The sequence below is a fragment of the Gobius niger genome (genome assembly GCF_951799975.1).
Source record: "Gobius niger genome assembly, chromosome: 16".
Lineage (NCBI taxonomy): Eukaryota > Metazoa > Chordata > Actinopteri > Gobiiformes > Gobiidae > Gobius > Gobius niger.
In genome coordinates this window covers 3,088,050-3,232,228 of record NC_136867.1, presented here as the reverse complement: position 1 = coordinate 3,232,228, position 144,179 = coordinate 3,088,050, and the positions used below count along the sequence as shown (strand labels likewise).

The following is a 144,179-nucleotide window of genomic DNA, read 5'->3' as shown; positions in this document are numbered from 1 at the left end:
GTTGAAGTCAAGATCTTGTATAACTTCTCCAAGCATGTGGTATTGTTGGTTTAAATAAACGCTCTGATCCCAAGCGCGAGATGCATCATTCACAGTATCTTCCTCCTTCAGACCTGATTCTTGACGTATGCTACTCGGTATGCCAACTTGGGTGGTAGGTTCCCGGACGCCCCTCTCCGTCTTAGTCAGTGTAGATGCGATGCCACTTGTTTCATCTCCATAATGCTGGGGAAGCCTCCAGAAGCCACTGCCCACACAGTGACCATATCCTGAGTGAACAAGCGGCAAGACTTGGTTTAGCATCTCCCTTCTCTCCTGAGTTCCTCTGAATCGATTTGTGTGACTCATCAGCAGGTTTTTGGCCGGCCTGCGCAGCAAACCTGACAGACTGTCTCGTTGACTTCTACGCAGCATCATATGTCTAGTCCAATTATACAAAGCATTTGTTTGAACACATGAGGGGACCTTTCTGTGATTCCCCAACACATTTGATTCATGTTTGTTTACCACGAATGGATGGCCACTGTTTGGTATTTTTTGATGATGATTTTTTGATGATGATGGTGATAAGCCATAATAATGTAATTACGCTCTCAATGGTAATCCTCCTGCCTGCAAACAAATGGATTTCATGAAGTTGGGAAAGATTACGTTCATTTAGCACCTGATGTCTGCACAGACTTATTAAACCACCTGTAGGGACCGCCGCAGGTTAGTGACTGTACATAGTGGATAAGTTATATGTGTTATGTTGCTGGTCATAGTGTACTGTACATTCAGTTGTTGTCGCGTGGGAAATTTCATCAGGAATGTTTTGTGAAAAGTTTCTCAAACCTCCGGCAATAACTGGACTGAAGGTCAAAATGTCACAAACACTAGAATTACGGAGGAGCAGAAGTTTGAGAACTTTTATCCCACTATAGATAAATGACTTCGGGATTGTCGTTTCCAAGGCCATTACGATTCTGAAATGTCTGAATCATGTTGGCCCCGCGCTGAATGACCACGGCGGTGGAGCTCTTGCGCTTGGCCACGATGTTCTTGGCCACACAGGTGTAGTTGGCCGTGTGGGACAGACGCGCCTGCTTGATGATCAGGTTGTGTCCACGGTGATGTAGAAGTTCCTGTCCTCGGACGGGTCGATGATCTTGTTGTTCTTCAGCCACTCCACCCGCATGACCTTGGAGGATGGAGAAACTGTAGCTGCCCTCTGTCTCCTCTGATCATCTGAAACGGTGCACCGCCTCATGGGCTTGTCCCCGTCTCAGAGCGTGGTGTCCTGCACTGGTCAGCTCCACCTCGTCCTTCCTCTTCCTCCTGCACAGCTCCCTCCACAGTCTATCACCATCTCCTCGTTGGTCTCTTTAGTTGTTTCCTGTAGCTCCTCTTGTGACGCCTCCTCCGTGCTGCAGGTGTGGGGGCTCTTGGTGCCTTTTCACTGTTCAGTGTCTCAGAAGAAGATGTTTGTAGATCTCAAATGGGTTTAGTGGACAAGCTAGCAGTTTGTTTACCTTCAAAAAGCTGCTTTCTTCAGGACCATTTTGGACTCTCAAAGTAAACAAATCCACCAAACCTCCACAAAAACACGGTAAAGACGTACAAAAGTATCCAGAAAAACAACGTGGTTTGCTGAAATAGGCAAACAATTCACTGAAAAAGGCAAACAATTCTACTGCACCAAGAGAGAGGGAGATCACTTCCTGTTTTCACGTCACCCTGACGTTGTGAAAAAGAACAATAGTTGTGTTTAAAAGCCTGAAGTTAATCAAATAAAGCAGCTCTACCGGTCTGTTGAAGTCAAGATCTTGTATAACTTCTCCAAGCATGTGGTATTGTTGGTTTAAATAAACGCTCTGATCCCAAGCGCGAGATGCATCATTCACAGTATCTTCCTCCTTCAGACCTGATTCTTGACGTATGCTACTCGGTATGCCAACTTGGGCGGTAGGTTCCCGGACGCCCCTCTCCGTCTTAGTCAGTGTAGATGCGATGCCACTTGTTTCATCTCCATAATGCTGGGGAAGCCTCCAGAAGCCACTGCCCACACAGTGACCATATCCTTAGTGAACAAGCGGCAAGACTTGGTTTAGCATCTCCCTTCTCTCCTGAGTTCCTCTGAATCGATTTGTGTGACTCATCAGCAGGTTTTCGGCCGGCCTGCGCAGCAAACCTGACAGACTGTCTCGTTGACTTCTACGCAGCATCATATGTCTAGACCAATTATACAAAGCATTTGTTTGAACACATGAGGGGACCTTTCTGTGATTCCCCAACACATTTGATTCATGTTTGTTTACCACGAACGGATGGCCACTGTTTGGTATTTTTTGATGATGATTGATGATGATTTTTTGATGATGATGGTGATAAGCCATAATAATGTAATTACGCTCTCAATGGTAATCCTCCTGCCTGCAAACAAATGGATTTCATAAAGTTGAGAAAGATTACGTTCATTTAGCACCTGATGTCTGCACAGACTTATTAAACCACCTGTAGTGACTGTACATAGTGGATAAGTTATATGTGTTATGTTGCTGGTCATAGTGTACTGTACATTCAGTTGTTGGGTAATTTCATCAGGAATGTTTTGTGAAAAGTTTCTCAAACCTCCGGCAATAACTGGACTGAAGGTCAAAATTTCACAAACACTAGAATTACGGAGGAGCAGAAGTTTGAGAACTTTTATCCCACTATAGATAAATGACTTCGGGATTGTCGGGATTGTTTTGCTGGGGCTCATTTTCGCTCAATATGGACTTGTATGTCTTTAATTTGGATTTTCTGAGGACTTTTTATTCGCTGGGTTAGTTTGTCAGATGAATAAACCCCTGGGCATAAAACAGCGTAAGAATCGCCTGAAGTGTTAGCCGCGAGTTAGCGCCTAGATTAGCAACATTAGCCTTTATGTTGTAAACACTACAGACTCCACGCTGCAGCACTAACAACATTAAGCTCTGGTTAAATCCAGCACAGACTCTGCTTTAGGAAGTGTCGTCTGTAATAAAGTCAGCTCTATGTGGAATATTGGATTTACACTAAACAATTCTCCAGTTTGTTGCTATTTTCTCTCCTCAGCTGAGAGCAGCGTCCTGTAGGAGCGCCGGTCACACGTCAAGTAGTATCAGTCTCTGGTATTGGGACCTGATGAATGAGTACGAGTATGAGTACAAGCATGTGGTATCGCCCCGATACCCGATGCTAGTATTGGTGCATCCCTAAAAAGTTTGTTATCACAAAATCAACAAAAAAAAAACAAATGAATAATGAGAACCTGAAGAATGCATTTTTACAACAGCATAAATCACTGACGGTGGAACGAATGAGGACATAGAATTTGCTTTCCGTAAAAAGCAACAGGATTTTGATGTTTTTTTGTAAATCACCAAAGGATTTGAAGCTTGTATATGTAGCTCGTGGGAAAAACTGTAATAGTGCTTCAGATTTAGTGATGTAACGCACTACTGGCTGAAGCCCCCCCCCCCCCCCCGCTGACTTCCCGTCTTTGATATCTTCCACAAAGGCATTCGATTACAAAGTTTTGCGAAGGAGAGTTAGAGCTTCACAACGCGGCAGTCGCGGCAATTCATGCTTTTGTGAATGAAAGCGGCTTCTTTGAAACCTGCCATTTTCTCTGTTTTGAATCCATTCTTGATGAGTGAGTCTGAATCGGCTCTGTCACTCCCCCAGGCAGAATGCTCCGGAGAAGATGTGAACATTTGCGGCCCAGTCACTGACTGACGAGCCGTTATGCAGACACGTCCACATTTACGCGGGTAAAGCTCGACTTAGGAGGCTTGAGCGACAGTTTCCCTTCGAGTGTGAAATGTGTACGCGCTGCAAAAAAAAAAAGTGCATATTCTGAAATGGGGACAAGTGAGCCATGAAAACTTGGAACTTGGTCAATGCACAGTAATCTACAGAGGGAATGTGGGCCTCAGTGTGTTTTGACAGCAGATACAGAGGAGAAAGCGCAGCATCGGGCTCCTCGCTGGAGAACGGAGGCTTCGAGAGATCCTTTGTTCCTTCTCATATGTCACAAGTAGCTTCAGCTTTAAAGGCTTATCTAATGGTTATGAAATGTCATCAAGCATTTTGACTTTCCAAGTGGTGGTCAATTTTGAGATCTTTGGATGTTTTTCTCCCTTAACATCTTGGTTTTCATGTCAAGTCAAACAGAATAAACTCATCCTTTACAATGTCCCTTACAAAAAAGAAGTGCATGGTGCAGCTCTGTGAGGCAACTCGTGTCGTGATGTTGGATTATACAAAACAACTTAGCTCATCCATTGATTACTCTGTCTTACAACAAACTTAGTGTTTAAAGTTTTGTGAGCTTATTTAAGGCCATTCTGATCAATTTCGTAGCCCTCGGTCAAATGTTGCCAAAGGGTACTGGCCCTCATTTATCAACATTGTGTACAAAAACGGTGTACGTGTAGGTGTATTTGCGATATACGCCAGAGTGCGCGTTGCATTTATGAACCTGTGCTTTACGCTCAGATCTTTTCCGTACGCAAAAGCAGCTGATGGTAAATGCCACGGAGAAATCCCAGCGTCATTTGAATGAAACGCCCCAAAATATTCATAATCAGGAGGCCTCACCCATGGGTTTTGTGGCAAGCTCGCACAAAACACGGCAAAAAAGGAACATTTCTCCAACCAGGAAATGATAAAGAATTGTTTTTAACACAACAAATATGATATTTTTGCGCATGAGAAAAATTAAAGAATCTATTAGAAACCCACAATAACCTTATAGCCAATCCAAGATCACATTTAATGAAAAGAAATAGGTTTATAATTAAAAAAAAAAAAAGTTTATTAAATACGTTGTAGGCCTAAATAGCATATATAAAAAAGGTATAAAATTAAACCACAAAAAAAAAAAGTGTAGTAAAAAGAAGAAAGCGTGGATGTAACGCTGCAGTCCGAGCAGACTCTGGACCATGATCTGAACCAGCAAAAAGCAGCTGTCAGCTCCGCGGACTCAGCGCTGGAGCCGGGGCAGAACTACGCGTCTTTTGGCCTGAGCAGAGCTTTCCTCCGGGAGGGAACAGGTGTGCGGAGAGCTGACAGCCAACCGGAACCTAACGAACCCGTCCAGACCGAAGACAGCCCGACGACGGGACAAGCTTCGATCCTCCCCCTGAGAGGAGAGCGCGCGGTCAGCAGACCCTGCGCGTGCCACTCCTGGACCTTACGAACCCGTCCGGACCAAAGAAAGCTGTGGTGCTGTTGAAGGATTTATTTGACACCCCAGTTGCTCGCGCCACGGAATACGGTCCACAGACTCGACGCTCAAACCAGCCAGAACACGGAGCAGGGCCTCGCGAAGACCCAGGTGAGTCCCGGTGTCCCGACGGCAGCGGCATGTGAGGCGGAGGCACAGCAGCAGCGGTCTTTTTTGTTAAAAAAGAAAATATCCCCGCAGTCCATGTTCTAGTGTCTCTGGTTGGGCTGAGCCTCTGGACTCGGCCCATGGCGTGGAGGAGCATGTCGATGCAGCGCAACATTGAATCAAGTCTGCCCATAAACACTAACGCTGTGCCTTGTTTCATGTTTAAATCATCAGTGTGGATTATATGCGGTGTGGCAATGCAATTCATGCTGCTAAAAACTGTTTCCCAGCACGGTTTAGTGTTAAGTTAAAACTGGTGTATCATGTACACCACCTCCTGACTTGGTGTAGGATTTGAGCGCACCGTACGCCAGGTGTACGGTGCGCTCAGATTGATAAATGCCAAAACAGGCGGTAATTTTTCGTACACCTCACATACGCTCTGATTTCACCGTACGCAAGTTTGATAAATGAGGGCCACTGTGTCTATAATGTCGTTATGCTTATTCAGCATAATAAAACCGGCATTTTGTGCACCTATAATATGATTTTTTCCTTAAAATTCTGAATATATATTGTATTATGGACACTCCATCACGATACACTTGAATCACAACAAATATTGTATTGTGAATGTTGTATTGTGCTGTTCCTTAAAATCCGTACATGAGAAGACAGGGTCAGGAAACAGCACCAGATTCTCGATACATTCTTAAAGGAATAGGCCACCGTTTTTACATACTGAGATATGTTCTTACTTTTGCTGTGACGAGTTCTATAGGACCTGTCTGATCTTCCCAAATTAAACAATTTTGATTTTCTAAGCGGATAGTTCGAAATCCGCGCACTTTACTGCGCAGTAATCTTCACTTTACTGTGCGGATGCTAAACTACTCCTGGTATTATTACGCCTTACAATATAGTTCCCCCTTTTATCCGCTTAGAAAATCCACATTGTTTAATTTTGTGTAACTATACTTTGTAGCGGAACACTTCACGTAACCATATTTAAATAGGGAAAACGTGGAAGAGCTTGGTAGCTTCTATCTTGACCTGTTTTGGAGCTATAGAGGAGAGAGGGAGAGGCTAAATGCTAACGCCGTCTGCGCTGTGTTTACGTGACTGAAGGCACGGGGGAAGATCAGACAGGTCCTAAAGAACTCGTCACAGCTAAGGTAAGAACATATCTCAGTATGTAAAAACGGTGGCCTATTCCTTTAAGTGAGGAAAATCCTTTGCACCTGTGTTGTGAGGTTGGCGAAGTGTGTGCCTGTTTGGACTAATTAGCATGTGTCTCCGCCTCTTTCACCATATAAGGAAGTACTATGCACGAAAGACAGCCAGAGGAGTAAATCACAAAACACCAATCCAAAACTAATAACAAAGAAAACCCCAAAGAAAGAAAAGCCACAGGCGCCCCACGCTCAACGACCCTCCTCTTTGGACACCAGGCGACTTTGCTCTCGTCACAAAATGATTAAATTGCTAAAACCTAAGCTTTATCCTTCTCTTCTCATGGGTCAGTCCGTAATGCATGACGTTCAGCCTGCACAGCTCAACGAGGAGAGCTTCTGATTATTAAACACAAGGCTGTAGGATCGAGGCCGACGCTCGTCTCTCTCATATAACGTTAATGCAGTGGATTTACTTGCCATTAATAAACCTACCTAAGTCATTTTTACCAACCTATTCCTGTAAAATCAAGGCATCTGTTATTTATTATAATTATATATTTACATGTTTTCTGAAATGAATTAAGAAATTAACAAATATACATGACTCAGATTGTTGGGTTCCATCAGGATTATGATCGTGAACAGAACTGGAGAGTGTTTCTGACTGTGCTTAGGGTTTGTTCTTACAGGAAAACGTTTTCAGCGAATAAAAAGGTTTGTGAATGCCAAAAATCTTCCTAAGACGGCGTTAAGAACATTTTTCGTTGCCCATTGTTGATTCGACAAATACCTTTTATCTGGGTTATGGCTTGCTGTGAGTGAAGAACCACTGATCTGTTTGAAACTGGGGGTGAAGAAGACGGGGCAGAGAAACTGTCGCGGAATCGGCATTATGAAGCAGGGGAGAGAGTGTGTATTTAAAGGTCTTGTGAGTGCTGGTGACAGACAGCGGACGTGGGGCCAGGACCAGATGGAAACACCGTCTCCTCACTGTTACCATTTCCCTTTCTCTCCCGTGTGTCTAGAATAATCCGGCCTTCACAGCGGAACGTGCCTCTGGGTGGTTTGCTCAGACTTGCTTCCCGCCTCTCTAAATCCCTCAGTGATGGCTCATGAATTGGCGCGTGATTGATTACAAATAGATTTCTGACAGAGCTAATACTATTCATGGGATCTGACAGGGCAGTGACACACGGCAGTGTCACGCGGCACATTCAGACGCAGTCTCCTCGGATCCGCACGGATAACAAAGGACAAATCCTGCGCTCTGGAGAGGGAATAATCAACACCGTACAATTTCTGCAAATGATCGGTGTACAAACTGGAAGGATGAGTTTTGATGTTGAGCCTGTAGTTAATGAAAGGGCTTTGTTATCGAATACATTTACTCAACTTCATCAGCTGCCTCTTCCAGAGCCAGGAAATGTTATTGGTTTTATTATTTTTATTTAACCTTTATTTAACCAGGTAAAAAACATCCATGAAACAATGTACAGCAAATATAACACAAAATATATAAGTAATATAAGTAAACTAAGTCATGTTTTGTAAATGAACATGTGCCAATGAATAAAACGGTGAGGGGAGGGAGATGGTCAACCTTCATGAGAGTAAAGGAGTAAAGTCAGTGGTGAGTGAGGGATTTGAGATTGGAAATGAATAAGTGCCCGTGATAAACTGTATCCAGTGACCGCAGCGACTTAGCAGATGTGTGTCTGTAAATACTGTCTCCATACTCCAAGACTGGGAGGAAAGTTGCAGCAACAAGCTGTTTTTGGCCCTAAAAAATAAACCAAATCTAACTTTTAACCTCTTGACCAGACTTTGAATATGAGTAAGTAAAGTAAAGTAAGAGAACTGTCGATAATAATTTATACTGTGTTACATGTTAAATGTCTTTGGATTTTGCATTTGAAAAAATGCAATTTTAAAATAATTTTGTTGGAGATTTGTAAAAGACTGTCGACTGCAGTAAAGAAAATGATTTATGAAGCGTGGGTGCAGAGCAGTATGCATTTTTAATGCTATGGTCCAGAATGTTAATGTATATTATATAAAGCAAAGGGCCCAGGACTGAGCCCTGTGGCACCCCCTGCTGAACAGTAAGTGGAACAGAGGACAAACCATCCGTCTGCACACACTGAGTCCAGTTGAAAACCAGCTGACTGCTTGCACAGACAGGCCAACTGACAGAAGCTTTAACACTGAATGATCAACAGTGTCGAAAGCCTTCAGAGCTACAGACAATGCAGCACAGTGCTGTGTTTTGTCCAAGGCCCCGACAATCTCGTTCAGCACTTTAGTAGCAATGGTTGTGGTGATGTGACATTTCCTGAAGCCAGATTTAAAGACATTAAAGGTTATTTGAAATTAGGGCTGCAACTATCGATTATTTCAGTAATCGATTAATCTATCAATTATTTGCATCGATTAATCGATTAATCGGATAAATGTTTAACTTATATTAAAAAACAAAAATTCACGACTTGAGAGCAGATTTTAAATATTTACACAATTTTATGCTTGCAAGAACATTTATTTTGAATTGCATATTGAAATTGCACTTTTTTTTTGTCCACAGGAGAGCAGTCATTTAAATAATAAATAAATTAAAAATACCCGAGCGTGAAAAAATGTAATAAAAAAGGGTCAAAGAATACAAAAATACTTTGTATGACAACTGCACAACCATTGACATAATTCTGACATTGTATACTGCCTTATGTCAAAACTCAAACAACTCAGGCTCAGTCTAACACTTAAGTTTAGTATTAATACTCAAAGGCACAATAGCAAAAGCTGCCATTGAAAATAAAGTGCATTTTGTGGAGTGCATGAACATTGAACAATTTAAAGAATGCACAAGAAAACTTTTACGAGAACAAAGGCCATGGTCTGGACAGTGGCTTGAACTTTAAATGTATCCTCTGGAGTTAAAAAACTTCAGTCTCCTAAATCGCGGATCGAGAGCTGCTGCAATCAGGGCGGTGTTAGGGCTGTTTGGCTCAAATACAAAGATGTCATCCCACCTTGACTGGATTTCTTGTGCCATCACTGTTTGACAGGCTGTGACTGAAGGCGTATCAAAAGCAGAACCGTCTGTATTTTTTTTTAGGTTGTGCACAAGTTGTGGGAGGGCAGACAGGGTGACATACTGTTGTCCACTCAGAAAGACAGTTGCACTTTCAAATGGAGCAATGGCCTGGTTTAGCTCCTCTGCTAAAGCCCACTGATCAGGCTTCAGGTCCAGATAATGCTTCCCCTTGGATGTCACTGTTGGGTCAGAAAGTGCAGCAGTCACTGGCCATCTTTGTTCTAGCAGCCGTGACAGCATGTAAAAGGTGCTGTTCCACCTTGTGCTGACGTCCTGTATGAGCATGTGTTGAGGTGTACCCATCTGCACCTGTTTAGCTTTGAGTTTGGAACTGGCTAGTTCACTTTTCTTGAAATGTTCAACAACACTTCTGGCTGCACATACACACTTTGATACAGTAGCATTGTTTTTCAGGGAGTTTTGGACAACTAAGTTTAATGTGTGAGCTGCGCATCTCACAGACGCCCACCCATGCTTCTCCCTCAAGCATGTTTTTAATGAGGGAATGACATAATAACATGATGGAAAGCTTGAAAAAGTCAATTTTGCATAATACCTCCCCCAAACAACATTATTTGTCCTAGTCTGCACTATTGAAAGTCCCCAGACTCTAAAAAACAGTGGCGTTTGTGATGCTAGTCTGATGCTCCAAACGCAGGAGGACACCGAGAAAGTCAACGCTACAAGCCGTGGAGAATTTAGCTTTTATTCCATCAGAACCATCTTTGATTTGATGGCAATATGGCGACACAGAGCCACACGTTGACTATAAAACTGTAGTTTTCTCACCTCGTGCAGAGACATATTCCACAGCCTGAGCCGTCACGTCCGTAAAGAACACATGTTGCCTCTTCCATTGTTCCACTGGAGGAGGTATGAGGTTATCGTGAGTCACCATCCAGCCCAACATGACAAGATGTTTCAATCTATTTTTACACAGAGCACAATGAAGGGTATTGGGGACAGGACATGCCCCAGGGGAACAGCGAGACGCTCAACGCTTTATTCGAATAAATTACATTCCACAATGTGTCTTTCCATCACTGGATAACAACAGTCACAGCAGTGGGAATTAAATGGTATTGAAGGAATGTGTTGTTTTCCCCTCGTCACCTTAAAATGATAAACAAGTATAAACCTCGTGTACTATCTCATGTTGTCTTTACCTTCTGTCGTAGCAACACACTCCTCTGCATGTTCAAAACTGGAAGAGAAGTCAGGAAGTCAACAATACTGCACTATCAGCTAATAACACATACCAGATATAGATGACCATGATTCAGGAGGTTCAATCAAGAAGATTTATTTCCCTAACAAGTCATCTAATACAGAGCTCTGCTTCCCAGTCCCTGACAATCGAATCTCTTAGCCCCCATCCGCACCGGAGGAGACTGAGGTCATAGTGAAGTCAGAGTATTCATATATTCATGAGCCTAGGCTACGTGTAGTTGTTTCCATTGGTTGGTAATTTTGTAGCTCCTCCCTCATCACCATTTTATTATATGATATGGTGTGGCATTTTTGTACGTCGCTGGGTGTGCTTATCTGATATTTCCCACACTGTGGCCTTGGTTTTAGGACACTTCGTACACACTTTGGTACTTTCCACTGGACCTTGGCTGTAACAGAGAACTCAAAAACACTTTGCATACATTGTAATATAATACGCTAAAGAGCCATAGAAACGAAAAGCTCGCAAATAAATTTTATAATACTTCAGTATCAAATGTAGTTAAAATGAATAGTCATTCCAAAATTGATTAAATTGTTTTTTTTCCCCTTCATCAATCTACACACAATACCCCATAATGACAAAGTGAAAAAGTTTTTAGAATGCTCAAAACTGAGCTCAGGAACATCCTTTTTCCACTCATCGTCCTTGAGATGTTTCCATAAACTGACCAGAGTCCACCTGTGGTCAATTAAATTACACTGGACTTGATTTGGAAAGACACTCACCTCTCTATAATCTCTATAATCTCTACAAAGGGACTGTGCGTAGACTCAGAGACAGGTTTGTATCGAGGCACAGATCTGGGCAAGGTCCCGAAGAGCACAGTGACCTCCATCATTTGTAATTGAAAGACCTTCAGAATAGGGATGGTCCGATATGAAACATTTCTGCCGATACCGATATCCGATATTTGCCTCGCTGCTGTGGCCGATATCCGATATTTGCCGATATTTATTTCGATGTTAAAAATCAATAGAAAGACTTACTCAAATGTGGTACAGTTTGTAAATTGTTCCATTATTGGAATGTCTTTGCTTATGCCTGGGACACATCTCACACCAGGATGAAACAACAATCCTTTTGATTAGAAAAACATTAAAAAGACCAAATGCAATGTTGGAGTCAAATGTCTTTTTTTTTTGGCTAAATATTTACTCAGAACTACTTATTATTATATTTTCACCCATGTCCTCTATTAATGGGAAACACTGACACTGGGAATATGCTAGGCTACTATTTATTGTATTTTTTATTTAAACATGTAGCCTACCATGTTGTTTAAGCTACATGTTTTAACTTTAAACAAATCTGATAAACTTGTCTGAGGTCAAACAGCTCTGTATGAAGCTTTGGAATTGCAAAATATAGCATCATGTCACTTTAACAGCACCTTATACTGAACTTATGAGGCCAGACTGAAGACTTTAGAGTTGGTTTAGAGCAGGCAAAAAGCAAACAGTAGATTTACAAGATTAGCATGAGCTTTGAACTGCTTTGTTTTCAATGATAAATGCGCAAATGATGACAAATGCGTCTAATTAAATATGCGCGGAAATGCGACATAACGCCTCGTTTTCACGGGTCATTAACATGACAAAAGTGGGCAAAGCAAACATGAATACAGACATTAACATCACTAGTTACACCCACATGGTCATCACTGTAGTTAGATCTACATGATGACAGAAAGGTCATGTTTACGTGTTGTAGCCTTTAGCCTGTTAGCAGCTATGCTAGCGCTAGCAAACAAAGTTATAAATCTGGCGTCTGGACGGAGAAACTTTTGCAACACTCACCGCTCAGATGTAGCGACAAATAATCCATCAGAAAATGATTCCTGTTAATCCTGACTCAGAATTATGTCCAAGAGGCAGTTTTAGTCCAGTTTGTTCCAGCAGTAACTTGTGGATCTGCATCTCTGTGGTGTCCAAGTGTCCGCTCCACTTTGTTTAAACTTAGTAAAAACAAATTCTCTTCTGGAGACGTGTGACCTGTTTATTTTAGATAATTTGAATAAATTGTTGCCCCAGTCAGGTCAGTGCAGCCCGTCTACACAGCTGCTGCATTCAGGTGCGCTACGACATTATGATGCAGTAAATAATTCCAAGGAAAAAAAAATATCGGCCAATATTTACCCATATCGGGCCGATACCAATATGTGAAAAAAATTGCAAATATCGCCCAATAATATCGGCAGCGCCAATATATTGGCCATCCCTACTTCAGAACCATCCGGACTCTTCTGAGAGCTGGCTGTCCGTGGCTGTCCGTCCAAACTGAGCAATCAAGGGAGAAGGATTCTGAGGAAGGCCACAGTTGTAACCGAAACTGTCAGGTACGAAATCTACTTAAAGGTCTGGCTGTAAGAACCAGAATAGCATTATTACTAGAAGACCTAATTAACCTAATGGGAGAACCTACAACCTACTTTATTGTAGAGCCATCTCTACAATAAAGTCTGATTTGTGGAATTCCGTTTTATTTTTAGTACATTTGCTAAACATTCTAAAAAAACTTTTTCACATTGTTATTATGGGGTTTTGTGTGTATTTCCTCAGAATAACTGGAGCGCTGTCAGAGTGACCATCGGGTTCTTGGTTACCTCCATGACCAAGGCCCTTCTCCCTGATTGATCAGTTTGGACAGGCCGAGCTCTAGGAAGAGTCCTGGTGGTTCTGACTTAGCAGAAACCAACAGTAGCTCCTCCTGAAGCGACTGAATGCAACCATTGTGACGTTTTTTCGGCATTGTGACTTCAATAAAGTGTGTGGGAAAGAAACCACCATGAGCCATGAGAAATGGAGTCAAAACCAATTCATACTGAACTCATTGGGGCCATGCGTCGAGGAACCTGCGACCATGGCGTTATTAGCACCATGCTCTCACCGACTGAGCAAACCGACCAGGCAGAAAACCAAATATAATCACACTTGAAATTGGGCAGTTTACCATTAATCCCAGGTCATTTTATTCATTCATTTTTACTAATCAATGATGCAAAGAGATTCACGAGTCAATAACTGTAAGACACTCACAGCCTACCCCGTTATCTGTGCCTCGCCTGACAGGACAGTCCTAGAAATGCACCGTCTCTCCCCTCCTCTCTGCCGTTTCCCGTTGAGTTGGCGTGACTCATTTGTCTATGTCCAAGTGTTGAAATGTTGCAACATGCAGCAACTCTTCCTGAAGGCTCGGGTTGGCAACAGAAAGGTAGGTGCAATGAGGCGAGCGGCGGTGGTGAACTCGGTGCAGAGTCAGCAGAGGAGGATGGCGAAGTTTAGGGAAGTAATGTCGGGAGGAGTTGTTTGATTTATTGCATTGCAGGAACTCGACTAAAGATGTACCAGAAAAAAAGTATATTCCATGGATTTGAGCGCTGTTTAGAAATCTGCTGCGATCTCATGGTACTCGACCAAAAAAAGAAAAGACCAGGCCAAGAACCCTTTGGTCAATAGGATCTGTGCACACGAGTGATTCTTGTCTTTCTATTTTCCCAATAAAGATTAGCGATGTCTTGCACAAATCATTGAATAGTTCCAGAAAACATCACAGATAGTGAGATACTGACGGGAGGTCGGTGTCACTGGGGCGGCAGTGGCCCAGTTGGTAGAGCGGGTCGTCTCATGCTCATGGCTCCTATGAATGAGAGTGTGAATGGGTGACCGGTTCCTTCCTGTGAAGAACTTTAGGCCTAATGAAGGTAGAAAAGCACTATATAAGTTGAGACCATTGACCATAAAAACATAACGTAAACACCTGACTGCAGGAAACGTCTGTTTATTGAGCAAGGACTTTTTATCTCATACAGCTAGTATCAAAAAACAACACCGCAAGAATTAAACAACTCAAAAGTGTTTCTAAGTGTTTTTAAAGTGTTTGTCCTGTGCCTTATTGTAATGTCTTCTGTCTGTTGTTTTATCCGTTTTCACTGTACAGCACTGCATTGTAAGTTACCCCTTTGTACAGCACTTAAAAAAGTAAAAAAGTAAAGTTAGTTTAGTTTTAGCTTTAATTTCTTTCTTTCTCTGTCACAAAAAGACACAAAGAAGTTTGTACATTTATTTAGTTGATGAAACTGCATCAAGCAGCAGCTTCTTGTTTTTTTGCTAGCTGCATTTGTGGTTTCTGTGCTCCACACTGTTTTGCTGGATACCTTCGTGCACCGTTATCGTGTTTTTGTGAGGTTTGGCAGATTTTTTTTACATTGACATATGAGACCTACACATTTCTTCTTCTGAAACGATGAAGACGCACCAAGAGCCCCCCACACCTGCAGCACAGGGGAGGCGTCACAAGAGGCGCTACAGGAAACAAGAAAGGGACAAAGGAGAAGATGGTGAAAGACTGTTGTGGAGCGGAGGGAGCTGTGCAGGAGGAGGTGGAGGAGCTGACCGGTGCAGGACACCATGCTCTGAAACAGGGACAAACCTACGAGGCGCTGCACCGTTTCAGAGGATCAGAGGAGACTGAAGGCAGCCAGCCAGGTTTCCTCCAGGTGCTACAGTTCCCCTCACTTCCAAAAACATGGAGGTCAGGTTGACCCAGAGTTGCAGTGGCTCAGGACTAACACCTGAACACATTTTAGTTTAATGAAGCACTTACTTACACACGCACAATAGAAAAATAATGAAGACGAAGAAATGGTTGGTGCGAATGGGCAATTCGACCCTTGAAGTTTCTGTCAGGTTTGACGGCTGATATCTGGCAACAATGGCACCACTCTCTGTCAGGAAAACTCCCTGACATTTGGCCAATTGTTAGTTCCTGTACTGAATGTGTATGTACTGTATTTCCACACTTCTCACGATCTCTGAAGGCCTTGAAGCAAGAAACACGCCACAACAGAAGATACAACTTAAGAATTCATGCAAGGTAGAGGATTGGCCTATTATCAATGTTTCGGGTTGATAGAAGCAAAATTAGTACCTAGAGAAAACCCACCCAGGCCCAGAGGAGAACAGGCAAACTCTGCTTCACCACATCTCAGTGATTTTTCAGCCTTTACATGAATCATATGCAATGTGCGGCAACAAATGAGTTGTCCAGATGTTCTGGTGTGGCTGGTTGTGCTTCCTCAAGCTCTCGGTGTGTTGAATGATACGCTCCGAGCCTCTGTCTGTCTGTCTGTCTGTCTGTCTGTCTGTCCAAGTGTGAAGACATGTTCAGCTTTTGCCTCTTTGACGGGAGTGCCAAACTTTTTCCCACTATAACTTTTCTCCGGCTAAAGGGGAAAAAAACAACCCTGAAATACAGCTTCTCAGAATGCAAGCGGTTATGGATGGCGATACCAGTGACTTCAGTTTCAGTACCAGGGCGAGGCTTGCGATATCGACACCGAAACAATCGAAAGAAATCAAGTAGTGTCTCTAGAACTTAAAGGTACATTATGGAACTTTCTGTGCGTATTTGACCTTTTTGTACTGTATGTGTGGTTAGCATGGCCTCTACAACGCTCCAAGATCAATTGTTTTGCAGGTTTTTTGGTGAGAATGTCCGTCAGCAGTGAAAACCTACCAGAAACTCCAAAACAACTGACAACATATATGGCCGTTGGGTCACTTAAAGGCCAAATACGCACACAAAAAATTCGTATTGATCCCTTTAATGATATTTTACTGAGTCCATATGATGAAGCGTGAATAGATTTCGTTTGTGGCATTTTCATCCTCGTTTTCTTCGAAATTTTCCCACTATTTTGACCTTTTTCTTGTTTGATTTGGGTTTATCCAAAATGGGGGAAATGTGCTCGGTTCAGGTGGGGATTTAGAGGTTAACTTGTTTTTTTTAATACAAATTATTCAGTATTGCAGTATCGATAATTAAACCAATAGTTCAGTTGTAACAATCTGGAATTCCCCGTAATAACAGATGGCCACCTCCCGCGTGATCACACATCAGTATGCTGCGAACACGGACACCTCTCATTCTGTAAACATTGTTATTCTCCGCGGGTCTTTCTGTAATACCAGCTCATTTGCCCCGCCGCAGACATCACCGGGTCATAACCGCGTATTACCAACGGAATACTGCGGCTAAAGTCAATAGATCACTCCCATACGAGCCATGTGCCTTTCAAACAGGCCATTCCCACGCACATGACATATTGGAAACCTATAAATAGACTCAGGAATCAGAACACATACGCCGGGGCATTGATTGGAAGGAAAATAACAAACACGGAAACACCTTCACTGGCCGTGGTATTGTAGACAGCGCTGGTACTACAGAGGCCTTTCTGTGTAAAAGTATCATCTACGGCAGGGGTGGCCAACAAGTCAGAAACCAAGAGCCGAAATGTTCAACCTGGATCCTGTGAAGAGCCACAAAGGCACCGACCATTCGTGAGATCCAGGGGTGGTAGTTTAATGTGATTAAATATTATGTGACCGTTACATTTAATCACAATAAACTGTAACTTTATGCCTGGCCCTTTTCTTTTAATAGTTTTACTTCTCACCAAGATTGAAATAAATGTAAATTAAATAAACTGACATTTTGTTCTGCTCTGACTGAGACAGAAGTAGATTATTTTATTTTTGTGTTTGTATGTGGGGCCCTGCCCACTGAGCCCCCTCCTGAGTCGCCCCTGGCCTGTGGCTCAGTGCCTGCAGCTCGGTCCTGTCTGGACTGTGCAGAGAACGCACTCTCGGCTGCACAAAGTTCATAAAGTTTAATCCGGAGCCTCTGGATGTCTGAGATTCTGTTTTATGTTGCTTTTGTCACAGTCACATGTGGAAGAAAAATGACTTTGTGTATTTTCGTGCTACGATGCCGCGCTTTGCATCATAAGCTTCATTAGAGCTCCGCTTTTTTCTGTTTCCTAATATTCTGTGAATATAAGGCCAACTGTCATCAAATAAAGAGTCAGAAACCTGAAAAGCACAGAAGCTGATCCCAGAGCCACGATCGGCCTGTTGTTTAACCTACATCCCGCTGTGAGTGAGGCTGCACGGGCACCTCGAAAAGGAGGGAGATACAGACTCTCATTCACTCACATGTGTGTAGAGATGGAAACAGGGTCTGTAGGAGTATGGTTATTTTTGGTCAAGATTCTTAAAGGCTGTTACAGTTTATGGGAAATATGCGCCAATTCTTTTGCAAAGAGCTGCATTGTATTAAACATATCCAATCATGCAAAGAGCCGCACTCTGATTGGCCAAGAGCCGCATGCAGCTCGAGAGCCGCATGTTCGCCACCTCTGATCTACGGGCACTACTTTAACCCCACACTTTGAACCTTGTGGCCTTTACAACACTGCGGATAATTTATCGATTTTTATGGTTCTACTGAATATTGTGTTGTGACTTGTGTTATCCATAAAAATGCCCCTGGGTCCAAAAACTCCAATGTGAGAAAGACAATAACAGCTCCAGATCCAAACATAACGTTGTGAAGACGACGCAGCTCGGACAGGTGTAAATCCGGTGTTTACTGCACACCGGAGCGGGGCCAGCAGTTTGCCCTCCCACACTAGCTGCTCTAGTCTGCTCCGAAGGAGGCTGGGACCTCGCCGATCTCCAATCGGGGATATTCAACATGTCATCAATCAGAAAACGAGGTGACGAGGCGGCGAGGGAGCAAAGGGAAGTCAAAATCAAGACAGATGTTGGAGACGGGCTTTTTCAGATGCAATCGACTGCGTCTTCTTTGTCCGCTATGTTTGTTTACTCTGAAGTCATGTTTGATCTCGAGTGATCAAACATGACTATTGCACATCCCACGGTGCAACAGGTGGATGGCATAACAGCGGTGTTCGGTGCTTCGGTATTCAAAATGGCGGCCACAACAATGCGTGACGTCACAGGAAACGCATGTATACCAGGGACACCCACATTCAACATGCACAGAACTCACACCACAATGCATCACCCTTCATTCACCCTCCAACACCACAACCACCACAACAATCACACGAAACTTTACAACAATACACACCCGAGCACTGTTTGAAGATGATTGAGCTCATCTGTGTTTCTTTTTTCTGAATTTTGCACTACTTTCTTTAGTTCTCAGTTACATTTTTTGAAATGAAGCAGTTATTTTGTTACAAAACAAGCCCAGTTATATCAGTGATATTCTCAGACTTTATACCGTGACTGTATTTTTGTACACTTTTTGTTACACTTTAAAGGGACTATACGGAGTTTAAAAATGTTAAAACTAAGTATTTTCCTCCCCCTACATGTTCCAGCCATGTCCTAATGTGTAGAACGAGCTCAGACCTGTTCACCACAACTGCCTCTAAAATCCTGCGCTGTCACTCAAAAAGGTGTTGTTTCGGGTCCGAAGTGCCGTCATGCACGAGCTTAATATAGAAGGTGCAGTTACGCATACGACCAGAGGTGGCAGTAGTGAGTATACAATGACTAACTTGCATCTAGCCCTTTAATAAAAAGACAGTTTTGTTTTGGAATATGTTGTTTTTATGTAGCAACTTTGAACACAACAATCTTTCTATTTTTGTCAATACATAAGGCAAATAAAATACTTTTTCCAGATCGCCCATAAATTTAAAGTAAAATTGATTCAAGGTGGAAATTATTTGTAGCTGTGAACATGAACATGAGAACATTGTCAAAATAACGACTTCAAAACTTAAAACAAGTTGTTGTCGCACAAGACAGGTCAGACTCTGCATCATTGAAATTAAACTAAGGAGAAGTAACCATAACCTTCATAGTGGTTACCCAAATATGTTTTTACAAGTTTATGTCACAAAGTGAAATACAGCATTAGCAGTACTGGCAGTCCTTATAGGAATAGGCCACCGTTTTTACATACCGAGATATGTTCTTACCTCACTTTAGCCGAGTTAATATATCCCCGTCTGGTCTTTGTCCGTGCGCTATGCCAGGCAAACGGAGCACATACGCAGCCTCTCCCACATGTCATATAGCTCCAAAAAAGCTCACGATAGAAGCTACCAAGCTCTTCCACGTGTTCCCTATTTAAATAAATTTACGTGAAGTGTTTTCATGCAAAGTATATTTACACAGAAATGTAGCATGTCGATTTTATAAGCAGATAAAAAGGGGGACTATATTGTGAGGCGTAATGATACGAGGAGCAAAACGTCCGTGCAGTAACTCCTAAAGACTTCCCCGCTCACTTATGTCAATAACCTTTAGGAGTTACTGCGCAGACGTTTTGCTCCTCGTATCAATACGCCTCACAATATAGTCCCCCTTTTTATCTGCTTATAAAATCGACATGTTACATTTCTGTGTAAATATACTTCGCATGAAAACACTTCACGTAACTTTATTTAAATAGGGAACACGCGGAAGAGCTTGGTAGCTTCTATCGTGAGCTTTTTTGGAGCTATGTGACATGTGGGAGAGGCTGCGTATGTGCTCCGTTTGCGTGACAGAGCGCACGGACAAAGACCAGACGGGGATATATTAACTTGGCTAAAGTGAGGTAAGAGCATATCTCAGTATGTAAAAACGGTGGCCTATTCCTTTAAGGGTCAAGGTACTTCATTACCACTCTTCTCACTCTCTTTCCTCCCCCCTCATTACAGTCAGTGCAGAAGTTTTTGCACTGTGTGGGAGGCTGTGAGTCCACCTCTCCTCGCATCGTTCCCATCACAGACACGTCATCTACATCCTCCTTAAAAAACAAGAGTATATGACATAGGGCAGGTCATTCAAATGTCCATCGGCCTTCTTAGTGCTGCAAATCTGGCTTTCAGACGACCAAATGCATACTCAATGACCATCCATGCCCTACATAAACTCAGGCCAAAGTACTGTTCTTGTGGCGTCGACCCACCGTTGGAGAACTCCTTCATCAGATGAGGCAGCAGTGGGTACGCTGGATCACCGAGAAGGAAAATGGATATAGGCTCCTCGTCGTCCACAATCTGCCTTTTAAGAGGAGAGATCTTGCCATTTTTCATTAACAGATTCAGCTCTGAATTGGCAAAGACTTGTGCGTCGTGCACACTTCCAGGCCAATCGATGACAACATTCATAAATCAGTACTTGTAATCGCACACTGCCTGTACATTCAGGGCGTACTTGCCTTTTCTGTTTACATAGTACGTGGAGTTGACAGACGGTTTTCTGATTTCAATATGGGTGCCGTCAACTGCTCCTAAACATTGGGGCATGCCATGAGCCTGTTGAAACCCCACAACCAGCTCCGTGGTGTCTTGCTCCGGACGTGCCTGGGACGGAGGTGGATGGAGATCGCCCTGCAGGTCTGCCTTACGATGACAGACCTGGCGCGACACACCGAAGGCGTTTGTGGTCTTCCATAGCCTTCCTTTGTCGCTCAAATAATAAAGCGTCAGAGCGACCCGTTGTAGAGGATCAATGGGTCCCTCGATGTGCGGACGTAGCTCCTCAGTGAGCGCCACGACCGATGCCCGGGACATATGAAAGTTCTCCCTCCAATGTCCTATCAGCTACTTGTTCTGCCAGGTCGCGTTCAAAACCTCCGTCTGGATGCCCTTCGGGTCCTCATCCGCGGAGAATCCAAAATAAAGTTGCGTACTACGTTGTCACGAATAGATCGCTATAACCGATGATGATGGAGAAGAAGGAGATTTTGCTGTAATAGCGTTAGCAGGCTCACTTGCTTCAACAGGACACAAGCAACACTGTACGGTGCCATTGTTGTTGTCGTTTTCTGAGTGCGGCGGGGCGGGGCGATGACGCAGGCGTCTCAGATACATTGCGGATTCCATGGAGCGGTGTATACGGAGTCCACTCTCTGACCTACTTTCTAAAATGTTCGTTTACAGACCCCCAAAACGCCGGCCTCATATGGACCATACACTGGATTGATGAAGTGTTTTTGCGTTTAGGCCTGAGCTTGACTACGTGTGGACAGGGCCTAAAACTAAATGAAAATATGTGGTCCAAATGAACAGCGCTCGGTGCCGCTGACACAGGGCGCGGACAGAGCGGAGGCCAGGCGACCATGAAATGAATGTGACTGTAACACGCGCTGGCTAATTGACTCTTTGAAGAGCCTCTCTGCTGAATAATAGCTGCATCCTTTCCACTCGCGGCTTATACTTAATTCAACAAGACGTCATTAGTTTTAGGTCAGGGGATTTCAATAAGTCGATGCAGCGACAGAGTCAGAGCTGAGCTACCAATGTAAATGTAAAAAACTTCTTTGCATTTGAATCTTGCAGCGTAAATTGAGAAAAATATATGTGTAAGTCAGCGGTGGCTCTTCACTGACTAAGGGAATCTGAAATTTCACTGAATCAATTGCCCATTGAAATAAACTTTATTTATCATGACAGTTAATAACTAAATCTGCTCAATCCACTTCCCTGAATCTTTGGTAATTGTTTAAATGTTACTTACTCTGAAATAACTTGGCATTTTCCAACAAAAAGCGAATTTTCAGCATAAAATCCATTCTCATGATATTGCACATAAACATTTAAAAACAACATAGTTTGCATGGCCAGGAGTCGTACCCCACCCACGCGATAAGTCATGGACCATCATGATGCATCCACCCAGACCACCCAGTGTGTGATGGTGCAGATATTTGCAGTATAAGACTCGTCCACAGCATTTCATCCATAAAAACTCACTCCTTTATGTTTAAAACAGACTGGTTTTCACTTGTTGTCCACATTTTTTGTAGAAATGTGTAGTACAGACACAGCGCCCCCCTCAGATCATCAGGGGCAGTGCAGTTCAGTCTAGCCTCATCTTTCAAAATGTGGTTTAAGGTCAATTAAACAAGTTAAACGTGTCGTTCTTGTGTCAGATTATTTATACAGATGATAAATCACCAAAAAAAACATTTACAAATGGGAGAGAAAGCGCTGAGTGAACAGGTCAGTGTGTGTGGCTCCGCCTTCTTTACACCGTTACAAACATTGGGGCATTATAACCACAAAATGTATAAAAATCATAGGAAATCCCTATCATCATCAGCAAAAGGACTTGTTCATAAAGTTTATTGTATTTTCTTATTTAGATTTTTTATTTTCATGATGACTGGTGAGAAACTGCTTCACTTGCCTCCCCTGACCGCACGTCCCTGCCCTAATATGGACCTGTTTTGTCCTAGTTTGGACTTGGTTTAGTTCTGGTTTAATCCCAGGTTTTCTCTTTTTATTCGCCAAATTAGCGACCGGGCGTTGTGTAAATCCACCTTAACACGCCTGAGTGAAACATCATCACAAGGTTTAAGGCTCAGAATGTGAGCTCAGCAGAATATGTGCCCTTTGACCTGCTCCTACAACTGTAAATGCATTATTGTGTATGCAGAGGATTGAATTGTTTGCATGTTGCAGCCTGGGGGGGGGGGGGGAATAATGCACGCATCTCAGATTGTGCTGACTCCTCGGAACTGCCAGGGGCCCCGTCGAAACGGTCAGTCCGCTCTCCGTTTGACTTTGACAATAAAGCCTTTTGCTCCCATGTGGCGTGTTCAGAAGTGCTCAAAGAATCCCGGCTTCGATTGACGTCGCAGAGTTCAGAGTCATCATTTTTCATTTCTGCCCGGGCTGTTCAACACCGAGGACATGTTTTTATGGAGGTTTGTGGTTTGAAGATGCTTTCACCAGCGCGTGAAGAGGATGAAAGTCTTTTCATTTATGCTCTCCGCTCAAAACACATGTGTCTTTCTGTCCGAGCTCCGTCAGACGCTTCGTGTATCCAGTCATAGCGATGGAGCAGTGCATGAGCTGACCACTGGGAGGCGCTGCTGCAAACCGTATCTGCTTTACCTCGTTTTCTTGTCTCTTCTTCAGTTAGTGTGTTGTAAAAAACTATTGTGGGTGGTCCCATACACAGATATATGAAAAAGGGTTGGAACGGTGCTAGACCTGGAGACTTTCCAGATTCTGTTAGCCTGCTCGATGTATTTTCCTATAGCCACTAGCATTACCCACCAAACATCGCAAATGATGAACCATACAGATGTTTACAGCTGTCAACCCATCGACCACAGTTATGGGGGCTCAATGCCTAGTTAGACCTCTGTGGAGTTCTCCCCGTGTCTGCGTAGGTTTCCTCCGGGTTCTCCTGTTTCCCCGACCACTATAAACATGTACAATAGGTCAGGATGAATGAGTGTGTGTTTGAGAGTACGAGTATGGGACAACGGATGGAAATGACATGCTCTGTCCCGACCAAATAAATAAAATAAAAAAATTCTATGGGCGCCATATTGTTTAATTCTTCTTCTCCCGTTTTGTATGTTCTTACACACTTCCAGCGCCCTCTGGTGGTAACTTTCGATAGCACATGCTGGCCATTAGGAATGTGTAGAAGCATAAATGCAGCGGCAGTAACTATATGTTTGGAAGGCACAGATCTATTTACATATGAAACAGGAGCATAGATTTGTATTAGATGTACAAAAGAAAAGTGTGATTTCAAACCACTTAACCCCCACCTGAACTGAGCAAATGTTCTCTAGTTTGGCTTTACCCAAATTGAAAAACTTGAAAATTCAACAAAAAGTCACTAAAGAGCGACAAAAAGGTGACAAACATGTGACATAAACATGACAAAAAATCAACAAAGAACAACTATGATAACGCTACAAAAAACTTATAATCTGTTTTGTTGGCCTTAGCTTTCAAATGAGGCATTACACTGTTGCTCTCCTGTGGAGGAGCTTTTAGATTAGGGTAAAGTCAAAGTGGATGAAATGTGCTTGGGTAAGTAAGAGGTTTTAAGGAGAAAAAGAAATAGCAACTTTTGCAAATCAGGCATTTTAGTCCAACAATGGTGAGAATCACCTGTGAAGTCCAGGAGGGACTGGATTCTCTTTTTCTATGTAGGACTAGATTCCGTCTTGTCCAGCACAAGGACATCTTTTAGCTCATGATACAATTGTAGCGTATTTAGAAAAAGTACCCCCAAAAAAGTCAGCGATGTCAAAACACATTAGTCCAGAGCTCCTCACGGGAACTGATTGGAGAGTGTATTAAAAATGTAGGTCATCGTGACAGTCCAAATGTACTGGGCAGGTTTTTAATGGGTTTTACTGTCTATGCCAGAGCGCCGTGTTTCCACTTGGCACAAAGCGAGTCAGGAAGGATTGGACTCAAACTTGGACATCAGTCTGACCGTGCACTGACTGCAGGGGGTCAGATGGGGGTTAGAACTCCTGGACATCCTGCTTCTACTGCAGCAAGGTTATATCCTAATAAACTCAAATCTACAATATGAAGATGATCACTCAATACACTTAATACAAAAAGGTCAGAAATAAAAAAAAATCCATATTTAGCAACCTATAAATCCAAAGGTTTACAATCTAGCACATCTTTGATGATTGTTCCTGGAACTATGTTTAATAGACATGACATAGACCACATTGTAGCCCTATACATGTTTCTATTGCTGAGCTACAGCTCTTTGAAAGTGCACACAAACGAAAAAATCACCTGTGCAGAGAAGGTGGTTACAACACCGCTTTGTGTGTATTTATTTTTTTAACTATTCTGAGTTAGAGCAAATCACTTTGCATGTGTTTGTTACACATGTGTCGTAACTCAAAAAAAAAAAAATTAATTCAAATTTGAGAGGGTCATCTGGGAGGCTGTGGGTGAAACCGCTTGGAATGACCCTTATATATGTAAAAATAATAATAAACTGTAGACCTCTCTTATATATCACAGTAGTTTTGGCAGATTGCATCTATTACAGGCTTTTCTATACACATGCTTTAGTGGATTTAGCCTTCAATTTTAAATGAATGAATGAATAATAAATGACAACGCAACGAAAGAGCCACAAAAAAGTGACAACACGAGGAAAAAGATCCATATAGATCAGTTTTGCGGGTCTTGGCTTTCAAATGAGGTACTGGCTTTTCGATTTGGGTAAAGTCAAACTGGATAAAATGTGCTCAGTTAAGGTGGGGGTTAAGAGGCTAAGTGAGTTTTATAAACAACAGCACAACTTTGCAGCAGCAAAGCAGCAGATATTATACTACACTAAACCCTATTACATCATGTAAAGGGCCTGTATAAGACAGCAGCACATGGAGCACATGGCTAATTAGTGTGCATAGGAAGAGCGCTCTTATCAGCCTCTTGGAATCGACTCTGCCTGAGTCTCTGGCTCCTCTGTAAAAGCTACTTGAGCACGGCAAAGGAAACAAGGCACTTCTCTCTGCCGTTGTTATGGTTTTAGCGGCTGCGGGGTTTTCTTAGTGAGTCTTCAAGCTGCGGCTGTTAGCGGTATGAGCTTAGCGATAGCGTTTGAGGTTCCAGCCTGCAGTTTTACCGCCTCAGAGAAATGTACCAGCGCTGTGTTCCAAATTGTCCACAAAACGTCACCTTTTCACCATATATGTTTGTGTGTCTGTTATGATGACAATAGCGTACACGTTTATTACTAAAGCCTAAAGTGCCACATTACAGTCATTAGTCATCATTATTATAGATGATTATGTTGGTCCATGTTTCCTTCCTCCTCCCTGTTTCTCTGCACTTGCATTACTTGTAAGTGTGAGTGTATTCATGCTGTGTATATATGTGTTATAAAGGTGTTGATATAATGCTGCTTATTCAGGTTCATCTGTCGTGGGCAGAGTGACAGACTCATCACGGCTGAGGTTTCCAAGGAGCTTTGTCATTTAGCTGGATTGATGCAACCTGAGAGAAATTAGCAGAGAGCAATACCCCGAATGGTGAATATTTCTTACAGTTGCATTTGCCTGAAGGGGCTTGTACAGTATCTGACGATTGCACGACTTCACGCAGAGATTGCGTAATGTGGCAGGTTGATCTTTCCTCCCAGTGCCGGGTGAACACAATGTGCACGAAGAACTCCAGAGGTCCAGGCCTGTGGTGCTATTTCACTGGAAATCTTTCGACAGATTTTTTTTTTAAGGGGTCAATTTCATGCTCTGAATTTCAGAAACCTTTCGAAGAAGAGACCTCCAATTACCAACTTGTTGCAGAATCATTCTACAGAAATATGAGGCTAATAGTGTTGAATGTGACCCCCCAGCATTGATATTTCACATCTTCAAACATGAAACAATGTGTCCACATGTAGCAGGGTATTAATAAAACCACCCTCTGTCCACACAGCCTTGCCTTCCACTCTAAAGCTTATATATGCCTTTTTATTGTCGCATTATTAGTCACACTAACTTTCACAGCCATGGTTTTAGAAGTCCTCACATAACACCCAGTGTGGAGACCTTTTGGATCCATCAATTAAAGACTATGACCCCTATGTCCCAGTCTCAAAGAGGAGAAGACTTCCACTCAGGTGAATATTCCTCTGTACTCACTTATTGAATGGACTCTTCGTGCCTTTACTCTGTCATTATGATGTAAGATGTCACTGAGAACTCTCCGTACTGTATTTCTAAACTGTATCCAGACATCCAGCTTGGACCGTTTTCTTTGAATTTCTGCTCCTGGCTTCAAGCAGTTCTAAGTAACTCTTGCCCCTAGAGGCCATAAGCGCAACTGCAGGTGTCGTAGCAAGTTGCAATTTTTTAACGTATTAATTTCTGTGAGAGTAAATACTACACTGACAGAAAAGACAAAGGGAGAGAGGGATATTGTACATCCAATTACACAATGGAAATATTGTTTAAAGTGAGGCTAGCCCTCAGTTAGCTTTGCCCATTAGCCTGTTAGCTTCTTCTTCGTGATTCCATTAGTGTGTATTGGTGGCTCTGGTCTGGTGGCAGTCAAGTTGCAAACATGGTTTTCTGGCCAGAGACACCAGGGGGAGATGAAAGACTCTCCAATCATCCCATAAACACTTGTATTACCCCCACAGGGATAACAGAAAGGATTTATTAAGGTGAACACATTACTTAATACTGCTTTAAAATCTCTTTGTACATTTTGTAATATTATTGTAAATATTGTATACAGGTGCTTGTCATATAAGAATATCAAGGAAAAAGTGCACTCTCTTCTGTCATTCAACTTAAACTGTGAAACTAATATATGACAGACTCATTACATGCAAAGTGAGGCCTTTATTTGTTCTCATTTTGATTATTATGGCTCATCTTGTAAAAACCCCAAATTAAAAATCTCAGAACATTTTTGTGTTTTAAGAATGGACTGTGAGCCATTATCATCAAAATTATAATAAATAAAGGTTTGACTCTTTGTGTCATATCATATATTAGTTTGTCAGTTTAAGTTGAATGACAGAAGTAAATGCACTTTTTCATATATATATATATATATATATATATATATATATATATATATATATAAATATATATATAAATATATATAGATTCCGGTCACATGAGCATCCACCGCTTAAAAGTGTCATCAATGAATCCTTTGCAATTTCAGAGCGCCTCAGCTTTTCAATAGCACTATTTTTTGTTGTTCATTTGAAGTTATATCTTATTTAAAGTATCGTTTCATTAGATATTCAAGTTTTTCCGGGGCCTTTTTATCTGAATGTTCCACAATCAGCATAAATGATATGGGTTCATTTATCACTTCATTTCAGTAAAAATACTGTTGCTCTCCGAGTTCCTTCATGCGTCCCCTGTTCTTTGTATTCAAATGAGGCTATTAACAATGGTTTAACAAACATGCAGAATAGCTGCTGGAGGACAATAGAGAGAGGCTGGCGCCGCAGAGCAATTAAAACTTTTAATCCAGCTCCCACTTATAATGAATGACTCCATTCATCTGCACGGCTAAAGAAATCCCCACACGCTGGTTAGTGTTACTATCAAACAAAACAAGCAGTAGAGGTCAAAGTACTTGATTTCATTCAGTGAGTAAAAGTACACATACTACAGGGTAAATAATACTCCAAAACAGTGATGTCAGGGGGAGCACGTCACCATGAGGAAAAAAAACATTGTACTAAAAACATTAATACAATTAATACAATAAATAACTAAATTAATGTCAATTTATAGATTTCAGAGCTCTCTGTGGTTTTGTCTCTCTGAAAAACTAATCTACATCAAATCAGAGAAAACTTTTTTTCCAGTTGGCGAAAATGACCAAAAACACATGGACAGTAGTGAGTTTGTGATTATAATCCTGTGCAAATATTAACACAGAACTGCTAGCAACAGCGCAGGTTTGTGCCCCATGTATGTCATACTGTGTCTTACATTTGATGTTGAAAATGATTGTTGTTATTTCAATGTAAGGAAAGTTCACACAGTGACTGTAAAGACTTCTTTAGTTGACATGGGTCATTTGTTATTAAAAAAAAAAAAAGACACTCTTTCGAGCCAGGCTTTTTAAGCAGTGTTTCTGAGGGGCAAAGACTCCATTAGAGTCAGTTTTAAAACGTGTCTTTTGGAGGCGCCCCTGGCCACTAGGGGGTGGTATTACAGGAATCTCAGCTCTCAGCCATGACGCCCGAAGAGAAGAGAGTTCCTCACCCATTCCAGGTACTACACCTCAGGAACTGAGGACATCGCAAAGAACCACTCACAAACAACTTATCTTTAGCCCTAAAGGCGCCGCTGTTTACTCGTCTGTTTACTCGTCTGTTTACTCGTGTGTTTACTCGTCTGTTTACCCGTCTGTTTACCCGTCTGTTTACTCGTCTGTTTACTCGTCTGTTTACTCGTCTGTTTACCCGTCTGTTTACTCGTCTGTTTACTCGTCTGTTTACTCGTCTGTTTCCTTGTGTGTTTACTCGTCTGTTTACCCGTCTGTTTACTCGTCTGTTTACTCGTCTGTTTACTCGTCTGTTTCCTCGTGTGTTTACTCGTCTGTTTACCCGTCTGTTTACTCGTCTGTTTCTCGTCTGTTTACTCGTCTGTTTACCCGTCTGTTTACCCGTCTGTTTACCCGTCTGTTTCCTCGTTTGTTTCCTCGTCTGTTTACGCATCTGTTTACTCGTTTGTTTCCTCGTCTGTTTACTCGTCTGTTTACGCATCTGTTTACTCGTTTGTTTCCTCGTCTGTTTACTCGTCTGTTTCCTCGTCTGTTTACTCGTCTGTTTACCCGTCTGTTTCCTCGTTTGTTTCCTCGTCTGTTTACGCATCTGTTTACTCGTTTGTTTCCTCGTCTGTTTACGCATCTGTTTACTCGTTTGTTTCCTCGTCTGTTTACTCGTCTGTTTACGCATCTGTTTACTCGTTTGTTTCCTCGTCTGTTTCCTCGTCTGTTTACTCGTCTGTTTACCCGTCTGTTTCCTCGTTTGTTTCCTCGTCTGTTTACGCATCTGTTTACTCGTTTGTTTCCTCGTCTGTTTACCCGTCTGTTTACGCATCTGTTTCCTCGTCTGTTTACGCGTCTGTTTACTCGTTTGTTTCCTCGTCTGTTTACCCATCTGTTTACTTGTCTGTTTTAAAGTTTAAAAATGTTCAAATAATGCATTTTCTAGGGCCGTCAATGGGCCGTCTTTTGCCTCTTTTTGCGTTGTCTCGGCTTTGTCCTGACACTTCCGGTCGAGCACGAAGCCAGTTCATTTAAACGGAGAACGAGGGAGAAAGTCCACTGCTCTAATCTGATGTTTAGCCGATTGATTTGTGTGAAATGTCCAATGTTCATTTGCACCAACAGGTCAACACTGCACCGTTTTGTACACTGGTTTGTTTTTGTGTAGTAACTGATTTTATCTGGGCTTCTCCAGTTCTATGTTAACTAGGGCTGAAACAACTAATCGATTAATCGACAACTAATCGATTACTAAAATAGTTGTCAACTATTTCAGTAATCGATTAATCGTTTTCTAGTAAACACAGACTAAAGTAGAGCAAAAAAGACATGAAAATTATGTATTTTGGATGAAAACCTACTTTGTTTTTAAAGTTAGAGTCTGCAGTGTTTTGTACATTGTAAATTTCATAAATATCTGTCTTTGTCTCGTCCAATCAGAAAGCAGAATTAGCACAAAGAGCCTCCTACAAATGTTTACTTTAAGTTTACTCCATCCACATGTCCTCAAGCGGCGTCACTTTAGCTCTATGTGATAAAAAACTGGAAAAAATACAATTTCCATGCACCTTTCACAGCCAAGCGATTAATCGATTAATCGTAAAAATAATCGGTCGATTAATCGATTACCAAAATAATCGTTAGTTGCAGCCCTAATGTTAACTAACAGGGGAAAAGGGGCTAAATGCTAACGGCGTCTGTGCTGTGTTTACGTGACTGGGGGCTTTTGTCATTGCCCTCTTGGAAGATCCATCTGCGCCCAAGCTTTAACTTCCTGCTGATGTCTTGAGATGTCTTACTCAAATATTTCCACATAGAGTTCTTTCTTCATGATGTCATCTATTTAGTGAAGTGCACCAGTCCCTCCTACAGCTAAACAACCCCACAGCATGATGCTTCCCCCCCGTATTTCACAGTTTGGATGGTGTTCTCTTGGTCATTATGGCCAACGTCACATATCTTGTGGTCCCTGTCAGACCACAAGGTAAAATAAAAAAATACTTAACTTTCTCCTTTTGTTATTTGCAAACTTCTAAAACGGTCTTTTTCATGTTTCTCTTGGAGTAAGAGCTTCTTCCTGACAGTTTCCTCTCAGCCCCTGTCGTACAGGACTTGTTTCACTCTGGATAATGACAAACTCTTACCAGGTTCAGCATCTTCACCAGGTCTTTTGCATTTGTTCTTGGGTTGATCTTCACATTCCATACACAGCACGTTCATCTCTGGGACACAGAACCTGGAACCTGAATCCCGATCACTAATGATCCATAATTTGTTCTGTTGTATGAATCTCTGCACAAAAGCCCAGTTTTATACTTATCAGTTAAGTTTAAAAAACAAAGACGTTGATTGAAGAAATAATCAAATACTACAGATAAATCTGCAGGAATTGTCTTTGTTAATAAGTGTATTTGTAGGGAAGTGTGTATTAACAGTACTGTCTCCACCTTAGAGAGTGTCTGACAACCCACTCTGTGTCACATAATTGCCTCCCACCGCTTTAACACTTGTCGTTTCACATATTGTAAATCTTTTTCCTCTCTCACACTCAGACATATTTTGGCCCAAAAGCTGATACTACTATGACGGTGATCCCCATCCCCATCTGGTTTGCTGCTAAAAATAGCCGTCTCCAGCGCGAAGTAAACGGCGAGAGAGAGAAAAGGAGAAAATGAGTGAAGGCGAGTGTATATTTGAGAGGGAGACTCGGCCAGGAGCAAGACTGAGGAGGAAGGGGTAAGTCTGCAGATTCAAGGCTCTGTTTGTTTCTTTTCTAATAAAGTCAAAGAAAGCGTCATGTGAATCATCAGGAGGTTCCTCATCAGCCCATGAGGAGCTGAGAACAATCCCACAATCCACTGCTGCCTCCTGAAGGTTTCTGAACTCGGGCGATCTCCGCATAGCTGGTTGAACATGGCTGCACCTCCTCGTCCTCGCTGTTAGTGAAACTCTCCCCCTCTCTGACCCTATCGCTGGCCTCGGGTGTGGTGGTGGTGTGGTGGAGGTGGGGTGTGGTGTGGTGTGGTGGAGGTGTGGTGGTGGTGTGGTGGAGGTGGGGTGGAGGTGGGGTGTGGTGGTGTGTGGTGTGGTGGAGGTGGGGTGTGGTGTGGTGGAGGTGGGGTGTGGTGTGGTGGAGGTGGGGTTGAGGTGTGGTGGAGGTGGGGTGTGGTGGAGGAGTGGTGTGGTGGAGGTGTGGTGGTGGTGTGGTGGAGGTGGGGTTGAGGTGTGGTGGAGGTGTGGTGTGGTGGAGGTGGGGTGTGGTGGAGGTGGGGTGTGGTGGTGGTGTGGTGGAGGTGGGGTTGAGGTGTGGTGTGGTGGAGGTGGGGTGTGGTGGAGGTGTGGTGGAGGTGGGGTGTGGTGGAGGTGTGGTGGAGGTGTGGTGGAGGTGGGGTGTGGTGGAGGAGTGGTGGAGGTGTGGTGGAGGTGTGGTGGAGGTGGGGTGTGGTGGAGGAGTGGTGGAGGTGTGGTGGAGGTGTGGTGTGGTGGTGGTGTGGTGGAGGTGTGGTGGAGGTGGTGTGTGGTTGAGGTGTGGTGGAGGTGGCGTGGTGTGGTGTGGTGGAGGTGGGGTGTGGTGGAGGTGGGGTGTGGTGGTGGTGTGATGGTGGAGGTGTTGGTGTGCCCTTTTCCCTTGTCAAAGTCTCATACGGCTGTGCGGTTGGTTAACTGATGCTGCAATGAAGTGATAATAATATAATAATATTTAACTATAATGACGTCTGACAGGCACAGGCCTCTCTGCAGAGATGCGCCTATGGGTTGGTTAACGCATGCTGCAAATGTAAAGTCATTGACTGAAAAATAAACAAATTGGATTTTGTTTTTGTTTTATATTGAATTCTGATAGGCCCTGTGGATAAGGCGGGCCTGTTCACGCCATGCTCTGTAAACTACTGTTGTAGCCACAGCCGTCCATTGTGGACATCGGACCCTCCGACCACCTGCCACTCCCTCACACTCGCATTCTGGCCTGTTGTTCATGTTCTTAGTGGTAGGGGAGACTCAGAGACACACGAGAGCGAACCAAACAAACACTTACGCTTTGCCTACGTCCTCCACCATGATTGTTTGTCGTCCACACGTGCAGTCGAGTAAATGTTCTGGTGAAAGTCCTCAGAGCAGCTTCTGCTGTGGCTTTAACGGCAAGTCCAGCTCATTTAAAACAGAAGAAAGGGCACTGGTAAAAGATCGTTGCCTTGCGGCCGCCATCTTCACAACTGGTGTTTGATGGGAAATCCTCGCGCAGAAGATGACACACCATGAAGTCCCGCCTCCTGTGCTATGATTGGCTCTGCCTGGTTTTGTTGGAGTCAGCGAGATTCAAATTGCACACTTCCAGACTGTATCCCCATGTATCTCTGAACATGGAGGATCAGTCTGGCTTGTGCCAGGCTAGGACACAATGTCACAGGTTTGACTTTCTGGAGATCTTTGGTGTAACCAATCATAAAACCAGTTTAAGAACATAAAATACAATCACGGCCCAGGCTGCTAGGCCCCAGCACTCCTGGGCCCTCTCTTTTTGTCTGTCTTGTCTCTCCTTTTTTTGTGCCAACCCGCTTTCGCTTTTATATCCCCTGCAAGGTCAAGGTGCAGGTGTGTCTCGTAGGCAAACAGGGGCGGGGCTACCAGGGCAACGAGCTTGCTTTAGTATAAAGTCAACTTTTAAAACATGCACCATAAAACACACTAAAAACTTAAAACCAGTCTGGTCGTGCTCGTGACACTACAGGCCTCAAAACTTCTCTTTCCGTGCCTGCTTTTGACACTTTTTTTTCTCGATTACAGTAATAGGCCTACCTAAGTTGAATAAATGTATATAGTGTCTTTTACCTGCTTTAGGCACTCAAAGCACTTTGCATCAAGAAACCTTTCACCCCTTCACTCTCTCATTCATACACCAGTGTACGCGGACACTAGAGGCAAGGAGGGTGAAGTGTCTTCCCCAAGGACTCAACCACAGTGTGCACCTGCGGGATTCAAACTGCTGACCACAGTAGTATTTAGACTTCTCAACAATGACATCCTTCACTAACACGTTTGTGGGATTTTGGTCAGTATGTGGACAGCTTTTTATTGTCTGTTTGTATAAACTGCAGACTGATTCTTCCTTGGGATAATACATAAACACTCTAGCCTAAAAAAAACAAAAAAAACACCGGTCGTGAATCTGCAGCGGCTCCGGTCTGCAGCTCCGCCTCGTCCCTGTATTTGAGAGGGAGACGCGGGGCAGAGCGCAGTGAGTGGGCAGCGCATCTCAGAGCCAGGAGCTGTTGCCGCGCTTCTCTTTCCCCCCGCTCCTCCTGACGCTTCGCTCCTATACTGCCATCACCATCGCCATCTCTCCTCCACGCACCATTGTTTTTCAACCGAGAATCCTTTTTGTCCTCGCCATGGAGCTCACGTGAAGCGCGCACTGCACTCCAGAAGGAAGAAAGAAAAGACATTTTTACAAAAAAGCCAGAGGATCTACAACAAGCGGAGGACTAAAACAGACTTTTGCGTAGCGGTGCCTCGTCGGCGCAACAGGAGCAGAGAAGATGGATCTGTCCTTCATGGCCGCGCAGGTGAGTGTCGGGGTACGGGGCACGAGGGGTCATCGAGCGCGTGTGAGTGCAAGTGCGCACGGGTGTTTGGTGACGCACGAGTTTGGAGAGTCCAGCGCACACAGGTTAAAGCTTTGCGTAAAAGGAGCTGGCTCTCGGCGCTGTAGCCCTGGAGTAGCGGATTTTAGGAGAGGTTTTGTTTGGAAAATTCGAGACACTGCAGGCAAAACTTTTTTTTTTTCTTCTATTTGACTCTTCTTGAAAAAAGTGTCAAAACGTGACGATAAACAAGGATGAAAATGCAACAAAAAAGCGACAATAACACAACGAAGGAGCGACTAAAACGGGATGAAAATGTGACAAAAAAGGGATAACAAAAGCAACAAGAGCAAAAAAGCGATGAAAAAGTGACCAAAAACGTGACAAAAAAGTGAAAGAGAAGTTACAAAAAATCAACACAAGAGCAACAGAAAAGTGACAAAAAGCATCAAAAAAAAGTGCCGGACAAGTGATGAAAAAGATCCATTTAGATGAGTTTTGTCGGTCTTAGCTTTCAAATGAGGCGTTACTCCAGCTCAGGGGTGGCCAACAAGAGCCGAAATGTTCAACCTGGATCCTGTGAAGAGCCACAAAGGCACCGACCATTCGTGAGATCCAGGGGTGGTCGTTTAATGTGATTAAATATTATGTGACCGTTACATTTAATCACAATAAACTATAACTTTCTGGCCCTTTTCTTTTAATAGTTTTACTTCTCACCAAGATTGAAATAAATGTTAATCAAATAAACTGACATTTTGTTCTGCTCTGACTGAGACAGAAGTAGATTATTTTATTTTTGTGTTTGTATGTGGGGCCCTGCCCACTGAGCCCCCTCCTGAGTCGCCCCTGGCCTGTGGCTCAGTGCCTGCAGCTCGGTCCTGACTGGACTGTGCAGAGAACGCACTCTCAGCTGCACAAAGTTCATAAAGTTTAATCCGGAGCCTCTGGACGTCTGAGATTCTGTTTTATGTTGCTTTTGTCACAGTCACATGTGGACTTTGTGTATTTTCGTGCTACGATGTTGCGCTTTGCATCATATGCTTCATTAGAGCTCCGCTTTTTTCTGTTTCCTAATATTCTGTGAATATGAGGCCAACTTTCATCAAATAAAGAGTCAGAAACCTGAAAAGCACAGAAGCTGATCCCAGAGCCACGATCGGCCTGACTGTTGTTTAACCTACATCCCGCTGTGAGTGAGGGTGCACGGGCACCTTTTACACGCCGCCTCGAAAAGGAGGGAGATACAGACTCTTATTCATGTGTGTAGAGATGGAAACAGGGTCTGTAGGAGTATGCTTATTTTTGGTCAAGATTCTTAAAGGCTGTTACAGTTTATTAGCCTGCCTAACACCAGACTAAAATCACAAGTGATATTTAGACTCACAAGTGATAGTCTGGGGACACCAATTCATTTTCTCGTAGGAGAGGTGTGGTTTACGATCGTCCATACTCGTTTATTGGGTGATACGAAAAAAAAAAAAAGTCTATCATGCGTCTGCACGTAGCCATGGCCAATCGTATCATCGTATGAGATGACGTATGACGTACCCGCTGTAAACTTTTGAGCTAAATTATTTAGAACATGGTCTAAAGCTTGATCGAAAAATACCATCGTGTCTGCTGCTGTCATGTTGGATCCGTAAATAAACTTTTTTTAAATTTTTATCCGTAAATAAACTACAAGCTTCCGTATATCGAATAGTGCGTCATCGTCTTGCCGTCCCACCTCGCTCTGTGATTGGTTCCCAGGCTGTTGTGCAGTTCGAAATAATTCGAGCGCACACAGCAGCATGGCGTTAGCCAGGTTAACAGTTTATGGGAAATATGCGCCAATTCTTTTGCAAAGAGCCGCATTGTATTAAACATATCCAATCATGCAAAGAGCCGCACTCTGATTGGCCAAGAGCCGCATGCAGCTCGAGAGCCGCGTGTTCGCCACCTCTGATCTAGCTTATCGGCTGTGACCTTTTAGAGTCGGGAAAAACTGAACTGGAGAAAATGTACTTGTTGTAAACTCACGGGTTAAGAGGTCAAAATCTCCACTTGAAGTAGGACTGTCAGATTACCAAACTTCCCAATCAACAACGTCATCATTCTTGATCTTGATCTTATGTTTTTGGACAGAATCATTTGTCAAAGTGATATGCTGCGCTCCAGGCAACAGCTATCTGGTAAATTGCCTGCCTCCAACTTGGAAAAAAAATGCCTCGGAGTCGCTCGATTGGAAAATTGCAACATGTAAACTGCGATACCATCAGTGTGGTCCAGTGCTTTAAGTGGCCCAAGAGAGGTGCCCAGAAAAGTCAAGCAAACAATGAAGTCCCGCCTCCCTCTCCTCCTGACTGGCCCAGCAGAAAGCCACGCCCAAGTTTGCAAAATGAGGAAAAAGGAGGAAAAACATTTCGAAAGTAAACCTCCCTCCCCCTCCCTCCTGATTGGCCCCGACGGGAAAGCTCGTCTCATTGGACAACGTTATATTAGAGTCTGAGATCAGGAAAGGGAAGGACTTGAGAAAAAAAATCGAATTATTTGTATTTATTATTACTAATGCAACATCGAATGGCAGGCGCTCAATCATACTATTCAGTTTGTATAATATTTAAACTTACAGATCATCACTTTAACCAATGACAATGTATATTTCCGTCAGTAGAAAGTTGTTCACTACTTGAAACAATATCCAAATCCCCTCTGATACTCTTTTTTCTATCTACAGTAATGCCACCAAAATAGCCCTTTTTTAATTTAAATAATCTAAAATCACAACTGGACTGATGCTTTGACCTGTGTGGCCTGCTCTGTTGTTGGGCTGATTCTTGTGTTTGTTCGGGGGAGTTCTGGGTAAAATTGACTGAAAAATTGACCCGGCTCTTTTCACAAATGAGATCCAGTTTGAGCGTTCACCCTAAAGAGCCGTTTAAAAGAGCCGCTTGGCGTGGAGCAGCTGCGGCTTATGGACCAATGCGGCCTATATATATATATATACGATTCATTGTTTCTTTTTGAATTTCATTTATCAGGCACGGCAAAGTCATCCGTTTATGACCAACATGGAGTGGGAATGGTTTGTTGTTTGTTATTATGAAGTATGATGTCCTTAAAGGAGGTGTGGGGTCAGTGGTTCCGATGGTAAGGTTTTGATATGAAGAATTTGTCTTTACAGAAAAAAGTTTTAATGCAGCCAAATAGATTTTAGTTCTCATCTTTCACATACAGTCAGGTCCATAAATATTGGAACATCGACTCAATTCTTTTTGTCTTTGGCTCTATAAACCACCACAATGGATTTGGAATGAAGCAACCAAGTACTTACCATGTAGTTAAACTGCAGACTTTCAGTTTTAATTTGAGGCTATTTACATCCCAATCAGATGTAGGAATTACAAAGGTTTTTATGTGGGCCTCTGTAAACCGCTGTGGTGGTTTATATAGAGCCAAAAACATAAGAACTGAGTCGATGTGCGAGGCTCTATAAACCACCAGCTCCTCAGCCCTCTGATATTTATTGTTTGGGAAACATTTCCGTTTTTGTGAACTTGTTGTACAGTTCCACTCTTTATTGATATTGGCAGATCAAGGGTTAAGTGTTCATATAGATACAGACGGCATCTCGTCATAGAAGGGGGCGTGGCTTCGCCGAGGGGGAAAATAGAATCTTTAGAGAAACACAATTTTTCACTCTTTTTAGCCATTTTCTGGTGGAATATCAACTTATTTATCACATACAAATAAAGTCAAGTGTAAATCGGGCCCATATGGATATTTTCTCACAGCAGATTGTTCAGTAGAAGTGAAAAAAACAGCAGTTGTAGCTAGCGCAAGCTAACCGTTAGCATTAGACCGATGCTAACATGTAGCATCAAGTTATCATTCTCTGTTATTCATGTATTTATGGGCTGTTGAACCACTTTGCTCCTCCCCATGTCTTTGTATCATTATTTAGTAGAAACTATATTCATATTTCAGCGTTTGTTACAGTGGTTTTTGAATAATTAGAGAAAATATACATTTTTTCAAAATTGTTTTCCCCCTTAACTGTTTTCAAAAACGACCATGTATGGGCGATTCCAGAGATGCCGTCTGTATCTATATAATATATAACCACAGACCAAAGCGCTTTGCATTGTTGCACTCTTTCACTCCCTCCATGTATGTATGTCCTTGCCCGACGCTGCTGTAACTGCATGACTCAAACAATTAAATTAAATATCAAAAGCAGGTACAGAAAAAAATCTGATATCTGAGAGTTGCGGTTTTGATGCCTGTTTGGTCCAGGGACAGCATTAAAGTGCATATGACAGGTTTGAAAGCATGACTTATTTAGATGCATAACATCAGTTTTATTATTTCATTTCAGTGATGCAGCAATTTTAATGATTTGCATTTTTAAGCTACTGACAGGAAGTGACATAAAGGGGAAGTTCAAAGCAGTTTGACTCATTTTCCATTGACAGAACATGGTTACTCAGCAACAGGTTAAAATTGTTTGCCTCTATCTATGTCACTTCCTGTCATGGTCCAATAAGGAAGTCAAACTGCAAACATCACAAAAATGTCAAACTAAAGAAAATAAAAATAAAAGGAAGTTTCTTGGTTTTTTCGTTCCAAACAAATGAGAGAAATGTCAAAGAAATGATCGAAATAAATGAAATAAATTCACTTAATTGTTCTGTTTTATGGTTCTGCGTGACAAATATTTCAACATAGGTATTGAAAATCGTTCATCGGTATCGTAAACCAAGTATTGTTAAAGTACCAGTTTCCAAAAAAAAAACAGTACCCAGCCCTACCAGAGGCGGGTAGTACTCAGTTACATTTACTCAAGTACAAGACCTTTCTGTAGAAATTGTACTTCTTTGAGTAGTTTCATCATACAGTACTTTTTATGTAGTAAAATTATAATGAAGTATCTTTACTCTTACTTGAGTAAAAATAACTGTTACTATTTCCACCGTGTGTAAATATTTAAGCGGGAAATGCTTCATTTTGATCTATAGATGTTCATCTAGTGCTCCTTGTTCTTCAGAATTATATAGTTTATTTTCAGACATTTTCCTGGAATTATTTTTGTAAATATCACAATTTCCACAAGATTTTATGTGTTGTTTCACACTCAGTTACTCAGTACTCACAGTACTCAAGTAACATTTGAATTGTTTGAGTCACTACTTTTTACTTCTACTAGAGTGAAATTCTTTGAAAGCAACTCTTGCCCACCTCTGAGCCCTATTTAACATGTATGTAAGTGTAAGAGTATAACGAGAGCTGGATCTCCTGGTAATTAGACATGGTCATGTGATCAGAATCAGAAGTGGTTTTATTGCCATGGTTATGAACAGGTTCACAACTTGGAATCTTTTCGGTCGATCGTGCAACATGAAGCATAAAACAATAACATGTAATTTAATGATATAATAAACTATAAGACTTTCAAGCAGTACTAAGTAACATGTTTACCTTAATAAATCCTCTCCGTAGTCCCTGTGGGGGTGATACAAGTGTTTATAGGATGATTGGAGGGTCTTTCATCTCCCCCTGGTGTCTCTGACCAGAAAACCATGTTTGCAACTTGACTGTCACCGGTCCGGAGAAAGCAATACACACTAATGTAATCACGAAGAAGGAGCTAACATGCTAACGGGCAAAGCTAACTGCGGGCTAACGCCACTTTGAACAGTATTTACAGCCAAGTTTGAGTGAAAAAAAATATTTTCAATGTACAGTAACCCTGTCTCCCTTCGCCTTTCCAAGACAATTAATAAGTTAAAAAAATCGTAACTTGCTACTACACCTGCAGTTACGCTCATGGCCTCTAGGGGGAAGAGTTACTTAGCACTGCTTTTAGACTAAAAGGGCATGTGTAAGTAGGTTACATTTAAACTATGATAACGTGTATTTACACATGTGCAGCTGCATTGAGTGTTAGCAGCAGATTCGAGTGTGGACTAGTGCAGCGGTTTTTTTTTATGTGTGTGGGATCGGGTCAGGCTGGCAAACTGAGACACATTTTTTTCGGGTCAAGTTGGGGCGGGTCAGAATAAACCACACACATCTCCAATGTGGACATATCACATGTCAGTGCAATAGAGCCGATTACATTCACCAGTCTGTAACTGAGTGATTGGGTCTCGTTATTGTTCACGGGTCTGACGGTGGAGGGGAAAAAACTGTTCAAGTGGCAGCAGGTATAGGTGTGGATGGACCGTAGCCTCCTGCCTGAGGGGAGAGGGGTGAATAGTCTGTGTCCAGGGTGAGAAGGGTCCTGGAGGTGATCAGGTTTTGGAGAGATGGGAGCTCACAGCCAAACACCTTCTCAGCAGCAGCACAATGCGCTGCAGTCGGTGCTTGTCCTGGTCTGTAGCGCCGGGGAACCACACAGTGATGGAGGAGGTGAAGGTGGACTCGATGATGGCCGTGTAGAACTGCATCAGCATCTTGTTCGGCAGCTGAAGTTTCCTCAGCTGCTGCAGGAAGAACATCCTCTGCTGGGCCTTACATGACGTGTGGGTTTCAGCGCAAATAACCCAACATGACTGCCTGCTTCTGTTTAGTGCGGACCATTCTAACTTCTCCTTTTAGACCAGAGGGAGATCTCTTATTTTGTCTTGACAGGAGCCATTACCAAACATGTTATTACATCAATTTGAACATAAAATACTTTTCTACACAGGACTTCAGCCCAGTGTTCCATGTACATGTCCTTACTCAGAGTCATCACCACGCAATGACTACATTTCTTAATCATTATTATCGTTTTTTTGATGGTGGGGTAAACTGATTCTCCAGGGGGAACGACCAGATTCTGTCACAGGTGGAGGTTACGTTATGGAAGGCTGAATTTTGACCAAGGCCGAGAAATGTATGGGTTTAAATGATTGCAACATGGTGAGTGTGAGAGCAGAGAATAGATGCAGCCAATAAAACATAAAAAGTCTTTTGTAACAGTTAAAAACGATCCATTAGACTTAAAAACAGGGCTTATCCAAACGCCGCTAAATTAAATCTAAAAAAAGGTTAAAGGCGGGCATGATCCACGATGACTCCTCTGCTCTTGTGACGGGGCTGGACAAGGGCGGCCAGGGCTCGAACGTCCACTTCCCCGTTGGGAAGCGTTGGGATTGGAAGGGTTGAAACATGTGATCCTGCAGTCATGGCAACAAGAGAAAGGGTGGGACGAAAGTTCATTCATAAAGCAAAATGCATGCAACAGAAAAAAACAAAACAAAACCACAGATTTAATCTTGTGCCAGATCACCTTCTCACAATTCCACATCTGTCCGACACTCCGCTGCTCTCTGACAAAGACACAGATCCGGTCTATTCCTGCTCCGACAAGAGTCTGGATCAGGATCAGATCTACCACGCCAACAAGATCTGGATTGTCATGGAAAATGCCTCTGCACAGACTTTATTTATCAGAATATTGAATGATTTTGCACAGAGTAGTTTTGATGTGTCCACTCTGTAGGTATTTGCTCCAAAACATTCATCGCACTCATTCACGCAACCACTCTTTGCCCAATTCCACTCGCACAGAGAAGGGGGCAGAAAAAAACTCCAGAACCGGGAATTGAACCTGCGACCATCTGGCAGCCAGGTCCAAACCCTCCAAACTCCCGCCCTCCAAAGCGCGGGCCGCTGTTCTGATTGTCTCGTATAAAGAGCTGTGTACTTGAATAATGCAGTTAGCTAATGGGCCCTCAGCCTGTGCCTGCTCATTTGGCATTCCCCCGGCCCCGTCTCTCTGTCTGGTGCCCTCTCGTTTGCCCATCCCCGGTGCCAGATGCCATTACGGCGCCCATGACATTAACTGGTGGAGGGAGAGAGGGCTGGGGGAGTGCGGTGGGGTGGGTGGGTGGGTGAGGCGAGGCAGGACAGGCAGAGGCGACGGGACACCCAATCTTTTTAAATCAGGGAGGACTTAATAGAAATGCACTGGAGCATGGGACAATATCAGCGTTTTGCGGGTGAATAAAAGTGGAGAGGGGGCAGTTAAGACGACGGGCAGGGCGAGGCGCGTGGGAGTCAGCCAGCTGCTGCTTACTGTCAGGTGCTGTAAGAGCCTAAAGGAGGCACAGTATTGGCTTCTACAGGACAACAGACTTAGGCCAATCACCTATTGTTTTTTCCTCATCTTGAGTATTGATTACAAATACCCAATTCTGAACCAATACCTGTTTTGGATCTCGCCGTTTTAAAAACACAACATTCACTGACTAAATCTAAGTGAACATGGGCACGTTTTAACCTCTGCAGATGTACTTTTAAGTGCTGCGCGAAATGCCGCGGCTAGCAGGAGCATGCTGATGCTAGTAGCAGCTAATCAAGGCTAGCAAAGTGGGGCCTCAGAGGCCCTACAGGAGGGCCCCCAAAGCTAGTCAACAAAAAAAGTTAATTGAAAAAAATGATTTTGAAATGAAATATAGATTGCTAGATGTTGTTTTTCTCAAATGTAATTTTAACCGTAAAATAAAACTATTTGAATATTAATGATATTAGAGGGGCCTGGGAGAGTTTTGAATCGACAAGGGAGCCACAACATCTTGGACTTTGGGAATAGCCGACCTAAAGTAATTAAAAAAAACTTGAAGTGCTCTCGGGTTGTATTTTAGTTTATGAAATGTTGTTAAATACTAACTGATCAAACACAGGCTGATTGTAATGCACAAGTTGATCAAATCACCATAACACAATAACACAATTCAGGAGCATAACCCACGTATTTATAGAACATACACACAATCTGATTGGCTCAGTGTAAGGGAGACATAGGCTACCCCACCACACAATCTTGTACATATATTATTAGAATGCAACATACAGTGGAAGAGCCAGTCTGCACCACAGAGGTCTCTCATAAGATAAACCATCCTCTCTGGATTTTTATGCACAGTTTGTTTCGGTTGTCGGCAGCATTCATCATCATTGGTATGTTTCAGTCTAGCCGTTCTGCTTGGGGCCCAGGAGCATCGGTTTAAGATTTTATAATTGATAAATTGAGATTAAGGCCCTGTCCATACGAAGTCAAGGTGAGGACAAAACGCAAAGATATTTTATCAGTCCAGTGTATCGTCCAACGAGCCCGGTGTTTTGGGGGTCTGTAAACCAACATTTTCCAAACTAGGTCCCAGAGTGGAAAGACCTCAAAACGGCGTTTACGTGGCGCCGTTGTTACAACGTCTCCACAACTTTGACTAAAACGGTGACATCACAGTTCCATTGTGGTGTCTGTGATCCATAATCTACTGACCTTAGAATAAGTTTTACTCATGGATCTATGATGGTTTGACTCCGCTCCTCTTTGCTCCACTGCCGTCCACAAGCCACAGGTGACGAGTAGAAAAACACGAGTCAGTCTGTGTTTTTGGACTGACAGTAAAAGTCACTGACAGGTTTTTCTGCTTTAGTCCCGTTACGTCTGAAGAATAAACTCTCCTCCTCGTCTCTTCTGTAGATCCTAAATCCTTGAATCAGTTTCATTTTCGCGGTTTACATTCCACTAAAGTTTACTGTGCATGCATCTTGTTCTATCATCTGTGTTAGCGTCACAGCGCCTCACACAGGGCTGGAAGATGAATTGCTCCGTTTTCACAGACCTGAGTCGACCCATGTGGACGCTCACATTTACTGAGCTGGCTCGTGCTTACAAAGAAAGTTTCCAAAAATGTAAGCGTTTTGTCTTCGTGTGGATATAGCCTAAATCTCACATGATGCTGAAACTGTTTGAGATGATTGTTTGTTCTATACATTCTTCTATTATACCCTCTCCCAGGCAATTTGAAGTCCGTGGGGTAGAATGTTTAATATTGCCACATAACAGGCCAATCTGCTGCCTATTTAGTTTTTTTGGCATTGCCGGGAGATTGGAACCGGAGAAGGAGCTGCCTGGCGAGAGGCCTCGATGCCGGCTAAAGAGGAGATTTATGGCTGAGGTAAGAGCGGGCCTGAAGTTAGTTGAAGAAAGAGCTGAGACGAAGAAGTAAAAGTTTCAGAATCTCCCCAAACGCAGCCGGCCAAACCCCGAGGACAACTTCACAACGAGATAAGTTGTTTGGCTGTATTAACCGACGCGACATGTTTTTCCGGATGCAAACAAACCCCCACGGCTCCATTTTGTTCATCAAAAAGATAAGCATGTAATATATTGTCTCCCGCTATCTGCTCCAACTTTCAGCCAAACAACGGAACCTGGAGAGAGCCAGACAAACAAATGCGTTAGTGGAAAGGAAGCGTCGGCTCCGTGAGGCTACTTTCGGCGCATGAATCATCGGAGCCCGAGAGTTAGGGCAAGTTTTCCGGAGTCTCTACAGCGGTGGGGATAAGGATCAGGGGTTGAGAGCGGCTGATAACGAAGATGAAGGTTCGGTTGAAGCCATACTGCGGAACACTTCACCCATAAGCACAGCAAAATACAAAGATTAGTTCCATTACGGGTGAATCATTCCTCTAAAAGCTTGGGGTGTCCTGATACTGATCCGATACACTCTATTTGTATTATTATGTTTCTATATAATATATATCATTATATATTTCCTTTGTAAGAATAATACATTGTAGAGCTATTGCGTGTTATGGTCTACAGTAGGCCTTTCTTTGTGTGGGCCCCTGATAGGGACGATGTGGTGTGTGAAGTTGTCCAGCTGAATCTCAGTGAAAAAACTCTTCAACCAGGTGGATCAATTCCTGCCACCAGTATTTTACACAACAATTGTGCTATTGGGCAATATGATTGGTGGAGGCTAGGGCGGCCGTAGGCGTTGGATGGCTGCCATAGTCTGCCCCAGGGCACCTTCTGTACAGAAGTTGGCGCCCTTGGCAAGATTGAACTTTTGAACTGGCTCTTACTACTGTAAAATTTGAATAACACCAGTCAGATAACTCACAATATATAAGACATGATCGAAAAGTAGTTTGTGAATAAAATCTCGTGACACAACTACTTAGCGCAGTGGTTAGCGCTCTCGCTTCACAGCTAGAAGGTCCAGGGTTCGATTCCCACCTTGACGGGGCCTTTCTGTGTGGAGTTTGCATGTTCTCCCCGTGTCTGCGTAGGTTTCCTCCTGGCACTCCGGTTTCCCCTACCACTAAAAACATGTACAATAGGCCAGGATGAATGATGTGTGTGAGTGATTGTATGGTGGTAGTCAGAGGGACCATTGGCGCAGACGTGTGCAGTCGCGACAGCGCTTCTGAAACTGGAAAACTGAAACTACAAACGTAGCTTACCACCACCGAGTATGGAGTGAATGTACAATTGTCTCATGTAAAGCGTTTTGTGACTATATGTCTGTGAAAGGTGCTATATAAATACAGATCTTCTTCTTCTGCTAAAAAGAGGCTGCAACTGTCTGACAAATCCTTTTTAGAGCCTTTAGCTTTACCTTTAGTGCAAAAAGCTTTCACTTGTGTTGATTGTTGGGCTGATTCTTATGTTTGTTCGGGGGAGTTCTGGGGAAAAAAGATCTGTCTCTTTTCTTATTTGAGATCCAGTTCTCACTTTAAAGAGCCAGTTGGTCATGAGCATCACATCAGGTCTCAGAGAATGTGTGGCTCCGTAAGCTCCCCTCACACCCCGCTTCTACCACAGACACTATCACACCGTAGTTGAGCTGCATTATCAGGCGGATGCCCACGACAACAAGCTCATGAGTTGGGTGAACTTTTTACCGCTGTTGTGCGTCCTTTGTCTCACCGCTGGAGGACTCGATCTGTTCTTGTGCTTTGGGTTCAGCCATGCACACGTCGCTGTATTAAAAGTGCACAATAATAACCAGGGGAATAGTCTCGGACTTTATAACATCAGTCTAACTTCAGCTTGTTGATCCAAATCAGTGAACAACTGTAATAATGATCCTGCAGTCAGGCTCAGCTCGACTCCTGCTGTTGTCGATCGTGCCTGTGACTCACGGCTGCATTGACACTGGGCCTCGGACAATATGCCCTGCTTTACTTGGAATTAAACCTGTCCTTCTAACTCCATTTTATGTTAAAACAGTCTGATGTCTGGGAAGAGTTGTAGAGATCCAGTGCTCCTTAGTGCTCCCTGGTGCTGCCCCTGCCCACTGTATCCAGGAATTAGCCTTTTGAGGTTTTGGCATTGATCAGATCAGGGAGAAAGCACAGTTGAGTCACACAACAAGCCTCTGAGGATAAATAAACATACAATTGTCATATTTCCAACGGAGCACTTGCATGGAAAGTATTTAGAAAGATCAAACACGAGGTAAATCCTTGCATTGCATGAGTTGTTGAAAAGTAGGGCTTTGAAGAAGGCATCTTTACTTTAAAAGAATGATTTTGCAAAATAATTCCTCAGTTTGTGCCTAAAAGAGTTTAACGTGAGGAATATACTAAAAAGATGAACTCTTAAATAAACAGTGAATGGGCCTGTTAAATGTGGAACTTTACTTTACACCATCATTGTTTTGGCCAGTCCTGACCATGAGGTTTACGTCTCTCCTCTCTTTACGCATAGGCAGAGTTGTACGTTCTGTAAAGTAACCACGGCCCCATGCCCCCATATTTTCTGCAATGGACCCTTTCTAAATTGCTGCTCTCCCATCGATGCCCGAGAAAGCTTAAACACCCATTGGCGTGGACCTGGTCCAGGCTGAGAGCTCGCAGGTTTGGACGGCCGATGAGGAATGGCACGAAGAGTCATAACCTGGGCCTTAATTATATCAAGCTCGGTGCACTAGTCGGCCCATCGCTCATTCTGGCCTGCACCGAAAGGGATGACTAATTTACCGGTGGTGATAATGACTCCGCAGCCCCGACTCGCCCCGTTCGAGGTGAAGGAAAAGAAGTGGCTTGGACTTTTGGAAACTGACACGAGAATGGTGAATATTGGGTCGCCCATCTCTGCCGGGTTTGTCATAGTGTTCTACAGAGGACGTGTTGCTCGGCTCGGCCATGACGAGTTGAACCATCCATCTTCTTCCACTTATCCGGTGGCGGATCTCGGAACACACCAACCCCTCATGAAAAGTAGGGTAATACATCTTGTGTAAAAAGTACTAGGACTGAAAGTTCAAGACTAAACCAGTTCTGTACTAATAATAATGCAGCCAAAACCACAGGTACCTAAACTTTTTCCCCCCGATACCATACTGGTATCGTTTAACGGTACACAGCACTAGTCAAGTACATTCAGCACCAGTCTCATCAGGTCTTTCAAGCTACAGTTGTCAGTCCGACACTGGACAAGCACCTCGTGGCAAGGGGCTGAGTTTGTCTTTCTCCCTGCCCTGCGCCTCCGCCGCTTGAGTGATAGACATGTTCGCCGATCAGAATGATCGAGCCTTGCTTCCTTTGTCTGCTGCCAGTCAGAAATCACTGGAGGAGAATGTTTGTATGTGCTGCAGAGCACTATAAACAAACTCCACGTGTGGGTCGGGTTGTTTCCAGAATTATAATTTCATCGTGGTGCAGTTCGCATAAGGTTAAATGGAAAATTAAACATAAGTGTAAAGGCTTTTTCATTCAATGCATGTTTGCTACGCAGGTCCCTTCTTGTTAAGTTCATTTAAGAAAGTACTTTACTTCGGTCTTCCTGTCGTGACGTGCTCTGTGATTGGATTAATATAAAACTTTTTGAGATTTGATGAGCTGTTTGCAAAGTCCCAGACGGTGCTGCTAGAAGAGGCCTTTGCCACAGACTTTCCGAGAGCAGGCCAGAATGAGACAGACCTGAATGCTGGCTGAGCAGGCTCCATCCATCCATCGTGCTGTATGGGCCGGTTGGGGATGACTGGTCCCGTGCCATGACTGTGTCCAGATGGATGACGGATGCAGCCATAACGGCCCTGTCTGACAGGCGGCACAGCTGAACCTTACTTAGAGACCTCTATATGGACAATGCGGTTTTAAAAGAATGATGATGTAAAAACTGTGATTAACTAATCCCATTAGAAAGCAGGATAAGCCCACATTTTGGGTTGCTAGAACTAAAGGATCGATGCAAGATCTTTTGGGTTGTGAGGATCTGGGAACACATCTAAAAGAGTCACATCGGAGTGTTAGTTTCCCCACATTAAAGTGATAGTCTGTAAACTATGTTTTAATTAATTAATTAATTAATAGATAGCATATATTTAGAAGAAATATTAAAGCAGAACTAAGTAACTTTTTTATCTTAATAAATCCTTTCCGTAGTCCCTCTGGGCGTAATACAAGTGTTAATGGGATGATTGGGTTGGTCTTTCAACTCCCCCTGGTGTCTCTGCCCAGAAAACCACTTGCAACTTTCCCTGCTCCGACCCAGCAGCCCCAATACACACACATGTAAAACATCTCCCTCGCTGCTTTCAGTTGTCGACAACATCACAGCTTTCGGTTTGTTGATGAACAAATTTGCAAAATGTCGTTATTTAGAAGCTAGCAGGCTAACGGCTAACTGTGGGCTAGAGCCACTTAAGCAGTATTTACAGCCAAGTTTGAGTGGAAAAAAAATGTCTCTGTGTAATTGGGTTGTGGCACAATGTACAATTTCCCTCTCTCCCTTTGTCTTTTCTGTCGTATTTACTCTAACGGACAATTAATGAGTAAAAAAACACAACATGCTACGACACCTGCAGTGGTGCGTGTGGCCTCTAGAGGCAAAAGTTACTTAGTTCTGCCCCAAATAGTTATATTTTTGTCAAGTTCCTCCCTTTTCTGATCTCAGACAGGAATCAGATTACCCAGTGCCACAACTTTGACCAATGAGACGCGCTTTATTTGTAAAAATAAAATATATGCATATTTGTTCTCGATTAAAAAAAAACTAAAAAACAAAATAAAAATATATTCAAAATTCATATCTGTAAAAATGAACAAAAACTTACGGGGAGAGGGTGCGGTCGGTAGCTCTCGGCCCCTCTGTCGCTCCCTGCACGGCCCTGTTCATAAATACACTAAGTCAGTGCTTCTCAATTATTTTCTGTTGCCCCTTTGGAAGGAGAAAACATTTTGCGGGCTGCATCTGGCACTGATGCCGGTGCGTACTTTGGATTGTTGGTGATATTTGGCACATTTTTATTGAAAGAACTCCAGCAGCTTATTAGCTAAATAGGACTGGCCTAAGAGGACGTGTCCCCGTGTGTCAGGGTTGGAAGATCAGCATGGGCAGCGACGGCTCACTGCTTAAAAAAAAAAAAAAACTGAAAAGGGCACATTTCATTAGGTGAACGGGGGCGTCGCGAGTGTCACAAAACACCGACCTGGATGTGACACCGCGCTGCCACGGAATACCAACGTCTACAAACCCCTCCACTGCTGCTTAACCAGATCTAACTAGGAGGACGTCATTTTCACCGTTTGCAAAAGTTGAGAGACATTTTATAAAGGTGCACAAACTTTTTGTTGTTGTTGGCATGTCGTCTTAGGTAATCCGTAATTGCGTCGTGTCTTTGCTGCCGTGGCTGTAATTAGCAGACAGAGCAGATGCTCGGGTGAGGCAGCTGAACACCCATGTGTGGTTGTCTACTCTTACAGCGGGGTTCGTCACGCTCACCGCGGAGTTCAGTCCTTTGAACAAATGTAATTCCCGATAAAAGAGAAGAAACCGTTTTGACATATGTAGCGGAAGAAACACGGGAAAGGATAGAACAGAAGAGCAGGGAGCATGAGAGGAGCTTTTTCCACATTAAAACGAAACAAAACAGCATCGAAATTGCTGTTCATACTGTTTATTAGTCTTTAGTACTGCATTCACAAGTGTGGGCTGCTAGTACAAGATCGTGGGCATGACTAAAATGAGACTAAAACTAAATTAAAAACATCTAGACATTTTAGTCCAGATGTTTTAGTTGACTAAAATAGGACAAATAAAAGCTCAATTAGGAGCTCGGAGTAGAGTCGCTACTCCCTCACGTTGAAAGGAGCCAGCTGAAGTGGCTCGGGCATCTGTTCCGGATGCCTCCTGGTCGCCTCCCGCGGGAGGTGTTCCAGGCATGTCCTAGTGGGAGTAGGCTTCGTGGAAGACCCAGGACACGCTGGTGGGACTATGTCTCCGAGCTGGCCTGGTGTCGCCTCGGGGTCCCCCAGAACAGCTGGAGGAGGTGTGTGTGGATCGGGAAGTTTGGGCATCTCTGCTGAGACTGCTGCCCCCGCGACCCGGCCCCGGATAAAGTGGAAGAAAATGGATGGATGGATGGACATATGAAAAGAAAACACTATAATCATCCCAACATCCAGTGAGTTTGAAAGAGCCTCATATCATCAAGAAACAGCTCAGCAAGAGCTGGAAGAACAAACACGAAGCAGAGGATCTGGATTTAAAGGAATAGGCCACTGTTTTTACATACTAAGATATGTTCTTACCTCACTTTAGACGTGTTAATATATACCCGTCTGGTCTTTGTCCGTGCGCTCTGCCAGGCAAACGGAGCACATACGCAGCCTCTCCCACATGTCACATAGCTCCAAAAAAGCTCACGATAGAAGCTACCAAGCTCTTCCATGTGTTCCCTATTTAAATAAAGTTACGTGAAGTGTTTTCATGCGAAGTATATTTACACAGAAATGTAACATGTCGATTTTATAAGCAAATAAAAAGGGGGACTATATTGTGAGGCGTAATGATACGAGGAGCACAGCGTCCGCGTAGTAACTCCTAAAGACTTCCCCGCTCACTTCCGTCAATAACCTTTAGGAGTTACTGCGCGGACGTTTTACTCCTCGTATCATTACGCCTCACAATATAGTGCCCCTTTTTATCTGCTTATAAAATCGACATGCTACATTTCTGTGTAAATATACTTCGCATGAAAACACTTCACGTAACTTTATTTAAATAGGGAACACGTGGAAGAGCTTGGTAGCTTCTATCGTGAGCTTTTTCGGAGCTATGTGACATATGGGAGAGGCTGCGTATGTGCTCCGTTTGCCTGGCAGAGCGCACGGACAAAGACCAGACGGGGATATATTAACTCGACTAAAGTGAGGTAAGAACATATCTTAGTATATAAAAACGGTGGCCTATTCCTTTAAAGAGGGGGTATTATGCTTTTTTCAGTCACATAGCACCAGTCTATATCACACTACAATGATGACCAAACCTTCTGTTGGTCTGTAAATGCAGTAAATTAGAATAACTGCCTTGTATAAAATTGCTCTCTCAAAATGGCTGTAGTGAATGTCTTGAAATAGGCCTCTGTCTCTTTAAGAACCTCTGACCCTTTCCGACACGCCCCCTCCACACACTGTCTGTGGCATCAGTGGGGAGGGGGTTCTGCTGAGGGGCAGTGGTTGGTTACTCGGCTGGTGACGAAAGCTCGGAGGCGTCTCCAGGAGGTGGGGGCGTTCCTAGGAGGACTCAGGCAAACCTATCCCTAAAATGGCCGCCATCAGAGTTTTTACAGATTACTCAAAAATACGTGAATGTGCCAAGGCAACACTTCAGGCATGTTTTTAATGAGGGAGTGACATAATAACATGATGTAAAGCTTGAAAAAGTCGATTTTGCATAATACCCCCTTTAATAAGATTGTGATAAATGTTATGAATGCAAAGTTGACTCAATTAATGTTGATCCGTAATAAAACTCCGCATGGAACGACTATCCAGTTTTATTGACCATATTTAGAAGTGATGTACCGACCGATTTTTGCTTCCAATACCGATAATGGGGGTATCAGTATCTGCCGATATCCGATACTAACAGATACCAAGAGACTTTCTTAAAGGTGGCTGCTGCAGAACTGTGGGAAGCTATTTTGGTTAGGGGGTGCTGAGGGACAAGATCGCTTTTTCTGTGCATATTTCCTTTTTATTAATATTGCCTGCAGCGCACAAGCACCACGGCCTCGCTGCTGTGAGTGAAGACAGTGAACGTCCCTCTTTTCCCCAGTGTGAGATCAATAAAGTCTTATCTTTTCTTGCAAACGAGATGTTACAGATCAATGATTAATTACATCTATACACATGACACGAGGATCACTGGACTTTTCTACTAATTATACTTGGGGATATAAGGTTTATATCGGTTACATGAACTCACAGCATACTTTTGGACTGAGGTGATGGTTCGGAGGTACAAGCCAAATCAGTTACCGGATCACTCACCATTATTATATCATCTCAAATCTTGGCCGGATCCTCCAAAACAGTTCCTGGATGATTTACCCTCAAAAACAGTAAGATACACAAACCATGTAAAACTTTTCCTTTTCTTTCCAAATCATTTTTCTGTAACCCTGCCTGTAATCATGTAAAAACCAGTTACTGTGAGCTTTGGATAATTGTAATTCAAATTTCCCACTGATTAGTTCTCATGAAATAAGTTGTCAGGCTGACTGAGTCCGCACCAAATCAGCCCGTCTTTTTAAATAGATTTTTCCACAGAACTGAGCAGATTAAATAAATCCCTGCTGTATATGCAGTTGTGTTTGGGGGAGTGGACGGGGCATGAAGATTGCTTACAGCTCTGCCATGACCCCGCCGAGCCTAATCTACTGCTCTGGCCGGGCCCAGAGGACTCAATTGAATTGTATTGCCTGTAGAAAGAAGCCATTGAACCTTTTGATCCCAATATGCCGCTTATATGATAAAAGGGATGCACGGTGGCACAGTGGTTAGCAGACACAGAGTGAGGCATTGAGATAAGGTAAACTAGTGTTTCTGCATCGGCATAACTCATTTCAGGGGAAACATCCTGCAAAGCCAATGGCACTTCGATCGCGGAAGATGGAAAAATGACAGATTTTTATGAGGAAACGAGCTATAAGATGATTTTTTTTTTTGCATTACAGCCCCTTTAAATTATGCCGTAGCTTTAATAAATGTTGTGTATAGATTAATGTTGTCATACGATTCATTTTTGGAATTTGGACTCATGTTAACGCAGTATTAAGTAACTTTAACTCGTAGTCCCTCTGGCGATTGGAGGGTCTTTCATCTCCCCCCCTCTGGCCAGAAAACCACAATTGCAACTTTGCTGGCACCGGGTCGGAGTCACCAATACACACTAATGGAATCACGCAGAAGCTAACAGGCTAACGGGCAAAGCTAACTGCGGGCTAGCGCAACATAAACAGTATTTACAGCCAAGTTTGAGTGAAAAAAAATGATTTCCATTGTGTATTTGCATGTACAATATCCCTCTCTCCCTTTGTCTTTTCTGTCAGCGTAGTATTTACTCTCACGGACAATTAATAAGTAATAAAATCTTGCTACGACACCTGCAGTTGCGCTTATGGCCTCTAGGGGCAAGAGTTACTCAGTACTGCTTTAATCGCAGATGTCTTGGTATCATTTCATTTTGTTGAGAATTTTTAATATCCAACGCTAACTGATAAAGGCTAAGCTACGCCACAGGAATTAATGGGCGCTAAGCTAACATGTTCTACAGTTTCTATCAAAAGGCCTGCTCCTTTCGGCCTTGTCCAGCAGCCGTAATGAGATCCTACATTTCAACAATGAATGCATTTAGTTTTAGAATAATACTGAGGGTTTAAGTGAGTACTGTTCCGATCACGAGACGACCCGCTCTACCACCTGCACCACCGTCGCCCCCACATGACAACTGTCCTCTACATTTGACCCATCCTTCGAAGCTGCTGGGAAGGAGCAGTGAGTGGTGACAGTGCTACGCCCCGGGGGACCCAGCTCCAGATGTGGAGCCAGGCTGATGGTCAGAATCACCTGGCTGGAGGATTCACCTACTCTACATGTTTTTCGTGGTAGGGGAAACCGGAGTCCCCAGAGGAAACCTACGCAGACACGGGGAGAACGTGCAAACTCCACACAGAAAGGCCCCGTCCAGGTGGGAATCGAACTCGGGACCTCCAAGCTATCAAGCATGATCTAGTTATGAAGAATTGTCTTTTGTTTTGACTTGCAAGTGATCTCTTTCCGATCGGCCTGGATGATTGAAACGCAGCAGATCGAGAGCCTTGAAAGCAGTCCGTGATAAGCGGCAGATTTCCATGAACGTGTTGGCGTTGCCGTAGCGATGCTTCACTCTCAGTCGCCATAAAGCCAGCGCGTCCGTGCCCAAATGTGACCATTTCATCATCGTCTAAATAGTTAGCGAGCTGAGGAGAATGGCCCCTTCTGTTTGTCATTATGCCGGGCCGATGTTTACTCCTCTGCATGCTGACAGCTCATCACAGCCTCATCACTCAACTCGTACGGCCAACACAGCTGCGCCCATGGGTGCTTCTGCCGAGCCCGTGGGTGCCGACGTGCGTATGGCGGTGATGGGATTCACGCGGGGCCGGCCGGATGAAGGCGGGCTGTTATTCATGCGTGCAATAGTTATGGTTTCTGTGTTTCATTAGTTAAGTTTAGGCGAGACACGGCAGATTGAAAACATCGATCTTTCGCGGAGTTGACATTTTCAGCTAGTTTTCTGCCGTAACATCTCAGTTTTAATGTCAGAGTAATAAAAAAGACAAAGCTCACCCTGTACGATGCTTATTCTGTGGCGTTCTGTCACGAGCGAGCCGGAGATTTTGGCATCCGCACAGTAAAGTGAAGATTACTGCGCTGATTTCGAACTACTCCTGGTATTATTACGCCTTACAATATAGTTCCCCCTTTTATCCGCTTAGAAAATCCACATTGTTTAATTTTGTGTAATTATACTTTGTAGTGGAACACTTCACGTAACCATATTTAAATAGGGAAAACGTGGAAGAGCTTGGTAGCTTCTATCTTGACCTGTTTTGGAGCTATAGAGGAGAGAGGGAGAGGCTAAATGCTAACACCGTCTGCGCTGTGTTTACGTGACTGAAGGCACGGGGGAAGATCAGATGTAATAGCGTGAAAAAGTTATTTAATAAGTTTATAAGATTCGATAAAAATATGACAAGCAAACAAACAACCTTTTTACAAAGCAATGATCTTTTACTATGGACATTTTCATACGAAGATTTAGTGCTTGTGCATTATTTTGAAAGGATTTTTGGTTTGAGTAAAGCACATCCGGTCGTTGGACACTAGGGGGAGCTTCGGTTCCATCTCTTGTCATTAAACCACTGGCTTGAGACGTTGGAAACCGCTGTGTTTTTTAACTTTAAGTTTTGTCCCCTTTCAGGTAAATATGTGCTTTTGATTTGTCAAATATGTATAAGAGCTGTAAATCTGTCATTAAACCACTGGCTTGAGACGTTGGAAACCGCTGTGTTTTTTAACTTTAAGTTTTGTCCCCTTTCAGGGACCGGTGGTTATAACATTTGGAGGCACCGCCGCTGGGATGAGTGTAACGGGGCTAGCTTTCGTCAGAAGTAACCTCAGTTGCTGCCCATCCTGCTCAAAACAACCCAGACGGACGACAAAGAAACAAAAAGTACCTGTAGTGAACAGTGGGCTGCTTGAATAAACTTTTTTTGCAATCTGAGGTGAAGCTACAGCCACCAGGAAAGCAAAGCTAAGCTAATATTCAGCGCTACCGTTAAGCTGCGCGTGCTTAGAGATTCTGCGTCGCCATGACGACACCCAACAGTTTAACGATGGAGGACTCGGAGACATCGCTCATTGAAGATTTACAGCTAGGAGTGATCCAAGAGCTATGCAAGCTAACTAAGGAGAATTTAAAAGAATTCTGTGGACTTTTAGGCATAACTGGGCGTGGAAATGAACTTGTACTGAATAAGCCCAGGACCGCACTAATAACAATGATTACTTCCTATCTGCTGCGCGATGAGTTGAAAGAGCTGGAGGACCAGGGCATGTCCCAGCTGCTGTACATGAAAGACAAGATAAAAGAATATGAAAATACAGAAGATAACTTACCTCAGCTTGAATCTGTGCAAGTGGAGTCAACACAAAGTGAGGTAAAAGGGCGAGCAAGTCAGAGTTATGAACTTGAAGTAATGGAACAAAACAAAGCAGATAACATGACAGATGAACAGATAAAACTGGCTAAAGAAATCGAGGCCCTGCAACTCAAGTTAACATTAATGCAAAAACGAAACGACTGTAAAGTTCCCAATGAAAAGCAACATGTCACATACACTGCGCACTCCAAAGTCACCAACCCCTGGATAAAAGACTTTAAAATATCAGGCCAAATTGGTGAGCTTGGACAGAAAGATCGCCTCACTTTTTCCAGCTTGGCACGTCAAATAGAGCATGGACTAGTTAAGGGCTTTCCGGAAGGAGAGATTGTGGACGCTGTTATAAGAGCCATCACTCCTGGTATGCAACTCCGCAGCTACCTTGAAGGAAAGGCCAACTTGACACTGCCAGCTCTGAGAAGGATTCTCCGCTGCCACTATCAGGAGAAAAGTGCAACAGACCTGTACAAGCAACTGAGTTCAGAGGTACAAGGTAAAGAAAACCCCCAAAGTTTTGTCATTCGTGCATTAGACCTCCGGCAGAAAATATTATTCGCCTCTCAAGAATCTGAATCAGGCTTGAGGTATGACCCAGTATTAGTACAGAACATGTTCCTCCACACAGTATTGACAGGGCTGCAGAATGACAACATAAAACGTGATCTACAGCCATACCTAGAGCTTCCCACTGTGTCAGATGAATTGTTGCTTGAGAAACTGAATACTGCTTGTGCATGTGAGAGTGAGAGACATGACAAAAGAAAATTGCTTGTGCCACATCGTGTTGCTGTCCATTCTGCACAGACCAATGAAAGTCCCACTGAGAAAAAAGACAAAGCACCTGTCTCCCAGAGTAACTCCAAAGGACAACCAGACATTTTATCTGAGTTAAAAGAAATGAGATCCAACATGACACTGTTAAACAATTTAAAAGCTGAAGTCTCACAAATAAAAGAGTTCATGCAAAAACCCCATCCACAAGCCCAGGCAGATCAGCCCCGCAGTACTGTGTCTCTGCCTGTGACAGTTCCATCACAAATACCACCACAAATGCAGTGGTCCAGTATGCCTTACGTGTACCAACATCCGCAGTACAGCCATGCTTTCCCTCAACGCTTTCCAGCACCTGCACCCCGCCGCAAAAGACGCTGCTTTGCTTGTCAACAAAACAAAAACGAAGACTGCAAACATTGTTATGCTTGTGGTAGTGATGACCATTTCTTAGCAGGTTGCAGGATGAGGGGAGCTCGTCAGTCTTGGCCTTTAAACGGACAAGGGTCGCTCCAGCGGGACAAACAGTGACCTGTCCTTCAAAATTGTCCCCAAACTGTGCTTACTGTCACGCTGCAGGAAATAAGGTGAGACTCAGACAATGTGCACTTTGCAAAAATGTCCTTTATTGTTCCAAATTCTGCCAAACTGAACATTGGGATACTCACAAAGAAGATTGTGCACACGTGTCATGTGATACTGTCCAACTCAAGTCACCTAAGCATAAGTCAAGTCCAAAAATGGCTCCTCTAATTGGACAAAAGTACTCTGTTGACTGTTACATACAAAACAAGAAGACAAGAGCATTATGGGACTCTGGCTCACAAGTAACTATCGTCGATGAGAGATGGTGGAAAGAAAATCTTCCACAAGCAAAACTCAGAGACATTTGTGAAATACTGGAAGGAGATAATTCATTAGTAATAACAGCTGCTAATGGGGAAAAGATGCCCTATATTGGTTGGCTAGAAGTCACGTTCAACCTACACACTGAAAAAGGCTCTACTACCGAAGTGACTGTCCCTACTCTTGTGATGAGTGGCTCGAGTCTTGCTCAACCAATCATAGGCTCTAATGTAATAAGGCTTATAGTTGACCAGTCATCTGCCGACACAGAGCAAGTTATTCAGACTGTCACAACAGCATTCCCAGATGTTGAAATATGTGAAATACAAGCATGTGTAAAGCAAGTGAGCACAAACCAAGTTTTTGAATACAAAGTTAAAACTACGAGAGAAACAGTGACTGTACCTAAGCACTCATCAGTCGGAATAGAATGCCACATACAAGCACCTCTATGCCAAGAAGACACAACTCTCATATTTGAACCTGATGTAAATCCACAGTGGGCAGATGGACTCGAGTTCTGTGACACCCTGGTAAAAGTTAAAAGTGGACAAAAACCTTTCATTATAGTTAATGTGCAGAACCCTACGGACCACGCAATTGTGCTCACTGGCAGAACACCTATTGGGACAGTGCAGCCTGTACAAGCTGTTTACCCAGCTTCAGTGTTCCAGCCCACTTCAGCAGTTCCAGCCACAGTGAGTCAAGTCACAATAGACCGAGAGAAAAATAGTGTTTGGGATCCACCAGTGGACCTGGGTCATCTACCTGAAAATGAAAGGTCAGTAGTACAGAAAATGTTAAGAGAAGAATGTGCATCATTTTCCAAATCTGAAAATGACATTGGCTGTATTGAAAAGTTACAAATGGCTGTATCTCTAAAAGACACTGAGCCTGTAGCAAAAACGTATTTGTCTGTGCCCAAACCGTTATACAGTGAAATGAAAGACTATTTGCACAACCTTATTGCACAAGGCTGGATAGAAAAATCCCACTCTCCTTATGCAGCTCCTGTGGTATGTGTCCGGAAAAAGTGTGGTGGGCTCAGATTGTGTATAGATTACCGTGAATTTAACAAGAAAACTATACCTGATCGACAGCCTATTCCCAGGGTCCAGGACATCATGGACGGGCTTGGAGGCAACACCTGGTTCTCCCTGCTCGACCAAGGAAAAGCCTACCATCAGGGTTTTATGGCCCAAGAGTCTCGCCACTTGACAGCATTCGTGACGCCGTGGGGCTTGTATGAATGGGTCAGAATCCCTTTTGGCCTAATGAATGCCCCGGCCGCTTTCCAGCGCTGCATGGAAAACTGTTTAGAAGGTTTGAGGGATGAGATTTGCATTCCGTACCTCGATGACACGATTGTATTCAGTCACTCATTCACAAAACATGTCAATGATATCAGGACTGTACTACAAAGACTCAGACACCATGGAATAAAGTTAAAACCAAGCAAATGTGAACTGTTTAAACAAGAAGTGCGATACTTGGGACGCATTGTGTCAGCAGAGGGCAGTAAAATGGACCCAACCGATACTGTCGCTGTCAGAGCCTTAAAAGACAAACAGCCTAAGACAGTTGGAGAACTCAGAGCTATAATGGGACTCCTGAGTTATTACCGGCAGTACATAAAGGACTTCTCCCGCATTGCTGGTCCACTCTACCATCTCCTCAAAGCTCCTGCAGACACACAAGTGACAGAGACACAAGTAAGACAGACAAGACAGACAAATAAGAAAGTCAAAGGTGTCCCCTCAAATGTACCAATCGAATGGACTCAACATCATCAACAGATACTGGAAAAGTTGATCAGCTATCTCGTTGAACCACCCATTCTTGCTTTCCCAGACTTCAGCAAACCGTTTATAATGCACACTGATGCTTCAAACCAAGGTCTGGGCACAATCCTCTACCAGGAGCAAGCTGGTAAGATGCGAGTAATAGCTTATGCATCCCGTACACTTACTGAGTCAGAGAAGAACTATCATTTACACTCAGGAAAGCTTGAGTTTCTTGCATTAAAATGGGCGGTCTGTGAGAGATTTAGGGACTACTTGATTGGTTCCTCCTGCACAATTTACACGGATAACAATCCACTTACATACGTGTTGTCCACAGCTAAACTCAATGCTACTGGATGTCGATGGGTAGCCGAGTTAGCAGACTTTCATCTCACCATAAAGTACAGACCCGGTCGTGAAAATGTTGATGCCGACAGCTTGTCCCGTATGCCAGTTGACATCGAAGCAATAATTAAAACATGTACAGAAGAAATGCCATCACGTGCCATACAAGCCACTGTTCAAGCTATAGAGACAGACTTAAGCACACCATGGTCTATGGCTGTGTCACTTCCGCAAATGGACAATGATAAAAACATCATCCCCATCTCAACACAAGACATAAGCCAAGCTCAAAGAACTGACCCACGCATTGGTCCTGTTATTGAATACTTGCAGTCAGGCACAAAACCCTCTGGCCATGAACACAAGTCACTGAGCATGTCCACGAGAAAGCTGCTATCTGAATGGGACAGGTTAATACTGGACAAGGACAACATCCTGCATCGTCAAACAACAGTAAGGACACAACTTGTGTTACCCGACATATACAAAGAGACAGTTATGAATGCATTACACAATGAAATGGGACATCAAGGAGTCGACAGAACAACATCACTCATTCGAGACAGATTCTTTTGGCCCCAAATGCAAAAACAGGTTGAACAGTATGTGAATAGTTGCTCCTGTTTCAAAAGTAAAAAACCAAGTCGAAAAACAAGAACACCTCTAACCAGTATTGTCACATCACAGCCTTTTGAATTGGTGTCAATAGATTTCCTTCATGTGGACAGATGTGCTGGAGGTTATGAGTACATATTGGTTTTAATCGACCACTTTACAAGATACGCACAAGCTTATGCAACAACATCAAAAAGCGCAAAGACAGTAGCAGACAAAATATTCAATGATTATGCGCTCAAGTTTGGATTTCCTTCACGTTTACATCATGATCAAGGGGGCGAGTTCGAAAACCAACTCTTTGCACAACTATCTAAATTGTGTGGCACTGCAAGCTCCAGAACGACCCCTTATCATCCTGAAGGGAACGGCCAAGTCGAAAGATTCAACAGAACACTGCTACAAATGCTGAGAACGCTCACAGAAAAGGAAAAGTCAAACTGGAAAGAGTCACTGAATAAAGTCACGTTTGCCTACAACTGTACAAAAAGTGAAGTAACAGGTTTCTCTCCATTCTATCTGTTATTTGGCAGAGCTCCACGACTCCCTATTGACATCCTTTTCAAAGTAACACAAGAAACAGGGACAAAAGATCAACAACAGTACATCAAAAGGTGGAAAAGTCAAATACAAGAAGCTTATGAAATAGCGAAAGAAAAGTCGAAAAAGTCATCTGAAAGAGGAAAAAGAAACCACGACAACAAAGTGAAAAGTTCTGTCTTGGAGGAAGGAGACCGCGTCCTTATAAGGAACATGACCCCTAGAGGCGGAACAGGAAAACTTCGTAACCACTGGGAAGACTGTATCTACAAGATTGTACGCCAAGTAAGCAAAGGTTTTCCCATCTATGAAGTTGTGCCCGAGCAAGGTAAAAATAGAGATAGTAAAATATTACATCGTAACTTGCTCTTGCCATGTAGTCACTTACCACTTGACATACCTCTGAAAGTGGCACGCACAAAAAGAAGAAACACACCTAAAGAAAGAACAGAGTCAGAGACTAATGCACAACAAGAAGCCAGCAGTGATGAAGAGGATTGGTACTACTGTTACTACCCAACTCAGCCTCAATCAAAAAATGAGAATATAGTGTCACAAGGAATGGACTGTGCTAATGACTCTGCTGACACTGAGCAAGGTGAAGTGGAAAATTCTCCAGCTCCTCAAGAACACCCAGTCCTGCAAAGACAAGACCATGATCATACTCAGGAGGAGACAGCTCAGCAAAGAACATCATCTGCCCTGGAGGACATCTCATCTCCCTGCACTACAGCCACCGGTGATCTGCCAGCCTCAGCGAGGAGCGACCGCATCCAGCTGGACCAGACGCCACAACGGCCCCGCAGAGACAGGCATCCGCCAAGGGTATTCACCTATAATGAGCTGGGTAAGCCCTCCTGTTGCAGTACTTGGCCAGCAGTATACCAGGGAATACAGTACCCACCCTGTGGACTTCAAGCTGAAGAAACCTTTTGGAGGTACCCCAACATGGTTCACTACTATGATCCCCAGACATTATACTTACGTTGATTCCTTATAGTGCAGTAACACTTTTATTAATGGTGATTAAGAAGCTCCAATATTGACTGTTTCTAAGAGAACAGAAGTACTTACCGGTATATGGACTGTTTTCTAAACAGCATTCGAGTGAGGCTCATGGACTGTTGTATAACAGAGAATGTAGCATACAAGTAGTACTCCAATATGAGTTCAAACAGACGAAGATACAAGAAATGTTTTAACATTTATGCAGTAACACAGCAAAGCTAATGTACTATTGTGTTATAACTTGATTAGTTATGTGAAAGGTCAAGATGATATAGTCATAAGGGACCAAGGTTCAAAAGTGCATGAGAAGACCATAACGAGACATATTGTCCACTGGTAACAAGTTAAGTAACTGCACTGTGCTTTATGCATTCAGGAACACCTCTGCTAATGGTATAACCATAAAATTAGCTTATTATTGTTTTGTAAGCTGTAACATGTTCAGGAAGGTTACATTTAAGTTTGAGTTAAGATGTCGGGACGACATCTACTTTCCAAGGGGTGTGTGTAATAGCGTGAAAAAGTTATTTAATAAGTTTATAAGATTCGATAAAAATATGACAAGCAAACAAACAACCTTTTTACAAAGCAATGATCTTTTACTATGGACATTTTCATACGAAGATTTAGTGCTTGTGCATTATTTTGAAAGGATTTTTGGTTTGAGTAAAGCACATCCGGTCGTTGGACACTAGGGGGAGCTTCGGTTCCATCTCTTGTCATTAAACCACTGGCTTGAGACGTTGGAAACCGCTGTGTTTTTTAACTTTAAGTTTTGTCCCCTTTCAGGTAAATATGTGCTTTTGATTTGTCAAATATGTATAAGAGCTGTAAATCTGTCATTAAACCACTGGCTTGAGACGTTGGAAACCGCTGTGTTTTTTAACTTTAAGTTTTGTCCCCTTTCAGGGACCGGTGGTTATAACACAGACAGGCCGTAAAGAACTCGTAAAAGCTAAAGTAAGAACATATCTCAGTATGTAAAAACGGTGGCCTATTCCTTTAAAGTGCAACTCAACGGGCGTGGCAGAGCCTTTCCCCACCCACAAACACAAGTCAAAAAGTGCTGAGAAAGGGGTGGTCTCGGAGGCTTTGGGGGAGACGAGTGGGGTGAGTGTGTGGGCGGGGTCTGCTCTGTTGACAGTCTCAGACCAAGCCCCTAGATCTGACAGGACTGACAGACTGCTGTTACCGCTGTCACCACTGTGCGCAAGGTTTATTTTTTCGTAGGAGAGTTGGTACATTCTCATGACTTGTGATTGTTTGATGTAGCAACTAGTGATGCGCGGGTCAGGGTTTTTTTTCAACCCGCGGGTCCCGCATTTGGAGCAGGTTCTAACCCGACCCAGCCCGCCCCGCAACGTTGTTCTATTTTTACAACCCGCCCCGCAACCATTAAATATTAGGCGTTACAAATATGATCCGTATGAACAGCACCGGCGTGTCATCGCGCGCGCTCTCGCTTTCTCTCTCCCTCCGAAGAGCGCTGGGCAAGAGGGAGAGAGGAAGAGAGCAGAGGTCGGCCTAACTGAAGTCACACACAGTCGCACATACGGTGGAAAATAGGAGACATGAGCTGCACAAAAGCGTTCTCTGGATCACAAGCTGCAAAACGCTGCTTGTTTTATGAAAATCCGACGTATATTTACGCCAAAAACCTGCTGTAAAGACAACGGTTGAAACCGCAACCCGCGCATCACTAGTAGCAACTATCTTACTAATAAAAAAAAAAAGATCTACTCGCTCGCTGTCAGTGACTGCGAACAGAGAGAGAGCATCGCACAGTAGCTTTTCTAAGGGATTTATTCCTCTACACCACCTCAGCCGAAGTGTGAGCATCGCAGGGGCGCCATCTACTGGTTTGACTGCGCGACGCGTGTCCTGGTTGCTACGTGACGGAGGCGGAGGCGTGTGTGGGCGGGGCCACAGAGGCACAGAGGCAGAACCACGGGCAGAACTGATGACGTTTTGTGGACGCCGTGGACACACTCTCCTCCAACCGCAAAAAATCAAATGCAGTTGCTGCGTGAAACCAGTAGGGGGCGCGAACCATGCGGTTTTAGACACAAAAGTGAGATTTTGAACAAGTTTGCACCAAATGTCAACATATTGACTGGGACATGTAGCTAACTCTATTCAACAACCATTTAGACCGTTTATCAGCAAAAAAAAGTGGATTTGGTGTTTAGTTACTCTTTAATGAGGGTCGGACTGTTGGAGCAGCGCGAGCTACACGTCACACAAGGGCCGAGTCTACAGTGAAGATCCCGCCCTTATGTCCTTTTTAGGAACATGCTTCGTCAGAGCTCGGGAGAGGGAGTCTGTAAATCCGCCATGAATTCCCCCACGAGCCTGGTCATTATGGTAAACGGGGAGGAGTGAGGAGTCTATGTCCCCGTCAGACCTCGGAAGCTAAGCAGGGAAGGGCCTGGCTGGTACTTGGATGGGAGACCAGGAAGCCTGGGTGACCGTAGACGACGGTGAGCATCAGCGGGATTCGAACTGCCGATCCTCTGATCACAATACGACCCGCTCTACTATCTGTGCCACCGTCGCCCCGTAATGCAGGCTTGTTAAGTGCAATACAAGTGTAAACCATTATTATTATTATTATATTGTTACTGTTATTACTCCTCCAGTGGTGCATGTGGTGGAGCGAGATGTTGGTTTCAAAGTTTTGAGTGTTTGAAGTTGAAGTTTGAATGCTGAATCAAGAGTTCAGAGTGGGTTATGGGTGCTGATGATGAGCCCATGGGTGCTGCTGACAGTTAGCATCTTGTGTGATATGAAGCCAGAGGCCGGACTTGTCGGGAGTTGAGACTGATCTAAGTGAAAGCATCTGGGGGAATACGCGCAACGTTAGCACTGACACACTTAGTGACACATGAAGGAAGGGCCACTCCAGGCATTCAGGCAGGAACGGTGACTTGTTTAGTGACGACTCGAAATCCAACTCACAACTTTACACTAGACTTTATTCAACAAGCTCATTCTGTGAAAATTAGTATCTCAAGTAACAAAGGTCTGGTCATTCAGTGTTGACGTCATGTAAATGTGGATGATGGGTGGTGACTACAGGCTCCTCACTGACAAGGGAAGCTGAACTTTCACTGAAAAAAATGTCAAATAAAATGTGTTTTATTTTGAAAATGTGGGTATTAAATGACATGTTTCAGGGATTGTGAACTGTGAAGCTCAGCAGGGAGTGATGTTGTAACATGCGATGTTGCTGAATGCTCCACAAAAAGGGGGACTAAAGCTCTCGCTCCTGATGCTTCTTTGTGTCTGAGAGAGGAGCATTAGCATTAGCATTAGCCGCTGTCACGGAACATTTTCCATCTGAAACTGCATGGAAACACTAACTGTGTCTGTTAAAATTAATGTTAGTGGGTTGTTTGATCATAATTTCAGTCCTAATGGGATGTCTACAAAAATTTGTGTGGCAATATTTTATACGATATATGACCAATTACAGTTTTATTCAGGTCCTCGGCTTGTGATCCGAGGGTAATGGTGGGTCCCAAAGCCCATGTAAAACATTGGCATTTGCAGAAAATACTTCTTAACTTTGGGCTACAAGGTTCGGCCCTTGGGTGTTTTGGGAATGCAGAAATCGGCCTCCACGATGCAAACTTGCCTACCCCTGCTTTAGGGGCTCTGAAGGTGAAAACATCTGGATCATTCATAATTTGATGGCTAAAGCTAACGGCTTCAGAGAAAACACATTGAACAGGAACAGAATTCCGGCTCTCCTGATGACATCTGTCAATCTGAAAGCACACATGATCATTCACATGTATGAGCTTGTGGGTGTGCAGCTGTAGTTCCCATCAGCCCCTCCACGGTCTGTGCAAATGCACCTGAAACACTTCACTGGCGTCGTTAGATTCTCATTACAGTTGCTTGGGAAACAGCCGCCCGCTCAGAGGAAGTCTATAGGGAGGTCTATTCTGGAATATTAAAAAATAAATAAAAAGTCAGTGACATAATGCGGTTATGTGTGGACGGCGCTGCGGCCCGGCTGGCCCTGCTCCGCTCCACGCACGGCCTTATTACTGCCGAGTCACTCAGTTCATTTGGCTTTGGTCTGTCGGCTCCTCCTGTTGTAAAAAAACATATTGAGTTCTTTTAACCCCTAGTTTAAAACAAGAGTTATATCTACGTGCTGTGCAAAAGTCCAGATTGAATGATGTGTGTGTGTTTGAGATTGAATAGTTGTCTGTGCAACTGTGTGTGCACTGTGTTCCAAATGATTATACAAATGATATAGTGTCAGCATCATTTTCAAGCCTTTATTTGAGGATATTATGGATGTGATTGGAAAAAACCTCCGAGTGATTTAAATAAATAAATAAACATAAATATAATAAACAACTTAAAGGTGCACTATGCAACTTTTAAAGTGAAAAAAAAAAAATCTTAATATTTGCTTTCCCTCACAGTGGCCTCTATGGTCCTGAAGCGTCATAAAGAGTGATCTGCTAGAAAATAGTCCCTCAAAATGATCATTCATGTGTACCTGTTCCCCTGCATCTTGGCCAGGACACTCTTGAAAAAGAGATTTTTAATCTCAATGAGTTTTATCCTGGATAAATAAAGGACAAATTAAAAAAAAATATTAAAAATGTGATGCAAGGTCAGTTAAATTCCAAAAATTATTCTATCGACACAGACAATGATATGGTTAGTCTGGTGTTATAAGTGATTTGCCTCAGGTGCTCTGTGGAGCGGGTCAGACTGTTTTTAATGCAGGCTAGCTGATACCATAGAAATGCGCTAGCCTAGCACCACATAACTCTTCAAATTGCATGAATTACAAAAAAGCAACACTCTGGATAACTAGGAAATGAGGCCCTGAAGTCCTGAATCCTGAAATATCCCTTTAAGGTGCGTTCACACCAAAGGTGGCCAAGGAGCTTTCCCCAACAGTGACGTACGCTGTAGCTGAGCCACGGGGGCAGATGCTCTGCCAGCCCTCAGATGTAAACAAGTCACGGAGGATTAGCTTCATTGTGAACCGGAGCTTCAGCAGCTCTGGGACATTTACAGAGACACATCAGTGTTTCTTTACCTAAACACACAGGATTAAAAGCGGCGACAAGAAAAGTTATTTCAGTGGCTGAATCTGCGCTGGGAATGTGTTTGAGCCTCAAGGATGAATGTTGTAGCAACGAACACACGCTGACGTGCGGCCGGAGCGTCAGTGTGACAAGCGTCTGACTTCAGGTAAGCACAAGCGTCTAACTAAGGGCTTTAGGTGCGTTTTTGAAGCCCGAAAAGCGTTTGGTCTGTACGCAGCTTTAGGCTGGTTCAAAGGGTGCTGATGGTAAGATTATCACTGTAATCTCGCTTTGTTGTCACGTTAAGCTCATGGAGCAGTTGAATGGCACAATTGAACGATGAGAACGACGAGAACGATGTACAAACTCCATCCACATTTCACCTTGGCACTGTGCTTACTAGTCCTCTTTATTGTCACCTTAGTCTTTTTGTTGTTAAGTTTTTCTTGAGGTTTTTTGTGACGTTTGAGTATTTGGACACAGTTACGCTGCTGACCTGAGTGGGACAAACTACATAACGAAAGGTAGTCCAAGAGCTTGCTGAAAGACGGCTTCATCCACCCAGGAAGCTGAACCACGGGCGCCCTTAAAGGAATAGGCCACGGTTTTTACATACTGAGATATGCTCTTACCTCACTTTAGCCGAGTTAATATATCCCCGTCTGGTCTTAGTCCGTGCGCTCTGTCACGCAAACGGAGTGGATCCTCCAGCCACAATGTCCCGTGTGCCATCAGGGCTAACGAAACAAAACCACTAGCTCCTGAAATACCAAGGCTCTGTTCTTAGTTTGTTCATTTTGTTACAAAAGATGCAATAGTATTGGTTTCATACAAAGGAATTATAAGAATAAAAAAATATTTATCATAGCAAATTATGTGAAAATCTCGTCTTGTCCCGTGGGATTTGTGTCTTGTGGTTGTTTTGGGCCTAAAGTGATGACACATACTCAGTGGATTTTTTTTTTTCTCTATTTTTGTCAGAATTTGTCTCAATACTGATCAAATGCAGTCCCTGCGGGCGTATTCATTTTGAAAATCCAGATGTTGTTGTTGCTCTCTTTCCTATGTGGTACAATCTGATGTGGAGCTTGATTGAAAATAGGCTTGATCAAACTGGCCTGGTGTGGAATCTGACCGGTAAGCTGCCATGGAGTGCACCTTGAAAACTCATGCAACTTTTGGGATTTATAGATACAGACGGCATCTCGTCATAGAAGGGGGTGTGGCTTTGCTGAGGGGGAAAATAGAATCTTTAGAGAAACACAATTTTCCACTCCTTTTAGCCATTTTTGGTGGACTATGAACTTATTTACCATAGGGTTGGGCGATGTTCCCTTAATTGGCCGTGATATCGTCCATTTCTCATTATCAGCATTCTTTTAAAGACATTTACATAGCCTATATATGCTGCATATTACTATGTATGCTAGGAAAATGTGAGATTGCAGGATAAATGGATCTAAACTAAACATGATCTGAACAGTCACAGAACACGACTTTTGCAAAAGAAATGTGTTAAAACTCGTGCGTAAAGTATGAGCGTGAACTCCAAGGCTCTTCTCCACTAATACAAATGTAAATCGGAGCTTATTATTTGCATTTGCTCAGTTTTGACGTAATGTTTAAGAAACAGTGGGTGAACGGGACAATATTTAGAAGTTTGCGTCGTAGCCTACAGTTTTGAAGCCGCTCCACGCGCCGCCCGGTCCGTGAGCTCGTAACCTCGTAACTCCTGCACCGCCTCTTTCTCCCTTGTCTCTTTCCTCTCTCGGTCCTTCGTGAGAATAATCCAAACCCATGTTCGCTCAGCTAGCTCCGATGTGAGAGCCATCTCGTCATTTTAAAACGGTTTAAGTTTCCGTACGCAGCAAAGCAAAGCAAAACCACGCGCTGTTAAACTCTGAGCTGCAGAGAGAGAGAGAGAGAGAGAGAGAGAGCCCCGCGCGTCAGAAACAGAGCAGCGCTGCGTCTTTAAGTTAATAATTACGGCTAACACATTGTGGCTTCTGGCAGGCCACTGACACTAGCGTGCATATTAGTTACATACGTGATTTAATTTACGATGATATCGTCCATCGGCACAACCCTAATTTACCACACATATATGTAGTCATCTGTAAATCTGGCCCATATGGCTATTTTCTCACAGCAGATTGTTCAGTGGAAGTGAAAAAACGGCAGTTGTAGCTAGCGCTAGCTAACCGTTAGCATTAGCATTGATTCCCGTCTGGGGCCAGGACTCCCCTGAAAAAGAGATTCTTAATCTCAGTGGGACTATCCTGGTTAAATAAAGGTCAATAAAAAAATGATAATAATTAGCCCGATGCTATTATGAAGCATCAAGTTAGCATTCTCCGTTATTTATGTATTTATGGGCTGTTGAACCACTTTGCTCCAGAGATCTCTGGAATCGCCCATATATGGTCATGTTTGAAAACAGTTAAGGGGGAAAACAATTTCTTTCTCTAATTATTCAAAAACTTCTTTAAAAATGCTGAAATCTGAATATTGTTTTCTACTAGATAAAAATACAAAGACATGGAGACGAGCAAAGTGGTTCAACAGCCCATAAATACATGAATAACGGAGAATGCTGACATCGTGCTAATGCTAACGGATAGCTAGCGCTAGCTACGACTGCCGTTTTTTTCACTTCCACTGAACAATCTGCTGTGAGAAAATACCCATATGGCTCCGATTTACACTTGACTTGACATATTCCACCAGAAAATGGCTATAAAGAGTAGAAAAATTGTGTTTCCGAAAATATTCTATTTTCCCCCTCTGCGAGGCCACGCCCCCTTCTATGACGCGACGCCGTCTGTGTCTATTTCAGCCTCACGGACACGACAGTTGTGCCAGGCCATGACGCTGCATTCCCCGGACACTTGTGCCCAAAGATAACCCTTCATCGGGTCGTGCAAACAGCCTCGCTCATCACCATCTGCCCCCCCTCGCCCCCCCGCCCTGCCAGAACCCTCTCTATCTTTTAACGCACATAGGACAGGAGCATATGTAGATGACGGGGAGGGCCCAGTGGGACGCGCACGACCGCAGGAACGCACCGACTTTTGATTTTTCTGCACATGATGAATTCTTTATAACGCCCGCGAGGGGATGTGAATCGATCCCCGGCAACAGCGCGGAGGCCTGCTGTCAGCGTGGAGGAGCGGGAAAACTAACACAACCCTGTGGAGCGGAGCAAGCGGACCAATCATTCACACAGAGGCTTTTCCACACCTCAGTATTGATATTTTACACCTTATCATGTGAAATATGCACATGGGACGATACAGTAGGAAGCGAGCGGACTGATGGTGATCATGACCACTAACCCTAAAGATGGAAACCCTGTGTCCAGCTGTCGGTTTGGAAGCGCTGCCATGTTTGTGTCAGGTTTCAAGTTTACTCGTGTAATGACATGGTACTGAAATGTTCACAAATGGACTTATTTTCCTGTTTTGTTTTGTTTTCCCCCAGTGCATTAACTCCCTCTACCACTTTAAGGATCTTCTCATGGTCCTGACACATGCAGGCCATAGGAGCCTAGTGTTGGTCACAGATTCAGATCAGGGCTCGGGATGTTGTGTGAGAATTATGCATTTGTTGCATCCCACACACAGGCCTGTAGAATGATGCATTATTTAAGCGGGAAACAAAGAGCCAACTATAGTGATGCATTGACACCATGAGGCAATATGGAAGTAGGTTGAATATGCTTTTAGATGTGTTTACATTTAGATACAGCTTAATAAACAAAACAAAAATATGAACGCAGCACTATTATTTTTGCTCTCCGTTGTTTTGGGTGAATTCATAGACAAAAAACCTTTTCTATAAACACAACAGACTCAATTCTCTCAGATACTGTTCACAAATCTGTCTAAATCTGAGTCATTGAGCTTCTCATCCCCCTCACAGCGGTGGCAGATGCTGATTAGGCCGTATGAATATTGCACATACCGATAACCAATCATGATACTTGATATTTGTGTATATACAATGGTCTGGGTGATTACTCAATTCTGATTGGCTGGTGCATTATTTTGGTGTAACCGCACACGTAGTCCGGTAGTTAAATCACTGGGATATCACTCCGCTGTGGCATCGCCATAGCAACGCATGACACAGCTGAATCAGATAAAGGCGTAATTAGTGACCGACAGGAACGTATGAGATGGATTTTGTTTAATTTCAACGTTTTTGGCCAAAACAAAACGTTTGATAAATGTTTGTAGAGGAGAGTAAGCAGCTAGGTTAGCTACTGTTAATAACATATAAGCTTTACATTTCTATTGAAAACGGTTAAGGCTATTCATCATTTTCAGGCGTACATAAAATGATCCTGCATTTAAACATATTTGTCTGGATTAGTAAAGTCAATCATAAAAGTTTCAGTTGGGGGGGCCCAGGTGTGAGCGACTCCACCGCAGCTGTTTCCATAAACAGTTGAGCTGGTTGAGCTAGCTAGCTAGCTTCAGGTTAAACAGCGTAAAAGTGAAATAACTCCTGCCCACGAGTGCCGCATATCGGTGTTTACTTCCAGGGAAAAGTGTTTCCGGGTTAGTCCTGTTGTGTTGTGATTCTGTGCTGATGTTGTTCTGCGGAGAATGACTCGCTCTGAGACCAGCCTTCAGTGACCGGCTAATAACCCACACAAAATAGTCCCGGTGGTCTGGCATATTTAGTGAGTTTAGTAATTGAAACAAATATTTATTATACATGTTACGTTTGTGGGACCCTGGTATAAGCGGATTAAACAACAAGGAGCCGTGCATTAGACGGTTATAATGCACTTCCCGGAGTAACACCGCTCCACTGCGCGTTGTGGTGTTCTTGACTCCGCGCCGTGCATTATAACCGGCTAATGCACGGCTCCAAGTTGTTTAATCCTTACATATACTGTATATGTGACCCATCACGAGAATGGGGGACACAGCTTGTGAAAGTGTTGTCTCCAAAGTTTCCAACAATGCGCAACACATGGACATCTGATCATATGTGGAGAAGATGTGGCAAGTTGAGTTTAGGAAGTGGAAATATGTCAAAGAGAGGAATCGGCCTCTAAAATTTGGGTCTTTTCTCACCTCTCTGGGAGTGACAATAGGGCTCATTACATCTCATGTAGAAAAGCCAAACCGCTGTAAAGCTCCGCCCCCTGTGGTGTCGTGTGTGGGGTTTCAGAGTTCACTCACTCAAACTCACAGAAACTGATCCACAATAGGCGTCTGTATAAAAGTGTGTTTTCTGCGTGGCATTTGTTCACTAAAGGATGTAGCAGCGGCGCCTCCTCCCCAAACAACGACAGGAAACAGGAGACGAGCGTTTCTAACGTGGAAACAGAGAGAGACATCAGAGATCAACGCAAAACGCAAAATCTGGAATAAAAAGATGCAAAAATTACCGTTTGGCGCTGAAGCTGCTTTGCTCTCAAGGCTCTTCATGAGGAAGCGGCGCCACAAAGTCCGTGTTTGTTGTGACGTCCACGGTTCAGCTCGTCTGACACGAGCCGGTGTTTACGTAAATACACACAGACAAAGACACGCCCCCAAATCTCCCTAAACAGACCGGTTTGAACCCAAAAGTGAACACTTTTAAATATACCAATACTGCAGCGTAAACATGGAGAGGCTTCTTCGTGACTTTAACTGAAAGATTCTGCAAAAAAAGCAAAAATCACACATTTTCAAAAATAGTTTTTCCCGAAACTTGGGCTGTCGACTTGTGTCCCTGGTTGTTGTGACTGGGCACATATTTGCACCTTATTTTGTGACAAGAAATCAGTGTAACAGCTCACAGCTGTTTGTGTGTTAAACTTACTTAAAGGAATAGGCCACCGTTTTTACATACTGAGATATGTTCTTACCTTACCGTTTTACTCCTCGTATCATTACGCCTCACAATATAGTCCCCCTTTTTATCTGCTTATAAAATCGACATGTTACATTTCTGTGTAAATATACTTCGCATGAAAACACTTCACGTAACTTTATTTAAATAGGGAACACGTGGAAGAGCTTGGTAGCTTCTATCGTGAGCTTTTTTGGAGCTATGTGACATGTGGGAGAGGCTGCGTATGTGCTCCGTTTGCCTGGCAGAGCGCACGGACAAAGACCAGACGGGGATATATTAACACGACTAAAGTGAGGTAAGAACATATCTCAGTACGTAAAAACGGTGGCCTATTCCTTTAACCACGAAGATGTTGAAGCCCGTATCGGCTGATAATTATCGATGGGTGAAAATATCGAGCACTACTTTCCCAAACATGCTCAACAAGGGTCATGATGTTTAATGCATGTGTTTGTTGTCCATATAAATAATCTGATCCACTGCACTGTGTGAGGCACCTGTGTAATATACAGCCTCTGTATGGGGAGATGGAGAAGCTCACTTACACTGATTTAGACAGATTTGTGAACAATATTTGGGAGAATTTCTTATAGAAAAAGTGTTAGTATTTGTTGAGTGCAGACACTTAAAATACCAAGTACAGATGGCAGCTTAAAGTGTAAGAAGATATTAATTTGAAACATTTGCTGAAGAATACTGACACAAATATGTTGGAAATCATATATTGCAAGTTTCTTTAATTGAATGTGTAAAAATGGCCAAACAGTGCCAATATCGAGCAGAAGCTCGACTGCTGAAGTCCCCAACGGAAGTTCCAAGCAGATTTACAAAGTTCTTATCTTCTGGTACTAAAATAATCATTAGTCGCAGCCCTAATGGTTGTAGAACCGTAAGTAGGACAACATGGCTGCTGCGTGACAGCACTCCCCCGCCGCTCCCATCCCCTCCCCCAGCTAAGTATGTCCCCGATCATTCTGTACGTGCCCCCGCGGTATAGTAAGCTCCCATATACTCAACCTGCTGACGATTCATTCATTTCACTTGAGCAGCTCTCCTTTCACTTGCACCAGAAGTGACATGGAGTGCATCTTCACAGGCGTCCATCTCCACATCTGTGACGTGAGGGACGAGAGTGGGTCAGCCCTATAGGTCACAGGAACGGAGAGAACCCCCCCTGGGTCTGAGCTGCTGTGTGTGTCCGTACAATTATGGGATTCTGTGACTGGCCAAACACAGGACGGAGAATGTGATCCCTTCATGCTAACTACTTTAAAAAGGTGAAAATGTTACACTATTGTTAGAGTATTCTTGTAGTATGTTGTGTTCAGTGATGAGTTTTATCAGTGATCACAATGTTCCTTCAAACTGCTTTCGATTAATTGCACAGCCCCACTCTGTACCTGCTAAAACTTTAGTATTATTTATTATTGAACGAGAACTCTGTCAGAATCAGTCAAACAACTGTAATCAGGAGCGCATGTATGTGCTTTGCTTTTTCCGCATATTAAAGCAGTACTAAGTAACTCTTCCCCCTAGAGGCCATAAGCGCAACTGCAGGTGTAGTAGCAAGTTACGATTTTTTAACTTATTAATTGTCTTGGAGAGTAAATACGCTGACAGGAAAGGCGAGGGGAAAGAGGGTTACTGTGCATTCAATTATACAATGGAAAAAAAAAAATCACTCAAACTTTGCTGTAAATACTGTTTAAAGTGACGTTAGCCCGCAGTTAGCTTTGCCCGTTAGCATGCTAGCTTCTTCTTCATGATCCCATTAGTGTGTATTGCTTTCTCCGGACCGGTGGCAGTCAAGTTGCAAACATGGTTTTCTGTCCAGAGACACCAGGGGGAGATGAAGGACCCTCCAATCATCCCATATACACTTGTATTACCCCCACAGGGACTACTGGAAGGATTTATTAAGGTAAACACGTTACTTACTACTGCTTTAAGTAGCCATGTGGTTTGGGTGCGTCTCAGCCTTTCAAATGAATATAGTAGAACTGTGAAGGCCTCAGTTTCAGACAACTTTATAGCACGTGTCTGTCATGGCGAGGGTTCTAATACTGCATCTGCTGCCACTTACTTATCTATATTTCAGACTTGTGCTCAGGAACAGAGTCAATCATTTTGCCTTATTTTGAACCCAACTCACTACTAAATACTAATAAATCTGAGTTTAGTTGATCATTTTTTAAATATGTGAAGGAGTGGCCAAATGCTAACAACATATTTGGTCGTTTTGCGTGACTGAGGGCACACGCAAAGACCAGACAGGTACGCATCAACTCGTCTAAGCTCAGGTAAGAACATATCTCAGTTTTTTTTTTAAACGGTGGCCTGTTCCTTTAAAGCCACACCAAGTAGAATTTTACCCCCAAAAAATAAAATTGAAATACAAGCATTTATTTTATGACAGGTATTTCCATCATAGAAAAATACCGCATAAATGTACAAACAGACATTTATGAGGCCCTGCTAAGATATGACTGTAAACTTTACTGGGAGTGGGTGCGTCTCCAGCTCGTCTCCATGGAGATGTGACGAAAGGCAGTAGAATTTGAGATTTAAACAGGTTAGTTTCTCATCCAAGTCCATTCTTTTATTACACACTGCAGAAACAGGATTTTCTGTGTCATTAGGAGCATGCTTTGTTTTGCCGCAACAGTATAGTCCAAAATGTTACGCAGTGTACCTTGTAGTGTACTCTCTTGGGCACTTCCATCAGGACAGAGCTGTGGCCGTACAGATAGTGTATTCATGTTTGATTTGATTTGATATGATTTGATTTCAATTTTAATCATTGAGAGAATAAACCCATTGAGATGAACCGTGTCATTTTCAATTGTCCTCACATATACACACACACACACACACACACACACACACACACACACACACACACACACACACACATTTATCTACCAGAGAGTTTGGGAAGTAAATACAAAATGCTTGAAATTGTAAATCGACGTTGATTTCTTCGCAAACAGTAAGTACATGAGAAGCCAGTGTCCGAGGTGCTTGTTTGTTTCTTATCGTCTTGGACACAAGTGCAGCGTAAGCCTCCGCTGATCTAATGCCCAGTGAAAGGTCCACGTGTGTGAACCGTAATGCACAAGGAAAAGAGCCATTCTCACTCTTCCAGGAGCCGAGGTGTTAGGGGGGAATCGCTTAGTTGGTCCATCGCACATTTATGCGTTTTAAGTCTTTTGCAGACACAGCTGTCGTCACTTTATCTTTCGTATTGTGCTTTTTCAGATCCCGAGCAAACTTTTCATTTCATGGATGTGCCCCGTCTTTTCAGTCCGTGGCGGTCGGATTGTGATGCTGAAGGAAGGTCTTGGAGCTACTTTTGTCTGCGGGTATCGGAATATCCGGAGGACGGGGTAGTGTCCAGAGGGCTTTTAGTGAAGGGACAAGTGGAGCGAGTGAAAGAATAGGGAGGGCCATGATCGACAAGTTGTGAGGGCAAAAGAGGAATACTGTTTAGTAGGGGTGTGTGTCGCCTTGTCTCAGGCGATACAATACGTATCCCAATACTCAGGTCGCGATACAATACGATACACTGTGTTCCTAATTATTATGCAAATTATATTTTTGTGTCAAAAAGGTTAAAAAAAATAAAAAATTAATGAAACTCATGGATGGTATCGTGTCTTGAGGCTCTATGAATCACTGACATTGATCTCAGAGACCTGGATGATTAGTTTTCAGGTTGAGCCCAGTTAAGGGAAAAACTACTGAAAAAGGATGTTCCACTTTGTTAAGCAGATCATCATGTTCAAGCAATATGGGAAAGAAAAAGGGTCTCTCTGCTGATGAAAAGCGTGAAATAGTTGAATGCATTGGTCTAAGTATGAAAACCTTTGATATTTCATGAAAGACTAAGCGTAATCATCATACAGATAAGAGATTTGTGGATGATTCAGAGCACACTCCGGTTTGTGCAGATAATGGCACAATATGGACGGTTTCTGCCAGACAAACACATATGATTAAGAGAACAGATGCTACAAAGCAGCAGACAGGTATTTGAAGCTGCTGGTGCCTCTGGAGTCTCCCGAACATCAAGGTGTAGGACCCTCCAGAGGCTGCAGTTGTGCATAAACCTTCTATCCAGGCCTCCCCTAAACGGTTCATTGAAGCTGATGAACAGAAATGGCTGCAGTGGCTCAGAAATACATGAGGACTCATTTTCAAACAGTCTTGTTCACTGATGAGGCCGTGTAGCCCTGGATGGTCAGATGGATGGAGTAGTGGATAGTTGGTGAATGACCACAATGTCCCAACAAGGCTGTGACGTCAGTAAGGAGGGGGCGCAGTCGTGTTTTGGGCCAGAATCATGGTGAGAGAGCTGGTCGGCCCCCTGAAGGTGTGAAAATTACCTTTGAAAAATATGTGGAGTTTCTGACTGACCACTGTCTTCTATGCTACAAAAAGAAGAGCCGTGTTTTCCCTAAAAAAAATCCTCTTCATGCCTGACAGGGCACCATGTCCTGCTGTAAAGAATACTTCTGCATCACTGGCTGCTATGGGGATAAAAGGAGAGAAACTCATGATGTGGACCCCCTCCCCTGACCCCAACCCTATTGAGAACTTTTGAAGCCTCAACAAAAAAAACATCTATGAGGGTGGGAGGCAGTTTTCATCCAAACAGCAGCTCTGGGAGGCTATTCTAACATCCTGCAAAGAAATCCAAGCAGAAACTCTACAAAAACTCACAAGTTTAATGGATTGAAGAATTTTGAAGCTGCTATCACACAAGGGCTCCTATGGTAAAATATAACTTGACCTGTTGAGATTTTTTGATTGAAATAGCTTTTGATTTCAGTAAATATGACCTCCTAATGCTACAAATTCAACAAATGACCATTTTCAGTTAATTACTAGCTTTCAAATGTATTTTTTCCAAATACATTTAAATGATCCTCCATCAGTTAAAGACTTGAAAATTATGCTTAATTATCTTAGAAAAATGTCATTTGCGTAATTATTTGGAACGCAGTGTATATCCCGATATTGAGGTATTAGATGATTATTGCGATTATTTTTTACAACTTTGGAAACAATTTTTCAGTAAACTAGTCCACCCTCATTAGATTTGTATCAAATACTATCTATCTATCTATCTATCTATCTATCTATCTATCTATCTATCTATCTATCTATCTATCTATCTATCTATCTATCTATCTATCTATCTATCTAATGATTTAAATGTTTTTCATTAATGTGCTTGTGACTGTGGTGTTTTATGGTGATTATGTAACTTTAAACAGAAAACAGACTCTGGGAAACCTCATAATGAAACCAACTGAACTGGGGATGCAGGTTTTCTTGTATTTCTATAGTTGTTAGTCCTTAGTGATCAGTAATGGATGGATGAAACCAGACGGGGTATTTAAAACCTGATCTACTCCATCACGGGTGTCACTCGTACATCAGGGACATAATGATAACACGGGCATCACCGTGACTATAGCCTCATATCTTTGAAATCTTTTAGAGTTGGCAGTGCTTTCCATGGTTGAACTCTTCCAGAGTTTCTATAACTCTCACTAGATTCTAGTGTTACTCAATCAGGACACTCTGTGCGCTGCCATCTGGCGGGCAGGAGTAAAAGTGCAGGAGCAAAGCGAGACGCTGCAATGAATATTCCCCCCAAAATAGATGTTTAAATATCGATACGGCGATTTTGGATCGATACGAGAATTGCGCAACGTAATATCGTGATATATCAGCGGATCGATATTTTTTAACACCCCTACTGTTGAGGAGCCTTCTAGCAGCCCGGGTTTTGATTGGGTTCAGTTCAGTTCATTAGTTTCGAATCCAGGCATCCGACCTACTCCCTTCCCTACATGCAACCAGACAACACAACAACGTTGACTACTTTTAGATGCCTTTTATGTTTGGTTTTAAAGCCCTGTTCAGACAGTCCTACACCACCTAGCTACGCGCTCACCTTCCCAATCGTTTGTATTCTGTTCTATTCTGTTGCTCTTGTTTTTAATGTTTTTAATGTGTCCATTGTACAGTGTCCTTGGGTGTTCTGAAAGGCGCTTTTAAATAAAATGTATTATTATTATTATTATTATTATTAAAGCCCTTGATGGTTGTTCATGTCTTCATAGCATCAGGCACTTTGTTCCACAGTGTAGTGGCCTTCACTGCAAAAGCTGATTGTCCAAAAGTAGAGTGACTACAGGGTATAGTGCAGTCATGTGAAGAAGCTACTCTAGTGGATCTTTAGAGTGCTGGCTTGAAGACATTTTTCTATAAACACAATAGACCCATTTCTCACAAATACTGTTCACAAATCTGTCAGAGAGAAACAAAGACTGTTTGTCTCCCTCACTTTACTCTCTTCACTGGGCTGTGGCTGAAAACAGGGGCTTAAGAAAAGCACCTCAACTATTGAGAACGTCTGGGGATGAGTTTCACATTGTTTTAAGAGAACACAGGGCTGAGATGTCTTTGACAGAAATATGTCGTGAGGATAGGGCGGTACGCAACGTTTATTTTTAGATCATACAAAACTGTCGGCCTCGTTGACCTCGTTGGTCAGTGATTATGAGGCCGTTTGGCAAAAAAAATCAAGCGTTCTGATATAATATAAATAAGTAAATAAGGTATGGAGTGAAAAGGACACTTGAGAGACATGGAGCCAAAGGGTCAGGGACTCAGTTCACACTGACTAGTAGATTAGAGTAGGTTGGACGCACATCAGAACTCTTACTGTGACATGATGAGTTCACATCCGTGCCATGGCATCACATGGAGCTGCCACAGGCGTAACTGTCACTAGAATGTATTTATTCATGTTGGCCTTTTTCTGTCAATTTACAAATACAAACCAAGCGGTCGTTGCAGAAGGCGCGGCTCAGTCCTCGAGTGCGGTACAGCCGACCCCGGACCCCGTGATCTGATGTACAGTGAGAGGGTGTGAACGTCAGGAGTGTAACGCAAAGAGAAAAGTGTGATCCGAGGGCGTCCTCACTCCTGGGAGAGCGCGCGGCGTTAAGAAGTCATTCCATCCTTCGGGCAAGGCAAGGAAGCAAGGAGAGGAAGCAAGGAGGCTCAGTTTGTTTGCAAATTCGCCCGTAGCTACAATCCAGGGCTTCTTTTCATGAACATGCACATGGTGTACCTGAATACAGTTACTCAAAATGAATATTCTAAATACTACCCAAGCCTCTGGTTCATGGGAGATTGCGTGACCCACTGTGCCACTGCCTCTCCATGGCACAAATGGTCCAGTCCGTTGTATTATTTAAGATAAGATAAGATAAGATGATACTTTATTGATCTCACAGATGGAGAAATTGCATTCGATGAGAGAGCATCCGGCAGCAGCACCCATTCAGTGCGCACCACTCTTTTTCACTCTTTTTCCACTCTTTTATTTTTCTTTGGTGAAAGATCGTTGTGTCGCGGCCGCCATCTTCACTGTTTTGGTCACAGGAGGAGCACTGGTTGATGGGAAATCCGTAGACGATGAACACGGCGGTGGAGCTCTTGCGCTTGGCCACGATGTTCTTGGCCACACAGGTGTATTTGGCCGTGTCGGACAGATGATCTCGTTGTCCTTCAGCCGCTCCATCCGCATGACCTTGGAGGATGGAGAAACTGTAGCTGCCCTCTGTCTCCTCTGATCATCTGAAACGGTGCACCGCCTCCTGGGCTTGTCCCCGTCTCAGAGCGTGGTGTCCTGCACTGGTCAGCTCCACCTCGTCCTTACTCTTCCTCCTGCACAGCTCCCTCCACAGTCTATCACCATCTCCTCGTTGGTCCCTTTTGTTGTTTCCTGTAGCTCCTCTTGTGACGCCTCCTCCGTGCTGCAGGTGTGGGGGCTCTTGGTGCCTCTTCACTGTTCAGTGTCTCAGAAGATGTTTGTAGATCTCAAATGGGTTTAGCTGATAAGCTAGCAGTTTGTTTACCTTCAAAAAGCTGCTTTCTTCAGGACCATTTTGGACTCTCAAAGTAAACAAATCCACCAAACCTCCACAAAAACACGGTAAAGACGTACAAAAGTATCCAGAAAAACAACGTGGTTCGCTGAAAAAGGCAAACAAATTTACCAGCCCATGCTAGGTTTGAACAACCCTCCAGCTACCAGGCGACTGCTGAACCTGCTGTTTATTATTTCTCTGCTCTGTAACTGTTGTGAAGTCGCTATTTCCTCCCGGCGAGGTAAGGAGAGAAAGAAGGAAACAATGATGCTGGTTATGACAAGGTCAGGCAAAGGAAGAGAAAAAAAAAAAAAGAGGAAAAAAAAGCAGCGGTCTGAAGCCTGGACCCCCGGGCGCTCGTGGAGGTTCAGGAGGCAGGCGGGAGGAGTGTTGCGGTGGGGGGGGGGATTTGATTGGAGCAGCCACCAGAGGAGCGTGATGACATTAGCGAGGGCGGAGGAGGCTAAGTTACAGCGGCGCCGCAATCTCCTCACCGCCGTTAGAGGAAATAATGCTGTCCGCCCAGCCTCTTGACAAATAAATAAGAGAGGATGCTCCGCTCCAGGCTTATCGCCGCACAGCCGGAGAGTTTCTATATAAAAGGAGTACATTGTGATGATTGGAGGGACTGGGGAGATAAAGTATACAGCTCTGATGGTGTAAAGATAGGCCTACATTACAAAAGCAAAACAAAAAACACGGCAGAAGAAAAGGATTAAGTCTCAACCTCAACAGTGCATTATGCAACTTTTTATGCAACAATAAAAACAAAAGGTGATATATAGACCAACAGCAGCTCTCATTCATCGAAATGAAGGAGGATAGATCGTCTGAGAACTTCTAATTTACAACATTTTCTTTGTTTTATTTATTTATCGAACATGAAGTGACCTGTTGCTTCAGATAATTCACAGAGAAAACGGTTTTAAAACTGAGCTGCTAAACCCACTGTGATCATGACTTCCCTGTGACATTTACTTCACTGGTTGCTTTATAATGTCATCACAGCTTCAGCTTTTAGCCTGTGCCTTTTATATTGTCATTAAATTAAAATCATACAGCCTACGATGTCGTTTTGTAGCTTTTGAGCAAATGGTGCATCGTTCTTTCAGCAGCTAACCCAAACCCAAACTCTGAGCACGATTAATAGGTCTGAATATTTACAAAGCGAATAATACACAACCACAATGTGGAGCTGTTTCCTTGGTGATGAGCCCTGGCAGAGAAGAGCAATTGATAAACTCGCTCACATCATTTTCCCCCAAAAAATGTTAATCTTCCAATAGTCTTCTGGCAGTGAGTCGATGTCTCTGTAATCAAGATCGGCCATTTTCCTGAGGTTCTGAATCTGGGGGAATATTTAATCCTCAGAACGAGAAATGATCTCTGTTCCCACACACACACCAATGTCATTATTAACTCTTGATTCATCCAAAAGGGGCACATTTGACCTTTCAGTGACCCCAGCGGCCGTACGGGTGGTCAGTTCAGCGCATTGACTTTACATCCCAGTGGCCTCTTGGATGCTCCAGGATCAACTGTTTTTTTGTTGTTGTTTCATGGGTTGCTGTAGGTTTTCTGGATGGAACATTTGCCTTACCATGGAGACAGCTTAACCAACAGTGAAGATCTACCAGAAACCTTACCAGGCCAGTCGGCGAGTATATTTTTTCCTAGGATAGTTGGTAGATCAACCAGTCACAAGTCATGAGAGTGAAACGTCTCACATATATCAACCAATCACCTTAACCCTGACCCTGCCATAGCCACCGACCTAAGTTAGTCTCTGATTGGATGATGAATATCCACCGTTTAACAACTATCCGAGGAAAAATATCGACCACTCGTGCTTTTTGTATCTGTTCGAAAGCAGCACCGTCTGGGACTTTGCCAGCCTGGCCTTAGCCATCGATAAACTCCGGTCAATCATTTCCCTACATGTACGTCTGGGTCTGACCTCAGTGGCCGCGTTACATCGGTTGACTTTCTACCTACCATTCAGTGGGCGGGGGAGGCGGGGCTTATAGGTGATGTCAAGGCATTTGTGCTAGATTTGCTGGTTGTAGTTTGGTAATGGCGGCGGATACGAAAGTAATGGAAGCTCTTCAATCTTCAATCTTGGGGCTCCCAAATGTCCAGAAATTGAAATGCGCAAGGCTTCTCCCAGGAGTTCTGATAGCTTGCTCCACTCACTCGGGCACAACACATACGTCACCATCAAACGTGATGGGTAAAATCAGATCCAATCGCTTCAAACTTTTAAAAGGAGTTCACCCCTCCCACCTGAAAACGGAACAGTCCTAGCCTGGTAAGTTCGCTAACAGCCAATCAAATCGCGAGATGTTTGATATAGATCCAATCACACACATCGTGTTGTCTCAGCATAATATACTTTATTAATCCCGAAGGAAATTCAGTTTACCGGAACCGGATTAACCACGAGTAAAATATTTTCTTAAACGCACTCAACAAGAATGAACCTGCTTCAACGTCTCTAAGAGGACTTTTTTTCTTGTTGCCGTCTATGGAAAGGGTTAGTGCTAGATCGTCTGCTCCGGAGGGACGGTTTGCTGTGAGTCTGTATAGATCTATGAGTTGGTTTGTCTAAAAATACAAATAATCCTAATCCGAACCCTAATCCGTAAGGTTGACCCCTTAACTCCCACCTGAACCGAGCACATTTTCTCCAGTTTGGCTTTACCCCAGTCCAAAAGCTTCTAGAAAAAAGCTGTGAAAATAGCAATAAAACAATGATGGAAATGTGACAAAAAAGTGAGAAAACATTGACAAAAAAGTGACGAAAAATTTATGAAAAAGTGGCAAAAATGTCACAAAAAATGTGACATTTTTTGTCACATTTTTGTGACAAAAAATGTAAAAAATATGACCAAAAAAATGATTAAAAATTGATTAAAAATTGACGAAAAAATGTCAAAAATGTGACAATTTGTGACAAAAAAATTTACAAAAATGTGACAAAAAAGTGTCAAAAAATCGATTCAAAATGGACGAAAAAATGGACGAAAAAATGACAAAAATGTGATAAAAAATTACAAAAAAGTTACAAAAATGAGTTGAACACCAAACAAAAAAATTTTGGAAAAAAAATCTGATGACGTGAGGAATAAGATCCTCTCGGTTCAGGCGGGAGTTAAGAGGTCAACCATTTCCCTGGCCCTAACCTTCATTTGTGTCATGATATCTCACGTTTTCACAGCAGACCGTCCCTCCGGAGCAGACGATCTAGCACTAACCCTATGGAAAGTCCCCCATTCCTGTTCTCCAACTGTTGAAATCTGAACAGTTGCTCATCCTTTTGTTTTGTTTTTGTGAAAATGAAAGTCTGCCCATTTAAATCATTGCGTATAATCGAGTGCCTTTTGCCTGGCGCTGCAGGATCAACAAGCAAACGGAGGAGAAGACAGAAAGTATCGATACCTGCTGACGTGAATGTGATGCTTCTTTTAGTATCGATTTAGTATCGAGGACACACCCTCATCGCTGGGAAGAAGCTTTTGTTTATTGATAGCGTTTGCCTCCTCCACTCCGTTGCCACTTTGTGAAAGGAATGTTAACTTTTGCATAAGCCTGTGTGCAGCCGTGAGAATTGTAATGGCGATGCATGCTGTGCCTCTGGTTGATCCCTAATCCGTCTAAATGTTACCACACTGTCGAACGCCTGTCAGAGCCGCTTCTCCTCACTGCTCGGCGCCCGCCTCACCCCTCTCGCTCAGCCCCGCTTCAAACAGGGGCCAGGCTTTGTTGTTGCTCTCTGAAGAACATCAAGGAGACTGCCGAAGCCCACTGAAGTACCCGTATGCAGCGCGCATGTCCTTACAGTGCACGCTCGCAAGTGCCGTGGTGGTTAGGAGGTTCTGAGTTTGACTGGCAGACTGGGAATATCTGTGCGCGGTTCACGTCTTTCTACATAGGCGTGTTTAAAGTGGATATAATGGTACCGTCACCTGTTTGACTAAAGGTCAGCACACAAACGATTTTATATAGAATGAGGAGTCCACACTACACGACTGGATTCAGTGCGATTATAGAACGTCTGGGGGTTCACACTACACGACTAAGCATCGTAAGAGCGAACACACTGCACGATTCTGACAAACAGCTGATGTTTTATAACACAGCGCGTCTATTCTCTCTACCGCCTCATTTCTCCTCCAGCTTCAAAAATTCAAATCCGCAAAGATATAAAGCTGGAGGACGCGGGAGTGGATGAACATCTCACTGCATGGACCATCGACTAGCTCACGGACCGACCACAGTATGTGCGGCTGCGCAGCTGTGAGTCTGAGGTGGTCGTCTGCAGCACCGGGGCCCCTCAGGGCACCGTCCTCTCACCGTTTCTCTTCACCATCTACACATCGGACTTCACATACAACACGGACAGCTGTCATTTCCAGAAGTTCTCCGACGACTCCGCCATCGTGGGCTGTGTGTCTAAGGGGAACGACCTGGAGTACCGGTCAGTCATCCTAGACTTTGTGGACTGGTGTGAGCGCAACCACCTGTGCTTGAACATCAGTAAGACGAAGGAGATGGTGATCGACTTCACGAGGAAGCCACTACCGCACACACCGCTGAACATCCAGGGGGAGGACATTGAGGAGGTGGACAGTTTCAAGTACCTGGGTGTTCACCTCAACAATAAACTGGACTGGTCCCACAACACCAACGCCCTGTACAAGAAGGGCCAAAGTCGCCTCCACCTTCTGAGGAGACTGAGGTCCTTCGGAGTGAGCAGGCCTCTGCTCAGGACTTTTTATGACTCTGTGGTAGCCTCTGCTCTCCACTACGCTGCCGTGTGCTGGGCCCCGGGCAGCACAGAGCGGGACAAGAACAGACTGAACAAGCTGGTCAGGAGGGCCAGCTCCGTCCTGGGCTGCCCCCTGGACTCTGTGGAGGAGGTGAGGGACAGGAGGGTGTTAGCCAAGCTCACCTCCATCACGGACAACACCTCCCACCCACTGCACGGGACTGTAGAAGAGCTGAGCAGCTCTCTCAGTGGCAGACTGAGACACCCTCAGTGCAGGACGGAGCGCTACCGCAAAGCCTTCATCCCCACTGCTGTCAGACTGTACAATAAGACTGTGAAGTAACATGTGCAATAATCTCTGTATCAGCTGCACTTCATTAACTCTGAGTGATCTTCTTGAACGCTGACTGTAACAAGTGAATTTCTCCTTTGTGAGATCAATAAAGGATTATCTTATCTTATCTTATAGGCCTGTGTTTGTGATCGTGGGAAAACATGTGCGTGCACCGATTGGTCAACGGTGTCAACAATGTCACAACACCGCAGTGCAAGGATACTGCTACTACGAAGCCTTCAACTTGGCTATAGTTCTGTCAGATGGAGATAAAAGTCGGCGACACAAAGAAGCGGGACGTGTTTCAGTGGATTTAATAAGAAAAGGAGACGGGCGTCGGCCTCGAGATGGAGGAGACAGTGGAGAAAGCGGAGAGGCTAGCCGCCGTTAGCGGCGAGATGAAGCTGAACAGTTTGTCTCCAAACTCAGTAAGTGCCGCTAAACTCTGTTCGCGGTTGAAATGTAGCTTGAAATGGTGGTTCTCGTGAACTTTTGGTGACAAAGTTGTGTTATTTCACTCTGTCATTGGCCGGTGCTTTCTGTCTGTTCACATTGGGGACGGTAAAATTTCCCGCGTTTCTCCCGTGCTTCCAAGAAAATCGGGCTTAAAAATCAAACATGTTTGATTTCCTACGACTGGAGTCTAGTCGCGTCTCTCTGCCGCCCACACTACACGATTCAGTCAGTTCATGTGCGCTGTGACAACAAATCCAGTCAAAAGATCCAGTGCCGTGTTCATTTTTCATCAAGGTCTCGTGATGGCCGAGTGAAGCAAAAAGTCTCGTCAGGGTTCGAAGCTTCTGAGCTGCTTCATTCTGTTTGAACACTGACCTCTTGTGGACAAACTTTATTATTCTCACAAACACAAGTGAAACACCGGGGCGACGTCGGTCTTGTGATCAGAGGGTTAGTGTTAGATTCCCGCAGGTGCACACTGTCATTGTGTCCTTGGGCAATACACTTCACCCCCCTCGCCTCCAGTGTCTGCGTACATTAGTGTGAATGAGAGAGTGAATGGGTGACTGGTTCCTAACGGTAAACCACTTTGAGTGTCTGAAGCAGGTAGAAAGGCGCTTTATAAATGTGAACATTTAACTTTTACAAATACAACCTAATCCATGTTTGCAGTAGAAGTTTCAAACAGGCATGTGGCGTTTTTCCATTATTTGCACAAACATCTTTAAATGATCTGATCAATCATAGGTTCAGTTCGGCGGGGCTCCAGTGGGTGGGGCTAACTCAGTCGGTGCTCTGCTGCTCCGAGGCAGGACATTGATGGGCAATTATTTTTCTTTCATTCATCCATCCATCTATTTTCTTCCACTTGTCCGTTGCTGGGTCGTGCTGCCCAAATCACATTAAACCAGCGCCTTATGGCTCCTTCCGTAAGTGGTGGGTCCACAGAAGGACGGCCTCACGATTAAATGGGCCAGTTGGTCTCTCATAAGGGGCTTCTGAACCGCCCTTTGTCTGACCCGTGACCTAGGACCTGTTTGCCATGGGAGACCCTACCAGGGGCACGAAGTCCCCGACAACATAGGTCCCAGGATCATTCGGGCGCTCAAACCCCTCCACCACGTTAAGGTGGCGGTTCCAGGAGGGGAAGCTCCTTTTCAGACACATAAAAATGAACAGAAAACGACTGAATATGAGAGCGAATACTGGTGCGTTTGCTACTCTCTGCACTCTGTAGTTTCTGAAAGAGTCTTATCACCTCCAGGGAATTAGCAGATACAGTGAAACGGTCACGCCTTCGCGTCGGCCCGATCCGCCGGGGTTTCCACTAATCACCCCTGCTTTTCATTTGCGGAGCTCATGACCATATCTGATCTATAAGGCTCATAACGACGCCGTGTGCTAACGATCGTTTACAAGAGGAATCTGTGCTCCTTCAGAGAGCCCGGAGGAGGAACTGCTAATCTCTGCACGGAGCGCTTCACTTATTACATTAGGAAACATCACAGCGGAGCAGGAGGAGTCCTCTGCCTGTGCGCGCTGCAGAAAAACTAACAGCACCGTCTCAAAGAACACAATTTAGAAGAATAAGCTTGATTGTTTATTAATAACCGCACAGTCGTCAAAATGGCCAAGATTTCTGGGATTCCAGCCACAATCCATTATAATAAACATTTATATAAAGGCATCTGGACACATACGTATAGTCAGTATAGAATAGTTCACCACTTTTCTTGTCTTGGATGGATTTCATGGTTTTCCCATCAACCAGACACATCTTCCATCCATCCATTTTCTTCCGCTTTATTCGGGGCCGGGTCGCGGGGGCAGCAGTCTCAGCAGAGATGCCCAAACTTCCCGATCCACACACACCTCCTCCAGCTGTTCTGACCCGGAGGCGACACCAGGCCAGCTCGGAGACATAGTCCCACCAGCGTGTTCTGGGACTTCCACGAGGCCTTGTCCCAACAGGACATGCCTGGAACACCTCCTGAGAGAGGCGACCAGGAGGTATCCGGAACAGATGCCCGAGCCACCTCAGCTGCTCCTTTCGACGTGAAGGAGCAGCGATTCTACTCCAAGCTCCTCCCGGGTAACTGAGCTCCTCACCCGATCTCGAAGGGTGCGCCCAGCCACCCTGCGAAGGAAACTCATTTCGGCCGCTTGTATTCACGATCTCGTCCTTTCGGTCATTGCCCAAATCTCATGACCATAGGTGAGGGTGGGAACGCAGATCGATCGGTAAATCGAGAGCTTTGCCCCGACTCAGCTCCCTCTTCACCACGACAGACCGATACAGCGACCGCATCACTGCTGACGCCGCACCAATCCGTCTGTCGATCTCACGCTCCATCCGTCCCTCACTCGTGAACAAGACCCCGAGATACTTTAACTCCTCTACTTGAGGTAAGGACTCCCCACCGACCTGTAGAGGGGAAGCCACCTTTTTCCGGAGGAGAACACATCGAACACATCTTCAACAGACTAATCCTCCAGGTATGTACCTGACCAAGATTCTGTAGCTCAAGATCTGGAGATGGGACCCCAGGCCGGCTTTGAAGGATGGTTCAGCCGCAAAGGACATTTTTCACTTGGAGAGACTGTAAACAAAAGTCTCATAGTTTGCTCTTCCCATAAACTTTCACCCGGACAAAAATCTTAATCTTCACAAGAAGGTTATTGCATTATGTCAAGGTTTCTTCATAGATTTCCATGGGAAATTCTGCTCACATTGTGGTGACATCTCCACATACAGTATGTAGCACCAACAGATACTGAACTGTCCTGTCATGTTCTTGAAAACATTTTAAAGTTGTTGTTTTTTCACACCCATTTTGAATTATCTATCTTGTCTGGTTTATTATTATTGTCTGGCTTTCAACTCTAAGAAGACAAGGCAAATGTTTTGTTTTTATAACTAGTTCATTCCAAAACTAAACTAGATATCAAAAACACTGTGTCTAATATGCCAGCAGAATCACACCCATAGTTTAATCTCTTAACCCACACCTGAACTGAGCACATTTTATTCAGTTTAATCCAAATCTGGCTGTAAATACAACAAAAAAAGTGACAAAAGAGTGACAAAAACACGATTAGGAAGGGATGAAAAGGAGAAAAAAAAAAGCCACAAAATGTGTTGGAAAAGCAAGAATAACCCAATTAAAAAACGCGATGAAACCCCCCCAAAAAAGCTGAAAAAAGAAAGGAATGAAAGGGATGAAGAAAGCAACAAAAAACGACCGAAACAAGACAAAAAAACAATTAACAAAAAACAGATGAGGCGTTTAAGATGAGGCGTTACCCTGGTCTATTGGCTGTAGATTTGGGCATCATGTTGCTTTAATTATCTAGTTTTGGCCGATATTACACATAGATTTGCAATACATATTTTCCTTACATTTAGGCCTGTGAGCTCTAACAAAAGCTCTGTTTTTCTCTATTCACCTGCAGTGTCTCACATTAAATTACCTTTTTTCACAAAGCCTTTTTTTTTTTTTGCCTGAAAATTTCTCACCAATTTTCTTGGACAACTGGCTGAAAATGTGCCACAAACATTTTGAAAGTGATGGGTTCTGAGAGAAGCCTGATATCATGTCTGGGCTTTAGCTGAGTGAACTTGGAAGTCGTGCTTTTGCAGTGCGTTCATGAAGCTCCCGCCCCCACACCTCCAACACCAGATCCAATTAGAAGCTGTCGTCTCGGTGCTGGGGCTGCATGTATTTACAGAGGAGGCGCCGGAGGGGCATCTGACACACACACACACACGCACACACACACACCCACACACACACACACACACCCGCGGCGTGCCATTTGTGTTGCACCATCCACAACCTGTGAGCACGTGGGAGCGGAGCGTCGACCGGAGGGCGAGGGGAAGATGGCGCTGTCCCGTTACATAAGCCAGCTCTGTCTTCATCTCACAGAGACATTAGCAGACTCACCTGCTCCAACACAAACAAAGCACCGCTCACATAGAAGACCAGCACATTTTTAAAGGGGCTAGATGCAAGTTAGTCATTTTACGCTCACTACTGCCACCTCTGGTCTTACGTGTAACTGCAGCTTCTATATTAAGCTCGTGCATGACGGCACTTCGGACCTGAATTAACACCTTTCTGAGTGACAGTGCAGGGTTTTAGAGGCAGTTGTGGTGAACAGGTCTGGGCTCATTCTACACATTAGGACATGGCTGGAACGTGTAGGGGGAGGAAAACACTTAGTTTAACATTTTTAAACTCCATTGTAGTCCCTTTAGATCATCTTTTTCATGACGCCAGCCAGAAAACCCCTAATATCGGGCTGGGTGCTGTTCAAAAACATTTAGGAAAAACATTTTTCTTTCTATGTCTCACGTTTTTGATGCCTGCAGGTCCTGATGCAGCGCTACAGAAAGTTACTTGGTTGTTTCAGCTCAAATAAAAACAAAATCAATTCATTCATCATTCATCATTCATAGTGGGGGCAAGCTGAAAAATAAAATCTAGTATTTTCTGGAAATGTTGCTCTGAAACGATCATTTGAGTTTGCCTGTATTACAGTATCATGCATCAAACCTTTAAAAAGTGAAACAAAACCAACAAAAAACATGCAATATCCAACAAGTGTAATGTCTAAATAAGAAGCCAGGGAAAACTCCAAAACCCGGTGGGAGAAAGACAATCCTCTGGGAGGACCACAGGAGAGTCCCTCTGCAGACGCGGCTAGGATTTAAAGGGACTAGATGCAAGTTGGTCATTTTTTTTACTCACTACTGCCACCTCTGGTCTTACGTGTAACTGCAGCTTCTATATTAAGCTCGTGCATGGCGGCACTTTGGACCTGAAGTAACACCTTTTTAAGTGACAGTGCAGGATTTTAGAGGCAGTTGTGGTGAACAGGTCTGAGCTCATTCTACACATTAGGACATGGCTGGAACATGTAGGGGGAGGAAAACATTTTTTAAACTCCATATAGTCCCTTTAAGCCTCAGCCAACACACTTATTGTGTTTAATGCTCTTTTTCATGAGAATGACATAATGTAATCCCAAACTCTAAACATATTATTCCAAAAATCGTCTCTAAATTCAGCACTCAGAGATTAGTTTATTTGTTGCGACGGCTCCTCCATATTTGCCTGCCTCTCTTCATGTCCCAGTGTGAAGAGTGTCATGGTGAAGCCTCCTCCACAGCAGCAGCAGCTGTATGGAGGTGGCACTCAGGCACTAATTGGAAGCTCTGCTTGTGTAAAATACATGAGGATACAGTAGACAGAGCGGTCCCCCTGCACCGTACGTGTGCTAATGCAAGCTACACCAGCACAACATCCATATTTAACATGTGCTCTCAACAGTCAGGCGGCTCCTGCTCACACTGCACAGATGTTAGGGAGTTTGAAGCATTTGTGATGGACACAAGTTCCGCAGCTCACGCACTGGCTCCATGTTGGTCACACTGGTGTATGTACTGATGTAAAGCGCTTTGAGCCTAATGTAGAGGATTGTTTTATGGATGTGACCTTTTTTATTTTGGATCTGATCGGCACTAACCATGCCTGGTTCTGTTGCAGATACAGTGACCAGACATCCAAGTTTACCCCAACCTGGAAAAAGTCACATTAAAATGGCAGTGTTCACGGTCACCGTAATCAGTCTGGAAGAGAGATTTTAGGGGGATAGGCCTCCCACACACGTGTATCCCAGAACCGAGCGCCCACAGCGGCCGAGCAGCTTCGCTCAAGCAAAAAGCAGTAGGTGTGTTTCCCCTCTGGTTTTGCAGATTTATTGAAAGTAAAAATGACAGTCTCTAATCCTGCTGGATTTCCTTCTAATATTTAAAACATGCACGAGGAACATTTAGTGGCGATGCACACTCCCTTATGCTTCAATAAATGAATCATTTCTATATATTTTGGCTAAACTCTGCTTCACAGTGCGAGCCACAGGTGAAATAAAGTGTGCTTGTGTTGCATGAGTGAGTTGAGGTGCAGAAAAGGCCTCAGTGTGAAAGCAAAAGCACCTTCTCGTCTGCTGAAACTGAACAAGGTCAGTGTGACTGAAACACAGAGTGTGACAGTTTGTGCAGGTTTTATGAGTTAGTGTTTAGCAGCAGTTTTTTCCCACGTCGTCTGAAGTTTATTTGTGTTGTTAAAAATGCTTGTACCTGATGTAGGAATAAAACTTCAATTAGATGAGAGAAGCGCTTTAGTTTAGCTGACACAATAATGTGCTTGAAACTTTAAGAAGCTATGAACAAATTTTAACTTCGAAATAAATCCTTGGGGTCATCGTACACAGAACACAAATGTCCCATTTTGCATTTAAAACTTTAAAAATATTACATTTTTTGTGGTTTTGGAACATGGACTATAGTAACTGTGCAACAGAGTTGGTAATTAAAGGGTTGAAAAAAAAAATCAGTTATAATATTTTTATATGTATGAAAAGAGGAGTCAGACCTTCAAAATAAAGAAAAAGTTTTGAAAAATATCAATCCTCTCTAAAGTTACAAGCACATTTTTGCGTCAAAGGGACGTGAACTTGAGTATTTTTTATGAGTGTGGAGTAAAAATCCAAATAGATAATCCATATTTACACCCCCTGGGAAAATTCCACTCAGTTGGCTTAAAAACTGTTGGAGCAAAAATGCAAAAATAAAAGTCCAAAGGCACAAACATGTGCTTGGGTGTGAGTAAGGGTTACTCCATCACCTCCTTATCTGAAAATGCAAATGAAGCCAGTTTTGCCGATGCTGTTATTGGAGGTGCATTTGAACATCATCACACTCAGAATGATCCATCTCTCTCCTCTACGTTTATGTTGTTGTTTATGTGTCGTCCTTATGCTGAAAATGTGACTTGTCGCAGACGTCACTTTATAAAGTGGTGCGTTAGATTACTCGTTGCATATTAGAGTAACTCCTTGCTAAGTTACTGGCATCACTGTTCCACATGGAACTGAAAAAGATTTTGTCAAGAACTTGAAGAGCTTCCAAAAATGAAAAGACCAAATGAGAAAAGCCATAAATAATGATCATCAGTAATGAATCTGTGGCGTTTCTTCCAAAGCGCTGCTGCGCTGATGTGAATAAATAGGAGCAGCCTGTTGATTTGCATTTGCAGCGCTCCTTCTAAATGTCTCACACTGATGTGTAATCTGCATAATGATAGCAGCGTTATGAACCATTTATCAAGTTATTCCGGGGATATTACCAAGTCCAAAGCGAGCGGGACGGATCAAGGCCTGGAGAGTGTTTTTCATATTCCCTTATGAGAATGCAGCCTGTGGTCGGGGCCTCAGAGAAGATAGATGTTCATACTGGCACCAGGAGGAATGTGAAGAGTACAAAAGTGTCCTGGATGTAGCTAAGTGTTCTGATGTGGGGCTGCTGCAGTTGGTCAGGTCTGGATTCGGCCACACTGTGAGCACAAAGACTGAGCTCAGCATGACCTGAATGGCCAGTTTTCTCAAAGTGAGGTTTTCATTCCACTCTTGCAACAACAACATCTCCACTGTCGTCGCTCCTACAGACTCCACACTTTACAGGCTCGGACTGAACAATATTTTGAACAATATTTCGAAGGGCATCAGCGTCAAATGCTCACACCACGTGGCCGAGTAGCTGACATCTCCATGCAGAGGCGTAGCTTTCCATTAGGCCTCGTCAACTGACCCATTTTTTTATAAACTTGCATCAAACGCTTGATATACAGTCTTCCTAAGACCTTGGAGCTGCAGTTACACTAATGCACCGTGGCGCTGTTTATCCCCATCCCCTGCTGCTGCTTTAGTGAGTCATGGTTCCCTATAATGTTAACTTAGAATGAGCAGTGGACAGACTTTTTACTCATGGCTCCACCAGATTATAATACTCAAGTGAAACACCTCATGACCTAAAGCAGTGGTTCCCAATGTTTTTTGTCTTTCGTACCCCTTTGGCCTTTCAGTGGTCAACCGTGTACCCCCTACCTCAAGGGTGCTACAGTTTATTTAAAAAGTAATGTAAGAAAAAGGACAATGTTAGAGTCAAAATAAACCTAAAATTCTCCCAAAGCAACATGTTTCACTAAAAATATAGCTGTTCCTATATAAAAAATATGTTACATTTTCTCCTTTTTTCAATCTGAAATAGTTCCAAGTACCCCCTGCTAGGTCCTCGAGTACCCCTGGTTGGGAAACACTGATCTAAAGAACCTCAGCTTCTGTTCTGAGGGAAACTTATGCAGAGAACTGCATTATGGGAGTTGTCAGGTGACCAACTCTTGCCTACGAGAGTGCGCAGTTCACAGGGCGGCCACCAGAGGCCCCCTACCGACATTCTTGCTTGGAGCCCCTTGGTACCCTTGCTACGCCACTGTCTCCATGGTAACGCTAAGTGCTAATGCTGCTTTGTCAATGTAATACTATAATGTAAAAATAGGTGTACTTTTACTATTACTTTTACTATTATTTTACAATTAGAGATGAACATGATCCTGTCTAGATACTAAAGCTAAGGAGGGCAGACAATAGACCAGGGGCAGGCAACGTCAGGCCCGGGGGCCAAATCCGGCCCTCCAGCACAGAGCCGCTGGCCCCCAATATGATTTTGAGAAATATAAGGGATCAAATACCTGTTGAAGTACACTAAAAATGCGAGAAACTGTGTCTTTTTATGGTGTATTTTTTTAAATGTCTTTGGAGAACGTCCCACTTGGTCATATATAATGTAAAACAGTGATTCTCAACTGGTGGGTCGGGACTCCAAAGTGGGTCGCGAGCCTACAGGGAACTTTTTTTTCAATACTTTCCATCTAAAACTACACGGAAACACACTGGAGTCTGTTAAAATGTGTATTATTGGGTTGTTTTGATCATAATTTCAGTCTTCAAAGCAAATCTACGGCTTGTTCAATAAAAACGTGTGGCTATGCAATATTTTACACGATATATGACAAATTACACTTTTATTTGGGTCACACTTTGTCATTAAGGTAATGGCGGGTCTCGGAGCCGGACCACTTTAGAACCACTGATGTAAAACATTGGCATTTGCAGAAAATGGTTCTTAACTTTAGGCTACAATAGTGAGGTTCAGCCCTTCGTGACGCAAACCATGTCCCCTTCACAGACCTTACTGCCCCAGAATTGAGGCTCTCTCTTTTGGTGAAAAAAAAGAACAAAAAAAAATACAATAAAAATCCACTAACTGCAGCAGGAAAACTATAGCTATTGAGAGCGGCCCCTGACCTGCCAACACAAATGAGTGTGGGCTGGTTTTAAATCCCAGTGTGACGGGCCGCTGCCAACTGTCGCTCTGTGGCAGTGAGGGAGGGTCCCAGATGGCGCACGCTTTTGTTTTATTCAGCCGCCATTTTGCATTTTGGTCGTTCCATTGTGGCACATTGAGATAAGCTCAGTCCAGTCCTCAGCAGTTCTTTTCAAGGTGGAAATCACAGAAACGACCACATCTAACTAATAAATAGACCCAGGCTTAAAGGAATAGGCCACCGTTTTTACATACTAAGATATGTTCTTACCTCACTTTAGACGTGTTAATATATCCCCGTCTGGTCTTTGTCCGTGCGCTCTGCCAGGCAAACGGAGCACATACGCAGCCTCTCCCACATGTCACATAGCTCCAAAAAAGCTCACGATAGAAGCTACCAAGCTCTTCCACATGTTCCCTATTTAAATAAAGTTACGTGAAGTGTTTTCATGCGAAGTATATTTACACAGAAATGTAGCATGTCGATTTTATAAGCAAATAAAAAGGGGGACTATATTGTGAGGCGTAATGATACGAGGAGCACAGCGTCCGCGCAGTAACTCCTAAAGACTTCCCCTCGCTCACTTCCGTCAATAACCTTTAGGAGTTACTGCGCGGACGTTTTACTCCTCGTATCATTACGCCTCACAATATAGTACCCCTTTTTATTTGCTTATAAAATCGACATGCTACATTTCTGTGTAAATATACTTCGCATGAAAACACTTCACGTAACTTTATTTAAATAGGGAACACGTGGAAGAGCTTGGTAGCTTCTATCGTGAGCTTTTTCGGAGCTATGTGACATATGGGAGAGGCTGCGTATGTGCTCCGTTTGCGTGACAGAGCGCGCGGACAATGACCAGACGGGGATATATTAACACGTCTAAAGTGAGGTAAGAACATATCTTAGTATATAAAAACGGTGGCCTATTCCTTTAAAGCTAAGGTGTTATTGTGGCGATATGTTCGAGGGGATTTTGAATAAGATAATTTATAAGTAGGAAAAAAATCAGCAAAAGATTCAAATAGCACCTTGTTTTTTTGTTGTCAAAGCTTCAAATCAGGCTGGGTTAGATATTAAAAATATATTTTTTTTTAAATGAAGTCAGGACAGTTGAGATTTTGTTGCATGAGTGGAATGAAAACCTGCCCTAAAGTTTTGTACTTCCAGAAAGGATAATGACCATATTTGGACAATATCTCGGGGACCCTTTCACAGTACATAAAATAAACATGAAATATGTCACTATTTGTGAACGAGTACGTGTGAGAAAAAATAATCATTAATTTTATTGTGCGAGGTAAGTTTTCTCTTTTTATACTCTGACTTCAAAAATAAGATGGGAGAAAACTAGCAAAAAATCTCCACGTAAAAAAACAAACAAACTATGCTTTCACCCGCCGTGTCTCACCTTAACCTGTTAATCCCCGCCTTAACCAAGCACATTTTCTCCAGTTCAGCTTCACTGACGTTTAAAAGCTTCTGGACTGGAGCGTTTACAGCCTATAGGCCAGGTTAATGCCTGAAAGCTAAGACCAACAAAATTTTCAATTTTTTTTTCAAATTTAAAAAAAAATTGAATATTTTTCCTCTTGTTGTTGTTGCCGTGTTGTCTTTCTGTCCATTTTTTGTCGCTTTTTTGGTCTAATTTTTGTCTCGTTTTTGTCGCTTTGTTCCAAGAAGCAGTATGCTTGGTTTCGGTGGGGGTTAAGAGGTTAAAGTCTATTGTTTGTTTTATTAGGATCCCGTTGCCCATTTAATGGCAGCTACTTATTGCCCATTTAAAGGGGCTAGAATAATCAGGGGTGTCAAACTCATTTTGGGTCGCGGGCCGAAATTCAGCTCCCATGGCGGGTCGCGGGCCACATATAATAGAGAAAATGTTTCCAATAAATGAATAATAATAAGCTGTGATTTGATCAAATGCAGTAGTCATTATTCAGTAGTCATTATATATAGTCATTATTCATTCACTTGGTGGTGGTAAACTTTTATTGAAGCCACAGCCGCCCTGGGGCAGACTGTCCATTTACCACATGGCTATATAATTTGTTGTTCATATCCTGAGCTCTTATTATGTTAGTGCCCTCTGCTGGACACGTGTGGAACTCTATCCTTTTTATTTATTTAATGCCCCCTATTGGCTAGAATGAGCATTCTGGTTATTCTTTAAAAATTCATAACTCCGCACAGGAATGGGTTAGAGACTTACTTTTTTTTTACATACTTTACTTTTATGCTCTACTGGGCAGGGGCCGGATTAAATCATCCGGCCCGCGGGCCGTATGATTGACACCCCTGGGCTGGATGCAAGTTAGCCATTTTATACTCACTACTGCCACCTCAGGTCATATGTGTAACTGCACCTTCTATATTAAGCTCGTGCATGACGGCGCTTCTGACCCGAATTAACACCTTTTTGAGTGACAGTGCAGGATTTTAGAGGCAGTTGTGGTGAACAGGTCTGAGCTCATTCTACACATTAGGACATGGCTGGAACATGTAGGGGAAGGAAAATACATAATTTTAACAGTTTTAAACTCTGTATAGTCCCTTTAAGTGGAGACACTACAGGCAAAACTCAATATTTTTTTCAGTTTTAAGGTTTTGGGATTATTGGTCTATATAACCTTCCATCCATCCATCCATTTTCTTCCGCTTTATCCGGGGCCGGGTCGCGGGGGCTGCAGTCTCAGCAGAGATGCCCAGACTTCCCGATCCACACACACCTCCTCCAGCTGTTCTGGGGGGACCCCGAGGCGACACCAGGCCAGGACATGCCTGGAACACCTCCCGCGGGAGGCGACCAGGAGGCATCCGGAACAGATGCCCGAGCCACCTCAGCCGCTCCTCTCGGGTAACTGAGCTCCTCACCCGATCTCGAACTATATAACCTTTCACCTGGAATTAAAAAGGATACCTAATCTTCACAATAACATGTTTAAAGGTACACTGCGTAAGATTTTGGAGTGAATGAGTACAAGACATGTTCCTAATGAGCAGCTCGACACAGAAAAGGATATTTCTGCAGTGGGTGATCAAAGAATGGATTTGGATGAGGACCTAACCTGTTGAAATCTCAAATTCTGCTTTAGTCACATCTCCATGGAGACGAGCTGGAGACGTACCCACTCCTGGTAAAGTTACAGTCATGTCTTAGGAGAGCTGAGCCGCTCACAGTAAAAGCACATGTTTCTTTGTACATTTATGAGGCATTTTTCAATGACTAAAATATCTGTTATAAAATTAATGCTCTTATTTCAATGTTATTATTGGGCAAAATTCTACACAGTGTGCCTTTAAATATAGCACTGATTGATTGCATATGGGAAATTGCAATTTCCTCGAGTAAAAATAGTAATAGTTCCCACACACTGCCAACCTTGCAAAAATAGTTTATTAGGATTTATTTATAAGAACGTTTCGGTCCTGAGACCTTCATTAGGCAAACTGCTGAAGAGCTCCAGGTGACCAGGGCCATCTCCTCAAAAGGCATTTTTGTCTCTTTGAGGCAACAGCATCTCCACGTCAGCAGCTCCTACAGACATTTTGACTATTTGTAAGATTTTTTCAGAGGGATTTTTTTATTATCTAATTTCTAGCCTGATCTATTGAGTTTTTACAGATGTTTTCACTAAAAAACAGTTTATTTAAAACTAAACAAGATTCCCTATTCACCTGCAGTGTCTCGCCGTAATGGCAGCCCGTACCGTAATAATATTAATGATAGTAATAAAAGGTGATACATTGATGCAGATGAACAGCTTTATCTGTATCTTCATTACACGCTGTAGTCCGAGTAGAAGTTCCTGTCTGGCACTAAGCATTAAGCGCCGTTGTATACGCGGCAAGAGCCAAGACGAAGGAAAAGCCAGACGGACGACACTTGTTCTATCGAGTCGGGAGATTTATGAAAAACTGCCGGCGTGCCACGGAACAGCGGGGGGAATCGATGCGAGCCCGGCTGTAAATCTGCGAGAGAGGCGAGGATCTGAGATTTACGGCGCGGATATATAGAAAGGCGTATGTCACGGCTGTTGTTTCCACCGGAGTGAGTTCAAAGGGCCCATGTGCTTTACGCAGACGCCTGATTCACGGTGAGGGGAGACCGGGGGGAACCCAGGGTGCTGAGGGTGCTTTCCAGTTGAGAAGCTTTTAGATTTGGGTTAAGTCGTATTGGAGAAAATGCGCTTGTTCGTTCGTAAATGAAAGATGTTTTTGTGTGAGAAACCTGCAGGGGATTCGACTCTGGAAAATGTGATGTCGAGCAAAACGCTACAGATCAGAGCTCTGATTTGTGCGATGATGGAGCTGTGGAGCAGAGGTCGTGCCAGAGCAGCTCAAACTTGTAGGCAGATGTTCGTCTCAGGTGGCTCGGGGGCAGGTTGTCACACGGGGGAATGATTGAGGGGAAAATGATCGCATTCGTTCGATCATTAGTGTTCGTTGAGCACATCATTTACTGCATTGTTCAGATCATTACAGAGGATTTTGCAGAAACCGGGACTTCTCATTAGTGAGATGAACACATCATGCATTTGTCTCATCCAGGATCGATCGCTTGGATGTGAATTTCAACTGTTTGATTTAAAGGTCCTGTATCATGCAAAATCAGCTTTTTGGAGCTTCTAGCCATGTTGTTATGCGATTTCCTTATAGTGTTTTTTGGCTTCATTCACGCAGTTCTCAGCCCGACGTCTGTAATGTAATGCCTTACGGACTGATTTTTATAAAACAGCTTTTTTCATTGTGTTTCTGTTGTAAGAAGGAAATAAAGAAACAGTCCGTGCTGCCCCTGCAGTAAAAACAAACGCACCCCTGAGCGTCTGAACAGATGTCATGTTTGCACTGAAGGATGTGAAGATGGAGCTCTTTCTAACCTACTCTGGACACGCCTGTTCTTTTTTCTTACCTAATGAAAATGTCACGGAGAAAAGCGCAACAGGACTTTATTTAACCTTCCTAAGGAAGAGGCCACTCGCCAGAGATTCAGCGACTCTCAGACAACATAGTGTTTTTCTGTGACTGTCTCTTCATGGATGTTTGGTGAACCCAGCCCATGGAGCGGCCAGGACAGAGCAGTGAGTCAAAATGCGTACTAGCGTGTGTGCTAGCGTGTGTGTTTGCGTGTGTGGTAGCATGTGTGTTAGCGTGTGTGTCAGCGTGTGTGTTAGCGTGTGTGCTAGCGTGTGTGTTTGCGTGCGTGCTAGTGTGTGTGTTATCGTGTGTGCTAGCGAGTGTGTTTGCGTGCATGCTAGTGTGTGTGTTATCGTGTGTGCTAGCGTGTGTGTTAGCGTGTTTGGTAGCATTTGTGTTAGCGTGTGTGCTAGCATGTGTGTTAGCGAGTGTGCTAGCGTGTGTGTCAGCGTGTGTGTTAGCGTGTGTGCCAGCGTGTGTGTTAGCGTGTGTGCTAGTGTGTGTGTGTTATCGTGTGTGTCAGCGTGTGTGTCAGCGTGTGTGTTAGCGTGTGTGCTAGCGTGTGTGTTAACGTGTGTGTGCCAGCGTGTGTATTAGCGTGTGTGTTAGCGTGTGTGTTAGCGTGTGTCCCAGCGTGTGTGTTAGCGTGTGTGTTAGTGTGTGTGCTAGTGTGTGTGTTAGCTTGTGTGTTAGTGTGTGTGTTAGCATGTGTGTTAGCCATTTATGAAGCTGTGTTGCAGATGTCAACTCCTTATAACTGCATTGTGAAGTAACTTCACTTATTACTGTTATTTAGATTTATTTATTTTACTGCTAATGTTGTATGGGTGGATTAGCTCGGAGAGAGGGGGCGGAGTTAACTGAATTGAAGTATCGTGTCGTCCGGGTTTGCAAAATACCCCCAGAAAATGTACACTCTGTTTCGACTCTTGAATTGGATGTGTTGAAAAATAATATAGTGGATATTTAGACAATTAATTTTGAATTTAAAGGAGACAGACCACCATTTTTCACACTGAGATATGTTCTTACCTGAGCTTCGACGAGTTGATACATACCTGTCTGGTCTTTGTGCCCGTGGAAGAGGTCGCTTCTAACTTCACCCCCATTTGCAGCTATAGGAATATACTGGGAGAGGCCAAATGCTAACAACATCTTTGATCGTTGCGTGTGACTGAGGGCACACACAAAGACCAGACAGGTACGCATGTTGGGGGGGTAGGGTGGGGAGAAGAGCGATTTGGGAAAGGCCCCATGTGTACGACTGAGGACTGAGAACAAACGGACTGTGGCGCGGATAAAGTGACTTTAAACGCAGCAGATACACACTCGCATCGATTTCTCGCTCGCCTCAAAAGCATAAGTCATTTTCAATAAAGTTACTGAATGGAAGAGTGGAATCCATCCATAATACGAGGCCATTCATCATGTCTTTTTCCAACGCACCTCTGACAGCGCTCTGATTAAAACAAATGCTGTCAAACTAACCGTGCATATCTCTGTGTGATGGAGCGCTCTAAATATCTGCGTTATAGGCCCTCATGTTAGACCATTCAAGCTTTTTAGCTGCACTTGTAATGCATAAATTCAGAAATATGCATGTGAGGAAAAGGGGAGTTTTGGTCATTCCCGAGCCATGTTTTGTCTTTTTAATCTATTCTTGTATGACAAAAACTGACGTATTTCTCAAAAAGGATTTGATAGTTTTATAAATGTAGGCGGTAGGCACACATAAGAAAGTGGTGAATAGTCAGTTCAAAATCAAAAGGGAAAAAGCATGATAGCTTGCATTTAGAATGGTTTCCCTCTGCGACAAAGGCCATTCGACGAGGGTGCTCGCCTTTCTGGGGCCCTAAGCAAAAGTCATGCTAAGGGCCCCGACAGTGCGCATCCCATGGCTAATTGATGAAGAACAAACCCATTTACGGTCAAAAACAGTTACACGCTGTAGTGCACGGTAGATAGGGGAACATAATGACCTCAGTTCAGGCCCTGCCCCTCTTTATGAACCACTGTATATTTGCCACTGTCAGACTGGGGGTTTGAACAACACTAGGCAATTTTCTACACTTTAAAAAAAATGGTGAATGGTCACATTCTCTAAACTAACAGAAATAACCGCCAGGTGCAGGTTTTAATCTTACCTCTGAGAATTAGCCTGATCATAATTAGTTTTAGCTTTGCTCTGCCCAATCCTGTCAGACCTTGGAAGCTAAGCAGGAAGGGCCTGGTCGGTACTTGGATGGGAGACCGTTTGATAACACCAGGAAGCCTGGGTGAATGTGGTGTGTGAGTGAGTGGTTGGTGGTGGTCGGCGGGGCCGATGGCGCAGACTGGTTGCCTCGCTTCCGTCAGTCTACCCCAGGGCAGCTGTGGCTACAATTACCACCACCAAGTATGGAGTGAATAAATAATGCAATGTAAAGTGTCTTTGAGTGTCCAGAAAAGCGCTATATAAAACCAAAGCATCATTATTATTATTATTATTATTTAGAGCATGCGCATTCGGAGAACTGCAGTTACTGAAAGTAACTTGATGTGCCCATGAGAGCCGTGTGGATTCAGCTCCCCTTTGAGACAAATACAACAGCTTAAAGGGATATTTCAGGATTTTTGACATCGGGCCTCATTTCCTAGTTATCCAGAGTGTTGCTGATTTCAGGAGATTTTTTTTTTTTGTAATTCATGCAGGTCTTATATTTGAAGAGTTACGTGGCGCTAGGTTAGTGCAAGGCTAGCGCATTTCTATGGTATCAGCTACACTGCATTAAAAACAGTCTGACCCGCTCCACAGAGCACCTGAGGCAAATCACTTATAACACCAGACTAACCATATAAATGTTTGTGTCGATAGAATAATTGTATATAACTGACCTGCATCACATGAATGATCGCATTTTGAGGGACTATTTTCTAGCAGATCACTCCGCCACCGCGTAGCTTATACAACCACGAAGCTGATGCTGCTCAAATATAAGGTCTTTTAGAGGCAAAATGGTTAAAATTACTCTATCGACACAGACGTTTATATGGTTAGTCCGAGCCAGCGCTTCGGAACCCATCTCCAGATGTGGAGCTGGGCTATTGGTCAGAAACACCTGGCTGGAGGATTAACCGATTGTACTTGTTTTTAGTGGTAGGAAGTAACCTACGCAGACACGGGGAGAACATGCAAACTCCACACAGAAAGACCCCGTCCAGGTGGGAATCCAACCCGGGGACCTGCTAGCTAGCTGTGACGCACGAGTGCTAACCGCTGTGCCGCAGAGAAAACATGAAGCGAGCACCGCCCAGGAGACGGGAGACAGCCGAGCAGAGACCCGAGCGGAGATAAACTCACGTATAATAATGTTGTCGTGGATCTGCTGTACCAGTAGAGGGCGCACTATCACGGTGAATCTGCTGCACCGTCGTGGATCGGCTGCGCCTCCAGCCTGCAGCTTTCTATTATCGGCCTTGGGGATGACTGTGGAAAGCCGTTATATGTGGCAAAGTAGGCGGAGAGTGAGTGAGCGCTGTCAGAGAGCCTGTCGCCGTAACAACACGTTGATCAACCAGCCAAACAACAACGTCATTGGACTGAGACACGGGGCCCTTGCGGCTGCGGGGCCCTACGCAATTTGTGTACTCTGAGACAAGTTGGTGATGGCGATTGGACACTGGAAATGGATGTTTAGCAGCATTTAACTTTTTTTCCCTATTCACTTTTAGTGTTTTCTGCTGGTGGAGTCCAAAAGCAGGTTTGTAAGCCACAGTTCTGCAGGATATGTCCCTTTCAAAGACCTGTGCAACTTCTCTCGTCTCCTTTGCTGGTTATTTATCAATGTCCCAGCATATTGTTCATTCTCTGTGAGCCCGGGGGCCAGTTCAGTGCCTTGTACTTTTAATTACGAGCAAAACAAACGGGATCCTCTTAAAAGGAACAGCCCTCATTTTCACCGACTCTGTTTTAATGAATCACTGTTGTGTTGGAAGCTCAGGGGGATATATTCAAGTACGAAATCAAAACAATACATCCAAGAGTTTCCTAAGCGCACGCTCCCCCCGGTATTGACTTGTTTTGTGTACAGTGAACATTACGTCCCGACAGTGTTTGGATTCTGTGCTCACTTATTCCCGTGTGCAGGCCAAATCAAAAATTACAAATGCATTCTTAAACCCGAAACAGGCTCGTTCTGGTGGAGTGTGAACATCCCGAAGGCTCTACAGCGGAAACACTCCCTGTGCAAAAGAGGGCCACAGTGCAGCCTACCCCTTTTCAAACCAAAATGTGTGTTTTTAGAGAGTGAAGTCTCTCTAAAGAAGCCTCTCAGATCCTTTGCCCTGGCTGCGCAAAACTCAACGGAGGAGCAAAGAGAGAAAAAACAGGCTAAGCATTAAAAAGAAGATTAGACCACATTTAGTGACCGTCTTAGGCAGAAATGTGAGAAATTCCAAATGGTGGACTCACTTTTCCCTCCCACTGTGTATACCACACACGGGAGCAATCCATATGTTTTCAGATGAAACCGGACTTGTAAATAAAGATTGTGCATGTTGTGGGCTTGGTGCAGGCGATGGCATTTAGTGTCTCATTAATGGAGAAATAACAGTAACAAGTGGGGCGTCTGTTGACTTGGCAGGAGCGTGATGTTTCTCTGCCGCTAATAGCCGACTGTGTTAGGACACACTCGGGGCTGAGCGATAATGATCAAAATGAACATCTCAGTGTTTTGGGGAACTTGATCGATGACGATGATGGAGAGATACACGGGAATCAAAAAGACAATTGTCCTGAACAGACTACAAAAGGGCAGAAAAAACACCTTCCACACATTATTTTTTCCCATATTCCTTCTCAGTTGCTGTCCTTATTTTCACTCATTTTTTCCTCATATGTCTTCCAATTTTCCTCCCTGTTTTTCCCTTCCCCCAACCCAATTTTCCCCACTATTTCTTCTCAATTTTCCTCAATTTGTGTTTCTAGATTTGTCCCTTATTTTCTCCCAATTCCCACCCCCCATTTCTTCTCAATTTGCCCCCATTTCCCCCCTGTTCTTTCTCCATTTCCCCCTCCACTTTTTCCTCATCATCCCGACATTGGAGATCTCTTCCAGACCGCACTTTGGATATTAATCTGGATATTAATTCATTATTCTTTCTCAAACGGTCTCCCATCCATGTCCTGCCAGGCCCTTCCCTGCTTAGCTTCCGAGGGCTGGCGGGATCGGGCAGAGCAAAGGCGGAATTGCCGCACTTCCATTATGCTCTAAAAGTGTCCACTCTTCAAAGGTTTATCTTATCTTATCTTATGTCCATTGAACAGGAGAGCCTGGGCTTGTCCCCCGTCAAAGCATGAGGGGAACGGATGGAGTCTGATGGAGACAGTAGTGCACGGTTGTCAACATGCATGTGCACTTAGCTTGGATATATTTCAGATTTTTGACGGTGTGTTGCATTATTTTGAATTAAGTGATCAGTGATCCAAACTCTCTTTAACCCCATCCATAACCATTTGACTACAGTCTGATGGACGTTTAAGCCATCACAGGTGGAAGTGATGTGGATGAGCTTGTTCTGGACCTAAATGCCGTCCACTCCAGAACCGAACCTCAGGAACCGAGCTTTGTACTCGAGTGCGTAAAAGTCCACAGCGAGTTTGAACGTTTTCTCCAGTTCAGCTTTACCCAAATGTAAAAGCTTCTCCGCTGGAGCTTACAGCCTATAGGCCAGTGTAAGGCCTACAAAACTGATCTAAATGGATCTATTTCCTCATCCCTCACTTTTTAAACCTTTTTAAACACATTCATAACCACCTCTACTACATCATAAAGACACATGTGAAACAGAAACACTGCCTGAAAGCTATAGCGCAGATGTTTCTTCACAATCGTGCAGCAGCGGTGGCTCCTCCTGAAGTGAACTGTTTTCAGTGACCAAATAGAATCGGTGTGTGTCATTCCTCTGCCGCTCAACACGTGGCTTTGTGTCACATACATTTGTTCGAATGATCTTCGAGAGCTGAAAACAGCACATTGAGGTCTATATCTACCAGCGGTTTGACCGAAACTGCTGAGGGAGATGCAGATAAGAGGGGGCGGGGCCAGTGTCTGATGATCAGAATGAGTGACAAAAGCAGCAAGATCCTGGTTCACACTGGGACAAAGCAAAACACTCAGCTTTGCCCCAGATTTGTTTTTTTATAATCATTTAAAATTGAAATGTATGAATATTTTTGAACTTATTTTGGCCTACATAGTCTATTACCCAGACAAGCCCAAATTGTGAACTTGCTTGAGTTTCAAGTCAAAATGGATGTGTATGCACTTTTAAGTGAAAGACATGTCAAAAAGCTGGCCTGTGTGTGTCCAAGACCAAGGACATGTTGATGGCACTAACACTGTAATCCAGGGGACACTGTCTGAAACAGTCTCGGTATACAACACCTAAAGACTTTTACTTTCACCTAATGGCATGCTAACAAGTGGATGGCGATGATGAAAACACTTTTCGCGCCGAGCTGCTCAGAATGGGGTCTGGTTATGGATGATTGATTTTTAAAAATGAGTGGAGGACCTTTCATTGTTCCTTTTGTGATTAAGCAAGCAAGAAAGAAAGAATAAAAGCGTTTGGTGTGCTTCAGCTGTAGAAGAAACGATCAAAGTCATTAAGAATAACTATAGCCACTCCAGGGATAATTGTTCTGGCATGGCTAAAGTTTTGTTGCATTTTTGTGTCTGTAGGAAGTGCTTCCTGTTAGCAACCCTGACCAATCAAATATTTAAATCCCAGGCCTGCTGTGGGGAAATTTATGCGTGCCGTTGTATCCGTGGCTGATTACCTCCGGTACGCATATCCAAACTGCTCGCTCCTGCGGACAACGGGTTTGGCTTAAATAAAACATGGGTATGAAGAATGCAGACGGGGCTGAGCGCGCGGGTTCGCATTCAGATGAAACCCAGCGCTCCGGGGAGATGGAAGGGCCTCGGTTCATTGGAGAGAACAACAATGAGCTGTTAGGCGGAAGCAACATCCAATATTAACCCGACGGGAAAGTTTCAACGATCGCCAAATGTCTCCGCACTCAGGAGAAGTTCTGAGGCAGGGGTTAAGTTAGACTGTAACTGAATCACATTCACTCGCTCTGTTACCTGAAAGGAGCAGGAGCCGCTCACGCCATCAGCTTTGTGCAAGAAATGGGCTCGACACACGTCTTGTTCACTGATGAGTGCTGTGTAACCCTGGATGGTCAGATTCATGGAGTAGTGGTTGGTGGATGGTTGGTGAATGGCCACTATGTCCCAACAAGGCTGTGAGGGGAGGGGGCGGAGTCATGTTTTGGCCTGGAATCAAGGGGAGAGAGCTGGTTGGCCCCTTTAGTATCCCTGATAAAGGAGAGAAACTCATGATGTGGACCCCCTCGTCCCATGACCTCAACCCTATTGAGAACCTTTGGAGCCTCAAACAAAACATCTATGAGGGTGGGAGGCAGTTTTCATCCAAACAGCAGCTCTCGGAGGCTATTCTGACATCCTGCAAAGAAATCCAAGCAGAAACTCTCAAGTTTAATGGAGGCAAGTATTTTGAAGCTGCTAAAATAATGTCTTCTATGTTAAAATATATCTTGACCTGTTCAGATTTTTTTTTATTGAAATAGCTTTTGATTTCAGTAAATATGACCTCCTATTGCTGCAAATTCAACAAATGGCCATTTTCAGTTAATTACAAGCTTTAAAATGTATTGAAGTTGCATAATATTTTGCAACAGTCAAGAAACTGATGAATGTCAGTTTGACAAAGCAAAACAATTAACTGATAAATGAATGCTACCCCTCAGTTTGTCAGATTACAAAGTCCACACTTGTATTGAATGGGCCGAGTGCTCGTCCCGCCTTCCTGGAGTCTTTAATTAGAAAGTTATTATGCAACAGTCGCTCCTTTTCTCTGAGTGCACTTCCAGGAGCCATAAACATTTATAAACATCACAGACAGCGAGCTCCCGCCTCCCGCTCTCCGCTCACAAGAAGAGTGATGTCGAGATGACTCTCTCCGTCTCCACTCATTTGTTCATTATTTATTCCCTTGTTTTCATTTGGTCCCACATGACTCTAGGGATGTCCTGATCCGATATTCAGTATCGGTAACGGTAGGCGATCCTTTAATGCACTTTGAAACACTTTTGGACTGGAAAACAGAGAAGTTGGCGTATTACTCCATGGTTTAGTGCCACTTTAGTTCCGTTTTACACCTGGTTTAGTCCCAGTTTAGCACTGGTTTAGTCCCGGTTTAGCCCTGGTTTAGTCACGGTTTAGTACCAGTTTAGCCCTGGTTTAGTCTCAGTTTAAAAAATAGTGAAAGGATAAAAATAGGATGCTAAGACAAACAATGAAATGCCTGCTCAATAATGACTAAAACGTTTGAATGGAAAGTCAGTCCATAAGAGTCAGGAACTACCGGAGCCAGCCGCCATTTCCTTACGGTTCCAGGAAGAGGTCGGCTCCAAAACGTCCATTCTTAGTTTTACATTTGTCTATGGGCCATATAGGTATCATTTCAGTATGGGATATTTGGAGCCGATATTGCATTTTTTTCCAGCATCAGCTCCGATATTTAAACTCCAGATCTGTTTTCGCTGAGGATATGTCACTATCACATGGGTAAAGGAAGCACAAAAAGTCAATTTATAAAATATAGACTCTTCGGTAAAGCCTGGTTCAGACCCCAACATGTTTCCGATTGCAACTGTCCGCGTGGGCATGACCGGAGAGGGCAACACTGAGATGTACTTCTCCCCTTCTGCTTGACATCTTATAAATAGCAGCCGGGCGTAGAGTCGGGGAAGGGGGAGTGTGGATGCGGAGGTGAGCGTTTGTGTATGTATGTGTGTGTGTGCGTGTGTGTGTGTGCATGGATACTTTTTTTTTACCCCCCTCTCTGTCTGTACACGCCTGTCCGCCCTCATTACGCTCATGTGAACAGGAGAGGGCCTCAGCGGATGTGTCATGCCATTATTCACCACCAGGGGCCAATGAGTACAGTACCACCCCCCATACACACACACACCCAGGGAGAGGGAAGACCCCGTGGTGCGTGTGCGTGTGTGTGTGTGTGTGTGTGTGTGTGTGTGTGTGTGTGTGTGTGTGTGTGTGTGTGTGTAAGGAGAGGCGGGCCCTCACGTCTCGGCGCATACGGGCAGGGATTTGGGCGGAACAAAAACAACAAAAAAGGTCGGGTCAGCAGCTGTTGCGGTGATTTTTTTGCCAACAAATGTGAGGGCAGTGGCTCGGGCGGTGGAGCAGCCGGCACACACACGGATGGTTTGCAGTTTGATCCCCACCCGGGAGTGTTGCCGTGTCCGTGAGCAAGACACTTTAAGGCGAGACCCTACAGGGGGAATAGGGGAAAAGTGTTGAAGGAAAATGCAGCATATGAGCATATGAATGAGATAAAAAAAATAAAAAAAATACAATTAGAGATGAAAATAAATAAATACAAAAACAGGAAAATAAAAAGCTGGAAAAACACACAGAATAACAGGTCATTTCACATTTTGGAGAAAAAAGCACAAAAACAATGTTTACTATGTTAGTTTTTGAAAATAAAGTCAGATCAATGGGTTATTACATTATCACCCATTACTACGTTATGGCCCATTATAACGTTATGGCCCATTATTGCGTAATCGCCCATTATTAAATTATCGACCATTATTACGTTATGGCCCATTATTACGTTATGGCCCATTATTACGTTTTGGCCCGTTATTACGTAATCGGCCATTATAAAGTTATCGACCATTATTATGTTATGGCCCATTATTACGTTATGGCCCATTATTACATTATGGCCCATTATAACGTTATGGCTCATTATTACGTATTCGCCCATTACTACGTTATCGGCCATTACTACGTTATCGGACATTATTACGTTATTGGACATTATTACGTTATCGGACATTGTTACGTTATTGGACATTATTACGTTATCGGACATTATTACGTTATTGGACATTATTACGTTATCGGACATTATTACGTTATTGGACATTATTACGTTATCGCTCACTATTAAGTTATCGCTCAATATTAAGTTATCGGCCATTACTACGTTATCGCTCAATATTAAGTTATCGGCCATTATTACGTTATCGCTCAATATTAAGTTATCGGTCATTATTACGTTATCGCTCAATATTAAGTTATCGCTCAATATTAAGTTATCATCCATTACTACGTTATCGGCCATTACTATGTTATCGCTCAATATTAAGTTATCGGCCATTACTACGTTATCGGCCATTATTACGTTATCGGTCATTATTACGTTATCGGTCATTATTAAGTTATCGCTCAATATTAAGTTATCGCTCAATATTAAGTTATCAGCCATTAATACGTTATCGCTCAATATTAAGTTATCGCTCAATATTAAGTTATCGGCCATTACTACGTTATCGGCCATTATTATACGGCTCTTCACAACGTAAGTAGAACGCTCCATTGATTTGAATGGGATTTCCCAACGTTCTACCGGTCATTATTTTCTGATAAAGGACCTCTGAAAAAAATAATGACCGCTGCCAATGGCAACGGAGTTGGTGCTTTCATATCACTCCGCGAGTACGTAGTAGCGACACTATCTCTGTCCCCGTCACTGAGAGAGAAGTTGGGTGAATTGCTCATGAAGTAAGCGTGAGTCTGACTTTCAACTTACCAAGAGATTCACCACCATTCCTCCAACTGCGCCTTCAACTAAGTAGCTAGGCTAGCTACTAGCCTTGCCCATTCGTAAGGGATAATTGCCCATTCGTAAGGGATAATTGCCCATTCGTAAGGGATAATTGTTTCGCCCATTATCCCTTACTTATTACGTTATCGGCCATTATTAAGTTATCGGCCATTATTACGTTATCGGTCATTATTACGTTATCGCTCACTGTTAAGTTATCGGCCATTATTACGTTATCGCTCATTATTACGTTATCGTTCACTATTGCGTTATCGCCCATTATTACTTCATGGGCTCAACTTGGTCTCAACTTATTTACCGGTTCCTACGAGGATATGACCAATCCCAGAGCTCCTTGAGATGCAGACGGTCAAACACAAACAAACACAGTTGAGTGTAAACCAGAGCGCGCCAACAGCCTCCACCAACATCAGCAGCAAAGACACGTGTCTCACCATACGCAGGAACTGGTGTGAAAAATTCCGTTACCCCCTACAGTCAGTTCCAAGGTTATTGTAATCTAGAATCACTGTTCAGCCTCAACTATCAGCCTCTCCCTTCTCACCCTTCGTCACCAAAACAACGGAATAACCCGCTGGGGTCGAATAGTTGATCCATTCAGTAACTTTTCATCCGCTCATTAATCTGTGTCTCCCAAAGAGCGCGTCTTGAGCATAAATCTATTTCCTGTGAGTGTGAAAGAGTTGTTGATCCCCGCGTCGCCCGCATTAGCATAAAAAGCGAGGTCGGCGCTCTCCATTGAGTGGAAACAAACTTTTCTCATTGCGTCGTTAAAATGCAGACGAACTCACAGCCTCATTAGCCTGCGAGAATCCGAGACCGCGGAGTGAACTCCACTGTCGGTCGGGTAGTCTGTTTACTTTGCTTTTTATCTACAAAGCGCTGGAAAGTCCTCGCCGACTGGAGCCCTTCATAAACATCCGCCTCCGATGTAAAGTAAGCCACTTAACACGGAGGTTATGGTAATGCATGTGAATGACCAGGCCGCGTCCTGTTTACGGCAAACTTCAGTGCAGTTCACGCGCTTGGAAAATATCATGAAAGTTAAACAATCTTGTAAAAAAGGATAGAGGAGAGTGGGGTAAGTGGAGCCACTTTTTTCTTTGGTGGTTATTGTGTAAAAACAGTATAATATGCAGTCCTGATCAAAAGTGTAAGACTAGGTAAAAACTCACGTATTGCATGGATGGATGGTTGGTTCCTAGTAGAACTTCAATATGTAGTCGACATCAGTAACGGGTCGAGGATCCTGGACGATGACACTGAATCCACAGAATATGACACTGAATCCACATTTTTTTGCAGATTTTGCCTTTTACAGGAACAGGCCACCATTTTTCCATACTGAGATATGTTCTTACCTGAGCTTAGACGAGTTGATGAGTACCTGTCTGGTCTTTGTGCCAGTGGAAGAGCGTGGGTAGCTTCCAACTTCACCCTCGTTTGGAGCTATAGGAATACATTGGGAGAGGCCAAATGCTAACAACATCTTGTGCGTGACTGAGCGCACGCACAACGACCAGACAGGTACGCATGAACTCGTCTAAGCTCAGGTAAGTACATATCTCAGTATGGAAAAACGGCGGCCTGTTCCTTTAAAGTCATGTAGTCTAAACCTTTGATCAGATGCAAAAACAGCCAGTTCATTTATTGTTTTCAATACAAAGCTTATTCACATTGTTTAACTTTTGTTTCACTCCCATTTCTTCTTGTTGCATATTGAAGTTCAACTTGGAACCTTGTTAAGATCCAACCATGTAAAGTGTGAATGTTTGCCATTTTTCAACTAGTCTTAAAGTTTTGATCAAGACTGTACATACAACATTTTTATTATTCACCATATTTTCTGGACTACAAGTCACAGTTTTTTTCATAGTTTGGCAGGGGGTGCGTCATATACTCCGGAGCGACCAATGTGTGATATTTTTTTTCTTTTTTTAAAATTCAAATATATAATTTCACATGCACAGGCACTGCAGGCTAATCAAGCAGAAGAAAGACAGTTAAGAGTGAGCGAGAAGCGGAGGCTACTCCTACCCACAATGAAGAAAACCAAGCAAAGCTAATCACGAGCTAAAAGCTAAGATGGCCACAGCTAGAGGATTGAGTTCTCAAATGAGAGCTTGAAAAACGTGATGCCGGGAGAGGCTTGTCAACGATGCAGTTACGCCTCCGCGCCCAGGTAGTTGTTTATGCATCATGTAGCTAACCGTTAGCATACCGTACGCCTGTTCAGTTGTTGTTGTTTTTTTCATTAGGCATTTTTTGGCTAGTGCGTCTTATACTCCGGAGCGACTTATAGTCCGGAAAATATGGTCCATACATTTTGGGATGTTTTCTATTTGTTTGCATCTTCAAAAATCGCATGGAATACATGTTTTAAAGCTGTTGGTCTTCAAAAACTCAAAAAAAGAAGCGGGGTTAGCTGAACCAGATTTAAAGGTACCATAATATACTACAATATGCGGCCCCCGAGGAGAAAAGGCACTTCTGCTTAACACCATATTTAAGCTTTAGGACGACATACTGCAGGTGAATGGGAAAAAAATATTATAATAGATAAATAACTATAAAATACATACATTTAGAAATATATATAAAACTAACTTTTAACTAATGTTTTCATATACAGTAACTATGAGGCCCGTAAGTGTAAAAAAGAAATATGAAATGGATGGGAGCAGGTTTGTTCTGTTGACATACAAAAAGGGGAATTTAGATTTGGTGGAGTTCAAGGCTCAAAAATAAAATAAAAAACATGTTGATCACAAAATGTGGCGTCTGTAGCAGGTGCTATTTTAACCACGCACGTCATCGCCACAAAGAGAGAATAATGCATTTTGAATTGACGATTTCTCCTATAAATCTGTGGAGCAATGCCGTATCAGCACAACAATCGTTCATTTTACTGTGAAGATTGTGCAGTGTACTTGTTTCCAGGTGAACGTTTCAAAAGCCAGTGTCTCCCCTTAATACTTTGGAAACAATGTCAACAGATGATGGGAGTCTGTGCGTGTCAGTTCATATTTATAGCGTTGTTTTCCTCCGCGGCTGAAGCTTGTTTGGGACCGCCTCGTCCATTTGCGCCGCAACAACAGCCTCCCCCTCCTGCTCTCACGCGAACCAACAGCCCCACCGTCTCCAACGCCGCCCATTGTCCAAAGCCATAAATCATCCTCAGTCTGAAATATTCATGGGCGCTAATTAAGGCGTGCTTCCTGAACACAGCTCCATGCAAAGGCACACTCGCAGCGGGCTTAAACCGTCTGCTAATGATGTCAGCGCGGAGGTTCCGAGCAGTTCTTTTAATAGACCTTCCACTCGCTGATGTAGAACTAATAACTAAACGGGAGGCTTTGCTTGGATTTGGGTGGACACTGGCAGACTCCTATGAGCTACGCAAGGTCATTGAGATTTAGACTTATAAGACTGCTGGTCACAGAGATGTCTCAGAGACGTCCCCTGGAGTTGAGGCGAGTTCTCTAGTCTCGCTGAAAACGAACAGGTTTGGTTTTACCCATAGACTGTAGAAAATAATGGACGTCTTATGCTCACTCCTCCCCGTTTACCAGAATGACCACGGCCGTGGGGCAATTCATGGCGGATTTACAGGCTCCCCCTCCCCAGCTCTGACGAAGCATGTTCCTAAAAAGGGCATACGGGCGGGATTTTCACCGTAGACTCGGCCCTTGCGTGACGTGTAGCTCGCGCTGCTCCAATGCTAACAGTCCGAGCCTCATTAAATACGAGATTTCAAAAAATCATATTACGAAAACCAGCCTGGTTTCATATATTGTTATTAACCCAGCGTTATCTCAGGAGGAAGATCTAGCCTAGTCTAGCGTTGAAACAATTGAAACCAGGCTTTAAAGTAGTTTTTAACGTGTCTAAAGTCCAATGCTTTTCAATGGGGGCCTAGCGGCGATATGGAGGTACTGCAGCAACGGCGGAGCAATGGCGGCCCCCACGTTTGTGGTCAAAAAGCAGGGCAGCCAGCGGCCATTGGTTTTACCTGGTTTACGTGGTCTCGTGCAGATGCGAAACCACACTGTTTGTTGTCCTCAACCTGTGAGACGCTTCTTTAACGTCCCTGCAATGTCTCTGAGACCAGTCGGATGCCAAGGAGATCTCAAAGAGACGTATGCAGGCTCTGCAGATATCGAGCATGTTGTCACCGAGACTACCTGGAGACTTTCCATATCTCCAGGGGACGTTGTTGAAATTTTCCTGGGAAAGGAGCCTCCAATACAGTACTTTCAATGACTGCACATCAAATTAGTTGTACCTTTAATTAATCACTACATATATAATGTCAGTAAAAAAGATGCTTTTTGCATATTAAAGCAGTACTAAGTAACTTGTTTACCTTAATAAATCATTTCCGTTGTCCCTGTGGGGGTAATACAAGTGTTTATGGGATGATTGGAGGGTCTTTCATCTCCCCCTGGTGTCTCTGGCCATGTTTGCAACTTGACTGCCACCAGACCGGAGCACCAATACACACTAATGAAATCAGGAAGAAGAAGCTAACATGCAAACGGGGAAGTTTCAGTGAAAAAAAATATTTCCATTGTATAATTGGATTTACAATATCCCTCTCTCCCTTCGCCTTTTTTGTATTTACTCTCCATGACAATTAATAAGTTAAAAAAATCGCAACTTGCTCCAACACCTGCAATTGCGCTTATGGCCTCTAGGGGCAAGAGTTACTTAGTACTGCTTTAACCTGTTCAGGACCGTCGTCCCTGATCAGGGACTGACTCCAGCTCCATTTACTTGCATACAGTATTTAGGCAAATTCTATTTCGACCAATATAAACATGTGGCACAGATTTTTAAACAGGCACTTCTCCCCAAAACATCTATTCCAGCCATGGGACACCATCACATTAATCAAAACATTAATTAAGGACAGAAAAATAAAAAAAACATGAAAATCGAGCATTAAAATTAAGCATTTCTTATCCATATTACATTAGGTCCAAAATATAATTCAACAAATATTTCAACAAAATACTCTTTTTGGAAAATTTGGCTCATTATTTTCAATTTTCACGGTCAGAAATTACCTAAAAATACTCCACAAATGAGAAAATCTTCTTGTAAACAAACTTTTTGGCAATTCCAGTTCTGTTCACTTATTCCTAATGACTATTCTCTTCAAAATGAGACATTTCCCAAAAAAATCCATTGATATTTGAGCTGGCAGTGCTCAGTGGGTGCCAGAAGCACATGTTAGCCACATGTTAGCCACATTAGCATATAGACACAAACTTGTCTAAAATGTCCACAGGGCCATTGATTTCACAGTTGACAGTGGTACATCTGTGTAGGGGTCCATTGTCTCTGTCCAACAATCTGCCATAGTCCATATCAACAGTGAATGAAGACGTGTAAAGGCTCTTTTCTGAGTAAACAAGGCGGCCATTTTGTTTCGGGGGAAGGTGTGACTGACGCACCTTTGTGCACTGAGATAAATATGGAAAAGAAATGACCCACTTCATTTTGCTTTGATTTAGTCCATTTTTGGGAGGTTTGTTGTAACAAGTGGTTTGTGCACAATGCTAATGAGATAAAGCACCAAAAAATTTAAAAGTTTACAAATCCAACATACTTGGACTTCTGAAATTTTGCACACATGCTGAGTACCACTAAGGTTAACACTGTACTCAATTTGGAGTGTGTGTTATGAAGTATATTTTCAGGAAAGATATTTTTTCAGTTTATGTGTAATTTTCGAGATATAAAAAAGCTATATTTTTTATTAATTGTATAACTAAAGAACCTTTTTACATGTTTTTGTCACAATGTCCTTCTAAATGTACAAAGAAGCTACTTCTTGTCCTGATTCCTATGATGGTTCACATAAGCAATTTGGACAAAGTATGTTGTTTTAACAGTCATTTTAATATGGAGAGGTTACTGTTTAATTTAGCCAGGTGAGAGTACATCAAAATAGGTGGTCCTTAACAGGTTAAGCATGAATGCTTAATCTTTCAGACTTTCAATTGGTTTGAAAAAGGTCCAAGTGGCTGTTTTGGTGATGAAGGTGGCTAACAATGCTTAAACCAGTTTTCGTGTTTCATGTGCTTTTCTGCAGTGATCAACAGAATCTTAGGCAAAAAAGTGCCAGGAAAATACGTCTGACGGGCACCATACTGATCATATGTGACCGAACGTCATTGTACAGTGTTTGCGCCGTTGTTTTATTAACGCAGCCGACAAAAGAACGGCCTGTATTCAATGAGAACGATGAGAAAGACGAGTTACAGAAATGTGGCCAATGATACAACTGTGCGTTGTTCTCTGCCAGGAGACCTCACTCAGCCCGTTCATACAAAAGTGGTAAATGCTCTGCAAACTTAAGTTCAGATCCTGTGTTAGTGTCATGTCGTGTTCTCTGGAGCCTGTGCTCACAGCGGCAAGAGAGAAAGGAAAGAGGGCAAGGTGCTGAGACGAAGACATATCTGAACTGAAGTGCAGCTGCAGAGGTGGAGCAGAGAAACTCCTGTTCGGGCGACTGGGCGCCAACTATTAAACTCTTACATCTAAATTTATTTCATTCTACAAATATTTTTTGTGTTGTTTTAGTGTGTTAAAGCAGTACTAAGTAACTCTTCCCCCTAGAGGCCATGAGCGCAACTGCAGGTGTAGTAGCAAGTTACGATTTTTTAACTTATTAATTGTCTTGGAGAGTAAATATAAGGCTGACAGGAAAGGCAAGGGGAAAGAGGGATACTGTGCATCCACATTGACATACATTGAAAATATTTTTTTTCACTCAAACTTGGCTGTAAATACTGTTTAAAGTGACGTTAGCCCGCAGTTAGCTTTGCCCGTTAGCATGTTAGCTCCTTCTTCGTGATTCCATTTGTGTGTATTGCTTTCTCTGGACCGGTGGCAGTGAAGTTGCAAACATGGTTTTCTGGCCAGAGACACCAGGGGGAGATGAAAGACCCTCCAATCATCCCATAAACACTTGTATTACCCCCACAGGGACTACGGAAAGGATTTATTAAGGTAAACAAGTTACTTAGTACTGCTTTAATGTTAAAGTGTTAATGCTACACCTCCTCCCAGTGTAACCATTACTGGACCTGAAGTGGACATGTGGTGTCTGCCCCACTACAGTCACAACTGGTGTGGGCCACAGCGGTCAGAACATGCCGTGGGCCACAGCGGTCAGAACATGGCGTGGCGTGATGCGGTGCCATCTTCTGGCCCAATAACAGACAAACAGGGAGTTAGCCACAAGTTTTTGATACTTGGTCATTCTGCAATTTGTCACTGTGTGATTAAAAAAGTGATTACTATCACGTTACTATCATGTTATTTCGTAATAAATTGATATCATGAAATAACGTGATAATTTTATATAATGAAATAACGTGATCTGTAGATTGTCCATCCATCCATTTTCTTCCACTTGTCCGTTTCCGAGTCGTGGGGGCAGCCGTTGGAGCTGCTCAAATCACATTGCACCAGCCCCTTCTGGCTCCTCCTGCAGGTGGTGGGTCCACAGAAGGACGGCCTCACGGTTCTAACCGGGCCTGTTGGTGACGGGTCAGACAAAGAGCAGTTCAGAAGACCCTTATTAGAGACCAAGGACCTGTTTGCCATGGGAGACCCTACCAGGTGCACAAAGCCCCCGACAACAGAGCTCCAGGATCATTCGGGTGCTCAAACCCCTCCACCACGTTAAGGTGGCGGTTCCAGGAGGGGATCCGTAGATTGAACGAACTTGAAATTATCTTGAAATAAGGTGATCCCAGTGAAATAATAACACATATGCAAGTTAGCCCAGGACGCTTCCGTACCTCCCCACACTGGGGGCACCATCAAACATTTCTGCTTAGGGCACCAAAACGGCTTGCCCTGAGTAATCTACAGCCAGTGTTTCAAATGGATCTCTCCTGATTGACCTGCAGCATCTCGTTTTAATGTCTAAACATGTCTGTCCTCTCTCTCTGCAGATCCCTGTGATGACGGGGGCCTTCATGGACTCCTCCCCCAACGATGACTACAGCGGCGAGCACTCCCTCTTCAACTCCTCGGCCAACGTCCACGCGGCGGCGGTGGCTGCGGCGGCTGCTCAGAGCCAGCAGGAGGAGCAGCAGAGCATGTCCAGCGACGCCATCTGGCTGTGGATCGCCATCATCGCCACCATCGGCAACATCGTGGTGGTGGGCGTGGTCTACGCCTGCACCTTCTGAGGGGCAGACATGACTTTACTGGACCAACAGGGTTTTTTGTTTTTTCAGAGCGAGACGCCACCAAACTTTGGGAAGTCACGGACAACGGGGAGAAACTTGCCATGATTTGGATGATTTTCTTCTGGAGATGGATTTCCTTACGAGAAATTGAAGATTAACTATTTTTCGAAACACAAATGGATAACCACACATACATATTTGAGGGAGCAGGGTCAACACTCACCAAGTAATTGCGTACACACTGGATATTTAATTACTATATGTATATTTTAATAATTCAAACGATAGTACATATCAGTGGTTTCGCTAGGAATCATTTCTCTCCTTCATTTTGACCGACAGGGTTGTAAAAAATCCATCATGAGCTATTTTTATCCGTCACAGTAATCTCTCATTATCAGCATTTTTTAAAGAAATTTATATACCCTATACATAGACTGCATATTAGTTATGTTAGGAAAATGTGAGATAGCAGGATACATGGAGCTAAACTAAACATGAGTCATGGAACGCCAATTTTGCAACAGAAATGTGTTAAAACGTGTGCATAAAAGTCTCAAAGGAGGACGACGTATTCAGAGCATCACCAATATCAAGGCTCACATCACACTAATACAAATGTAAATCGGAGCTTATTATTTGCATTTACTCCATTTTAGCGTTATGTTTCAGAAACAGTGGGACAATATTTAGCAGTTTGCGTCGTCTTTGAAGCTGCATACGCGCCCACCTGGTCCGCATGCTCTTACCTCCTGCACCACGCCTCTTCTCTCGGTCCTTCATATGTTTATCCAAATCCATGCTTTCTCAGCTCCGATGTGAGTCCATCGTCGCACTAGAAAGCTGTTTAGTCGCTGTACGAAAAGCGAAAGTTAAGTTAAACAGTGGGGTAGCTTTCAGAAAAAGAGCAGCGCTGTGTCTTTATTTGAATTACGGCTTGACTTTCATAATTGTATGTGAAAGCCGAAAATATGTTTTGAGTCAGACGCACATTCACCAACTCGCCAAACATCAGAGATACACCAGAGCCGTCAAACTGTGGTGTCAGTGAGGAACGGCCACCACACAAAAAGTACTCCAGGCTGTCATCCAATCACAGCAACACGTCATGTTTTGTAAACTAAACTCAAAACCCAATTGTTGTAAGAAATTGTAATATTTTGTATAGATTTGTTTTGGTTTGTTTTTGTAATATATGTATACATAAATGTGTAGCATTAAACATGACAAACATCATGGCATCCTCATGAACAGAAATGTTGAATCAGTGCAACAATAAATCCCTCTGGAGTAGATCAGGTCGTTTCTTTGTTTCCAGATGAAAGGTTTTATGTTAAGGCGAAACACGGCAGGTGAAAACATTGGTTTTTCAAGCAGTGGTCAATGTTGAGATTTTTACCACATTTTTGACTAAACATACCTTTTAAAGTGCTTGTTTTATGATGTTTTGTTGCTGTCGAGCCGGAGTTTTCCAGGAAGTGGCTGTTCCCTCTCACTTATCCGTACACAAACACTGACAGGTTGGGTATCCTCGTAGCACAAACAGCGACTGAGATGACGCTGTAATCCAAATATGGTCATTTCCTTTCTGAGGTTTTCTTTCCACTCTTGCAACAACATCTCCACTTTAGTCGCTCCTACATACTACAAACTGTCCAGTCTTGGATTGAACTATATTTTTCAAGGTTTTTCAGAGGGATGTTTTTAATCTAATCTAATTCCCAGCCTCATTATTTTTATTCATTTAAAGCAGTACTAAGTAACGTGTTTACCTTAATAAATCCTTTTCGTAGTCCCTGTGGGGGTAATACAAGTGTTTATGGGATGATTGGAGGGTCTTTCATCGCCCCCTGGTGTCTCTGACCAGAAAACCATGTTTGCAACTTGTCTGCCACCGGTGCGGAGCAAGCAATACACACTAATGAAATCACGAAGAAGAAGCTAACATGCTAACGGGCAAAGCTAACTGCGGGCTAACGTCACTTTAAACAGTATTTACAGCCAGGTTTGAGTGAAAAAAAATATTTCCATTGTATAATTGGATGTGCAGTATCCCTCTCTCCCTTCGCCTTTCCTGTCAGCGTAGTATTTACTCTCCAAGACAATTAATAGTTAAAAAATCGTAACTTGCTACTACACTTGCAGTTGCACTTATGGCCTCTAGGGGGAAGAGTTACTTAGTACTGCTTTAAAATGGACATAGCAATTGGATGAACCAGATTGTTTAAAGTGTTACCTGTCCACCTGTCCATAGGCGGCTTTTAAGTTACAACAGACACAATAATAAAACACATTATTAAACAAGAAAAGGCACATTTTACACATGGGAACAACTTGGGCCCTATTTGAGCCACTGTTTTAGCTCTCTGGGAAATATGTTAATATTAGTCTGCTGTTTCTGTCCGGTGGGGAGAGAGTTCTACAGTGTAGCAAGACTGTCCAAAAGATTTTCTAAACTTTGGGAGCACACGGTCCCCGCTAACTGAGGCTCTGGTAAATGTTGCCTTTTCCCTGTTCACCTGCAGCGTCTCGCCTCCAAAAGAAGGCCCATACCTGATCTTTTTTTCCCTTGCTGTGGAACAAATTAAAACTGTCTTTTGAGGCAAACATTTATGAAAAACGACCTAAAGTATTTTTATTGATTGTGAGGATTGGGTTACGTTCATGGGACAACATTCTAACGAGCCTATACTTTCAATTGGAGGCAGTGGGCAGCTAAGAATTTTTTTTGGTTTGTTGTGTCTGCTCCGTCGGCACTGAGGTCTAATTATTTGGTAAATGCACATGAACGCTCACTCAACTAGGGCTTTTAAGACGCTAACGCCAAATTAAAATGGTTAGCTCAGGTAAGCGCTAATCAGTGATAAAAGACGTTTTTTATTTGATGCCACCAAAATCCCATCTTGGGAAAAGGAGCTCCTCAGTTCACATGAACGTAGCCATAGATACAGACTTTAGAAATGACCATGTTTGAGAGGGAAATAAATCCGTTCTCCCATTTCCCCACCATGACTTTAACAAATGCTGAATTATAAATGTATGTTTCCACTACACAAAGATACAGAGACATAGAGAGGAGCAGAGTGATTCAACTGACAGGAACCAGGAAGCTAACAAGTGCCGTTTTTCGCTGAACCATTTGGGCAACACTTTAGGTTTCAGTTTCATATGTAGGCACAGGGAACAAGGAAGTCATTACACATAAGGGGCCAGATCTTGTGGTTCATAGCACAGGCTGTAGAGCAGACGAGTACGCAGACGGTGGCGCTCTTTGCAATCTTCAGTGTCATACCTGGCGCAAAAGGTGGGCAGGACAGGAGGGGGGGACAGACTCGCATTGCGATGTTGTGGTGCCGCCCCCTCCCCATGCTTTCCCCAGACCTGCGGAAGGCGGTGGGTTGCGGGGGGGGGGAGGCTTGGTGTTGTACACGCGTAACATGCGTGATGCAGCGCGCAATGTTTAGTAAAGATTACTAATAAAACTGTCCCTCCGCTGCTGCAGCCGCTCACTTCAGATCCAAGATGAGCGGGCGGGACAGAGAGGCAGCAGCCTCGCGCTGGACACCGTTCCAATGCGCAAAGTTACGAAAACTGTAGCGTATTGGAACATTTGCGCTACAGCTGCAGGATTCTTGGAGCGGCTGAATTGGAAAAGAAAAAAAAAGTTGCTCTGCGCCCTGTAAAATGCGCCTCTTACTTTTGGACTGAGCTGTGGCTACACAAGGAGCATCATCAGGAGGTAAAGACTGACACGCGATGGAAATGTCACCTTAAAACTCAGATTAGACCTGGTGTCTAACTGGTCTAACTGTTGTTAGACCACTGTTGTTTTGGTGTTAGGCGTGTGCGCGTTGATCTACTGTATCAAAGTAAACCGGTGCGTAACTTGCGCTCAAACAGACTTTTCAACGCAATTTCGCTTTTGTTTTCAATTTGACGTCGATTCTAAGGAAGAAGACAAGGCAGCGCGATGTAAAGAGTAACATAATGTGAACGTTGCCACAGAAGAGCGGCGCGAGTGCTGCTTGTAATGAAGCACGCCTCAGTCGGCCTCTTTTTCTTAAATAACGCCCTCTCCCTAGAGGTGCAGCCTTTAGCGCAAAACCTGCGCCACATGCAAGATCGTGCATGTACCACGTTGCGTTTAGAGTTGCGCACGGACTGCGCCAGTCACAAGATCTGGCCCAAGGTGTGCATAGTGTAGTTTCAGGTGTTTTGGCCGTCTTGTTGAGGTGCCATGGCATTTTGGATCGGTACTTTTCGGTACCTACTGTATATATTTTAATTGAGCGATAAAAAGAGAGAAAGGACATTATTACGTCCTGAGCTGCAGCGACAGACCTTTTAACTGTAAGTCCTGGTTTAGTTCTGGCTCAGACCGCGGCTCTGCCATCTCTGATAACGACAAAAGTGTTAGTAAGAAAACATCTGCATTTGTGCTGAAGCTGCTCATGAGTTCAGGCTTTTTTAGACTCACTGTGGATCATTTATTGACGTTTGGAGAGAAAAGTACCAAAAATGAGTGTTGCTCCTCTGGGATTCAGAGCATACGTGTGTGAGTGTGTGTGAAGTACTCAGCTTGCCTGCGATAAAAGAACAGAGAGAGCACATGCGTTTAGCTGCTTGTTACTTCAGCACGAGAGAATTGTTCTTCATATTTAACAATGACAACAGCAGTAATCCAAATAATACAATTACTATACTTAATGGCCTTAAAAGAGTCCAAAAGTCCACATGGCCATAGCTAAATAAGCTATACTCGTCACATATGACAATAACAATATTACAATTCAACAGTAACAAAAATAAAATACAAAATGTATTGTATAAACCCTTTACTTTTAATGTACACTTTTTAACCTTTTTGCCCTTTTAACAAATTATTCTTACCATGAAATTAATCAATATTTATATATATGTTTTTAACTGTACAACTATTTATCTTTTTAAATACAAACATGCTCATGAAATCACTGTGCTTAATATATAATTAACTAAGCCAGTGTCCTAACTACAAAATGGCTGCTCTGTATCTAATACAGTAGTACAATGGCATTACTAGTATTTGGTTATAAACCCCCAATATACACCTTGGTGATCAAATAAACCTAGTAAAGTCTCATAGTAATGAAAAACGTTTCATCTGTGTCCTAAATAAATAATACTCAAATGGTTCTCGAAGCAAACTGGTGCGGATAATTTGTTTTCCCCACGTTGTAATTCCCCTGCCCTCGACCATTAGCTCGAAAAGTTAGCATTGAAAACGATCACAATTCTACTAAAAAAAACGTATTAAACTTAGTTCCTGCTAGACTCACACTTGACAGTTTTACCACAAAAACCTTCTGACTAAGATAATATACTTAAACTTTGCGACCTTTTAGTGTTACCAACCTGCACATGCTTTTTTACTTCAGCACGAGAGGATAGTTCTTCCTCTGCGATGCCTCAGCTATTCTCTATCGGTGCGCGACATGCGCCATCTAGTGGTCAAGGGTAGGGACTACATCTAACTCAAAAGAGATGTATGTGAACCAAGTAAGATTTTATGTGAAATTAAAATAATGATAATGTAGGTGTGACTATTTTTACTTCTACACTCTACATTAAAGCAGTACTAAGTAACTCTTCCCCCTAGAGGCCATAAGCGCAACTGCAGGTGTCGTAGCAAGTTACGATTTTTTTAACTTTTTAATTGTCTTGGAGAGTAAATACTACGCTGACAGGAAAGGCGAAGGGAGAGAGGGTTACTGTGCATCCAATTATATAATGGAAATATTTTTTTTCACTCAAACTTTGCTGTAAATACTGTTTAAAGTGAGCCCGCAGTTAGCTTTGCCCGTTAGCATGCTAGCTTCTTCTTCTCCGTGATTCCATTAGTGTGTATTGCTTTCTCCGGACCGGTGGCAGTCAAGTTGCAAACAAGGTTTTCTGGTCAGAGACACCAGGGGGAGATGAAAGACCCTCCAATCATCCCATAAACACTTGTATTACCCCCACAGGGACTACGGAAAGTATTTATTGAGGTAAACATGTTACTTAGTACTGCTTTAACACCGTTAAAAAAAAGTTTTCCGATACCGCCCCCTACCGGAGCTTTTCGGTCGGTACTCAGCCCTACTGGGGACTCAACTAACCCGAGAAGGAGCATTTAAAAATGTCTGCGCCCCAGGCGACATGAAACAAATGTAAAGCTTCAATAAAACGTGTTCTTTGGCAGTTTCGCATAAGCTTCACTGCTCTGTTGGTGATTAACGGTTCAAAGGAAATATTTATATTGATTATGATGCTCTAACATGAGGACTCACCTCTCTCTGATGTTTCCGGCGTGGACAACTGGAACACTATCGTTTGATCCTCGAATTTTCCAACTTCCGACGCAGCATTTGACTCGGGCTGTATCCGAATGTCCACACTATTCCCTATATAGTGCACTATATAGTGCTTACGCCATTTTGTAGGGGTCTCCGAATGTCCAGAGAGAAAAAAGTAGTGCACTCGAAATTTCCCACAATGCATCTGGAAAAGTAGTGAGCATCGATGGTCACTAAACGGGTCAATATAGACCACAATGCATTGCGAGAGTCGGAGAAGAGCCTGACAGCGACAGGTCTTTGAACTAAACAACACGACTGAAGTAAATCAGCTGTTTCAGTCGTGTGTTTGTGTTTCTCATGAATAAACGACCTAAATATAAACGGTTACGGTGAAAAGATGCTAACGTTAGCTGCTAACCTTTAGCTTGAGCTGTTAAATGACCGACAGCTTCCTCTCGAATAATCCAAGCCATTCATGTAAAATCTATGTGAAATAAAGCGTATCTGTCTCGTATTAATCCATAAATATTCCACTGTCTCTGAGTCTGGTTGGTCTTTATCGCAGAATTACATTATTCCAGGAGTTTCGCGAACTTTTAGCAGATGTAGTCACTCAATCTGATGGCGCTTCGGACACCTGCCTGTGACCTACTTTCGGCGTCTCCGAGCTCACGCTGGGGTGACTTTTTTTTTGTTTTGTTGCTTTTTTGTGATGATAGTAACGCCTGTAAAAATGACAAAACAGTTGTTCTGTTTCATAAAATAAACGTTTGTAACAATAAATAAATTCATATAAAAAAATAAAAAAAACATATCTGCAGCGCGCGTGACGTCACGCAGCGCGGAGAAAGTAGTGGCTTGTGTCCGAATCGCCAACAGAATCGGTGACTATATAGTCGACTATATAGTGCGGGCCTATGTAGTGAATGAGGGGTTAGGGAATAGTGTGGACATTCGGATACAGCCTCACTCATTTCCCACTGGCATAACATGGTCGGCATGGCAACAGTTTAAAATGGTTTGCCTCTATCTATGTCACTTCCTGTCAGTGTCCAATAAGGAAGTGAAACTTCAAACATCACAATAATGTCAAAGTAAAGAAAGCTGGGGGAAAAACGTTAGCCAAATCTTTAGGTAGCGTTTTATATTAAGGTGTGCTTAAGTATTAATAAGGTATTAATAAGCAGTAATAATATGCTTGTAAAGTATTAACACACTGCTTATTATACTTTTATCTGTTAACTTACTAATAGGCCGTTAATAAAGCCAACCTTAACCCTTACCCTAACCCTAAAATGACGACTAATGCTTATTAATGAGCACACCTTAATCTAAAACGAGACCAATCTTTAATATAATTGTGTTAACTCAGCAAAATATGTGTCTAATGTATCATACACACTTTAAATGCCTTTTAATGCCCTGTGGGAAACCTGATTTAAATCAGTCTAAAGCTTCATTTCCAGTTTGAAAGCAAGTGTGCAGCGTCCGATGATCAGGACCACGGGCCTAAGTCGCTTTCCGTGTTCGTCCCGGGACAACACCTCCACCTGTCGAGAGGAGAGGCCGCTGGAGCTGAAAGCAACATCTCCGGAACATCCTCCCGAAAGGCGGCAGACGTGTAGGACAGGGCTGCTCACCACGCGGCTGTTTAAACATTCACATGGAGAGGCTGAGTCCATGTGATCCGGGTTCAGCCAAGGACCTGCGCTTGAGGCAGTACACACATTTACTCATATGGGGCTTTTCGACTTCTAAATATAACTTCAGAGTAACGTTACTCTCTTTTGTGACTGTCCCGTCGCTGCGAGGAAGTAGCCAAGTAACGTCTCATCTTCAGTATTAAAGCTTAAAGGAACAGGCCACCGTTTTTAGATACTGAGATATGTTCTTACCTTAGCTTTGACGAGTTCTTTAGGACCTGTCTGATCTTCACCCGTGCCTTCAGTCACGTAAACACAGCGCAGACGGCGTTAGCATTTAGCCTCTCCCTCTCTCCTCTATAGCTCCAAAACAGATCAAGATAGAAGCTATCAAGCTCTTCGACGTTTTCCCTATTTAAATATGGTTACGTGAAGTGTTCCACTACAAAGTATAATTACACAAAATTAAACAATGTGGATTTTCTAGGCAGATAAAAGGGGGAACTATATTGTAAGGTGTAATAATACCAGGAGTAGTTCGATATCCGTGCAGTAATCTTCACCTTACTGCACGGATTTCGAACTACTCCTGGTATTATTATGCCTTACAATATTGTTCCCCCTTTTATCCGCTTAGAAAATCCACATTGTTTAATTTTGTGTAATTATACTTTGTAGTGGAACACTTCACGTAACCATATTTAAATAGGGAAAACGTGGAAGAGCTTGGTAGCTTCTATCTTGACCTGTTTTGGAGCTATAGTGGAGAGAGGGAGAGGCTAAATGCTAACGCCGTCTGCGCTGTGTTTACGTGACTGAAGGCACGGGTGAAGACCAGACAGGTCCTAAAGAACTCGTCAAAGCTAAGGTAAGAACATATCTCAGTGTGTAAAAACGGTGGCCTGTTCCTTTAAGCTAAACTGGAGCAAATAAACTTTTCATTTTGCTGTGGTCAGTTTAGATAGTTTTGGTTAGCTTTCTCCCTGAGTTTGAATGTCAAAGTAAAGATAGACTTAACTCCCTCCATTACTTTTCCGGACAATCATGAGGGGAGAACCTTCATTTCAGACGTGTATATTTACACATGTACACCGTGATGCTACACAGCTCCCCTGAGGGGTTTCAACGCCTTAAATCTGGAGTTACCGCCACAAAACACCACAAGTCTTGGTCACTTAAAGGGACTTAAACTGCCTCTAAAATCCTGCACTGTCACTCAAAACGGTGTTACTTCGGGTCTGAAGTGCCGTCATGCACGAGCTTAATATAGAAGCCGCAGTTACACATATGGCCTGAGGTGGCAGTAGTGAGTATAAAATGACCAACTTGCATCTAGCCCCTTTAAAGGAACAGGCCACTGTTTTTTCATACTGAGATATGTTCTTACCTGAGCTTAGACGAGTTGATGTGTACCTGTCTAGCCCTCAGTCACGCAAAACGACCCAAGATGTTGTTAGCATTTGGCCTCTCCCAATGTATTCCAATAGCTCCAAACAGGGTGAAGATAGAAGCGACCACAAAGACCAGACAGGTACGTATCAACTCATCTAAGCTCAGGTAAGAACACATCTTTGTCTGGAAAAAACGGTGGCCTGTTCCTTTAATACAGAGACTGCAGTTACGCGTAAGACCTGAGGTGGCAGTAGTGAGCATAAAATGACCAACCTGCATCTAGTCTCTTTAACGTTCCAAAGTTTCATTCAGAAGTTGGCGACACTGTAGATTGCGGGGACCTCGGACCTCATGGTGTTGAAGAAAAGTAAAAGAGCAATTTGGCGCCCTCTCTAGTACAGTGGTTCCCCAAGTTGATTTTGACACAATATTTTTTTACCTTTTTGACATTGAATGACATATTTTTTGATTGAAAACAGCATATTTTATTGAAATTAAGGCAAATATCAAAATACTGTCTCCAAACTAACATCATTAAACCTTTTTTTTTTTTACTCTCGTAGCATTTTCTTTTTTACATAGTTGATTAGTAGCCCTATTACACAGTGTTAATTTCGTCGACTAAAATATTTAGTCTTAATTTTAGTCAAAGTGTTATTTTTGACGACTAAAATTGGACTAAAACTAAATTAAAAGTTTCTCATGAGACTAAAGCTATGACTAAAATATCCAGATATTTTAGTCGACTAAAATAAGACTAAATAAAAATGAAAAAAGGAGAGACTAAAATCATCCAAACTTGTATTGACCGTCTGAAAAAGCCTCATATCTTTTAAATTCTCTGCCAAATGAACAGGTCTGAGCTTTTTTCATGTGGAAGCAGCTCCATGAAGTCGAGGACCACGATTAAATATGATTATAATGAATATTATAAATGCAAAGTCGACTAAATTAGTCTTAAATTTAGTCGACTAAATTGACATGCAATTTTAGTCGACTAAAACTAGACTAAAATTGAAAAGCTTTTTTTGACTAAATCTCGACTCTCATCATTTTAGTCAAAAGACTAAGACTAAAACTAAAATAAAATATGTTGTCAAAATTAACACTGTTATTACAGTAATACAGACAAATACAAACTACTTGCACTCGCTGTTGGACACCTCGCTTGGTAAATGACTCCCAAATGTTGGGGGAGTCATTTACACAAATCACAACAACATTGTGAAGTTCTTTCAAAGGAATTTTCAACGTCTAATTCCTAGCCTGAATTGTGAATCTCAAAGAACAAGCAACATTTCAATGTGCATGTTGCCTTCCTTTTCACTGAAAACATTGTGTGACCTGAGGTACTTAAAAATAATTAACCCAAACATAAAACCAGGATAAAACCAAAGGACACGCAGATAAGGATTTGTAAAAATAGAGACAGAGACAGTGCTTTTAAAATATGCAATTAAAAGTTTATTTAACCTCTTACCACCCGCCTAAACCACATGCATTCTCTCCTCTTTGGCTATTATATAGGCCTGTGTAGCACCTCATTTGAAATTTATTTTTATTTTTTTCAATTTTGGTCACATTGTTGTTGAGTTTTTGTCACATTGTTGTTGAGTTTTTGTCACATTTTTGTTGAATTTTTGTCACTTTTTGGTTGACAATACATCCTTGTTTTCTTTTCATTTTTTGTGGCTGTTTTGGTGCTTTTTTCCCAAGAAGCTTTTTGATTAGGGTAAAGCCAAACTGGAGAAAATGGAATCCGTGCAGGTGGGAGTTAAGAGGTTAAAAAGGACCAGAGATTACATATTAAAAAGTATTTATTTCTATTAAAATGTATATTAAAATGGCCAATATAAAAAGTGCAAATCACAAATAAAACCTTGCAGCCCCTGGGCCAGAATCAAAGGGAATCTGGAACACAAATAAAAGTTAGAAAATAACCAAACATGAATGGCTAAAATCTGCAGTTAAAATGAAATACAATGAATGTAAACAAAATATTAAAACGCTTGTCCCACCTTAAAACTGCTCTAAAAACGGGGGGAAATAGCCGCCACCGGAGTACGTTAAAAGCTCTAAAGCTAGAAAGATAAATGAACATTAAAATACTAAAACCGAGGGAGAAGTTAAAAACACACCTGTCACCAGCAGCAGCAGTCGAGAGTGAGTGCCAGGCGCGGGGGAGGTGAATAGGGGAAAAATGTATATTTACAGATATCAATTTGAAACTTGCTGTCGATCACTGGCATAAATGTGAGAAAAAAATACATTGCAAGTTTTCTGTTATTTTATCTTTTCACATAAGAACAAGGTGTTTTATGCCTAAACATGCCCCAAATTTCCCATCTTTTCGGCGACGAGATCTGAATAATGGATAGAGCTACATTCAAATTTATGGTTTTATTTTATTGATGAATGAGTTACCAAGACTTTTTCAGAGGGGATTTTGGATTTCTTATTTAGTTTTTAAATAAGCTGTTTTTTAGTGGAAAAATTTGTAAAATTTAAATTTTCGCCTCATTTTTTGACATTCAAAACTCAATAAATGGGGTTTAAGGGATTAAAATAATAAATAATAAAAAAATAATAATAAAAAATCCCTCTGAAAAAATCTTCTAAATATTGTTCAGTCCAAGTCTGGAAAATGTGAAGTCTTTAGGTCCGACTGACGTGGACATAGTGTCGCCACAATGACAGAAAAATGCGTTTTGAGAAAAAGGCCCTTGAAATTCCATTGTCCCATATAAGTCTATGGGGGAACATTGAATCAGCGCAATATTTAAACATGTTATTGTGAAGATTAGGCATATTTTTGGTTTCCGGGTGAAAGCTTATATGTTCAGAGACCAATTTGGCCCAAAACCTGAAAACTGAAAAAATTGGGTTTTGCCTGTAGTGTCTCCCCTTAAAGACCCAATGGTTGGGAGGGAGCCCCCCCACTGTCCGCTACAATTAGACGAAAGAAAACTTTGATATTTATTCCAGGCCACAGGAAAATTTGAAATACGAGTCATTTAAGACAAATGAGTGGAGCCGTGTGCGATTTAACCTTTTAAAACTTGGAACAGGATTGTCCTGAAGAAACACTGGAAAAGTAAAAAGATTCCTTTGACAGCAACAGGAACGGCACCCTCTGCTGGCAACAGTGGGAAGTGTCAAACACACTGTAAAAACAGCAGCGCTGGAGCAACAGTGGAATGACGAGAAACAGCTGGTGAACAATAAAAAGAAATGACAAATAACTTTAGATTACTGACATGAATATAAGGAGGAAGTGTACTACACCTTTTCTTCCGTTTGATGTTCTGTGGCATTTTATCTTATACGAGTTGTTTTTGTCGACGGACCTATTTTTCCTACACTTGATTCTTTGGCCGTGCAGTCAGTAATGTGCACTTCCTGCCTCCTCCCACTCCGATCTGCTCTGTTAAATGAAGCTCTCCTCACTTAAGTTGGCGTTACACACACACACACACACACACACACACACACACACACACACACACACACACACACACACACACACACACACACACACACACACACACACACACACACACACACACACACACACACACTGCCTGTTTCTCTCACTCTCTGGTCCCGGTGTGGAGGCGGCTGCTGCCATGGCGACGCTCCACTTCCTAATTGGGAATATTAAAGTCGGAGGAGCTATTCTTACTCCCCGTGCCGCACATCCATTGATCTTAAACGGGCGAGACGAGAGTTCTCACTGTGAGGGCTTTGGTTCGGCGCACAGCCCCGAAGCATGAGGAGGGGGAGACCAACGTAAAGAGGTGAACGTGGAGGCAGTCGAAGTATTGTGTCTTCCCAAAGTGAGGATTTCGCCTTAGAAACAAATATATTCTTCACTTTGGAATAATCCGGCAGCAAAGGCAGGGGGAATGTTAGTTTCCTGGCAGTCTAAGGGAAGAACAAGTATTTCAATCTTACCAAGATCTCAAAGCACATTTTGATTTGGGATTAATCTGTATTTTGGAAATATCTACAATTAATAAATGGTTTGAGCAGTTGAATTAAGCATTAAGAAGAACAGAGTATAATCCGTGTGCTTCAAAGAAGTATCAGTACAGGCAGGGCCGTCTATGGGGGGCATGTGTTCAAACCCACCATCATTTGCATTCAGAAAAGTTATGTACAGGAGCATGACTCCAGATCACTCTAACATGGCCGACACAGCTGGGACGCACAGATGTGGTAAGTGTGTTTAATGCTGTATTGCTACACAACAAACACAACAACACAACACAAAGTCGTTCAACCATCCATATACTGGAAGAAAATTTACAAAAGGTCAATTCATCCATTGTGAGTCGACCCATGTCATTGATAAGCTTCTCTGCCCATGAAGCAAATCATGGTTCACCTTCTTTGGAAAAGATAAGGGTGACAAGAGGGGGCAATATCCTTAAAATGTTGTGAGAAATGTTTTGGATTTATACTCAGAACACTGTGGCACCTGATGGACTGAAGACTTAAAGGAATAGGCCACCGTTTTTACATACTGAGATATGTTCTTACCTCACTTTAGTCGAGTTAATATATCCCCGTCTGGTCTTTGTCCGTGCGCTCTGTCAGGCAAACGGAGCACATACGCAGCCTCTCCCACATGTCATATAGCTCCAAAAAAGCTCACGATAGAAGCTACCAAGCTCTTCCACGTGTTCCCTATTTAAATAAAGTTACGTGAAGTGTTTTCATGCAAAGTATATTTATGCAGAAATGTAGCATGTCGATTTTATAAGCAAATAAAAAGGGGTACTATATTGTGAGGCGTAATGATACGAGGAGCACAACGTCCGCGCAGTAACTCCTAAAGACGTCCCCCCGCGGTGGGAGTTAAGAGGTTAATACTACATATTGTGCATTTAAATACTAAAATGATGGTCTGCCAAAAAATACTAATGAACTTCTGTTAAGCAAACTGAAATGTTCTGGGTTTGAAGTGTCTGCAGTGGGAGTTATCTAACAAACAGGATGCACAAAGTGTTTTTTAATGGATCGTATTCTGATCTCAGGCCTGTGAGCTGCGGCGTGCCTCAGGGCAGCTGTCTTGGACCATTGCTGTTTGTGTTTACACAAATGATTTACCGACTGTGCTCAATGCAGAATATCCATGTATGCAGACGACTCTACAGTGCACATGTCAGCAACAACAGCTGAAGCGCACATTTAGACAAGGAGTTCATGGCAGTTGGATTATTTCAAACAAATTAGTTCTTAATGTAAAGAAAACAAAAACAATGGCATTTAGATCAGAAGTAAAAACGAATCCAGTGTTAAACCTGACTGTGGGTGCTCCTCTGGTGGAGCAGGTCTAAGAGGTCAAACTTTTAGGCATCACTTTAGAGAACACACTATCCATACGGGGGTCCCTTACCACAGAGGCGTCCCTTTTATACCTGAACTCCATGATCTTGTCACACTTTATGTATTGTATATCGAGTTGGTCACAAGGCTGTAAAACGGTTCTGGGGCCTCTTGAATCATTATATAAATATGCACTCAAGATCCATGATAAGAAACCCAGGCGTTATCACCATTGTCAAACACTAAATAAGTATGGAATTCTGAATTTTACAAACCTTATATTCTACTCTAATGTTTGCTTACTTTTTTAAAATTATCCATGGAGTCACTGCACCCCCTCTGAGAAAATGTATAACTTTTTGTACTGATACAATGACTCAAGCTACTCGATCCACCTCTAGAGGAGAATGCGGCGTCCCAAAATGTAAAACTGCCTTCGCTAAATCTGCCTTCTCTGTGATCGCAGTGGGTCAGTGGAACACACTGCCAACAGAGATTATTGCAAGTACGACATTCAAAAGTTTTGCGCATTTGACTAAAAAATGGCTTCTAGAAAAACAAACTTGCTCATGATCTGTAACGTCATGTGGGAGCGACCGCTCACCTAGAAAAAGGACCGGTAGAAAATGTTCTAATGTTCCAATCTTGTTTAAATTAAATGTATGTTTTTAATGATGTCAAAATGGATAAATCCATGGTCAAGTTTTCATCTACATTTAAAACCAGTTTTTGTACTGCAACATCAACCTGCCCAGGGACGACAGGTGGAAATTAGCATCTTTGCTATAACCTGGCACAATGCATCTTTCCTTTTGGTCAATGTTAAATTGTGCACTGTCCCTGTCTAAATAAAAACCATACCATACCATACCATACCATACCAAACATGTGGACAGCGTTATTACAAAAATGGCACATGGTCTGCACGTGACAAACAAAGTTATTGTTTAACATGGAAAGCATCTAATAAGCCAAGCTCTGGTTCTGTCATATCTGAACTACTGCTCAGTAATGGTCTAATGCTGCAGCTGGAGTGTTACAGAGGTTACAGACTGTACAAACCGAGCAGCTCGACTGGTGTTACACTGTGATTCTGGAACCAGCACCAAAGTCACGCTGAGGCGACTCAAGTGGGTGTCAGTAAAAGATAGATGATTGTATTCATTATCGTCTTTCTTCACAAATATAATACGATACAATAAAACGATAAACACGGCTAACTTACTAGACCCGCCACAGGGGGGCATTTGTCTTACCAAAGTCAGGGCAAACACTGCTAAGAGGATGTTTATGAACAGAGCAATGCATGCATGGAACATACACCTACCTCCAGCCAATGGCCACCTCAGCCATCAGCGTAAAAGCCGCACCTCCATGGCAGCCAATGATCGCCCTCGGTCCCGCTTTTGAGCCCCAGCAATCCTGGTTCATTCGCTTCCCAGCTGCGCTGCGACCCGCCTCCGCCCTATCTCTGCCTCTTCCATCCATGACTTCTCCCTGCTGCATCTTCACGAGTCTCCCATACCACCACCAGTGTCCAGGCTCCGGGGAAGACGTCCCTAACTCCAAGATGTTCATCCATACTGACTTCAGTTCTTACATCGATGTTACCACCGGGGTCTGATCGCCAAAACTAATACTGTTAATAAATCTTCCTAATCACTGCTTTTGTCTGTCTGAGTCTATCCAGGTTGAAAATCAGTATTGAAACCATTTCTGTGAAGTAAAACTGAACTGAACTGAAGATATTGATGTTTTATACATAATTGCTGTATTATACGAAGTAAGTAAGTAACGTTTATTTATATAACACCTTTCACAGACAGAAGACAGAGTGCTTCACAAAATACAATAGAAATACAAAGTCACAAAACATGATGGTCATAAAACAACCCTTAATCCATTATGCCACGAATGTATGGATGATATATTGTGATACAAGGATATATTGTATACATTGTCTTTTTGTGTTGGAATATATTATTAATGTATTTTTTCATATCCGGATCCCAGGAAGAAAGGTGACAGCCGTGCTAATCAATACATACAGTATATAAACAAACTGTGAGCCACATATACGCTGTAGGTGTTTTGTAAAGCCGTAAGTTGCTATTAAACTTTCAGTAGCTATCACTGCGTCAGGCTGGTCTCGGCTTTGTTCACTTTATAGATTTATGAAAGAACGAGAGGAGCGGAGCCCGGAGGTAGGAGCGTTTTTGCAATAACCGACATCTCGGTGCTTTTATTACAAATGTTTAATCATCTCTCTAGGGGATGACGATATGATCGCCTTAGGGGGGATTTTACAACGTCTACCAATGTTGATCTGTTCTCAAGAATAAGAATAAGAATATAAGTGATGAAACCGCAAACAAAAAAAAGCCACAAAAGAGCAGCACAAATGTGGTAACAAAGCAATGGAAAAAGTAAAAAAAAAAAAAAGTGAAGACAGCACAGCAACAACGCAGGGAAAAAACATCTGTTTAGATCTGTTTTGTTGGTCTTAGCTTTCAAATGAGATGTCGCACTGGCCTACAGCTCTCCAGCCAAGAAACTTAAAAAAAAAAATAAACACTTTAAAAAAAAACAACAACAAAAGAAACTCGAGGAAAAAGCTCAATTTAGATGAGGTCTGTAGGTCTTAGCTTTCAAATGAGGCGTTACACTGGCCTATAGGCTGTAACCTTTTAGATTTGGGTAAACCCAAACTGGAGAAAGTGTGCTGAGTTAAGGTGGGGGGATTTTCCTTCTGAAAAGAAAAACAAACAAAAAAATCAAAATCTTGTTAACTTCAACACAGGACAATGTGGAGTCTGTTGGAGCTGTGTCCATGATACATGACATTTTAGAAAATGGCCTTTGAACGTTCCATTTCTATTGTGAAGATCAGGCATTTGACTTCTTTGTTTCCAGGTGAAAGCTCAGTTTGCAGTGTCTTCTCTGACACGTGTGCCAACGCATAGTGACCAGCAGATGGCACTGTGGTCCCTCTCATGAGATACGACTGCAGTCCCTCCCTCCATGGTAGTGTGAAAGTTTGAGCTCTGATTGGGAAGAAGTGCATTTTTCTGTCTGCAGGGTTCACTACTGACACTTACTGACAATAAACATTCCAAAAGTAGAGATGTTCTCCTTACAGAAACATACTGCACATTCTGAGGAAATGGGATTGGAAATCGCAATTTCCTGTATAAACCCACGGAGGAAAGCTGATGCCTTCTTTGGTAGATGTGACAAGGGTTGCAAAATTCCGGGACTTCTTTACAGACAGATATGGACTGAAGCATGAATGTTTAGATAAATGAAGAAATCACGTCCACCGCGTCTGACCCAGGGTTTGAAGAGGACGGTGTTTTAGGTCGTGGCTGATACAAAGAGGAGCTTTTGGAAACTGAATAGACTCACTGCATGTTTGTGTCCGTCTCACTATTCAACTGTGTGCAGTATTACCACATGGTTTTAAAAGTCTATCATTCAGGTCTGTTCTGTTTAAGACACAGGCTTCCTATTGGTCAGCGTCTATCAGGGTCTGAGTTCGAGACAGGTGAATTAAACCAGTCACAATGTGATAAAACAAAATCATTAAGTAACACTTTGCCGTTTGCCCCGGTTCTCTTTAGATGGAGGATTCATCAGAATGTGGCTGTAGGGAAGTTGTTATGTTTGACCTGATATGGTCCTCACACTTCTTCTATGGGTCTGGGGTGTGACATCACTCAGACATGCTTCAAATTAAAAATTAATGTGTAGATGAAATTCACACACTAAAACACACATTTTTAAAGCATATTGACAGGTTTTTTTTTTTTTAGTTTTTGAAAATTCCCAAAATGTCATTGCCAAATTTCCCATTGAAATTTCTGGAAATTTATCAGGAATTTCCGGTCCATTTGCAACCCTAGAAGTGACTTCCCCTGTGTTTCCAGGTGTAATGACAGGCATTACATCTATCTCATAACTGAAAAACAACTTTACCCAAATCTAAAAGCTTACAGCCTATAGGCCAGTGTAACACCTCATTTGAAACTAAGACCTACAAAACTAATCGGAATCTTATGTCACGTGGTCCCCGCGCTAATGTCCAATTTTTTTAAGATTCTCATCTCTTTGTTGTTGTTTTTTTGTCGTGTTGTTGTCACTTTGTTGTTCTGTTTTCATCACGTTTTAGTTGTGTTTTTGTCACTCTTTTGTTGTGTTTTCTTCCTAAGTGTTGTCACTTTATTTTCAAGAAGCTTTTAGATTTGTGTAACACTGAATTGGAGAAAATGTGCTTTGTTCAGGTGGGGATTAAGAGGTTAAGTTACAAAACTCTGCATAGAAGCCTAAGCAAAGCAGACTCGGACAATGCCCCGGGACACGCCTTCCCTCTCTCAGCTCATCCTACCTGTTCTTCCTGTACTTCTTTGCTTACACACCTTGTGGGCGGAGCCTTCCTCTTCTCCACATACTGTACCTCTCACTCTCCTCTCTTCGCCCTCGCTGCCACTCGGCCGACATGTCCCATCTGACGCTGCTCCGAGAGGCTCTGACCTGCCCCATCTGCCTGGACTTCTTCAGCGACCCTATGACTGTTCCCTGCGGACACACCTACTGCACCGGCTGCATCCACAGCCACTGGAAGCACCAGAGAAACATGTTCACCTGCCCCGAGTGCCGGAAGGTCTTCTACCGCAAGACGGCCGCGGTCAAGAACATCGTCCTGTCGGGATTGGTGGAGCGGCTGAAGGGGGCGGGGCCATCTTCTGGACCGCGGCGTGCCCGGCCTCATAACGTGCCGTGCGGGGAGTGCGACTGGAGGAGGCGGCTGGAAGACGTGACGCTCTGTTTGGGTGTCGAGGGCCGGGACAGTGCGGGGAAAGTACGGAAGAGACACAAGGGGGCGCCATCTGAAAAGTGGACCAACAGGAAGACTAAAGGAGGTGGGTAGAGCTGCATGTAGTAAGACTGACTTTAACATGCTTTCTACATGTCCAACTAAAGAAGTGTAAGAATAAAAATAAGCATTGCAAAGGGAAAATTGTGTGATTTTAAAAGAGATGTTGACCATTAGGGCATAACCATTTGACCAAAAATCAATACTGTGTTTTTTTTTGTTTTGTTTTTGTCTATCAATTTTGCAATTTTCTTTTCCTTCCCACATTTACTGTTAATAACCTTTTGTTGCATATAACTAATATACTAATATAGCCTCAATGTGAGACAATGTTATTGCTCATTAAATATTTACAACGGACTTATTACAGTATTACTTGCTCTTTAGTCCTTAATAACAATTTTAAATATAATTCAAAATAGTCCACATTTATATCATTTTTGTCAGAGATTCTCCATTGTACAGTTTTCCCTCGTCTTGTTTTGTGTTAAACACATGTTTGTCTTCTACTCTTTATTTTAACCTCTTAACCCCCACTTTAACGGAGCACATTTTAGCCAGTTCGGCTTTACCCAAATCTAAAAGCTTCTTACAGCCTAATGGCCAGTGTAATGCCTCATTTGAAAGCTAAGACTGTAATATTAAGCAGCATTAAGTAGCAGCGAGGGACCAACATGTGACAACAACGCGGCAACAACGCATAGAAACAGAGGACAAATTTTAAATGAGTTTTGTATGTCTTAGCTTTCAAATGAGGCATTACACTGACCGTTAGGCTGCAAGAAGCTTTTAGATTCGGATAGAGCCAAACTGTTAAAGTGGGGGTTAAAATAAAGAGTAGACCAACATTTGTTTAACACAAAACAAGACGAGATTTTAATAGTATTTTTTATCTCCGTATTCTTTGAGAGGGAAAACTGTACGCTGGAGAATCTCTGAGTATTTGCAAATTTTTTGTCTCTTAACTTCACTTCCAAGGGGATAATGTCCAGAGAAGCCAGAAGGTCAGCAGGAGCCATCTTCTCCAGAGCCTCCAGGACAAGCAGGCCCAGCTGGAGGCCCTTCTGGGAGAGGCCCAGACCATCAGCCTCTCTGCCCAGGAGACACTGCGGCACACGGAGGAGAGCTTCACCCATGTCAGCCTCCTGCTGGAGAGGAGGAGGGCCCAGGTGAAGGAGCAGATCCACTCACATGAGAAGAACCAACTGAGCAGAGTCCACGGGCTGCAGGAGCAGGTCCAGGCGGACATCACTGAGCTGAAGAGCGCCATTGCTGAGCTGGACCCGCTGTCTTCAGACGAGGAGGACTTCAGCTGTCCTCCACCACTGTCCACCGGGCCGTCCCCGGTGGACAGTGGTGGAGGACAGTCCTCCATACCTGCGGACTTCAGCTCCATACCTGCGGCTCACGGTGAGGGGTTCATCTTTCATTGCATCTTTGTAACCCTGGCAAAGCAAAATGAAGTGGGAATTTTTTTTCCATGTTTATCACACAAAGGTACGTCAGTCACACCCTTCCCCCGAAACAAAATGGCCGCCTTGTTTTCTCGGAAAAGAGCCTTTACACGTCTTCATTCACTGTTGACATGGACTATGGCAGATTGTTGGACAGAGACAATGGACCTCTACACAGATGTACCACTGTCAACTGTGAAATCAATGGCCCTGTGGACATTTTAGACAAGTTTGTGCCTAAATGCTTATGTGACTAACATGTCATGTTAGCCACATGTGGCTAACATGTGGCTAACATGTGGCTAACATGTGGCTAACATGTGGCATGCACTGAGCACTGCCAGCACAAACATCAATCGATTTCTTTGGGAAATGGCTCATTTTGAAGAGAATAGTCATTAGGAAAAAGGGAACAGAACTGGAATTGCCTAAAAGTTTGTTTACAAGAAGATTTTCTCATTTGTGGAGTATTTGTAGGTAATTTCTGACATTGATAATAATGAGCCAAATTTTCCAAAAAGAGTATTTTGTTGAATTTTTTGTTGAATTATATTTTACTTGAGTATTTTGGACCAAAAACATCCAGTCAACCTATGACAAATAATTTAATATGGATAAGAAATGCTTAACTTTAATGCTCGGTTTTCATATTTTTTGTATTTTTCTGTCCTTAATTAATGTTTTGATTTATGTGATGGTGTGATGACTGGAATAGATGATTTGGGAGAAGTGCCTGTTTAAAAATCTGTGCCACATGTCTATAGTGGTCGAAATATAATTTGCCTAAATACTGTATGTAAGTAAATGGAGCTGGAGTCAGTCCCTGATCAGGGACGGCCGTCCTGAACAGGAGGCCTGTGTCACAAAGGTTCTCAAGAAGAAGAAAAAAAGAAAAAAACATTTGTGCTGGTTTGTGTGACTTGTAAAAGCCCTTACACTCCACTTTGTAAGTAAAAACACATGCTTTGACTTGTTTATTGGGCCGGCAGTCAAACAAGTGCTCATTTAGCGTGGGTGGCTGTGGTCTGAGTCGCTTTGATACAATAAACAGTGTACTTCGTCAGTCTTATACAGTTTTCTGCAACAAAACATGTTCAAACGCCAAGGAACTAAGCACTTTACAGCAGGTGGCAGTATGTGCCTTAGTTTGGCAGCAGTCGGCTGTTAAGCTGGACTCCAGAGATCCAGAGCGGCTGTCAGAGGGAACATTTTTTTTATCCCAATACCAAAGCCGAGTAAGATCCGCAACAACATGACACAATTGGAAAGAGAATGACAAGCCGATACTAACAATACTGAACGTCTCGACCAAACTGCAGCCCATCCAAACAAAGGCCAAAAAAGGCTTCAGATCTAAGCCCCAGAGAAGGCTCATCATTACAAGATCCTGCGGCTCCACTTTGTGAAAACTAAATTGCAAATGCAAGTCAGCACACACACGCGAAAGTGCAGTCTGTATGTCTAGGTTTTGTGACGTGAAATGTAGAGTTGGCTCTGAGCAGCCCCTGTTTGGACCAAGGCAGACACTTACCTTGGATTGGAAGGAAGTGGGTTTGGCAAGTTACTGAGGCCTTGGGAAACAGCCAATGACTTGTTTTCTGCTCCTCTATGCTCCACCGCGAACAACAGGTGACACGGAGTTCACCCCCATTCAGTCTGTGTTTATGGACTAACGGTAAGAGTCCAGTCATCGACAGTATTTCTGATTTAGTCCCTTGAGTCCGAAGCATAAATTCATCTCCTCGTTTCATTTTCACTGCGCTGTTACTGTTAACATTACACAAAAGATTACTTAAAGGATCTGTATCATGCTATTTTAGCCATCCCAAAGTAAACTATATGCATTTATATGATGTATTGTACCTCTACCACTATGGAGTACTCATTTTTGTGAGAAATATAAGTATTTTCTGGGGGTATTTTGCAAACCCGGAAGACAAGACGCTTCGATTCAGTTAACTCCGCCCCCTCTCTCCAAGCTAATCTGCCCATGCGTTATTAGCAGTAAAAGAAATGTATATATAACAGCAATAAGTACATTCTGGGACTCGCGTTGGTTATAAAAGTGAATCCACTTTGATTCTGGTGAAGGTTCACCAAACATCCATCAGTGACAGTCACAGAAAAACAGTATTTTGGTGATAGTCGCTGAAAAGTCCCGGAAAGAAGATTGAATAAAGTCCTGTAGCGCTTTTCTCCGCGACATTATCGTTAGGTAAGAAAAAAGAACAGGCGTCCAGAGTAGGTTAGAAAGAGCTCCTTCTTCACAACTTTCAGTGCAAACATGACATTTAGGGGGGCGCGTTTGTTTTCTCTGCAGGGGCAGCGTGGACGCCTCGGGCACTTTTTTGTTTCCCTTTATTTATTTCTTACAACAGAAATAATTTAAAAAGCTGTTTTTCAAATTGAAATTAGGTCGTAAGGCATTACATTACAGACGTTGGGCTCTTCCTGTTTGACACTATGACGTAAAAAAACGTCAGTGTCACAAGTCATTGGTTTACCAGCAGAGGGCGGAGCAGCTGCTCAGAGAGCAGGATTCAGGAGGATTGCCTAGAACTCAAAAATGGCCAAAAATCACTCTGGAGGAGTGTTTGATAGGGAAATAAGCTACAAAAAGTCAATGTTGCATGATATAGGACCTTTAAAATACAGTACATCTTGTTCTAGTAGCTGTGGTAACATCACAGCGCCACACACAGGTCTGGCAGATGAATCACAGCGGTATTACACACATGCCTCACTTCATGTGGACACACACATTTAGTGAATTGGCTCCGTGCTTATAGAGAACGTTTTCGAAACTTTACCCCTGTAAGCAGGTAATCATGACCTGACCTTTGACACGCAGATGCCCCGGCGCAGACTGGAGAGCGGCGTTTCTACGAGGAGGTGACCGCCGCAGTGACCCGGCTCTGGCTCTCTGTCCAGCCCCCCCTGGACCGCTTCAGCCCCCCCGAGCCGGAGCCCATCACCAGAGCGGGCTTCCTGCGCTGCGCCTGCGACATCGCCCTGGACCCCGGCACCGCTCACCCGTGGCTGTCCCTGTGCGCGGAGGACAGAGAGGTCACTCTGAGGAGGCCGTCCAGCGCTCCTGCTGACCACCAGGACAGGTTCAACCACTACAGGCCAGTGAGAGAATTAGAGGCCGACTGGTGTGGGTTTTTCTAAGGCTGATGCTGATTTTGGGGGATTTTTATTGGCTGA

At 43.1% G+C, this 144,179-nt stretch overlaps 1 protein-coding gene across 1 annotated transcript; it reads left to right on the top strand.

Annotated features, from left to right (window-relative positions):
* Window positions 1–34,425: 34,425 nt before the first annotated feature.
* LOC306975625 (uncharacterized protein C14orf132-like) lies at window positions 34,426–120,457 on the top strand. The gene is made up of 2 exons (XM_079573237.1): window positions 34,426–34,754; window positions 119,723–120,457. Exons 1-2 carry the CDS (start codon window positions 34,728–34,730, stop codon window positions 119,960–119,962), a joined length of 267 nt encoding a protein of 88 aa, XP_079429363.1. The 5' UTR covers window positions 34,426–34,727; the 3' UTR covers window positions 119,963–120,457.
* Window positions 120,458–144,179: the final 23,722 nt, after the last annotated feature.

Bases quoted from the DNA above. Each gene is read 5' to 3' on its own strand.
- LOC306975625 (XM_079573237.1), top strand. From the start codon at position 34,728: ATGGATCTGTCCTTCATGGCCGCGCAG. The intron at 34,755-119,722 runs GTGAGTGTCGGG...CTCTCTCTGCAG, and splicing joins TGTCCTTCATGGCCGCGCAG to ATCCCTGTGATGACGGGGGC.